The sequence below is a fragment of the Pristiophorus japonicus genome, chromosome 1, assembly GCF_044704955.1.
Source record: "Pristiophorus japonicus isolate sPriJap1 chromosome 1, sPriJap1.hap1, whole genome shotgun sequence".
In the NCBI taxonomy this organism is placed as follows: domain Eukaryota; kingdom Metazoa; phylum Chordata; class Chondrichthyes; family Pristiophoridae; genus Pristiophorus; species Pristiophorus japonicus.
This window is the reverse complement of record NC_091977.1, coordinates 309,062,878-309,193,157: the sequence shown is the minus strand read 5'-3', so window position 1 is coordinate 309,193,157 and position 130,280 is coordinate 309,062,878. Positions and strand designations below refer to the sequence as shown.

General features: G+C 46.0%; 2 protein-coding genes across 8 annotated transcripts in view; both read right to left on the bottom strand.

Moving 5' to 3' along the window:
- Positions 1-31,631, bottom strand: part of bmp6 (bone morphogenetic protein 6) — a 163,299-nt gene extending 131,668 nt beyond the window's left edge. Inside the window, exon 1 of the mRNA XM_070888554.1 lies at positions 31,017-31,631. Coding sequence (XP_070744655.1) covers positions 31,017-31,464 — 448 coding nt within the window. The 5' untranslated portion in view covers positions 31,465-31,631. The remainder of the gene's footprint in view (positions 1-31,016) is intronic.
- A 14,262-nt stretch (positions 31,632-45,893) lies between these two features.
- LOC139271888 (enoyl-CoA hydratase EchA19) lies at positions 45,894-129,046 on the bottom strand. 7 transcript variants are annotated; one of them, XM_070888549.1, is made up of 8 exons: positions 128,748-128,816; positions 128,312-128,500; positions 114,313-114,470; positions 109,937-110,107; positions 100,217-100,314; positions 82,896-83,040; positions 82,652-82,801; positions 45,894-46,787 (listed from the first exon to the last, which is right to left on the bottom strand). In XM_070888549.1, the coding sequence occupies exons 3-8, from the start codon at positions 114,350-114,352 to the stop codon at positions 46,564-46,566; spliced, it is 828 nt and encodes a 275-aa protein (XP_070744650.1). In that variant the 5' UTR covers positions 114,353-114,470; positions 128,312-128,500; positions 128,748-128,816; the 3' UTR covers positions 45,894-46,563. The 7 variants fall into 7 exon arrangements, with proteins under 7 accessions (XP_070744650.1, XP_070744649.1, XP_070744653.1 ...); XM_070888548.1 differs by lacking the exon at positions 128,312-128,500 and having other exon boundaries at positions 128,748-128,823; XM_070888552.1 differs by lacking the exon at positions 114,313-114,470 and having other exon boundaries at positions 128,748-128,813.
- Between the last annotated feature and the right edge of the window lie 1,234 nt (positions 129,047-130,280).

Sequence of the window (130,280 nt, the reverse complement as noted above, 5' to 3'; positions counted from 1 at the left end):
CACCCCACCCCCCCCCACCCACACCCCCCCCCACACCCACCCCCCCACCCACACCCCCCACCCCACCCACACCCCCCCCCCACCCACACACCCACCACCACCCCCCCACCCCACCCACCACCACCCCCCCCCCCCACACACCCCCCCCCCACACACACACACACACCCCCCCACACACACACACACACACACACACACCCCCCCACACACACACACACACACACACACACACACACCCCCCCCCACACACACACCCCCCCCACACACACCCCCCCACCCACACACCCCCCCCACCCACACACCCCCCCCACCCACACACACACCCCCCCCCACACACACACACCCCCCCCCCACACACACCCCCCCCCCACACACACCCCCCCCCCACACACACACCCCCCCCCCACACACACACCCCCCCCCCACACACACACACCCCCCCCCCACACACACACACCCCCCCCCCACACACACACACCCCCCCCCCACACACACACACACCCCCCCCCCACACACACACACACACCCCCCCCCCACACACACACACACCCCCCCCCCCACACACACACACACACCCCCCCCCCCACACACACACACACACCCCCCCCCCACACACACACACACACCCCCCCCCCACACACACACACACCCCCCCCCCACACACACACACACCCCCCCACACACACCCCCCCCCACACACACCCCCCCCCCCACACACACACCCCCCCCCACACCCAATGCCCCCACCCCACACACACCCCCCCCCCCACACACACACCCCCCCCCACACCCAATGCCCCCACCCCTCACTGTCAGATACAGAGAGAGAGAGAGAGAGACACACACACACAGACAGAAACACCTTCCCTTCACATAAAGGTAGGACTTCTATTTTTTTATTTTTTATTGATTGGTTGCTTATTATTTTGGTCTTGGAGCTTTAGGTGCAGGTTTCCTTCTATTTTTTATTAATTAATTGCTTATTACTTTTTGTGCTTCATAAATGTACTGCTTTGTTTTGTGCTTACTGCTTTAAATGTATTTTACTTCTTTATTGTTATTATGAAGGTGTTTATGGAAAATCCTCTAACTTCCCTCCCCCCCCACTGTTGTGATGTTGGTGTCCTTTGTGTTTAATGCTTCTCACCCTCCACCCCCACCCCCGTCTCTGGCTGTACCTGCACTAAACTTAACTCTAGGTAAGGTTTTTCAGAACTTACAAAAGTGGATACTTACTCCATCTTAAGTTAGTTTGTAGTAAGTTTTCACTGCCGAAACTTTCAAAACAGGCCTGAGTGGCTGGACACACCCACTTTTGAAAAATAAAAATACCTTACCTAAAGCCAACCTAAACTAACTCACTAGAACTGGAGCAAACTATTATCCGAGAATTGCAATTTCTAACATACTCCAAACTAAACTAGTTGCTCCAAAAAACTAGGAGCAACTCCACCCGAAACTTGGGCCCATACAATCTAGCTCATGTTGGACACAAGTTCATATGTGCACTAGCAGTGTAACGAAAAGAAAATATTTATACACCGGGGAAAAAGAAGTGTGCCTGGACATCATTTTCTCAGGTACGAAGATTTGCTACTGCTTACACAAAGATTCCAGGGGATAAAAAATTAAATGGGTCCCCAACCTAGCAGTTAGCCACATAACTGCAATCTGGAGACTATAACCAGTGACAGAAACAGGTGTTTTTTTTTAATATAAAAGTGTTTTATCCATATGCTTGAAAGGAAAACTCCTGCCAGGAATAAGATATGTGCATTTCCCTGGGGGTCCTGGATTTATGAAAATAAAAAGCACAAGAATGAAGACACAAGCAGCTGCTTTCCAAGGAACGGTGCATAAATATATCAATTTGAATCCTTTCGTTTGAGCTTCAAGTAATTAAGTCACTGAAATGACCTACCCCGTGAAACCTGTCCATGGAGACACATCACCACTTCACTGTCCTGCGCAGCTAACACTCCACAGCTGTTTTAATGGTGCTGTTAAAAATGGGAACAAAAACAGAAAAAGGCTGGAAATACTCAGCAGGTCAGGTAGGAAAAACAGAAGTTAGCCAGCGTCTCGGGTCTTAAAGGTGTTTCCTCAGGACGAGAAGATTTTACAGATGAACCGCGTTTTTTTTTAAAAAGGAACACAAGGGAAAGGGAGAAGTGGGGGGGTGGGGTGAGGGGAGAGAAAACACAACCACGCAGGGGACAAAATAGAATGACCTGTGAAATGCTTAGGTGGAGAAGAGGAGACGATTAAATGGCCAATGTGTTTCATAGGTCATTGTTATTCTTCTCCTGAGTGTTGGTGCCTTTTCCCCCCCCCCTTCATTGTGTTCCTTTTAAAATGATGTTCATCTGCAATATCTTCATGTTCTCAGGATGTGACCCGAAGCGTCCACTAATCTCTCTTTTTTTTATGGGTGCTGCCCAACAGGCTGAATATTGCAAATTTTTTCTGTTCAGATTTCCAGCATCTGCAGTATTTAGGTTTTTTTCGTTATCTATTAGATAAGGGCATCCGTTTTGAGATTGATACCTGCTGCCCCCTCAGCTTCAAAGCAAAGCTCACCAGCATCCACGCGTTGGCAAATAGGTGGTGGGCCTGTTGGCTTTTCATCAACAACTTGCATTCATATAGTGCCTTTACATAGTAAAATGTTTAGTGGCAGCTGTGGCTCAGTGGGTAGCAGTCGGAGTCAGAATGTTGTGGGTTCAAGTTCCACTCGAGACTTGAGCACAAAATCTAGGCTGACACTCCAGTGCAGTTCTGAGGGAGTGGTGGTGCCGTCTTTTGGAATGGATGTTAAAGAGGCCCCATCTGCTTTCTCAGGTGGACGTAAAAGATCCCACAGCACTATTTCGAAGAATAGCAGGGGTGTTATCCCCGGGTCCTGGACAATATTTATCCCTCAATCAACATAAAGCAAATTATCTGGTCATTATCACACTGCTGTTTGTGGGGCCTTGCAATGCGTAAATTGGCTGCCAGGTTTCCCACATTACAACAGTGACTACGCTCCAAATGTACTTCATTGGCTGTAAAGCGCTTTGGGATGTCTGGTGGTCATGAAAGGCGTTATATAATTGTATGTCTTTCTTTCTTTAAAACGTTCCAAGACACTTCATAGGAGCGTTATGCTGTCAACATAAAATGGCTAAAAATTGAAATTTAGTATAAGAAAACCATAGTAAAATTTGTGTGTTTGCTTTGCATCGATTGCTGTTAGACTTGTATTCTCAGAATGGTCTCACTTAGCTTGCCAGAATTTGATCTGGCCGGCCAGCATCACACTCTTTACATCACTGTAAAGTTAAAACTACTTTGCACAGACATAAGTTGTGCAGTATAACAGGCCTGGAAAGTAAAACTCTTCAGCATGTCAGAAAGTTTGACAAGACCATATTCAGTAAGTAAGCCTCACAGCCTGTAGTTTCCCTCTTCCTGTGGATGTTACACCTTGGAAATGTTTATATAGAAAAGGGTAAAAAAATATGGAAAATATAAAGGGGCGCTTGGCAGCTCTAGCTGATTCATTTACTCTCTTTCTGGCCTAAATGGTTTTCCAAGTATGCATACGCTCTTCAGAAATACTTAACTCACTGCATCGAAGGCTTTAAAGTAATTATAGTACTGATGTAGTTCAAAAACTCAATGTGAAAACCAAGAGTCACAAATCACCCACACATTGTTCTTTGAAAGTACGTAAACTCCCAAAAGACTAGGTAACAATGTTCTACTGTAAATGGAAAACTGCTATACAAAGAGCAACCCAAAGAGGAGAGCTGGAAAGAATGTGTGAATAGAAGTTCATAAGTGACTAAGAAACAAAACAGACAGATCTAAATAGGTACAGTCGCCTAGTAGATTCAGTGCTGGATGAGCAATGTACAGATTGCCATTTCAAATTCCACCATGGCAAATTTTGAAATTGAGCTCAATAAATCTGATAAAGATTGTCGCTGAAAAAACTGTAGGAATAATTGCACAGTATGTGACAGTTCTCAGCAATCTGGGGGGCGAGGGGAAGCAGCAGGTGGAGATCGGCAATTGGGAGAGGTTGGAGATTGCAGCTGAGGGGGCGAAGAGGCTATCGATCAGGGCAAGGGGAGGCCGAAGGTTTCCCTGAGGGGCCGGGACGGGAGGGTGCACTCTTGCTCCTCCTGGCCCACAGGGAGTGTTGAAACAGCCACTCACCTTGGGGAGCCAGCAGCTCCCGCCCCCGTTTCACTGGCGAGTTTCCCGTCCCCAGCAGTTAACTTCAAATTGAGTTTTAAATATGTTAATAAACCTCCCACTTCTGCACAAGTAGGACAGTCAGATGCCCCAAAGTCCGCAGCAAAAAACACGTGTGCGGCAGATTGTGGTGCATTCCGTGCATTTCAATTTTTAACCACCCCCACCCACCCAATCCTCTCTCGCCCATTGTGGGAAGGTTAATATGAGGCCTAAATATCTGGCAGGAGCAGGATGCCGGTTCCTGGCCTTAAACTACCATCCTAATGCAACTCTTGTTTTGTAATTTGGATCGTTAATCCTACGTGTTGTGAATGCAGTCGATAGAGATTACAATGTGCCTATTTACACACAAAAAAAGTCAAGCACTACATCATAGCAGATAGCAGATCTAAAAACAGCCCTCAAGGCGAGTCAGCACTCTATTATTTGAATTTGTGCGCGTTTCTGTCCATCAGTTCTAATGTTAATCATCATCATCATCATCATCATAGGCGGTCCCTCGAAGCGAGGATGACTTGCTTCCAGGCCAAAAAAAGGATGAGTTCACAGGTGTTTCAATGAAAGACCCGAACTACATCCTGAAGGGTGGAAGATGCCTGTGGTGGATTTTTTTTTTTTTTTTTAAAAACATGTGACCGTTGCACACCAGCCACCACATGGGCTTGACAGAGCTAGGTCTTGGTCCAGCAGTGGTAAGGATTAACCAAGACGACTTGAGACCAGCTCTGCTGCACAGACCTTGTGCGCACACATATCGCAGTGTGGGCTGGCCCGTGCTGCCCCTGGGCCTCTGACCCCGAACTCGCGTCTCCTGGGCCTTGATCACGTCCCTCTATGGAGCAACAATACAATCCGTGACTGTTCTACAATTCACCCAACAGTTAGAGACCACCATGGTCCAGATGCCTAGTTCTAAATTTCAGTCTACCATTATTGGAGTAGGCCTTCACCAGTGATAGCCTGAAGTTGCTTACTAATGAAATATGTCCTCTAGCCACACTTCTTAAATATCCAAGAAAAATGCAGCAAGAGCTTATGGATATTTGCCAATAGGAAGATTCAGATTTCATACAAATTCATAGGGGTAGAAATTCAACTGGGCGCGTTTTTGGGCTCAGGATTGGCATTTCGCAGGCAATGCACATGGGTGGAACTAGGAAATAAAATAAATCAGGGGCCCCTATTATCATTAAATGGGTGGGCTGCCAGCACTAGTCACGCTATTCAATGGTAGCTCGCCTAATTGGGGATTTGAATATCATCATTGGCAGTCCCTCGAAATCGAGGAAGACTTGCTTTTACTCCAAAACTGAGTTCTCAGGTGACTGTACAATCCAATACGGGAATTAGTCTCTGTTACTGGTAGGGCAGACAGTCATTGAAGGAAAGGGTGGGTAGGGAGTCTGGTTTGCCGCACCCTCCTTCCGCTGTCTGCACTGGTCCTCCGCATGCTCTCGGCGACACTTAGGGTGGTCTTGGGCCAGGGATTCCCAGATGCCAGTGAGGATGTCGCACTTTATCAAGGAGGCTTCAACTTCACCCATCTCTCCCTCAATCTCCACAAGCCACCCCCCCCTCCCCCCGACTGTTTAAGTTCCCCCCCTGGCCCCAATAGTGGGTGCATTTTCTCCCCCCACTAAAGTATATCCCTACCACTAAAACCCGTTCTGCAAGGACAGCTACCTGGGCCCACTGCCCATCCCCCAATCAAGACTTACCTTCCAGATCGACCTCCCTGCCGCCAAGACCTTCCAACTGGACCTTCGCTTTTCGTCCCCCACTGGACGTGGCCGACTCAGCTGCTCCACCCGATACCCAATGGTGATGAGCCTCCGACCAGAGGTATGGGCCCTACCTTCAATCTCCGCCCTCAATCATGGGCCTTCCTCCCTCCGGCGATGTCCTTGCCTCTAATGTTCAACTGATTCGTTGAAACACGTCCGGGCCTCGAGTAACATCACATTGCAATGGGTTTTTACTGTTATCATCAACCTGGCTGCTCCCATTTATCCACGATGCTCGCAGTGATGCTCCTTAAAACCTGCCTCGTTGACCAAGCTTTTGGTTACCTGTCCTAATATCTCCTTGTGTCTCGGAGTCAAATCTTGTTTGATAAAGCTCCTGTGAAGCGCCTTGGGAGGTTTGACTACGGCTACATAAATACAAGTTGTTGTTGTTCTAATTATTTATCCAAGAAAATATATAGCGTAAATTTGTCATTGGAAGATTGGGAAGCACAACAGTCTAACTAATGGTATTCGTTGTCAATATCACCATTGCAGCAAATTCCAAGCCACTACGTATGGTTTCTGTGTCCAGCTTTAACAAGTAATCCTTAATTGCGTTTTTTTTGTCCATTGAAGATTTTGTGGCATACTCACTATATTCTCTGAAAAGAACATGGGCTAAAAATTTGGCGATTTTGTGACCGTGTTTTTGGTGCTATTTCACCCTTTTTGGCAGAAACCTGGTCAGCGGAAAACTCAGTGACCTTTGCACAACGGCGCTTTCCACGTACCGCTAGGAGAGGAGCGCCATCGTGCAACAGTCGAAATAGCATTTTCACCAGAAATTTGGCTCCCTCCGCATCCGTATTCTTGGACAACGTGGATCATTTTCCATACCTCGGGAGCCTATTGTCAGCAAAGGCAGACATCGATGACTAGGTCCAACACTGCCTTCAATGTGCCAGCGCAGCCTTCGGTCGCCTAAGGAAGAGAGTGTTTGAAGGCCAGGACCTCAAATATGGCACCAAGCTTATGGTCTACAGGGCAGTAGTGATACCTTCCCTCCTATATGGCTCAGTGACGTAGACTATATAGAACAGACACCCCAAAATGCAGGAGAAGTACCACCAGCTTTGCCTCGGGAAGATCCTGCAAATCCATTGGCAGGATAAGACGCATCAACGTCAGTGTTCCCACTCAGGCCAACATCCTCAGCATCGAAGCACTGACCACACTTGACCAGCTCCGTTGGATGGGCCACATCATCCGCATGCCCGACAGGATACTCCCAAAGCAAGTGCTCTACTCGGAGCTTCAACACGGCAAACAAGCCCCAGGTGGGCAGTGGCAATGCTTCAAGGACACCCACAAAGCCTCCTTGATAAAGTGCAACATCCCCACCGACACCTGGGAATCCCTGGCCCAAGACTGCCCTAAGTGGAGGAAGAGCATCCGGGGGGGCTCGGAGCACGTCAAGTCTCATCGCCGAGAACAAGCAGAAATCTAGTGTAGACAGTGGAAGGAGTGTGCGTCAACCCAGGCTCCCCACCCACCCTTTCCTTCAACACGGTCTGTCCCACCTGCGATAGAGACTGTAGGTCCCGCATTGGACTCTTCAGTCACCTGAGAACTCACCGAGTGTGGAAGCAAGTCATCCTTGACTCCGAAGGACTGCCTATGATAATAGCGATGATTCTGCGCTCAGAATATTGACAGGATAAAACCTATCGTGCAGCCCTGCCAGCAGTGGTAAGTATGAAGACCTGCAAAAAAGGCAAGTTAAAGTTTTTATTTTTAAATTATTTTTCAGCAATTCGATGTGACTTTTTCTATTCCAATTTTTTGGGGGTGTTTTCCTCCCTCCCAAGGCCTCTCTCGCAGCTGTATCAGCCTCGGACTAAAGTTGCCGAAATTCGCGGTTTGTGCCGCGACTCCTCATGCAATGCCAATTTTTTACCACTGCACAAATTAAGGCCTGAATATCGGGCCCGATAGCGATAACGAAACAAAAACGGTAATTTTGGTGAAAAATACCGATTTAGCTGGAAACCGAATTTCTAGGCCATGTCTTTTCACCAATTCAGGAGAGATAAACTAATTACAAGTTAATTATTACACATAAGATACTGAAACAGCACAATTTAACAAAGCAATAAGGATAGGTCCATAAAAGATTAAAATATCCTTTTTGCAATGTAATTCCAAATGTAATGGTACCCAACAAGACCTCAGAGTGAGTGTGTCAATTTTGTCTTAATAGACCTTCCAGATATGGTAACGTACATGAATGATGCAAACCTCAGTTCCTCCGGGGTTCAAATTTCCTGCTGCACCCAAGAACTGGAACAATCTGCATTTATGTAGCACATTAACGTAGAAAACATCCCAAGATGCTTCACAGAAGCGTTCAGACAAAAATAGATGACAAGCCAAAGTGAGAGATACAGCTTGGTCAAAGAGATGGGTTTTAAGGAGAGTCATTTTTTAAAATTCATTCATGGAATGAGGGCATCGCTGGCTAGGCCAGCATTTACTGCCGATTTCCCTCAAGGTGGTGGTGGTGGTGACCAAGGAGGAGAGGTAGAGAGGTTTAGGGAGGGAATTCCAGGGCTTAGGGCCTAGGCAGCTGAAGGCACGGCCGCTATTGGTGGGATAAATGGAGTGGGGATGTACAAGAGGCCTATGAGAGAATTCCCCACTATTTATCCAGTCTAAAGATCTCGCAGTTGTCAAACAGCCATGATTAAAGACAACTGTAGGAATAATTGCACAGAATGCTAATTTGTAGGTGCTCATGTTATCTGGGTTCTTAGTACTTGTCCATGCTTTGATCATTAACAAGTCAATACATAGGATATACATACAACACAGAAACAGGCCATTCGGCCCCACTAGTCCATGCCGGTGTTTAGGCTTTACTCGAGCCTCCTCCTGTCTTTCCTCATCTAACTCAGCATAACCCTCTATTCTTTTCTCCCTCATATGCTTATCTAGCCTCCGTCAAATGCATCGATGCTATTTGTCTCAACTACTCCGTGTTGGCGAGCTCCACATTCTCAGGTAAAGAAGATTCTTTTGAATTCCCTATTTGATGGTGACTATCTTGTACTGATGGCCTCTAGTCATGCTCTTCCCAACAAGTGGAAATTCTCTGAATCTACTCTATCAAAATCTTTCATAATTTTAAAGACGTCAATTGGGTCACCCGAATTGTTTAAAGTGGTGGATGGGCTGCTTTGTCCTGGATGGTGTCGAGGTTCTTGACTAGAACCTGTATTCTCACTAATGTTCAAGTCAACTACCTCGCCTCAATGGTTCTTCACCACTTGGAAACTTGGAAAAAACAGTTTCCTTTTTAACTTGTTATTTTAGAACTGCATAGAAAAAGTAACTTTCATTTTTACAGAACATTTCCCATCCTGGGCATGCCCCAAAGCACTTTACAGCCACTGAATTGTTTTGAAGCATAGTCACTGTTGCAATGCAGGCAAATGCGGCGACACGGTCCCGCAAACAGCAATGAGATAAATGACTAGACAATGGTGGAGTTGGTTGAGACATAAATATTGGCCAGGACACGAGTAGAACACCCCAGACTCTTCTTTGAATAGTGCCATGCAATGTTTTTTTCATGCACTGTCCCTTTAACTGGCTGCACAGGCCATTCAAATTTTCACGCAAGCGCAGTTTCTTCCATTGAAAAGCAAGTGAACAGCCTGCACGGGACCTCCAGACCGCTGCTCGGCTGCGCAGATTAGCAGGAACATTGGTACCATGGAATCTTTCACATCCTCCTGAACAGGTGGACGAGGCCTCGGTTTAACATCTCATCTTCGACAATGCAGTACTGTACTGGAGTGTCAGGTGAGAGTTTGTGCTCAGGAACTTGGGAGTGGGGTTTAAACCCATGATCTTCAGACTCAGGAAAAAGCATTACCACTAAGCCAAGTTGAAGTGCAAAAGTCTTCCCAATTTGCCATAAGTGGGTTAAATATTTATGTACACCTAAATATGCTTGTTAATTTGTGAGGCAGATTAGCTCACTAAAGCATCTTATTTCTAATCTTTAATTTCTCTCCCATGTCCCCTCACGACCTCCTGGAGCTCATCTTGTCCAAAAGACTTACCCCTGCTCTCTTGACCCTTTCCCCGCTAAACTGCTGACATCCCGAATTTCCTTTTGGTCCCCATATTAGCTGATATTGTTAACGGTTCCCTCTCCTCCGATACTGTCCCCCTCCCTTTCAAATCTGCCATCAGCCACTTTCTCAAAGTCCACCCTTGACAACTGTCGCCATCTCCATCCTTCCTTCCTTTTCTATCAAAAGTCCTTGAACGTGTTGTTGCCTCCCAAATCAGTGCCTATCCATCCCGCAACTTCATGTTTGAACCTCTCCAGTCACGTTTTCACCCCTGCCATATCACTGAAACGGCCTCAAAGTCACAAATGGCATCCAATGCGAATGTGACCTTGGTGCACTATCCCCCATCACTCTTCACGACCGAACTGGAGCCTTTGACACGACTGGCCACACCTTCCTCCACCAACACCTCTTCCCCATTGTCCAGTTGGGGGAGACTGCACTTGCCTGTTTCCATTCTTATCTATCCAGTCGTAGTCAAAGAATCTCCTGCAATGGCTTCTCTTGCTGCTCCCGCACCTTTACCTCTGGAGGCTTACAAGGATCTATCCTTGGCCCCCTCCTATTTCTCATCGACATGCTGCCCCTCAACAACTACAGCGTCAGTTTCCACATGTACTCTGATGACACCCAGCTCTACCTCATCACCGCCACCTCTCTCGACTGCCTTTGATTTGTCCCGCCATCCAGTATTGGATGAGTCAGATATTTCCTCCAATTAAACATCGGGGAGACCGAAGCCAGTGTTTTCGACCCCCACCACAAACTCCGTTCCATCCCCCTCACTGACCACTGTCCGAGGTTGAACGAGACTGACTGCAACCTTGGCATCCTATTTGATCTCAAGCCGAGCTTCCAATCCCATATCTTCACAATCACCAAGGCCGCCTACTTTCACCTCTGGAATATTGCCTGCCTCTGTCCATCTGCTGCTGAAAGTCTTATCCATGCTTTTGCTACCCTCAGGCGACTATTCCGATGCTCTTCTAGTCGGCCTCCCAACTTCCACCCATTGTTAGCTACAGCTCACCCACAACTCTGCTGTCCGTATCCTAACTCGCACCAAGTTCCGTTCGCTCATCACCCTTGTGCTGTGATCGACATTGGCTTCCTGTCCAGCAATGCCTCCATAACCTCAAAGGACAACTTGCTTTATATAGCACCTTTAACGTAGTAAAACATCCCAAGGCATTTCACAGGAGTATTATCAAACAAAATTTGACACCGAGCCACATAAGGTGATATTAAGGTAAATGGGGGTCACAGAAATAGGTTTTAAGAAGTGTCTTAAAGGAAGAGAGTTAGAGAGGTGGAGAGATTTAGGGAGGGAATTCCAGAGCTTGGGGTCCAGGCAGCTGAACGCATGGCCGCCAATGGTGGAGCGAATAAAATCAGTGAAGCGCTAGAGACCAGAACGGAAGGAGCACAGATATCTGAGGGTTTTAGGGCTGAAGGAGGTTACAGACTTAGAGGGAGCGGTGAAGCCATGGAAGGATTTGAAAACAAGGATGAGAATTTTAAAATCGAGATGTTGCTTAACTGGGAGCCAATGAAGGTCAGTGAGCACATGGTTGATGGGTGAAAGTTAGGATACGGGCAGAGTTTTGGATGAGCTTAATTTTATGTAGGGTGGAAGATGGGAGGTCAGCCAAGAGTGCATTGGAAGAGTCAAGTCTAGAGGTAACAAAGGCATGGATGAGGGTTTCAGCAGATGAGCTGAGACAGAGGCGGAGTCAGGCAATGTTACAGGTGGAAATAGGCAGACTCAGCCATGGCGCAGATGTGTGTTCGGAAGCTCATCTCCAGGTCAAATACGACACCACCAAGGTTGCGAACAGGCTGGTTCAGCCTCAGACAGTTGCCAGGGAGAGGGATTGAGTTGGTGGTTTGGGGATGGAGTTTGTGGCGGGGACTGAAGACAATGGCTTCAGTCTTCCCAATACTAATTGGGAGAACATTTCTGCTCATCCAGTACTGGATGTCAGACAAGCAGCCAGACAATTTAGACAGTGGAGGGGTTGAGAGAAGTGGTGGTGAGGTAGAGCTGGGTGTTGTCAGCGTACATGTGGAAACTGACGCTGAGTTTTCAGATGATGTCTCCGAGGGGCAGCGTGTGGATGAAATATAGGAGGGGGCCAAGGATAGATCCTCAAGCCCTACAACCCTCCAAGATCTCTGCGTTCCTCCAATTCTGACCTCTTGTGCATCAGATTTATTTCACCCCACTATTGGCAGCCATGCCTTCAGCTGTCTAAGCCCCAAGCTCTGGTATTCCCTCACTAAACTTGTACATTGCTTGGTGTCAAATTTTGTCTGACAACACTCCTGTGAAGCACCTTGGAATATTTTACTATAGCGCTTTAAAAATGCAAATTGCTGTGTTGTTAAAAATGTTATCCTTTTAAGCGACCCTCTCCTCCATGTACTATTCCCAATTGTGCAAAAAGACATCTGCCACTGAGAGACTACCTGTGAGGAAATGTACAAGACTTGTGCAGGGTATGAGACTCGCCAAATAATTTTATAGAACTTGTGCACTTTTTTTTGAGCAAAGAAATCCCAACTTCGAACCCCAGTCAGTACCAAGATGCCAAGATGGCCAACCTCTACCAGGCATCAAAGTGCAAAATTGGCCGAATCATCCTGGCAAGATGGTGGAGAGCGGACAAGTCAGTTGGTAACTCCTCCTGGTATACGTGTCATTTTAAAACTACTAGCCTACGCTTCAGTAAGCATTGGCAGTGTAATCATAGGTCACTGTATCACTGGAAAGTAATGCATCTTGTCCACATTATTTTTCCCTTCACCAGTGACAGAACATACTCACCACCTGAACCAAGACAAATAGAATCATTCATTGTAAAAAAATTAATCTGGTGCTTACACTGTGGCATTCACATTATGGTACCTGCCACTGTTGAGATAATACAAAGGAAAGTATTTTTAAGGCAAGCCTTACCAAACTTGTTTAGTGCCTCTACGACAAAGAATATGTGCAATTCAAAATAAAATGTCATGAAAGTTGCGCACAATAAAGTCCCACTTGCAATGAGACACTATAAACTCTAATATCAGATGCGTTGAGAGAGAGAGAGAGAGAGAGAGAGAGAGAGAGAGATAGATGAAATGCAAATAAAAAATGCTGGTCTGGCAGCAGCTGAAAATATTTAAAAGACAAGAAAATGTTTTGGGTAGGGGCGTTTACTGATGTATCTCTTTTCATTTTATTTTGTCTGTGTTTTTTTTTATCATAACCATAGTACTTCATGTTCAATGGATAAGGCTAAGTTGATTGAAGTGTTTAAAATGTTAAAAGGATTTGATGAGGTAGAGATGGAGAAACTCCTCTGGTTAGGTTATCAAGACCAAGGGGGCATAACCTTAACATTAGAGCTGGGTGCTTCAGGAGCAAAATCAGGGAGCACTTTTTCTATGCGGACAGTTAGAAATTTGGAAATCTCTTATCCAAAAGGCTGTGGATTCTAAGACAATTGGAGCTTTCAAGACTGGCTAGATAGATTTGTTAGACAATGGAGCGACGCCCTATTTGCTTGCTCAAGGGGTGCAAAAGATCCTATGTCACCGTTGAAAGACAAGTTTGGGGAAACCTTCTTCCCTCAGCCAACACCAAAAAGAAACAGATTAACTGGTATATGTGGGACCTTGCAGTGTGCAAATTCATCTCCAAAAACAGTGACCATACTTCAAAAGTAATTCATTGGCTGTGAAATGCTTTGGGCTATCCTGAGGCGCTATATAAACGCAATCTCTTTCATTCACTGCTTAAGATGAGTAAGTGGAGACTCTAATGTGGTGTATGGTCAGGAAGCAGCTTTCACTCCTCTGTTCCACACAATAAATTGGTATGAGGAGAGTTTGCATGCCTCAAAAGTAATATACATTCGCAAAGTAATCATTATCAGAGCATAGTAATTTCACAAGTCATCCAATAACCCTTTTTAAAATTGTTGTAGACCTATTAACCAAATCTAGCTATATTTGTAAGTTCGAATGGAATAGAAACAATTTGAAAGAAAGTAGATTCTGCAGGAACTAGAACCGATCTCGATATCTAACTTTCTCCACAGCTTTTCTTCCATCTTCTCAGCTAACCACCTGTGATTCAGATTCATCCAACACGACAATCAAAAAAATCCCCGTCATACTGAATGATGGTAATTATGAATGGAATGAGAAAATACCATTCCACCCATCAAGGCTGCTCCTTCCACAGAGTGTGTGCAATCTATCCTTCTACGCAACTACCCCACCCACTCAATCTCCAAGAGGGGAAATTCTGCACCAAACTCTCCAATCCCCAGAATTAATCAAACATCATCGACAATAATCATCCCTTTCCACACTCCGTTACTTAATGTTCTCCACAGGCATTTCTTCTCTCCACCACTACCCTCCTCCATGAGGCACAGGAACCTATGAAGTACCCCATGAAGTACTAAATAGTGTCAGCCTCATCATAGGCAGTCCCTCAAAATCGAGGAAGACTTGCTTCAACTCTTTAAAAAAAAAGTGAGTTTTTAGGTGACTGAACAGTCTAATACGGGAATTACAGTCTTTGTCACAGATGGGAGAGACAGTATTTGAAGGAAAGGGTGGATGGGACAGGTTTTCCGCACACCCCTTCCGCTGCCTGCACTTGTTTTCTGCATGCTCTCAGCGACGAGACTCGAGGTGCTCAGCGCCCTCCCGGATGCTCTTAGGGCGGTCTTTGGCCAGAGACTCCCAGGTGTCGGTGGAGACGTCGCATTTTATCATGGAGGCTTTGAGGGTGTCCTTGAAACGTTTCCTCTGCCCACCTGGGGCTCGCTTGCTATGTAGGAGTTGAGTAGAGCGCTTGCTTTGGGAGTCTTGCGTCAGGCATGCGGACAATGTGGCCTGTCCAGTAGAGCTGGTTGAGTGTGGTCAGTGCTTCGATGCTGGCCTGATCGAGGACGCCAACGTTGGTGCATCTGTCCTCCCAGGGGATTTGCAGGATCTTGTGGAGACATCGTTGGTGGTATTTCTCCAGCGATTTGAGGTGTCTACTGTATATGGTCCACATCTCTGAGCCATACAGGAGCGCGGGTATCACTACAGCCCTATAGACAATGAGCTTGGTGCCAGATTGGAGGGCCTGGTCTTCAAACACTCTCTTCCTCAGTGTCAGTCTATATTCATCGCAACAACCAGAACTTTCGCAGGGATTTCTCCAACTTATTTTAAAAAGTTGATCAAAATATGAAACTGCTCAAATCATAAAATAGGACAGCACAGAAGGAGGCCATTCGAGCCATTGAGTCTGTGCTGGCTCTTTTGTCTTTATAGCTCCACTACTATACGGCCTGGGTCAGAGTTTTAAATATCCTCTTTCAGACCTTTAATCTTTATTGTTTGCGCCAGTATGTACGCAAAAGTCAAGATATAACCCAAGCTAAACAACTCATACTTATTTACCAGACATGCAGCTCTAAGAATGGATTCAGTTTTATTTAAAGAAACAGCTCAAATCATTAAACAATTTTTCCTTCTGAAAAAAATATTTAACTTCTGAGCTGAGGGTGGTTGGGGGCCCGGGGGGGGGGGGGTTGGTGGGGTGGAGATTTGCTGCACAAACTATATGTAATAGAGTCAAATTAACAATTATGACAAAAAACACAGATACACCCACTCCACAGCTGTTAATTTGGCTCATAATGCCCGTTTCAGCCTTTTCTAAGTGGGAGCCTCCCTCATGAGATCATTATTTACAGAAAAATATTCAAGAAATTAAAAAAAGATGTTGGTTATTCGTCACTCTTTTTGAATTATTTTTAAGGAGGCACTGATGGGCAAGACTCCTTTTTTCCCCTTCAACTCGTCACCCCTCCTCTCCTAAAGGTATTGACTCATGCTGGGGTAAGGTTCTGCGGGTTGCAGAGGCCCTCTGGTACTGAGCTGAAGTGTGAGTCTAGATAGTGAGCGGCAGCAGACTATTGGATCACGGCAGGCATCACAACCAAGCTTGATCCCTGGGGGTGGGGGAAGGTTAGAGGGCAAATTCAGCATCTAATTGTGCTCCATGTGAGATAGTATGGCACAAACAAGAATTGAACCTGGGACTTTCTGGTTTAGTGCCAACAGCGGTGCTTCTACTCACTAGATCAGCTTTTAAAAAGGGGGCACTTAAGTGCAGAAACACTGAGCCTAGAAGGCAGCGGGAAGGGACAGAACCTGCAACATGTCAACATTCATATCAAGAACTATTCATAGTTGTGAAAGACTGCAGTACTTCATTCATGACTCAAAAAATCTCATGCCAAGCATGGACAAGATTCACAGCCGAAACAAATAACTCCATTTTATAATATCTCACTGACGACTATGCAAAGTATGTATAAATAAGTCATTTGGTCATACCCCCATACTTTACTGTGTTTCTCTTAATATTAACCCCATTTAAAGCATAATACACACCTAGTTAAAAATCCCTCAATGGCAAAATATTAGAATACTTCAGGTAAATTATAGGGCTCGAGCCAATAATGTTTTCTTGTAGAGGAGAAACACGATTACAATGTAGATAAAAACAATTAATTGCAGTAATAGAGCACGTGGTATGCAGATCTCCTCACCAAAGAAACCACTTAAGCGGCCAATGGAAAACAGTTAAAGAATGCGTCTTAAGGAAATACGATACTGGATACACAATGGGAAGCATGAAAAGCAACACAAAATGACATGAGATAACAACTGAACACCACAAGCACTGTTAAGATAAGGTCTAGGTCAAGAATAATGCAAATTTCAAAACATAGCATGGTTAAGTAGTGCCATTCCTCGAAAAGCAAAATATTTAACCCAATCCAATCATTTAATCTTGGTTATGGAGAGAGGAAAAAAAGCCAGAGCTGGTCCTGCACGACAATCGCTAATCAAACGGCAGGTGTTTGCAATCCCCCGCCCCCCCACCAAACCATTCTTCTCACTTTCATTATTGGGTCATCCACAAATACAGGTTATTATTGTTTGCCAGCAGTTCTGTCACAGAAGACATAATTCTCTCAACATTTTTACATGGGTTTACGCAAAAGGCAGCTTCCAGAAGCAGTCTACACACCTTGCGAGAGATTAATTGTGTAACGTACGGGATGGGATGAGAGCCTGCCTCAGGGCTGACAATCCACCCTTTTATCACTGGGCCATACCAAAAACTGCACAGATGCTCAATATTTACTCCCGATTTCTCCAAATGGGCAGAAAATCATCATGCGGACACATTATATATTTCACATTAAATTACGGTGTGTTAATTACAAGAAAAATAGTTAGACAGCACTTGTAAAGAAAAGTAAAACCGGACGGACCACCTGACATCAACCTCAGCACCAGCCATGGACGAGACAGTGGCACACCCAGCCCAGTCAACCCGGCAAAGTCCTCCTCACCAGCATCTGGGGACTTGTGCCAAAATTAAGAGAGTTGTCCCACAGACTAGTCAAGCAACAGCCTGATAGGTATGATTCTGAGTATAACTTTCAGCCAATGTCTCAGAATCCTCCATCACCATCCCTGGGTATGATGTCCTGTCCCACCAGCAGGATAGACCCACCAGAAGTAGCAGCACAGTGGTATACAGTCGGGAGGGAGTGACACTTGGAGTCCCCAACATTGACTCCAGACCCCATGAAGTCTCATGGCTTCAGGTTAAGCATGGGCAAGGAAACCGCCTGCTGATTACTACCTACCGCCCTCCCTCAGCTGATGAATCAGTACTCCTCCGTGCTCAACACCACTTGGAAGAAGCACCGATAGTAGCAAGGGCACAGAATATATTCTAGGTGGGGGACTTCAATGCCCATCACCAAGAATGGCTTATTAGCACCAATACTGACCGAACCCCGAAGGACATAGCTGCCAGACTGGGTCTGCGACAGGCGGTGAGAGAACCAATGAGAGGGAAAAACCTACTTGACATCATCCTCACTAATCTACCTGTCGCAGATCTATCTGTCCATGACAGCATTGGTAGCAGTGACCACCGCACAGTCAATGTGGAGACGAAGTCCCGCCTTCACACTGAGGACACCCTCCATCATGTTGTGTGGCACTACCAGCGTACTAAATGGGATAGATTCAGAACAGATCTAGCAGCTCAAAACTGGGCATCCATGAGGCGCTGTGGACCATTAGCAGCAGCAGAATTGTATTCCGCCACAATATGTAACCTGGCATATGTAGCACAGCATGTCCCTCACTCTACCATTACCATCAAGCCAGGAGACCAGCCCTGTTTCAATGAGATATGTAGACGAGCATGCCAGGAGCAGCACCATTCATACCTAAAAATGAGGTACCAACCTGGAGAAGTTGCAACACAGATCAGATCAAAGCTCTGTAGTCCTGCCATATCCAGTCGTGAATGGTGGTGGACCATTAAACAACTAACGGGAGGAGGCTCCATGAATATCCTCATCCTCAATGATGGTGGAGCACAGCATGAGTGCAAAAGGCTAAGCTGAAGCGTTTGTAACCATCTTCAGTCAGAAGTGCCAAGTGGATGATCCATATCAGCCGCCTCCGGAGGTCCCCACCATCACAGAAACCAGTCTTCAGCCAATTCGATTCACTCCACATGATATCAAGAAACAGCTGAGCGCACTGGATACAGCAAAGACAATGGCCCCTGACAACATCCCTGCTGTCAATACATGGCCTTCTTCGACCTTGCAAAGGCCTTTGACACTATCAATCGCAAGGGTCCATGGAGCGTCCTCCTCCATTTCGGATGCCCCCAAAAGTTCGGCACCATCCTCCGCCTGCTCCACGACGACACGCAGGCTGTAATCCTTGCCAACGGATCCATTACAGACCCAATCCACGTCCGGACCTGGGTCAAACAGGGCTGCGTCATCACCCCAACCCTCTTCTCAATCTTCCTCGCTGCCATGCTCCACCTCACAGTCAACAAGCTCCCCGCTGAAGTGGAACTAAACTACAGAACCAGTGGAAACCTGTTTAACCTTTGCCGTCTCTGGGAATTATGGGCTGTTGAGTGCAGGAGCGGAAAAGTCTGGCTGTTACGAATTGAGCTCCAAACTTGTAAGCATGCTCTGTCATCGTGTTTACTGCGTGTCAGTTTCCAGTAGGCCAAGGGGGAAGGAGTAGATCACAGTCTAACTTGGGGAGAGCAGCACATGAAGGCAGCAATTGGAGTGTTGTACTCCCGGGACTTGATCTAAAGCAAAGGTTCATCTAGTGGAAGTCGTCCAGTAACTGCGCTGGTTCCTGTTGGCATGAGATCTATCCTGGTTATCTGTGCTGGAGATTTGATAAAACAAGGGACTGTGCCTGTGCAAGATTCGCATTTGTGCATTACTCCCTCGTAATCACTACTTCACTGCTACTGTTCATGTATGTACAGGCAGTTGTTCAGTTGTTGGACCCATGAGGTCAGACCACCCACAGTCAGACCCAGTGCTACTAACACGCACACTGTTTGTATCTGGAGTTGGCGGTAGTTTTGATCTAAGGAAATTTCACACTATTCAATATCAAGAGTATCATGTCACTTAGCATATAGGGATAATCTGATAAAACGCTTGCTGTTGCAAGCCATTCTATAGCATAAAGAGGCATCAATCTCAAAAAGAGCTCTCCCTAGTAGAAAGATGACCATTCCATTTCCCACATCAGCCGCACTTAAGACTTGAATTGAAGAGCGGATTCAATGCCAATTATGCAGTATTGTGCTGTGGGTGAACACAGAAACTGGTTTGAGACAGACCGCACATAGTGGACATTTTAGCTAATCGAGCTAACGATGTTTTATCATGTCATTGTGTGCTGGATTTTAACACAGGTCCCAGGGTGAAAGCCACAATGCTACTCAGTCTCCTAGAATCTTGTAAACTAAAAGTGTGAATGTGGCAATTGTCGGGTCAGACTTTGCGTGTACTTTGTTAAGAACTGTGCCAAAATTCTTAGTGACTGTGTATTGATCGGTTTCTGTTGTTCTTGCCAAACTCAACTGGCTCTCTGTTCCCCACAGCATATTGATTTCAAGATCTTTGTTCTTGTTTTGAAATCCATCCATAGCCTCACCCTTCCCTGCCCGAGTGATCTTCAACCATGTGTTCTAACATGCACCTTCAGCACCTGCTACTTTTGCTACAGTGTTTCCTACATTACAACAGTGACTTCACTTCAAAAGTATTTAATTAGCTGTAAAGTGCTTTGGGACATCCGGAGGTCATGAAAGATGCTATATAAATGCAAGTCTTTCTTTTGTTCCCTGCTTCCTCCACTCCACCATCAGTGGATGATCTTTGTTACATACCCCTACCCTGTGGAACCCTGTCCCTAAACCATTCCACTGTGCCATTTCCTACAAAAGCCTCAAAGCATACCTCTTCAACAGCGCTTTTGTTTTCCTCCTTCACTTCAATATTTTGCAAGTCATCTTTCTGCAGTAAGTGGCCTGAAATTTTAGCCTTCTAAGCTATGCAAGTGTAAATTATACATTACAGGATAGAACACATGAAATACAAGATTTTAAAATACTCACAAATCTGAAAACTGCAATGCTCTCAAAATACATTTGGCATTCATTATTAAAGCATTTGATGATGTATATCTGTGCTCATCTGGCTGAGATTTCTCAGCTGTGATGAAAGTGAAGAAAGAAAAGAAATAGCTTGTGTTTATATAGTTTATTGTGTCTCCTTGGATTCCCCAAAATGCTTCAGAACCAATGGGTTACTTTTTGAAGTAACAGTCGTTGTATGTAGGCATTTAGTCCAGCTAATGTGTGGCGTGCAAGATCCTAGAGACAGAAAATAATCTGTTTTGATGGTGTTATAAGAACATATGAAATTTTTCAAATGTCAAAATGTTTTATCTCATAATACTCCTGTGAAGTGCCTTGGGACATTTCATTCCACTAAAGGCGCTATTTGAATACAAGTTGTTGTTGTTGAAATAGGAGCACAAGTAGGAGTAGGCCATACATACCCTCGAGCCTGCTCCGTCATTCAATAAGATCATGGCTGATCTTCTACGTCAAATCCACTTTTTAGTACCTTGGGATCTTTTATGTCCACCTGAGCAGGCAGCCAAGATCTTAATTTAATGTCTCATTCGAAAGGCAGCATCTTCCACGCTGCAGCAGTATCAACCTAGATTATGTGCCCGAGTTCCTGGAGTGGGGCTTGAACCCAGCTTCCAAATTCTATTCCGCTATGAATGATAGAACAGTGGCATTATATGTTTTTATATATATATGTATATGTATATATATAAAAATGTACCTGGCAGCATTAATACACGGGACCAAATTTGAAATATTTAGTAGGCAGAGTCAGGTCATAAGAATTGGGTCTTCAATGCCACCAAACTTTATATTTGAGTGATGATTGGCTGTGACCGAACCATGTGCCTGCTGCCATTGGCACTCTCTCAGGGTAAAAAAAATGCTTACTGGCTGCAACGGTCTGAGTACATCAATAACAAACTACAACAATATTCTATATGGCTAATAAGAATGCTACACTGACTCGCCCATCAGTTTTCCCAGCAGACGTCTGCTTCTTATCTCCCTTGATGACATGCGACAGTCAAGGCCTTGCCATGTGGTGATCAGATATATTCCATTGCAGTGAAAGGCCAGTACTTTTCAAAGCATTGTACTTCAGATTTTATTTGAAATTGTTTCCTCCTCTTCCTCTCTCTTTTACACCCACCCTCCCCCACACACAATGCATCATCAAGCATTTCTGCCATATAAATGGAATTCCAGGGGAACAAAACAAAACCCTACGGCAGAAGCAATCATCAAGTGTTTAGCGCTGATAAAACCAATAGAAATTAAATTTCTTCTGGAAAAAAACAACTAGTATTTCTCAAATTCAGGAATGTACTGCAGGTTAGATTCAGCGCCATGCTTATATTTGATCTGGGAGTGCTTGACACTGATACTGGATGCAAAATGTTTAATTTTTCTCCTCAAGAACAAGATATTCTTTTCAGTTTCTACATTTGTTTTTTCAGTGAGGAATCCATGTCAATTAAACATTTTCCTCTAGCATTTCAAATGCCCAACGAGAAATACAGCACTATTGATTCTGTAATCATTGATTCTGTAATCACAGAATGATTCCATGATCCCAACAGGAAATCATGTTGTTGTGCTTGAAGGGAGTGTGGGTCGGAGAGAATTTGTAGCCTCAACCCGTGTTCCCCATTAATGCCGTGCTGGAAACGTGGATTTGTGGAATCACCCCATATCTGTCAACACAAAGTTTGACCACACTTCAAAAAATTAATTCATGAAGCACTTTGAGATGTTCTGAAAAAAGAACTATATAAATGCACGTCTTTTTCATTAACCTAATTTCAATGTGTTAAAAAAACTCTCTTTAAATATAGGTTATGTATTTCACAAAATGTGAAATTTCCACACTTGTGTAAAGCAGAATCAACAGATCTATAGGACAAACATTTCCTCCTTACAATCCTGTAGATGAATGTTAAAGTTGCACCGAATATGAATTGCAATTTTGTGTAGCAACTGCCCAGGGCTATCTGATTAGAGGTCACTGCTGCAACTAGGAGATAAATTTGCATCTCTGTACAGCTTAACATTACACCATTTATTTCTAAAAGCGCATAAGTGGATTTTTCATCCCTGATTCACTTAGATACTTTTAAAACCCAAAACAGCACTCCATTACAATCAAACTCATAACTAACACTTCCATTATCTCAACAGCCTTAAAACAATACTCCATATAATGGCTTTGTAAACTATCTTCTCATCTCTGTATTCATACCTAATTTAAAAGTCTGCAAGTAAGCTTTAAAAAAAAACTTGGTGGGTGGTGTTATAATTAAAACTGCTAATCTCAACTCCTGATAAGGAAATGTAAGATTTATTGACTTGTGCTATGCTCACGTAACACAATTGCTGGATGTGACCATCTCTGACCACTTCCATCTCTCTCCCTTACCAACAACTTACCCACATCAGTGACCACAATTCAAAAATGCTTCATGAGTTTTGAGGAAAGTCTGAACAGGAGAAGATGGAGATAGAGATATTTAGGCAGGGAATTGCAGAGTTGGATCTAGGTGGCTGAAACACAACCACTAATGTCAGAGTGATAGAAGGAAGCAATGGGTAAGAAATCGATCATGCCATCCTCTATGGTCCACCTCAGCATAGTCCCACTCTTTCCTGTTGCAACACAGTAAATTCCCTTCCTCTTTATACTGGCCTTTCAGTGATACTGTCTGTAGACATGGTGTCCACTTCCACATGAATGTTAACACCACCCACTTCTACCTCTCCAATGCTTTCTTTGAATATCTCAGTGCTATCAGACCGCCCAATGGAAATCATGGATGAGCCATAATTTCCTACAATTGAACATTGTTTTTTTTTAACCCCATCAAAAACTTTTCATCCTTTCCATCAACCCAATCAATTTCCCAGGCCATTCGCTCAGGCTGAACAGATGGTATGCAATCTCCCCATTCTGTTCGACTCGGGGCTGAGTTTCAAACACCACATTCTATCCATCACCAAGACCGTTTATATCCACCTCCATAATATTTCCCAACTCCATCACGGTCTTGCTGCTGAAAACCTAACTCACATCTTTATCACCTCTGCACTTAGCATCTCCCACACTTTCCTCATCAGCCTCCTAATCTCCATCCATAGAATCATAGAATGTTTACAGCACAGAAGGAAGCCATTCGGCCTACTGAACCTGTGCCGGCTCTCTGCAACAGCACTTCAGCTAGTCGCACTCGCCCCCTCTTTCCCCATAGCCCTGCAAATTGTGTTTCCTTCAGGTACTTATCCAATCCCCTTTTGAAAGCCCCAATTGAATCTGCCTCCACCACCTTTTCAAGCAATGAATTCCAGATCCCAACCACTCGTTGCATAAAAAAGATTTTCCTCAGCTTGCCTTTGGTTCTTCTGCCAATCACCTTAAATCTGTTCCCTCTGGCTCTTAACGCTTTTGCCAATGGGAACAGTTTCTCTCTATCTACTCTGTCTAGACCCATGATTTTGAACACTTATCAAATCTCCTCTCAACCTTCTCTGCTCTAAAGGAGAACAACCCTAACTTCTCCAGTCTATCCACGTAACTGAAGTCCCTCATCCCTGGAACCATTCTTGTAAATCTTTTCTGCACACTCTCTTAGGCCTTCACATCCTTCCTAAAGTGCGGTACCCAGAATTGAGCACACTACTCCAGTTGAGGCTGAGCTGGTGTTTTATAAAGGTTTCTTGCTTTTCTACTCTTAAACTCTTATGCCTCTATTTATGAAGCCCAGGATCGCATATGCTTTTTTGACTGCTTTCTCAACCTGCCCTGCCACCTTCAATGATTTATGCACATATACCCCCAGTTCCCTCTGTTCATGCACCCCCTTTAGAATTGTATCCTTTAGTTTATATTGCCTTCAGTAAACTTGAAATCGCCCAAAATCTTACCACCCACATCTGGCAGTAGATCCCACTAATCTTTGACCCCCATCCTTGCTGACCTACATTGACCCCGAGTGACCAATCCCTTTACATTCACAGCATACCCTACCGCTGCAACCTTCTCCAGACCTTCTTCCTCTCTTACATCCTCTGATCCTGCTCTGCATTCCCCCTCCAATGGTAGGCCATTCAGCAATCTTGATTCTACTCTTTGGAACTCTATTCCCAAATCTCCCCTGCCTCGCTACCTTCATCTCACCTTTAAACCCTTCTCAAGGCACGACGACTTTGCGCTTGAAACACTGGGCCCAAGTTTCGGCCTCAGTTGCTCCTGATTTTTTGGAGCAACTGGTGTAGAATGGAGTATCTTAGAAATTCAAATTCTTGGCATTTAGTTTGTTCCAGTTCTAGTCAGTTAGAACAGTTTCACTTTGGAACAGAATTTTTTTTTCAAAAGGGGGCGTGTCTGGCCACTTACGCCTGTTTTCAAAGTTTCGGCAGTGAAAACTTACTCCAAACTAACTTAGATTGGAGTAAGTGAAGATTTTTTTACGCTCGAAAAAACCTTGTCGACACTTTAGAAAATCAGGCGTAGGTTACAAATCAGGCGTTGGGAATGGGGGGGTTTAAAGGGAAGTTTACAAACATTAAACACTTCAGTTTTACAAATAAAGAGCCATCATCAATAATAAATGATAAAAACATCAATAAATCAATCAAAAAAATTAATAAGAAATAATTTTTTTTTTAAATCAATAAATAAAACATTTTCTACTTACCGACTGCAACACCGGGAGCCCTCCAACAGCGTGCTGGGATCCCCCCCCAGTGTGTCTCTCACTCTCTGTCTGTCAGTGTCTGTGTTTCTGACAGTGAGGGGAGGGGGAAGGCAAGGCGGGGGGGGAGAAGGGGAAGGCAAGGCGGGGGGGGAGAAGGGGAAGGGAAGGCGGGGGGGAGAAGGGGAAGGGAAGGCGGGGGGGGAGAAGGGGAAGGGAAGGCGGGGGGGGAGAAGGGGAAGGGAAGGCGGGGGGGGAGAAGGGGAAGGGAAGGCGGGGGGGAGAAGGGGAAGGGAAGGCGGGGGGGGAGAAGGGGAAGGGAAGGCGGGGGGGGAGAAGGGGAAGGGAAGGCGGGGGGGGAGAAGGGGAAGGGAAGGCGGGGGGGGAGAAGGGGAAGGGAAGGCGGGGGGGAGAAGGGGAAGGGAAGGCGGGGGGGAGAAGGGGAAGGGAAGGCGGGGGGGAGAAGGGGAAGGGAAGGCGGGGGGGAGAAGGGGAAGGGAAGGCGGGGGGGAGAAGGGGAAGGGAAGGCAGTGGGGAGAAGGGGAAGGGAAGGCGGGGGGGAGAAGGGGAAGGGAAGGCGGGGGGGAGAAGGGGAAGGGAAGGCGGGGGGGAGAAGGGGAAGGGAAGGCGGGGGGAGAAGGGGAAGGGAAGGCGGGGGGGAGAAGGGGAAGGGAAGGCGGGGGGGGAGAAGGGGAAGGGAAGGCGGGGGGGGGGAGAAGGGGAAGGGAAGGCGGGGGGGGGGGGAGAAGGGGAAGTGAAGGCGGGGGGGAGAAGGGGAAGGGAAGGCGGGGGGGAGAAGGGGAAGGGAAGGCGGGGGGGAGAAGGGGAAGGGAAGGCGGGGGGGAGAAGGGGAAGGGAAGGCGGGGGGGAGAAGGGGAAGGGAAGGCGGGGGGGAGAAGGGGAAGGGAAGGCGGGGGGGAGAAGGGGAAGGGAAGGCGGGGGGGAGAAGGGGAAGGGAAGGCGGGGGGGAGAAGGGGAAGGGAAGGCGGGGGGGAGAAGGGGAAGGGAAGGCGGGGGGGAGAAGGGGAAGGGAAGGCGGGGGGGAGAAGGGGAAGGGAAGGCGGGGGGAGAAGGGGAAGGGAAGGCGGGGGGGAGAAGGGGAAGGGAAGGCGGGGGGGAGAAGGGGAAGGGAAGGCAGTGGGGAGAAGGGGAAGGGAAGGCGGGGGGGAGAAGGGGAAGGGAAGGCGGGGGGGAGAAGGGGAAGGGAAGGCGGGGGGGAGAAGGGGAAGGGAAGGCGGGGGGGAGAAGGGGAAGGGAAGGCGGGGGGGAGAAGGGGAAGGGAAGGCGGGGGGGGGGAGAAGGGGAAGGGAAGGCGGGGGGGGGGGAGAAGGGGAAGTGAAGGCGGGGGGGAGAAGGGGAAGGGAAAGGGGGCGGGAGGCTGAACGGGCCGGGCCCAAAAGTTCGGGCAGGGCCCGTCCCCAGCACCAGATTTACAGGTAGGTGGCGTTGGATCGGGAGCGCGGGTCGGAGCCGGTGCGGGGGTGGGTGGGGGGGGGGAAGGTCGGTTCGTGTCAGGGCTGGTAGGAGGGAGGTCAGTTCGGTTCGGGGGGGGAAAGCAGGAGTCGGGTCCGGTCCAGGGGAGTCGAGTCGGGTCAGGAGGAAGCAGGAGCTGGGCATGGGAGGAGCTTTATGCACGCAGCCCCAGTGAGGCCATTCGGCCGGGGCTAGGGGCTGCGTGCTTCGGGGCCCCTCCCACAGTTTTGGGCGCCTGGAGCTACTGCACATGTGCGCCCACTGTAGCGCGCATGTGCAGAGGTCCCGGCATTGTTTTCAGCACAGGGACCTAGCTCCGCCCCCAACTGCTCGTGCTGCGCCACGCCGAGGGCCAGAGGACCAGCAGGGAGCCGGAGAATCTGGAAGTTTGTTTTAGGCGCACTTTGTGGCGTGAAAAACGGGCGTCCAGGTCGGGGCTGCGCCGTTCTCGGCGCGGCCCGAAACTTGGGCCCACTGTTTCTGTTTCAATTGGTGTCCGTTTACAGTCACTTTACTTGTTTGAGAAATGTCCATACAGGACAATAAGGCAAAATTGCATTGTTGGTCTGTACAAATTACCATAAAATTTGGTTTTTTTTGAACAGTTAAATATAAGCTACATTTACTTTACAGTGTTCCCTCTGACAAAAGTCATCAGTATTAAATTCCCTAAAACTGATAGCAAGCTATTACCTCTATTAGTCAAAACAGTGAATTAACTATTCTCTTAAATGCTGATTTATAAAGAATAAGAGATGGAATGTACATTAAATGTATGTTGCTGTTGCATGCTTCAAGGCAAAACAGATGTTCATAAACTGCTTGCTCATGATTCAGGAGCCTTCTAAAACCCTGGAGTGTATTATTGCCTTGTAACAGTCCCAGACATCTTATTCTCTACATCCATTCTCCCAGATGCTAACATTTACTGTTGATTTATTAAAACAAACTTTACAGCGGGCATCCCAGTAGTATATCACACTGGTACAACACCCTGCCTCAAAATAATAGGATACAGAGCCACACCAATGGCTCAATTTCAGCCAGCTGAGAGTTTAGAAAGATGCTTCACTGCACAAAGAAAATACAAGTCTACACGTCATCATTTCTCCAGTCCACTGTTACACTTACGACAGTCCCACATCATACAAAGTGCACACTGGCAAGTGTTTACTGTTTGGAGGTGTGGGGGATTCTTGGGAATCTGACCCATTGTGGTTATTGGGTTGAGTAGAACTGATTTACATTGTATCACCTCCAGCTCTTGTACTGGACCTGAATCTGTGTTCTTTAAGGGCCCAGAGAGATCGATGAACCCCATACTCATCTCAATTGATGCAGAAACTCAAGGGTTTTCGCTGTGCAATTGTGATAAAATATCAGTTGTTGAATATTTGTTTTCATTAATTGCGTCAGTTTGACAATTCCCACTCAGATATACAAATCTTCAAAATGAAGTGTCAAACAGCATTTAGTGTGCTCATAGAATCATAGAAATTTTTGGCACAGAAGGAGGTCATTCGGCCCATTGTGTCTGTGCCAGCTGAAAAAGAGCTATCCAGCCTAATCCCACTTTCCAGCTCTTGGTCTGTAACCTTGTAGGTTATGGCACATTTTAAATGCAATGAAGGCTTCTGTCCCTAACACTCTTTCAGGCAGTGAGTTCCAGACCCCCATCACCTTCTGGGTGAAAAAAGTTCTCAACTCCCCTCTAATCCTTCGACCAATTACTTTAAATCTAAGCTCCCTGGTAATTGACCTCTCTGCTAAGGGAAATAGGTCCTTCCTATCCACCACATCATTTTTTTTTATACACCTCAATTAAATCCCCATTCAGCCTCCTCTGTTCCAAAGAAAACAACCCCAGCTTATCCAATCTTCCCTCATAGCTAAAATTCTCCAGTCCTGGCTTCATCCTCGTAAATCTCAACAACAACTTTTATTTATATTGCGCCTTTAATGTAGTAAAACATTCCAAGGTGCGACACAACAGTGTTATAAGACAAAACAGATAAATTTGACACCGAGCCACAGAAGAAGAAATTATGGCAGATGACCAAAAGCTTGGTTAAAGAGGTAGGTTTTAAGGAGCATCTTAAAAGGAGGAAAAAAAAGAGTAGAGAGGCAGAGGGGTTTAGGGAGGAAGTTCCAGAGCTCAGGGCCCAAGCAGCTGAAGGCACGGCCACCGATGGTTGAGCAGTTATAATCAGGGGGCAGAATTTGAGGAGCACAGACATCTTGTGGGGTTGTGAGGCTGAAATAGATTAGAGATAGGGAGGGACAAGGTCATGGAGGGATTTGTAAACAAGGATGAGAATTTTGAAATTGAGGCGTTATTTAACCGGGAGCTAATGTAGGTCAGCGAGCACAGAGGTGATGGGTGATCGTGACTTGGCACAAGTTAGGACACAGGCTGTCGAGTTTTGGATGACCTCAAGTTTACGTAGTCTAGAATGTGGAAGGCCAGCCTGGAGTGCATTGGAGTAGTCAAGTCTGGAGGCAACAACAGCATGGATGAGGGTTTCAGCAGCAGAAGAGCAGAGACAGGGTCGGAGGCGGGCAATGTTACGGAGGTGGAAATAGGCGGTTTTAATTATGCCGTGGATACTTTCTCTAGTGCAATCACATCTTTGTGTGCTGCACCCTAAAGTTGAGTTCTTTACTTACCCATTAAACGAACAGGCTGGTATTTACCAAGTGGGAACTGGGCACTGCAAAGGGATAATTCTGGATTTTGCCACAGATACAAACTATTTATTTTAACTGCTTTTTTTCTCAAATACGTCATCTTTATTGAGTAAGGATGTTTTGACTACAGATAAACACCATCTACCTGTTTTAACACGCAGATTACCAGCCACCATCAATAGCCAAGGTTTTTTTTAATCTTCTTCCGCCTCGGAACACAGTAGCTGCCTAGACAGTGGACCCAAACGTCAACGGAGATTTATGGCAAATAAACACATGACTCAGAAGGACCTGGTGTCAATATTTTGTTTAAAAGACGCTGCCTCATTTACTTCCGACACAGAAATTGACAAACTGAAAAGTTTTGAGACGTGCAAAAAAAAACTACAGCCACATCAATGTTCACGTTAGAGCAGAGAAAGATATATTCTCGGCAGGCACCTCGGGGTCGGACACTAGGTAAATGCCATGCTTGCAACTAATTACCCTCCAAGATGCAGTACAGTTAACAAAATATCGTAGGTGCACGTTTGCAGCATTCAAGGGGTTTCACACCGTTTCACTGTACTCTATTGAGTTTACTTTTAATCAATTTATGAATGACTACTCTGATAAAAATCGCCTCGTTTTGTCTAACACTGATTTCCACAAAAACAAGGGCAACAGGTGCATTGCAGTCCACGAGTCAAATCTTATAAATTTACAAGTTTGAGATCATGCTTTTAAAACACGATTTCTCTTCTGCGTCAATTTACAGTACAATACTTTCCTTTCGCGTGATATCAAAGAATAAATACTTTCTGGCTACTGAGGCCTCACATGCAGAATATTAAAAATCTATCAAGGTAGGTTTCGAAGTATATACGTTAAATAAAGTCTGGTTTTTAAATAAGCACCTAACCACTTACGATTGACTTCACTACAAACACTTTATTCAAAAGCCCAGCAATGGGCTAGATTACTAAACTCCAGAGGCCTGAGTATTAAGCTAACTGGTCCTAAAAAGACTTGCATTTATATAGCGCCTTTCACGACCACCGGACCTCTCAAAGCGCTTTACAGCCAATGAAGTACTTTTTGGTGCGTAGTCACTGTTGCAATGTGGGAGAACACATGTGCTGGCTATTCCACACCTAACTTCGTGGATAGCTCGCACAACTGCAAAGTATTAATATGTTGGGGATTGGTGCTCTCTGGTAATGCGGGTGTGTTTGGTACTGTTTTGTGGACTCAGAGCAGAAACAATTCATCCACAGGTTCAGTTTCTGGCACTGGGAAGTATTTTTGATCGTTTCTGATAAGATCACTTAACAAGGACAAAAAAAATTGAACCCTCCAGATCAATTCTATCAGTTAGAAACAATGAATGCTGCAACCATCAGATCTCCCTTATCATCGCTTGTAATTTAAAAAAAAAATCAAGCCCTTCACTGTTCGGCTGCGGGCTTCAACCGATTTTATATGAAGACAGAAAGTTTCGCCTTACCCAGGTTAACGAAACTCATGACCATGTCCGCCTGGTTGAGAAAAGTACTGTCCTGCAAGCTGGCCAGCGGCGGGCTCTGCGTGGTGAACACGGCTCTGTACTGGTGCGAGAAGCCTTCCTCCTCCTCCTCCTCTCCCCCGGTGGACATGGCATTGTACAGGTCGAGCATGAAGAGCGGCGCCGAGTTGTGCTTGCCGTGCGAGTGAGGTCGGGGCCGGTGGGGCAGCCCCAGGATGGAGAGGATCTCCCGCTGCATGTCCCTTTTCTCGTGGTGCTTGAGGCGTCGGTGGACGAAGCTGGAGTGCACGTCGCCGTGGCTGCCGGTGTCCAGCAGCAGGCTGCCCGCCGCCACCACCACCGACAGCCACTCGAACACCAGGCAACCGCTCCACAGCAGCCCGAGCGCGGCTCCCCGCTCGATTGCAAATGCACCCATTGTCCAGCGCATTGTGAACCGACAAAATGCAATCTTTTTGTTTTGGGGATGGGAAACAAAAAAACTTCTATTTAAAAAAAATATATAAATATATATATATATAAATAAATAGATAGATTAGATAGACGCGAGCACTCTGGCTGCAGCTTCTGGAGTCCCTGTGTATCTCGCGCTCTCACACACACACTGTCTTCACATGTTGTCAATGAACGATTCGAACATCGCAGCAGGTAACACTCCAAACCCTCTGTTACGTCACCTGATTGACAGCCCAGCTCCCGACACAGAGTTCCATTCTTCCGCGCGTTCCCTTTGGTTTGCGCCCAGCGGAGGCGGGGTTTTGCTTCGCTCGTCTCCTCCCATTCCCAGTCTGGCTGCTCAGATCGAGAAGTGGGGAGAAAATAAGAATGCTTGTAGCTCTAAGCGAAAATAAATGTTTGCAAAAAAGGCAAAAGACTTGCATTTATATAGCGCTTTTCACGACCATCGGACGTCCCAAAGCGCTTTACAGCCAATGAGGTACTTTTTGAAGTGTGGTCACTTTTGTGATGTGGGAAAGGCGGCAGCCAAATTGCGAACATCATGCTCCCAAAAACAGCAATGTGATAATGACCAGATAATCTGTTTCAGTGATGGTGAATGAGGGATAAAAATTGTCCAGAACACCAGGAATAACTCCACCTGCTCTTCAAGATAGTGCCATGGTCCAACTGAGAGGGCAGACGGGGCCTTGGTTTAACATCCCGCAGCATGCTACCCACCACCACCTCAGTAAAACCCCAACACTGCACGAGTTAGAAAAAGCCATAAGACAGCTTAAGAACAAGGCTACGGGAACGGATGGAATCCCTGCTGAGGCACTGAAGTATGGCGGAGAGACACTACTGGCACGAATACATGACCTCATCTCATTCATCTGGAGGGAGGAGAGCATGCCGGGAGATCTCTGAGATGCAGTGATCGTGACCATCTTTAAAAAAGGGGGACAAGTCCGACTGCGGCAACTACAGGAGAATCTCCCTGTTATCAGCCACCGGGAACGTCGTCGCTAGTCCTCCACAACCGTTTTCTCCCTGTGGCTGAGGAGCTCCTCCCAGAGTCGCAGTGCAGATTTTGTCCCCTACAGGGCACAACAGACATGATTTTTGCAGCGCGACAGCCAAAGGAAAAATGCAGGGAACAGCGCCAGTCCTTATACATGGCCTTCTTCGACCTTACAAAGGCCTTTGACACTGTCAACCGCGAGGGTCTATGGAGCGTCCTCCTCCGTTTCGGATGCCCCCAAAAGTTCGTCGCCATCCTCCACCTGCTCCATGATGACATGCAGGCCGTGATCCTTACCAACAGATCCATTACAGACCCAATCCACGTCTGGACTGGGGTCAAACAGGGCTGTATCATTGCACCAACCTTCTTCTCAATCTTCCTCGCTGCCATGCTCCACCTCACAGTCAACAAGCTCCCCACTGGAGTGGAACTAAACTACAGAACCAGTAGGAATCTGTTCAACCTTCGCCGTCTCCAGGTCAGGTCCAAGACTATCCCAACCTCTGTCGTCGAGTTACAATACGCGGACCATGCCTGCGTCTGCGCACATACATAGTCGACATATTTACTGAGGCTTACGAAAGCACGGGCCTTACGCTAAACATCCGTAAGACAAAGGTCCTCCACCAGCCTGTCTTCGCCGGACAGCACTGGCGCCCCCAGTCAAGATCCATGGCGTGGCCTTGGACAACGTGGACCATTTCCCATACCTCGGGAGCCTCTTATCAACAAGGGCAGACATTGACGACGAGATTCAACACCGCCTCCAGTGCGCCATTGCAGCCTTCGGCCGCCTGAGGTAAAGAGTATTTGAAGACCAGGACCTCAAAATTGCCTCAAGCTCATGGTCTACAGAGCTGTAGTAATGCCCGCCTTCCTGTATGGCTCAGAGACATGGACCATGTACAGTAGACACCTCAAGTTGCTGGAGAAATACCACCAACGATGCCTCCGCAAGATCCTACAAATCCCCTGGGAGGACAGACGCACTAACGTTAGCGTCCTCAACCAGGCCAACATCCCCAGCATTGAAGCACTGAGCACACTTGATCAGCTCCGCTGGGTACGCCACATCATTCGCATGCCGGACACGAGACTCCCAAAGCAAGTGCTCTACTCGGAACTCCTTCACGGCAAACGAGCCAAAGGTGGGCAGAGGAAACATTACAGGGACACCCTGAAAACCTCCCTGAAAAAGTGCAACATCCCCACTGACACCTGGGAGTCCCTGGCCAAAGACCACCTTAATTGGAGGAGGCATCCGGGAGGGTGCCGAGCACCTCGAGTCTCATCGCCGAGAGCATGCAGAAACTAAGTGCAGGCAGCGGAAAGAGTGTGCGGCAAACCTGTCCCACCCACTCTTTCCCTCAACGACTATCTGTCCCACCTGTGACAGGGACTGTGGTTCTCGTATTCAGCCACCTAAGGACTCATTTTTAAGAGTGGAAGCAAGTCTTCCTCGATTCCGAGGGACTGCCTATGACGATGATGATTAACATCTCATTGGAAAGACAGCACCTCCGACAGTGCAGCACTCCTTCAGTACTGCACTGGGAGTGTCGGCCTAGATTTTTGTGCTTAAGTCTCTGGAGTGGGTCTTGCAAGATGCTAATTATTGCATATTTTTGTTAACAATTTGTTGTTAATACTTTGAAAGAATTCTGCTTTTTTTTTTGCTCAGGGGAAGTAGGCTGAAATTTTAAAAAAATGAGGTTATTGACCTTATGACGCCTATATCTATTTTAATTATAAAACGTGGATGAATGTGTTTAGGAACGTTAGATTCGGAGTTATATTGTCCTTGGGAATCACTACATCCATTTGTAGTGTACCATTCATAACCAGGGCGCACCTTTCCAAGTTGGCTATTAACTACATGTTATTTTAGCCGTTATCTACTGCATTCCTTGCTCCGTGATAATGGGACAGTGTTTCACCGGAAATATTCAGTTTGGCAGTGTTTATTTCTGTGCGGGGATGAAATGTGGGATTTTTTTTCTCGAATGCACTGGCCAGTAAATTGATTTTGCAGATACAGATAAAACTGTATCTACAAAGGGAAAAGTGTTTTTTGAATATAATTCAGCTATGGAGTTGTTTTTGAGGCCCCCAGACAAGCTGGAAATGTTTGATCAATTTATTACACTCCCAGGGACACTTCATCAGTGCTTTATACAAGTAATTTATTAAACGATTGTGTGGCTCTGTCTGCAGTCATATGCCCATAATAGATGATTCTTAATCAAGTTACTGCTACTTAATAAACATAAAAACAGAAAGGCGTATTTTATGCTCGGATCTGCTACATAAATCAGTTAGTTGACTAAAAAGGACGGCGACTGGGATTAGACCGGTACATATTTTTTTAAAATCAGAATATGATTTGCTTTCAACAAAGTGTAATGCAAACTTTAAATTGATTGCAACTCACATGGCTGCAAGAGACTAGGTGGGAGTACGCTATCAAAGCTAGAAGTATTATTCCTAAAATATAAAACGCGATTTTTCGATCAGTTTTTCAACAAAAAAAATCAGTCATTTGTTTCACACCTTGTTTTCTTATGGCAGCAGTTTTGGATGGAAATTCCCCTTTTAGGGACGCCACCTGGAGATGCAGGCAGGAAAAGCAGAGCACAAATAAAATTCAGATTTAGCAACCGGCTAAAGGAAGCATTCAGTTTAACTCAGTTGGCCAGCACATTACGATGAATACTAATATCCTGCAAGTTATCAGCTAATGCCACATTGTCAATTTTCTTTTGTTTTTGCACAGGCTAGGGTACTTAAAAATCAATAAATACACCAATTTAAACTACTCAAATCTGTCATCTGCAAAAACCTTCAATTTGACACTGGTGTCCGCACCAGTACTGATTCTCTGAAATTGTATGGGAAGCCAAATGAAGCATATTCGAGTGAGAGAGGGATGGAGGGGAGTTATCCCCGGTGTCCTGGCCAATAGTTATCCCTGAATCAACATAACAGAAAAAAAAGATTATCTGGTCATTATCACAATGCTGTTTGTGGGAGCTTGCTGTGCGCAAATTGGCTGCCGCGTTTCCTACATTACAATAGTGACTACACTCCAAAAAGTACTTAATTGGCTTTAAAGCGCTTTGAGACATTTGATGATCATGAAAGGCGCTATATAAATGCAAGTCATTTTTTTTTTCTCGTCCTCGTCCTCCCCCTCCCAATATAATGCTTTGTGTATACCTGCTACACATATAGAAACTGGAAATATACCCAGGTCAATTAACCCCAGAAAACAGAATCGAAGAGGAACGTTTCTGACAGGTCTTCTCACCAGGCAACCTTAACCAGCCTTTTCCCTATTCAGATGCTGATGGTCCTACTGCACATTTCCAGCATTCTCTCGCTACACACAGAGTGGATCAGTTCTGACCAGGTCTGTTAAGGTGAGGGGCTCAACATCTGCCTTCACCGCTGAGATGGTAACTTGGTGGAGTGGATTGACTGCCCATTGTAGAACTCGCCTGCTTTTAATTCCATTGAACCTAATGCAATGAAATTGAAAATCTGCCCTGTGGCCTTTAGTGAGTTGCTTTCTCATCTAAAAACTATTATAGGCAGAAGGAGCTGCCATTATTCAAGCCCACCGAGCATCAACAGAGTATTTTACTGTGAGGAGCATCACAGCAGAGATCAATTATGGCCTCACATCATAGAATCAATCAGCACAGAAGGAAGCCATTCGGCCCATCGTGCCTTCACCGGCTCTTTGATAGAGCTATCTAATTAGTCGCACTCCCTTGCTCTTTCTCCGTAGCCCTGCAAATTCTTACTTTTCAAGTATATATCCAATTCCCTTTTGAAAGTTACTACTGAATCTGCTTCCACCACCCTTTCAGGCAGTGTAGTCCAGATCATAACAACTCGCTGTGTAAAAACATTTCTCCTCATCCACCCTCTGGTTCTTTGCAATTACCTTAAATCTGTGTCATTTGGTTACCAACCCTCCTGAAATGGAAATAGTTTTGAACCCTTTATAATTTTGAACACCTCTATTAAATCTCCCCTTAACCTTTGTTGCTCTAAGGAGAACAATCCCAACTTCTCTAGTCTCACCACATAATTGAAGTCTCTCATCCCTGGTATAATTCTAGTAAATTTCCTTTGCTCGCTCTCCAAGACCTTGACATCCTCACCTGAATTAGCTCTTCCTGTAGGAGTCAAACTGATAGCAATCAGGAGCAGGAACCTTGGCCATTGCCCTCTCATTCCATACACATGGGTGCTCAGGCTAATTGATGTACCCCTGATAACACCCCAGCTGGGATCTACTAATTCAGCATAAACCTGAAACCTGTCTGGTCTTTATGCCTCAACACTTCACTGCCCTAGTAAGCACCCTATTTTATGGCATTGGGACATGTTTGGAACCCAGCATTAACATAAAGCAATTCCAGGTTGAGTAAAATAAACGTCCTACTCTGCTCCAACAATGACCCAAAGTGGATCAATGTGACTTTTTCCATCTCTCCCAACCGACATTCTTGTGGTCTATAATTTAGTACCAGTCAGGCATTTTATGCAGGTTTTTCTATTCTTAAAACACCTAATGCTCCACACTGCAGTATTAGTTTTCATGTCCCCTGGTATGCTCTTCAATATTGTTGGGGAGCCTAGCAACAGCAATTGCCACTTCAACCATCCATTACTTTTAATTATATAGTCACTGTCTGTTGAACCATGTAATTTGTTCGTAATATATTTGCACACAGGAATAAAAATAACTCAAAATTGGTAGCTAAAATATTTATGGATGCATATACATAATGCCTTCTTGACCTGTTAATACATTAAAAACTTCCAGACACCCAATTTTACATTTACATTTCAACCTTTACCAAAGTAATGCAAAGTGATGTTTTGGTTCTATATGATTATCAAATCACAATACTATTCATTATTTTTATAACTAGAGCCATTTTTAACAAGCAATATGATTATAAGCATACACTTTTAGAATGAGTTTAAATGACAATCCCAATCTTGCACTTCAGTGGATCTCCCTATTTAATTTATTTACTACACATGACGACCTAGGAGAAACTTATTATCTACATCTATTTATAGAGCTTATAACATTTTCCTGGGGCCACAAAATTTAGTGTGAAAGATATTAACATCTTTTATGTTGAATGAGTTCCAAAAATTCTAAGCAACACTTACTTATGCTTAACAATGCTGATCATCTTTGGAAGGATAAGATGGTACCGTGTACTTGACCTAAGTCCAAATGGAGGATGACTTTCAAAGCCAAGCAAAATCCCCATTTAATAAATAACTCTGCTGTCTGTGACTCAAATTACTTAGAAACTTTTCACAGGAGTGGTTAGAACTAGTGTAAACAGTTTGTCATCATAGAAGAATGATTCTCACCACCTCTCAATTAAACAATCCAAGTGACACTGATGTGTTCCTTTATGGAACCACTGTATTGATTTGAGTATATTCACAAAACATTGCCAATCAGAAGTTGAGCTCAAACTTCTCTTGTATTTGTCACCTAATTGACTTTCTTAATTTGACTACAGCTACTATTTGAAGTATATTTCTTCCTTAGAATGCAGGGCAGATGTGAAAGAAACAAATGAAAGCACAGGTTAACACAGTCCCATAAGCACCAACAATATGATACATTTGTACAGCGTGCTTTATGTATAAGAACTTTACATCAAGCAACAGTCAGAAATTCGGGATGTGCCTGAAAGCAGGGAGAAGGGTAGCAAAGTTAAATGGTTATGGAAAAAGAGAATTTCAAAGGGGAAAGGTGCAATAGAACTTTTTGGCAGAAGCAGTAAATGTAGTTTTTATAGATGTTTAGTAAGCATTTGATTAAAGTGCTGCCTAAGAAATTAATTGAGAAAATTAGCACCCATTGGCGTAAAAAGGAAAGTAGCAGTAAGGATAGAGAGATAGCAAAGAGTTGTAGTGATTGGTGGTTCTCAGACTGGTGGGCAATGGCTAGTGGGATGTCCCAGGTATCGTTGTTTGTTGGGACCACTTTTGTTCCAATATCTGGATTTAGACATAAAGGAGTGGATACTGAACTGAGCAAACCAAGAACACATCAAGCTTAGAGAGTCAATTTACACTGGCTCTTCCAAAACCCAATCTTACTTTCTCGCTTTAAGTTACTCTAAGCCTGTTGACACTATTGGGCCTTCATGTGTGCGTGATGCTGTCACAACACATGTGCCCATGATATTTAAATTTACTAGCAATGAAAAACATTTCCTACCTCAGGACAATCAATAGTTTTAAAGATTTTTAAATAAAATTTCCAAATTTACATGACATATTTGCAGCAGTGCTCTTGCTCTCGTGTGCACTTTGGTTCCCAAACTACAGGGGGCCATGGTTACACCGTGTCTGAGATCAGCTGTTTGGGTGTGAACCGGCAGCTCCTGGGGGGTTTCATTTCAGCAGTTCCGATGCGATCCACTCCACTCCACTCCAAAAATCACTGGCCTCGAACTCGGTTTACACACCAACTCCAGGTCGCTGTAATGCTAAAGTTGATGTGTAAATGCACCAAAAGTTTACTGAGAATATCAAACTGGGAGGATTAGCCAACTGCCAGGAGGATTGCAGAAAAGCACAGGAGAACATAAACAGGTTACAAGATTGGCCAGGTGCAATTTAATGCAGAAAAATGTGAGATAATACATTTTACGAACAATAAATGCTGGAAATATATCAGTAATCGTAAATTTATCAATACAGTGAAGCAGCAAAGGGATCTAGGGGTGCAGATACAGATGGTGGTGAAGGATTTCAGCAATAGAAGAGAGGAGATGGGCCTAAATGAGAAATATTCCAGAGGTGGAAGAAGGTGATCTCAGCAATGGATTTGGTGTGGGGTAGACAGCTCAGCTCAAGATTGAACTGAACGCTGAGGAATGCATTACTTCTGACTGAATAAGCAACACCAACAACTTGCATTTACATGGCACCTTTAATGTAGTAAAACGTCCCAAGGCACCTCACAGGAGCGTTATCAAATAAGGAAATATTAGGACAGAAGAGGTAGGTTATAAGGAGCATCTTAAAGGAAAAAAGAGAGGTGGAGAAGTTTAGGGAGGGAATTCCAGGGCTTAGGCAACAGAAGGCACGGCTGCAACTGCACGGAGCAATTAAAATCGGGGATGTGCAAGAGGGCAGAATTAGAGGAGTGCAGCAATCTTGAAGGGCTGTAGGGCTGAAGGAGATTACAGAGATAGGGAGGGGCGAGGACTTGAAGGGATTTGAAAACAAGGATGAGAATTTTAAAATTGAGGCGTTGCTGGACCGGGAGCCAATGTAGGTCAGCAAGCACAGGGTGAACGTGACTGGGTGCAAGTTACAATACAGGCAGCAGAGTTTTGAATTAGCTCAAGTTTATGGAGAGTGGAAGATGGGCAGCCTGGGAGGTTAACTAAATTGGCACAATGTTATTAGCTAAGGTTGAACAGGATAGCTTCAGTTTTATGCACATTGTGCTGTAGGAGGCTACAACTCAACCATGGATTGATGTCAGGCAAGCAGTTAAAATAGTACAGAAAAAGCCCCGGAATTGGCGCTGATGACAGAGGTAGACTTGGGTGTTATCGCCATACAGGCTGAGCCTGTGTTTGCAGATGTTGTATAGCCTCTGGCTGATAAATAGGAGAGGAACAAGAATGTAGCCTTGTGACACACCAGCAATGGCTGTATGCACAGGAGGAGAAGCAGTTTAAGAACGGGTAGTGAATGCACTGGGATAGGTAGAATTGGAAGCATGTGCAAGTGGTGCTATAAAGGGGAACTGTGGAAAAGGCAATGAAGGAAAATTAAGTGCTTGAGGTGGGACAACAAGCTGTGACTACAGACATGCAGGATGTTATTAATGACTCTGAGCAAGCACAGTGATTAAAGTGCAATTTGTTAAGAAGGATTATTCAAATTCTGCACCTTGCATAATATTTGTTTTCACCCCCAGTATCACTTAATACTGCAAACGTGAGCAATTTGACATTGGTTGATAATCACTGATTTTATTTTCTAGCATTATATATTTTTCTATGCAATTTGCACACCAACAAAGTTTTAGCTTTTTATTCTTCTTTATCATTGCTCATTTCATGATAATGTGTGATCATTCACGGCTATAGGCAAGCACATGGGGCTAGAATTTCCATTGCATCACCGCCCGGTTTCTCGGTGGTATTGGTTGTTTTGGGCGAGAACCGGGTCGGTGAAAATTTCCACGACTGAGTTCTGCCGGCGGTTTCGAAGTACTGCTGGGGAGCGGACCACTAGCGTGCACCATCCAAAGATCACCATCGCCTGATTTTTGACTCAGCAGTGACCCATAGGTAAGTTGGAAAAAAACCGCCCAGGAGAAGCAGCAGAACTGCTACACAAAAAGCTAAGTAAAAGGGTTTTTACTAATTATTTTTAAATTCTCTTGCAGTGATTAAAGTGAAAAGGGTCCCGAGAATGTTTTTCTGATTTTTTATTTTACATTTTGTGAAAAAATATTTTTTGTGTTTTTCTCCTCCTAGGCCCAACAATTTTAGTAATTATCGGCCATTTTTTTTTAAGAACCGCCCAGTCGGCCCAAGATTCCATTTTTCGCCAAGAATCAGGGTGTAAGGTCCATTTTTTTCTGGCCGGGCGGATTTTTTTCTCTTTTTTTAAATGGAATTTTTCGCCGGCGATAATTTGAGAATCTTAGCGGTATTTTGAGCGGCAATCTGGCACTGGCAAATTATTTTGGAAATTCTAGCCCATGGCGTTTTTTTATTTGTTGCAGGGGCTGCAGAAGCAGGATCCAAACCCACAGTTAAAGTTTGACCCACTTCCATCGTTCTGCCGCAGAATGCTTAACACATCAGAACGGAGTGTGAAATATAATTAGTACATGAATCATCGCTTTATTAAATTCAACTGCTGGCATAATTAAAAGCAGTGACTTTTATCATATCTGGCAGCCGAATAAAGTGAATAATATATCAATTTGCAACTGCAAGTACACTTAGTTATATAAAAACATCACAGATTGGATAAAACCAAGGAGTTGTTGCATTCCAGCACACTTACTTTAAATGCACAAAAAAGTTTATATTTCAGAAAACACTGAAGTACCACAATTTATGCCAGAAACATGAGGGTGCAGACTACAACCTAGAAATTCATCTCAGGCAATGGCGCAAAACGAACAGTATAGGATCGGCCGTCTGTTATACTGACCGCAATGGAACTGAATCTCAGGCGCTGCGTATAATGGGCGGCCAATCCAATACCACCCATTTTGTGTCGTCACCCGAAATGAATTTTACTTTTCGATAGTCTAATATATGTGCTTTATTGGACTATTTTGTCACTTAGTTCCCACAATACTTGAAGCACTATCTTTAAAATAGTTTTAATTTCAAGATTTTATAGAGGTGCAATCAATCCGTTATTCGTTTGTACTGAAAATATTAGAATATGTTTATTTACCCTTTACATTTTTATTTTGAGCCTCTTGCTTGAATCTCCCCAGGCCATGCAGCAGGGAGAGGGAAACCAAATCTTCCATCTTTCAAGTCTCTGCTTATGCTCTATTTCAGGTGGCTACTACGTAATGTACAAGAAAATCTGAGGTGATTGCCCCAGAACTTTTCTTTGTGGGCGAATGTGGCTCATTTGCACTTAGTACTTGCTGCCTGATGATGCTGAGCTGCATTGAAGCACCGCTGCACAATCATAAGAACATAAGGAATAGGAGCTGGAGTAGACCATTTGGCCCTTTGAGCCTGCTCTGCCATTCATCAAGATCATGGCTGATCTTCTACTTCTACCTCAACTCCACTTTCCCGCACAATCCCCATATCCCTTAAATCTGTTAGTTGCCAAAAATGTATCAACCTCTGTCTTGAATATACTCAACGACTGAGCATCCAAAGCTCTCTGGGATAGAGAATTCCAAAGATTCGCAATCCTTTGAGTGAAGAGGTTTCTACTCATATCAGTCCTAAATGGGCGACCCCTTATTCTGTGATTGTGACCCCTGGTTCTAGATTCCCCAGCCAGCCCTGCCAAGCCCCTTAAGAATGTTATCATCATCATCATCATCATAGGCAATCCTTCGGAATCGAGGAAGACTTGCTTCCACTCTTAGAATGAGTCCTTAGGTGGCTGAACAGTCCAATATGAGAGAGACAGTCCCTTCCACAGGTGGGACAGACAGTCGTTGAAGGAAAGGGTGGGTGGGATAGGTTTGCATTTTCTGCATGCACTCAGCAATGAGACGCGAGGCGCTCAGCGCCCTCCCGGATGCATTTCCTCCACTTAGGTCGGTCTTTGGCCAGGGACTCCCAGGTGTTGGTGGGGATGTTGCACTTTATCAGGGAGGCTTTGAGGGTGTCCTTGTAAGAATTTTATATGGTTCAATTAGATCACCTCTCACTCTTCTAAATTCTATGGAATATAGGCCTAGTCTCCTTAATTTCTCCTTTTAGGGCAATGCCCCCATGCCACGAACCAGTCTAGGGAACCTTCGTTGCAAGTATATCCTTAGCTAAGAAGAGCAGAACTGTACAAGTACTTCAGGTGTGGCCTCACCAATACCCTGTTTAATTGTAGTAAGACTTCTTTACTCTTATACTCTAATCCCTTTGTAACAAAAGCTAACATACCATTTGCTTTCCTAATTGCTTGCTGCACCTGCATGTTAACTTTCTGTGATTCATATTCAAGGACACCCAGGTCCCTCTGAGTGCAAACATTTCCCAGTCTCTTATCATTCAACAAATATTCTGCTTGAAAGGGCTCAATTTTCTACATGGGTGATTTTTGGCGCAGTTGAAGAGGTACATACGATTTTTTAGTGGCCTAAATGCGGCAAAAAAAAATCCAAGTTTCGCTGGAATTAACTTTTATTTTGGAGCGGCTCATATTGGTCTTAAGCTTTGTGGGCAGAGCTTAAGGCCTGCTAGGGTAACGAGGGACACTCAGAAGGGCTGAGGTTAGGAACAGAGGGCTGAGGCTGGGCTGGAAACTGAAGCCGCTGCCTTCCAGGCCCGGGAGGGCAGTGGGCCGGTGCTTGTGGGATCCTTTCGTCTCGGGAAGGCAGCAGGCCGATGCGGGGTCCTTTCGACCCGGGAAGGCAGTGGGCCGGCCCGCACCTATCCCGGGCCAAAATGACCCACCCCTCCACCTACCTGCATGTCTTCAGCCTTCCGATCTGCTCCCCCGCCCCTAGCCCTGGCCAAAGAGCTTGCCGGTGCGTTCTCCCGCCCCTAGCCCAGGCCGAGTGGTCGCCTCCCTCCCAGTCAAAGGCTTCCCCCCACCCCCTCTCTCTCCCCCCACCTTTCTCTTCCTCCCCCCATCTCTCTCTCCCCCTCTCTCTTACCTTTCCTGCTGCTGCTGTCCGGACATCTGCTGCACTTACCTGCGCCGATTTCTTTAACTGTCCTCAAGGGTTTTCTCGAGTGGCCACAAACGCTGGCTTAAGTAGAACTGGAGTAACTTATTAGCTGGCCAAAGTTGCCTAAATGGCCAAAATTGGCGTAGGTGGCTGGTAACACCCCCTTTTGAGAAAAAAAAAAGTACCTAAAAAAAAAGTAACTAAGTCAGTTACGCTGGTGCAAATTGATTGGGGAAACTGGGGATTTTTGAGTTAGGCCAGAAAAAGCAACCTACTCCAAAAAAAATGGAGCAAATACTGGGGAAAATTGAGCCCATATAGTTTTTCCTACCAAAGTGGATAACTTCACACTTCCCCACATTGTATTCAGTATGAATAGCCTTTAATTAGACTTTTCCAAGCTTTACTGAACTTCAGGGTTCTGCAGTATGTGGCCTGTTTCAAGTTGCTGAATGGAGGAACTCAAGCAAGAACATCCTAATTACTGGCATTTAGGAGCAAGGTGGTCTGTTTAAAAAAGACCTTACAGGGCTAGAATTCCTTGGTTGTTCGGCAGACTCCTGCCATGACATCAGCAGGAGTTTGCCAGAATGGCCAGAAACTTCATTGGACCCAGATTTGTAAGGTCCCGGCTGTTGGATAAAGATTCTGAGATGACCTTGTGGGGGCAGACCCTACAAGGCTATTGATGTAAGAGAGATGGAGCCTCCCTAAATCAGGGACCATAAGTCGCGACCCAGCCTAACTTACCTCGCTGACATGGGCAGATGTGGGGCTTACCTTGGGATTGGGCAGGGACTGGGGTCAGGGACCCAAAATATCAGCGACTCAAAATTTTTATTCTTAAGTTGGTCCCTTGACAGAGGCCAGCACCTTTACCTTTCTGAGAGGAGGAATTTGGCCCCTCTCCCTCCCCTGCCCCGTCCCAGAAAGCTTCAGCCGGCGCTGCTGGCCTCATTGTTGGACGTACATCGCAGATGTGCCTCAATCCACCAAAGGCCGCTCCTTCTAGCCACCTCCCCTGACTCTATTAACTTTGGTAGGGTGAGCAGTGGCGATCACTGGCAGGCATGATCCCAGCTAACTGCTCGGATCACGTTCCAACAAATTGAGATCTTTTAAAACATATTTACAGAGCCAATATATCATAGGTCCAAAAATAATAGTACAGGCAACTCTCGATTATCCGCACACGGATCCAACGGGAAATCGTTGTAGCGGGATTTAAAATTTCGGCCTAGGAGGCATCGGGCCGGTGCGTTCGGAGTCCTTTCGGCCCGGGAAGGCATCGGGTTTTAACTTTATAATATTAATCGCTCTAACGGAGAAATCATTTACCCAGCATAGCCCAATCCCCGAGGGACCCGAATAATCGAGAGTTGCCTGTATGATAATAATATTAAACTATGCTATGCGAGAGAAAATGCTATGTGCCTTAGTGCATTAACATACCATTCTTTCACATCCCAGGCCCAGTTAAAATCAAACCGATGGAATGAAGGTCCCCTCTCCCTGCTGGCTGGAAGCATCCTATGAAAAATATGTTTCAACAGTCTCAATCCAATTGGACTGGGTACAAGCCCACAGCACCAACCTGTCCATTATTTGGCACTGATCTGGAGACTCAATGTGGTTTGTAGAAAAGAAGATCCCAGTCTTAACAACCTGGTCGAAAACCGTTTCAAAGATTCATCTTGAAGCATGTTTTGAATAAACCAGGAAACAGAAAAATTCATCCTGGCACAAAGGACGTGCTTTCCCAAGACACATTGTTAGTGCAGAGTAAAGGAAGCTCCACTTTCCATCTGGTCTGCGGCAGACCTGGAATACTTGATACTGACATTGGGTGATAGGAAAAATGTTGGAGGATATTCAAGATGGCAGGCAATCATCCCCAGAGAGATGAGCACTAGCTCACATAAAATAAATATTTAAAGTACCATCTGCAAAAATAATAGTGCTTCTAAAAATCAAATAAAAATAACACAGAACATTTAATCTAGTATTAATTTATTATCAGTTATGTCCTAAAACAAAAGCAAAATACAGTGAAACCTGAAATAAAGACAGAAAATGCTGGAAACACTCAGAAGGTCAGATAATATCTGCGAAGAGAAACAGAATTAAAGGAGAGTTTAACTCTGTTTCCCTCTCCACAGATGCTGCTTGACCTGCTGAGTGTTTCCAGCATTTTCTGTTTTCATTTCTAAAATGACATGTTTGATCTACCCGCATTCTGTTCTTAATGAGAATATTTTATTTCCCCCCATTTCTTGTAAAAGTAATCAAAATTGGCATTTACTGAAAATAAATGACTGCAATTACCAGCTTAATTAAAAAATATTTACCCCTAATTTTATCTTCTTTTGTCTCCTGACAACCTCTATCCATTTGTGAGATGAGGAGACATCCCTCCTCAGTATCGCATTTAAAACAAATTTTTGTTTTAATGCACTAATTGTTATTATTAGTTAGAGCTGGGCTCTGAACCTATGATGACAGCAGTAAGAAGCAGATAGCTTAAATCAGGAAGTCACAGAATGAGCCCAATCTGTGCTGATCAGGACTCTAATCTGCCCCCCCCCCCACCCCCCGCCGCAAAACAAGAAATTCTTCTAAATAGTTCATTTATCATCATATGGCCACCTAGAATTTTTCAGAAGCTAAATGAATTTTCCTTGTCTTCCAGTTCCCGAGATGAACTGGTTTGCACCAGAGATGGATTCCTTCAAAATCACACCTTTAGCGTTGTCAAACTCAAACTGCATGGCTTCCGTGAAGGAAGAGGCATTGAATATACCATAATAAGCAGAGGCTCTGTCAGCGTGCAAGCAGTGCTGGGGAAAAGCGGATATCTGTTCTGCCAAATCCACGGCACATTGAAGAGCTGGAAAAAAAGCAATAATGAAATAAGTAGGGAACATTGGAAGAGTTCATAATCAGACCGCAGTGCCATCTAGCTGTCGATCAAATGAACTGTCGAAGTACAGACACATTTTATTATAATGTTAAATGTGTGATAAAATACGCATTGTGGAGAACTTAAATCCAATACATTAGTTTTCCCATGGACGTTTACCATCAGCTTGGCAGGGCACTGGGGAAATCATTCCATTCTGGAAAGTGGCAATGGTACAAATAGTCGTTGGCAATGCCTTCATCAATCCCATCCACTTCTACAACAGGGAAAGATTTCACTTACCCGCTGGTCAGCTCATTTTGAGACAGCAGCACCACATCTGCATGCTGAGGCTGGCTTTCCTAGCACCTGTCAAGATGGCTTTATTTTAAGGCAATCTCTTATTCCACCACACATTGGATCAGAAAATGTCTGTGCGAATCCTAGAAGGTCAAGGGTGCCCTCTGAAGCACTGATGACACTTGCATGCTGTCCCGGGTCACAAGCTCAGCACTGCTAAAATGAGGTCCATCCAATGATCAGAATCAACACAGAGCAGACTACTGGAATTCTGAAGACACCTTTCAAGTGCCTTGGGATATCCTACAACATCGTTCAGCTAAAGTCTCACAACCTGGTCATGCAAGATCTCTCCTTACTCATGGAGGCCCGAGGCTGCAGAGAAAGGCAGCCAAGGGATGCGGGGGGGGCGAGGGGCGTCAGGCAAGGGAGCACCGGCTGTACCATGAAGAGAAAGTAAAGGATAATCCATTGCTGGCTGCAAGAAACATTCAGGCCAATGTGATATGGAAAACGCCTCTCCCGACTTCCAATTCTGTCCACTCATTAATAATTCTGTCAATGCCATCTTCTCACCAGAAGCATGTATTTGTGCACAGAAACTAATCTGTAACCATCAGCTCACATGCTTCCCAATCAAAAGCACTTCCAATGCTCATCAAAAAAACTATGGGGGTGCATTTCCTCAAAGCTTTTCCCAGTCCACCGCCGTGACCTAGGTGGGAGTGCATCACAAACCCCATTTACACACTTAAACAAGGTTTCAGCCGCACTTCTACCAAAGTCACAATGGCAGAACGGGAGATGCTACAATGAAATTCACGCCCAATGGGTAGGATCCTTCTGATTTGGTATTGCTAAGCCAGAATTTTTGCTCATTAACAGGAGCCAATCTCGGTGTACTGAAAATTACATCGGTTTCGGAACCGTTATATGGATGACCAATGAAAAATAGGGCAGAACTGCATGAGCGCTACATTTTCAGATGCTGTGCTTCTGAACTCGGTTTATTTATGTGGTGGATTATTTGGCTTGCAAGTCAGGGATTTCCAACAATTTCTTTTTAAGTTATGTGTTTTTGCTCTCGATCAGGTTTGAACGCTTTGGTATTTTCAACCACAAGGAATTCTGCATCAGTCTCCTCAACAGCCAATCCATCAACAGAAGCTCACTGCATCGTGATGCAGCATCCAGGAAAAACGCTGAAGCGGGTTTGGAGGGGCTCTGTTCTGCTTCAGGATGTCGTGCATTTTTAGATATGGTCCCGGGACAGCAATGCTCAAATGACCTGCATGTGTCATTCTTCTTGATTTGTTTGGTTATCTGGCTGATCCTGGCACCACAATCCCCTGTAGGCTAAATCATAAGAACCCCATTTTTCTGAGCATGCTTGAGAAGATATGGTCTCTATCAAATAAAACTAAAAAAATATTGAAAAATAAAAAAATCCCCCCACAGGCCAGTCTCTAAAATAATGCAATACAGCCTGGGGATAGTGAGCAAAGTTTGGAAGCTGATGCATAATTGTGTCTATGTGAACTGCATATGTGCTCGTGTTAGGACACTAACTTGCAAGCACACAGCTATATACAGGGATCAGCTTCACAAGAACAGGATGTTGGGAGATCAAAGAACCCACAAAAAATCTTGGGTTGCAATACTGGTTGGACCTTAAGGGCACTTCCTCTCATGAGAGTGTCATTGTGTGATCTCACATCATAATAATGATGGTTGGCCCACACGTATGGATGACTACCTCATCTGAAATTGCTTAGCTCCTCTACTGTGTCTGCTGGTGACTAATGAGTTTGACATGGGGAGCGTGTCTCGCATTGCTCGCAGCCACACTGTGTGGTTTTATAGTTTTCTCATCTTCAGCTCAACTAGTACAGCTGTTGTGTATCCAAGTGCAAGGACGATGTGGTACTATAGGCTATTCAGTACCATGTCCACCCACTTGGCAGTGCTGACTTTTCCCTGCGTCCATTTGCGTGCGCATTTTGGCAGCCTCTTCGGACCCAAGCCATTCACTTCTATTTCCACATGTTTCTCACGCTTTTTCTTTTCTCTCCATCCCGCACTGACCAGTCTCTCTTCTTATGTGGCTGGGCGTCAATTTTTTTTTGTCTTATAACACTCCTATGAAGATCCTTAGGAAGTTTTACTATGTTAAAGGTGCTATATAAATACAAGTTGTTATTGTTATATGCTTTGAAGTTGCTTTTCAAGGTGTCTTTGTACTAATTTCACCTTCACAGTGCAGTAGCTCACCAAATAACTGAGACGCCATCTTTTCAATAGGACTGTGCCCTTGTGAAAGTTCCAATTTCACGTGATGATTATACTATTTCTGGACCCTGAAACATAACATAACATGACATACTCTGAAACTTAGTTGGTAACCAGTGTAATTGTCGGGTAACCAAGAATTGTTGGACATTATCTGGACATTGCGTTTTAATATTTTCTCACTGCAGAAAAAACTGGAAGTCTGTTTGTGGGAAGGGCCCAGGTACTTTTCCATGTTGGACTTGAAATGATGGGCAGGGGTGGTCTGGGAAGACAATGGTCAGGATAAGGCAGCTCACCACAGGTAATGGGCAAATGGAGGGTCCACTGTTAAGCAATGTGAACTCGTCAGAGTTAGATCAGATGAACTGATCAGTCAGCAAGCCATTACCTGGATGAGATAACCCTGAGAGACGGGAATACCAGAACAATAGAAAGCCATTAAATCCCAGACCGGCTGGAATCGAAACCCCACACCAGCCATCAGTGGAATACCCAGAAGCCACACAAACAGGAAGCTTCGAAACAAGAACAAACTTTATTCGGCCTGAAAAGGCAAACCGTGTGGGGATATAAAAGGGGCCGGGTGGTCACAGCTCTCTCGCTCTTGCTCTCGCTGCTTCACCTCTACAAGAACCGAGCACTTTGCGTGGGACAGAGAGAAGAAACCAGAAGAGACATGTTTTCACCAGGAGAAGCAGCGAGTAAGCCAACGAATCGGTGAGCATCGTCCCTGCCCACGCAATTTTAAGATCACAACCTCGGTGTGAGGGGGTATTGTGTGTTCTCCCAACCAAATATTAGTAAGGGTTTTAAGGGGGAGGTTTCAGACGTTGGGTACTTCGCGATAGGGGCCTGTCTAGACAGGCCAGACTATGTTGTACTGTGTTTGTTTGTATTACACTGCCAGGGTGTATTCTTACTGGGTGCAGGTGTGTTTTAACTTGAATAAAGCACTGCCGGTTGAGACATGTGTCCGTGACTCATTCATCTGTTCAGTACAGTAATCACTTCCAGGTCTAGAACTATTGTAATGTGGGGCTACGTCGAAAACACCTAAGGGAAACCACTTACACAGAATCTCACTTTCTCTACAGTATTTGACAGGACAGAGAACCAGCATTATTACTGGGGTCTCTAATTATTGAGGTCTCATTTTGATCCTTCCCCTTATTGTGGCAAAAGGTGTGTGCTTTCCACACAGGTGAGGCAACATCAATCGCCAAGACCAATCTGAAATAGGTGACAATGGAGAGCAACTAGCTTAACAGTTAATGCTGGGTGAACATAAACATCTATGAACGCAGGACGAGTAATTTTTTTCGGGATCAACTTTTATTGTCCCTGATCTCAATTTCACTGATTGGGCGGACAGAATATTTCACACTTGATCTTGGATTTCAGATGATCTGTCAACTTAACATGGTGTTCAAGAACTCTGCCTCTTCCATTGAGATTTGGCAGGCAACCCAGTCCTCAAGAGGGATGGTGAATCACAGCAGACATCACAGGAGTCCAATATACCGGCAAGAGGTAACTTAGATGCAGACCATGCGGTGTCCAGATATATTAAATGGTGCTTTGTTGAGTGCCTTCATTCAGGATAGACATTCAATGGTTAGATTTAGGACACTGTGGAGGACAAATCAGCATGACAAAACAGTGAACAAAGGCAAAGAAGAGCACAGCACAGCCATGGAAGTCTGCTTGCTTTCTCGTCAGTTCTCATCAGGAAAATCACGCATCTAGAAGTTGATGACTGAATTTCGTAGGCGAGGCGAAAGTGGAAACAATGGATAATGTATAGTAGCACTATAGCCACAAGGATTTCCCTCTCCTATCTATTTATGACAAAAGGTTCAAAAAATACTTGAGTAATTTTGTTCATGAAAATTCCTTGAGAAAGAAAGAATTACATTCAATGGGCCATTTCAATCTGGTGTAGACAGCGCTGGAGCACCAAGTCATGAATCTATAATAAGATTTTAACTCCAAGTCCAAAATTAAAAAAATATTTTCTTGAAAGTGAAGTTTGAACTTCTTTGGAGGTCTGGGCGCTCGGTGACTGTAAATTGATTTCACTCCTATCGCCTTCAAAAAAACGTTGCCAATCTCTTCATTTAAAACCAACACACTCCCATCACACGATCACAGGTAGATTTATGACACCCAAAACAAAGGAATCTCTGCAGGTGGCAGAATAAGTTGATAAAGCATTTACAAAAGCGTACGAGATCCATGGCTTTATAAATAGGGGCGTAGAATACAAAAACATGGAAATTATGCTGAACTTTTAGAAATCACTGCTTAAAGTCTCAGCCTCAGTATTGTGTCCAATTCAAGGCACCATACTTTAAGAAGGATGCCAAATCCTTAGAGAGGGTGCAGAGGAGATTTTCTAGAATGATACCACGGAAGAGGGACTTCAGTTATGTGGAAAGACTAGAGAAGCTGGGATTGTTCTCCATAGAGAAGGTTAATGGGAGATTTAATAGAGGAGTTCAAAATTTCAAGTGGTTTTGATAGAGTAAATAAGGAGAAATTGTTTCTACTGGCAGGAGGGTCGGTAACCAGAGGACACAGATTTAAGGAAATTGGCAAAAGAACCTAGGGGAAGATGAGGAGACATTTTTCTTACGCAGTGAGTTGTTATGGCCTGGAATGCACTGCCTCAAAGCCTGGTGGATGAAGATTTAATGGTAACTTTCAAAATGGAATTGGATAAATACTTGGAAGTGTAAAAATTTTTATGGCTATGGGGAAAGAGAGGGGGAGTGGGACTAATTGGACAGCTCTTTCAGAGAGCCGGCACAGGCACGATGTGTTGAGTGGACTCCTTTTGTGCTTTAAGATTCTATGGGGGTGAAATTACATTGCGCCCCGTTTGGGGACGGTAACATCCGGGAGGCGGGATATTTTACGCCAGGCGCAGATGTCCCGCCCTACTTAAAAAATTCGGATTACCGGGGCACTGTGCATGGTGATGATGTCGTCATCGCCGGCACAGCGGAGCAGGGCACGATGGATTACCGCCGCCGCTAAACTCCCACGGAATTTAGCGGGAGGCGTTAGCAGCGCCGTGCCCCGCCGGAAAGTTGTTTGCGCCCTGTTAGCGCCCTCCGGGGGCGCCAATGGGAGGCACAAACAACCCGAATTTCTAGGCCTATGATTCTATGAATCTTCAAATCACTGGATGAGTAAGATAATGGCAACCTAGGCCTCATATGAATTCCTAGTTATAGGACAGCATTGGCAAAGGCTTGGGCAGATCATCTTCACTGAGCAGCAGTGAATGATACAAAAGGAGTGAAGAATGTTAACTAAAAATATGACGCTTTGGTGTTTGTTTAGTTTGAATTCTGAGAGACTGGCATCCATAATGTTGCCATCAGTGAGCCAGGTCACAGAGTTCACACTACCAAACCTAAATCATGGAAAGAGTTTGTTTTTTAATGGCAAACACTTCAGAAAAAAATAAATGGTTATTGGGATTACTATGATTTGCTGCACTTGCAAGATAAGCCTCAAATAATTACAGTTACTCCTGGGTCTTGTGATATCTTGGCCTGGGAGCACTGAGCACACATTTGTTTACACAAATAAGCCAACATTCCATTTGATCCACACTTGGTGACACTGCAATACTTTCCAGACACTTTAATCAGCAATGCAAACATATGACGGTGTAGTTAGAAATGATACACCGGCTTTGAAATTATGCTGTGCAAACAGGCGTACAAAAATACTTCACACATCCGCCAGAAACTCCTCTGCCTGTTATTTTAATACCGGTGTTAACCAATTATTTTAAGCCGGTTATTGCCTCCATTAAAACACCGCACAGATGAAATTCCTACAAAATCTATTAAGCAGTCATAATATTCGCAGAGTGTAATTTCAAGGCCACTTATTTTAGTGCAGCGACTAAAGGTCTTTTATTGTTGTGAACTATTGTGAAGCATAAACATTCCTTCCTTCCCAGCTGAGTCAAATACTTGCAGTGTGCTGAAGTGAAAGTCATAGCAAAGTGCCTGCTTATTCCCACCAAGACAGCCTCACTGGTGCAGCAAGAGGTCAGTGTGTCAAACATTACGTGACTTTGACCACAAACTACAGTGGGAAAGGGAACGAATGGCACGTTAACAGCACTAGGGAAAGAGAAGCAAGATTTCCATGGGCATGCTTAGCAACAACCTTGCATTCCCAATATCTGGTAAATCAGAAATCACAATTGGAGACGGGACTCTGAAGTCCTCTCTATAACTGTTAATTCTTAAAGAACTTTTCACCATTGTGACGATTACATGTGAGTAACACTTATTTTGCACATAGATAGGAATGTCTTTGGCAGATATAGGAGTTGCTGAAATACAATTTACATAAACAATACCATTACCACTAAGTGTATTTGATGTATTGCACCATTGGAAAAAAATTAAACCCAAATGCTTTAGGCTTGTGGTATGTATGTGATACTCCAGACTCATTACCTCAATCGCTCCTACCAGTACTCCACCCTGGGGTCTTGTGAAACTGATCACAAATGTTAATAGTCAGTCTCTACCTCTCTGCCTGTTTAAGCCTCAGTATCACAGCTCGGCCGCACTTTAAGAGTGAGTGTTGAGTGCTGGTGCCTTGGCTCTGCTGAGTATGAAAAATAGCACCTGGTGTTAAAAGTCAACAGATTCTGTTGACCAGCACTTTAAATGTCTCTGACTTATATAGTGCTGCAAGCAGAGTACATGTTAGCCATGTAACAGCATCTTCTATAGAAGGGTAGTTTGTGTTGTTACTGTTCCAGCTGGTAGGACTCCCTCCAGAGTTGGGGAAAAACACAAAGAGGGAAATTTTTACTTTCCCGATGCTCTGGGAGCAGGGGTCCCGGTAGACCATGGGAAACCCGAAGTCTGGGTTTCTCCGCACGCTGTGGAGTTAAACTCCACAACGTGTGTCTTCTGTCAGTGATGGGTTCCTTTCCCGGAAGTCAGGCTTGGCTTACAGTCGGGTGGGGAGCACTCCACAGGAGGAGGCCGCAAGGACCAGGTAGGCCCAATCCCCGACCCCAGGGGGAGGTCCAATCTGGGGAGGGGGGGGGGGGGGGGGGAGGGGAGAGAGAACCTGGGGGGCTGGGAGGAAGCACTCCTGCTCCTCCTGGCCCACAAGGAGTGCTCCCCGAGGCTGTACTCGCCTCGCTGCAGCTGCTGGGTTTCCTGAGGCCTGGGAAACGCGACCAGCCATGATAAAATTCGCAGGCTTCTAGCCTTATTAACATATTTAAATTGTCATCCCGCCTCATGTCCCAACTCAGTAAAACCCGGAAGTCGGCTGGTTGGAGCCGGCTTCTCGAAACGGTTTGATTTTTTTGCCCATTTACCCCCACCGCCCCCCAGCACCCATTCCCACCCGCTCATCTATGTTACAATTCCCACTACAACATCAGTACTTCACACATGCTCTGGATTAAAATCTAGGCTCATACAGCAGTGCCTGGTCTCCAGTCATCTCGGACCCCCTTGCCACTGGACCAAGACCTTGCTCGGCTAAACCCGTGTGGTAGCCGGTGTGCAGCGGCCACCCCACGTTAAAAGAACTCACGCACAGGCATCTTCCACTCCGTTAACATGAAGTTCAGGACTTGTAACGTCAGAACCCTCATGGAGATCTCCAACAGCGACAGGCCGGAACGCCGCACCGCCATTGTTGCCCGGGAATTTAAGACACTTTGATATCAACATCGCCGCCCTAAGCGAGACCCGACGGGCAGGGGAAGGCCAGCTCAAGGAACAAGGTGGAGGTTAGACCTTCTTCTGGAAAGGGAAACCAGAGGAAGAACACCGCCTTCACAGAGTCGGCTTCGCCATCAAAAACAAGCTGGTCGACCGCCTCAAAGACTCCCCTTGCAGGGTTAACGAACGCCTCATGACTCTTCGACTCACCCTATCCCAGAATCAATGCGTCACAGTCATCAGTGCATATGCCCCAACACTCAATGCAACAGATGAGACCAAAGAGGGTTTTACTCCAACCTCGAAAAATTCCTGTCCCGCGTCCCCGCGGACGACAAACTGATCCTGCTTGGTGACTTCAATGCCAGGGTTGGTAAGGACACAGCCTTCTGGGGAGGTGTGATTGGCAAAAAGGGGTTGGGAAAGCCAACTCCAGTGGTACCCGACTCCTGACAAAATGTCTAGAACATGAACTTTTCATCACCAACACCTTGTTCCGCCAGAGGGACAAATACAAGGCATCGTGGCAACACCCTCGCTCCAACCACTGGCACCTGCTCGACTATGTCATTGTCCGAGCCAGGAATCGCAAGGATGTGTGCATCACCCGCACCATGACAGGAGCTAACGACTGCTGGATGGACCACCGCCTAATCTGATCTATCATCGAAATCAACACAGCCCTAAAGCGGAGGGGTCAGCAGAAGCAATGCCGCAAAAAAGTCAATGCCGGGGCACTTAAAGATCCAGCTAAAAGAGCTCTATACAGTCAATGCCTCACAGCTAACCTGGCGTGCCTTGATGACCGAGATGCTGACTGCCCATAGCGCTTGGTCTGCCCTCCAGGCCTCCATAACCAGTGCCTGCGAAGAGACACTTGGTCACTCAACCAGGAAACACCAGGACTGGTTTGATGAGAATGATCAGGAGATCCAAGAGCTATTAGATCGCAAGCGCAGGGCATTTCTGAGCCTTAAGCAACAACCCAACTCGGGAGCAGCAAAGCAGCATTACAGACATCTCAAGGGTGAGGTCCAACAAAAAACCCAGGACCTAAAGAACAGGTGGTGGATGGAGAAAGCACAGGAGATCCAGCAGCTGGCCTACAGCCATGATGTGCGAGGATTCTTCATCGCAGTCAAGGCCACTTACAGTCCAAACTCCCAAGGTACCACCCCACAGCTGGCCAAGAACGGGGAAACACTCATCAAGGTCACCGAGGCAATCAGGGCCCGCTGAAGGAGCACTTCGAAGATCTCCTCAATCGAGACTCTGCCTTTGACTAGTGTGTTCTCGATTCTATCCCACAGCATGCTACCTGCCACCACCTCAGCAAAACCCCATCACTGAACGAGGTAGAAAAAGCTTAAGAATAACAAGGCTACGGGAGCGGATGGAATCCCTGCTGAGGCACTGAAGTATGGCGGAGAGGCGCTGTTGGCGCGAATACATGACCTCATCTCTCTCATCTGGAGGGAGAAGAGCATGCCGGGAGATCTCAGAGATGCAGTGATCATGACCATCTTTAAAAACGGGGACAAATCTGACTGCGGCAATTACAAAGGAATCTCTCTGCTATCAGCCACTGGGAAAGTCGTCGCTAGAGTTCTCCTCAACCGTCTTCTACCTGTGGCCGAGGAGCTCCTCCCGGAGTCACAGTGCGGATTTTGTCCGCTACGGGGCACAACATGCTTTTTGCAGCGTGACAGCTGAAGGAAAAATGTAGGGAACAGCACCAGCCCTTATACATGGCCTTCTTCGATCTTACAAAGGCCTTTGACACTGTCAACCGCGAGGGTCTATGGAATGTCCGCCTCCGTTTCGGATGCCCCCAAAAGTTCGTCAACATCCTTCGCCTGCTCCATGACGATATACAGGCTGTGATCCTTACCAACGGATCCATTACAGACCCAATCCACGTCCGGACCGGGATCAAACAGGGCTGCATCATCGCCCCAACCCTCTTCTCAATTTTCTTCGCTGCCATGCTCCACCTCGCAGTCAACAAGCTCCCCGCTGGGGTGGAACAAAACTACATAGTCGTAGGATAAGGGGTAGGCCATTTAGGACTGAGATGAGGAGGAACTTCTTCACTCAGAGAGTTGTTAACCTATGGAATTCCCTAGCGCAGACAGTTGTTGATGCAGTTCATTGGATATATTCAACAGGGAGTTAGATATGGCCCTTGTGGCTAAAGGGATCAAGGGGTATGGAGAGAAAGCAGGAACGGGGTACTGAAGGAATGATCAGCCATGATCTTATTGAATGGTGGTGCAGGCTCGAAGGGCCGGATGGCCTACTCCTGCACCTATTTTCTATGTTTTTATGTTACAGAACCAGTGGGAACCTGTTCAACCTTCGCCATCTCCAGGCCAGGTCTAAGACCACCCCAACCTCTGTCATCGAGCCACATCCGCCTGTGTCTGCGCACATACAGAGGCTGAGCTCCAGGACATAAGTCGACGTATTTACTGAGGCGTACGAAAGCATGGGCCTTACGCTAAACATCCATAAAACAAAGGTCCTCCACCAGCCTGTCCTCACCACACAGCACTGCCCCCCAGTCATCAAGATCCACGGCGCGGCCCTGGACAACGTGGATGATTTCCCATACCTCGGGAGCCTCTTATCAACAAGAGCAGACATTGACAACGAGATTCAACACCGCCTCCAATGCGCTAGTGCAGCCTTCGGCTGCCTGAGGAAAAGAGTGTTTGAAGACCAGGCCCTCAAATCTATCACCAAGCTCATGGTCTACAGGGCTGTCATAATACCTGCCCTCCTGTATGGCTCAGAGACATGGACCATGTACAGTAGACACCTCAAGTCGCTGGAGAAAAACCACCAACGATGTCTCTGCAAGATCTTACAAATCCCCTGGGCAGACAGACGCACCAATGTTAGCATCCTCGACCAGGCTAACATCCCCAGCATTGATGCACTGACCACACTTGATTAGCTCCGTTGGGCAGGCCACATTGTCTGCATGCCAGACACGAGACTCCCAAAGCAAGCGTTCTACTCGGAACTCCTTCATGGCAAATGAGCCAAAGGTGGGCAGAGGAAAAGTTACAAGGACACCCTCAAAGCTTCCCTGATAAAGTGCAACATCACCACTGACACCTGGGAGTCTCTGGCCAAAGATCGCCCTAAGTGGAGGAAGTGCATCCAGGAGGGTGCTGAGCACCGAGTCTCATTGCCGAGAGCATGCAGGAACTAAGGATAGGTAGTGGAAAGAGTGTGCAGCAAACCTGTCCCACCCACCCCTTCCTTCAATGACTATCTGTCCCACCTGTGACAGGTACTGTGGTTGTCATATTGTTCAGCCACCTAAGGACTCATTTTAAGAGTGGAAGCAAGTCTTCCTCGATTCCGAGGGGCAGCCTATGATGATGATGAGGATTAAAATGACTAAAGTGCTGATGAGTGGAGAAATCAAATCCAATAGTAACAGGACATTTTTACCTTCACTGTAATTCATGCAATCAGAATCTGAAAAAATGTGCAGAATCTTTTGTGTGTGTTGAGTCCAAGGCAGATGAAAAATACAGTAGATAAATTTCGTATTTCACAGCAGTTCAAAAAACACTAATTTGGAAGGACAAATCTAAATGTACTTCCAGTTGTTTCAGTTTAATTATGAAAATTTCACCCACCTATCATTATATTTGACTAAAATCTTAGGGCTAGACTTTTCACTATGATCGCTATTGCCCAAAAATGCGTGATATTTCCGGCCTTAGTGCTTTTTTTATTTTTCAGGATCGCTGGAATATCGCCCATTTTAAAAAGCGTTAGTTTCGCCTTTTTGTTTGGGCGATAGTCTTAGCGATGTGAAATGGGCCTTAGCGATGTACTCAGTCGTGCAAGGCTAGCGTCCATAGCAACGGACGTTCTGCGCATGTGTGTTTTTTTTTAGCAAAGAAGTTTTCCCGCAATTCAGGAGTTCAGGGGTCATCTGCGCATGCTCAGAAGAGTGAAAGAGAAGGAGAGAGAAAGAAAGCAGTCTGATACCTTGGAAGATGTCTAGTGATACAAGTATGCAAGAAGGAGGGCGAAAGCCTCCTCGGAAGAGGTGAATGAGACCCTCGTAAATGAGGTGGAAAATAGGTGGGGACAATAAACCTGGGGTGGGTGGGGGAAACCTCCCCCCCCCCGGACCGATCAAAAGATATGGGGCAATATCGCCGCCGTTGTTCCTTCTGTGGCCCACGATAGGCGTGAGGCAGACCAGTGCCGCAAGAGGTGGTACAGCCTGGTTGCTTTGGCAAAAGTATTAAATTATTACATTTTAAATTGTAATGATCCACTGAATTAATTAGAATGTAAATCCTCCGGATTGTAATTAAGTTGGGTAATCTTGGGTAGCTTCCCTGCTAAGATTTGGACTGGGGTCGGAACCTCCACCCTTTAAGTTTAATTTTGCTCAGATGCCTTACATTTAATCAACAGGATTAATTATTATTATTTAAAGGAATGACTGGAAAGAGACCGCAAATATTCGGCATTTCTATCACGTTAGTATAGAAGGAGAATTTTTGTGTGCAAGTCTTTAACTTGGGCACTGTCTCTTTTTTGGTTACGTTGGTGGATGGGGCACAACTGAGCACTGTGGGGTCCGGTCACCTTTACTTAGACTGTGTGAGTCTCTCCGGCTGCTGTCAGTCACACAGTGACCCAGCCTGGACTGGGAGAGCTGCCCTGGCTCACTGTCTGCCCTGGGACATTAGCTCTGGCCACACGGAGGTATCTGAGCACAACCCATGGATATGGTGACCCCTCCCATTACAGTCCTGTCATTGCCGAGCTCACCAGCGGTCCTGAATCCCCCCGGGGGACCTCCATTGATTCAAATAAATCGCCTACCTCCCCATAGGCGCCGAATGACACAGCCTGTGGATGGGGCCTTTCCTGGAGATTATACGCAAGATGTTTGGTGAGAAACATTAGTTCCTAAACACGATCTTATTAAATATTTTCTCTGAACCATGCATCCATTGTGGATACAAACCATATTAGCATATAACGTTAAAGTTATGGATGAATAGAATGTGGGGTGACTAATTGTGGATTACAATTTCTGTTGTGTTTCTGTAATAGTACCTCGTCATTTAGCTTATCTTGTCAGGTTTGCAGAGGAAGATATGGAAGAATCATGTAGAACTGAGGCGGACCAGAGGAGGGCCTGCTGAGCTCCACCCACTCAAAGACTTGGAGGAACGTGCCGCAGCACTAGTGGGCACCCACAATCGTTCTGCCACCCATGGTGGTGCAGATCCTGTTGTTGCGCCACGTGAGTAATGTGTAAAGCAGTGGTAAAGCAGTGGTAATTTAAAGTAACTTAGTGGCATTTCATTATAATATATGAATGATGTAATGATGCAGCTTTTGTACTCTCAGGTTAATCATATGTCACGTCTCTCGTTCACATTTATTGCAGTAGTGTTACTCCTTGTACATATACCAGCGCAGTGCCAGCATTCTCATCTAATAACCTCAATTATGTTTTGCAGCTACCCAGACTCACGAGGCGCAAAGGGAGGCCCCTGCACCAACCCCTTTGCCGCTGCAGGTGGTTATCACCACGGGTGAGGAACAAAAATCTGAGGAGGAGGAAGATGACCCAGAGTTTTCATCTGTGGTACCTGCGGCCACGTCATTGTCAACAGATGAAGCAGCGGGGCCAAGCAGCTTGCAGCAGGCCACTCCAAGGCGTCCAGTGCCCACGCCGACCCCGCAGAGGTTGAGTTGGCGAGGTAGGCACACGCTGCGACGGGCAGATCCAAATGAGGTCATGGTCTCACTGTCAAGGGCGAGCGTCGACATAGGTCGAGAGCTCCTCCAGGCGCTCGGTGGGTTGACCAGCAACATTGCCACAATGTCTGCACGAATAATGGAGGGCATGGAGCAGATAGTTGCGGCAATGAGGCGAATGACTGACTCTGTCGATGCCTTGCAGCTTGCGACAGTTTCGGGAGATGGCACTGCATCCCAAGGTGCTGTACCACCAAGCACCACAACAGATGCGAGACAGGAGGAAGAACTTCTTCTCCAGCCACTGAGGTCATTCTGCCGACGTCACCCCCCACCACAGCAGCAGGCCTTGAGGTGCTCTGCCGCAAGACGTCTTGGTCCCATTACTCAGGGAGTTAGTGGGAAAAGGGGGTTACAGCAAGGGGGGGTGGGGTCAAGGTGCAGGAGGGAGGTAGGGAGGGGGGTGCTGTATATTGTTGTTAAAAAAAATTGTTGAATGTTCACTGTTGGGGATGGTGGGAGGGTGTTATTATATTGTTGTGTTACAAATGTTGTTGACTGTTGGGGGTTGGGGGGGGTGATTATATATGGTTAAAAAAAAATTTAAATGACGTCTTCAATTATTAAATCTTTTTATTTAAGTATACAATTGTCGTGAAGTGTCTTCTAATAACATAAGGTAAAACATCAATACAATGGTTGGAAACAATGGCCTTGCCAGGCTAGACAAGGATGAAACATAACGCAGCAGTAACTGTCACCCATGTAAGTTCACGCAAAGCGTTCATTTATGAGCTGCTAACGCAAGAGTTTTGTAGCTGCATAACCACCACGGGGCTTTTTCAGTGTTGCGGGGGGGGGCGTGGGGGCATGGGTTCTGTCATGTATCCTACATGGCTAGGGTTGGTACTATCACAAGGTGTGCCACAAGGAGACTTGTAGGTTACCTGTACAGGTGTGCCTGGCTTAGTATAAAAGGCAGGCCACCAGGTGTGATCCTCACTCTGGAGTTAACAAATAAAGGACTAAGGTCACTACAGTTCAAGTACAACACATTGCCTCATGGAGTCATTATCAGAGCATCTAAGGACACAACAATTGGCGTCGAGATTACGAACTTTCACGCGAAAATGACTACCCTTGCTTCTTGCAGCAGTTCGCTGATGGTGATGATTGGGACGCCCTTGTGGAGAGGCTCGACCATTTCTTCACAGCAAACGACCTGGTAGGAGACGACCTGGCCACACTGTCTGATAAGCACAGAGCTATCCTGCTAACCAGTTGTGGGCTCACTGTCTATGGCCTCGTCCGGGACTTGTGGCACCAGTGAAGACACCGACCAAGACATACAAGGAGCTCGTAACCCTGATCCATGAGCAACTCAAGCCCAAGGAGAGCATCCTCACAGCCAGACACCAGTTCTACACACACACCGATGCTCGAAGGCCAGGAAATCGCAAAATACGCTGCAGACCTCAGGAAGCTGGCGGCACCGTGCGAGTTCGGCAACCACCTCAATGAAGCGCTGTGGGACATTTTTGTCACGGGAATCGTCATGAGGGCCTTCTTCATAAGCTACTGTCGGCAGATACCACAGTCACACTGCAGAAGACCATCTCCGTGAGCCAGGCATTCATGACCTCGACCTGCGGCTCTAGGCAGATGATTCACCCTCAGGACTCAAATCCAGCAAGTACTGTGCACAGAGTGGCGCAGTTTAGAGGCTGGACTATAGAACATGAATCTTCTCAGGGGAGAGAGAACAGGCCCCAGAGTCCCTTAACTCAGGTCCGTCGAGGGGGGCTAATCGAGTAGCGCCATGCTAGCATTGTAGAGGGAATCACAGGGCTCACCAGTGCCGCTTTAAAGACTGTGTATGCAAGGGCTGCAGCACAAAGGGAGAATGTGTAAGAGAAATATGACTCACTGTGTCGATGAAGAGTCTGCAGATGGACATGAATCCAGCGCGGATTATGAAGCGATAGGCAGAGAGGCAGCTCAGTCCCACGATGAGGTATATAGCATGTTTATCTGCACCACCGAGTGTTCCCCGTTGAGGATGGAAATCGAGATAGATGGCGTTCCAGTCTTCATGGAAGTGGACACGGGGGCGAGCCAGTCAGTAATGAATCAAGAAGCCTTTGAGAGGCTATGGGACAATCAAGCTGAATGACCTAAGTTGGTCCCGGTTCAGGCAAAGCTGCATACCTACACCGATGAACTTATCCCAGTTGTTGGTAGTGCGAATGTAAGGGTACTCCATGATGGCGTGGTGCACAAGTTGGGGAAGAATGACCATAATATGGTAGAATTCTTCATTAAGATGGAGAGTGAAACTTAATTCAGAGACTAGGGTCCTGAACTTAAAGAAAGGTAACTTCGATGGTATGAAACGTGAATTGGCTAGAATAGACTGGCGAATAATACTCAAAGGGTTGACGGTGGATAGGCAATGGCAGACATTTAAAGATCACATGGATGAACTTCAACAATTGTACATCCATCCCTGTCTGGCGTAAAAAATAAAATGGCAAAGGTGGCTCAACCGTGGCTAACAAGGGAAATTAGGGATAGTGTTAAATTCAAGGAAGAGGCATATAAATTGGCCAGAAAAAGCAGCAAACCTGAGGACTGGGAGAAATTTAGAATTCAGCAGAGGAGGACAAAGGGTTTAATTAGGAGGGGGGAAATAGAGTATGAGAGGAAGCTTGCAGGGAACATAAAACTGACTGCAAAACCTTATACAGATATGTGAAGAGAAAATGATTAGTGAAGACAAACGTAGATCCCTTGCAGTCAGAATCAGGTGAATTTATAATGGGAACAAAGAAATGGCAGACCAATTGAACAAATACTTTGGTTCTGTCTTCACTAAGGAAGACACAAATAACCTTCCGGAAATACTAGGGGACCAAGGGTCTAGCGAGGAAGAACTGAAGAAAATCCTTATTAGTCAGGAAATTGTGTTAGGGAAATTGATGGGATTGAAGTCAGATAGATCCCCAGGGCCTGATAGTCTGCATCCCAGAGTACTTAAGGAAGTGGCTCTAGAAATAGTGGATGCATTGGTGGTCATTTTCCAACATTCTATGGAGTCTGGATCAGTTCCTATAGATTCGAGGGTAGCTAATGTAACCCCACTTTTTAAAAAAGGAGGGAGAGAGAAAACAGGGAAATATAGACTGGTGAACCTGACATCGGTAGTGGGGAAAATGTTGGAATCAATTATTAAAGATGAAATAGCAGCGCATTTGGAAAGCAGTGACACAATCGGTCCAAGTCAGCATGGATTTATGAAAGGGAAATCATGCTTGACAAATCTTCTAGAATTTTTTGAGGATGTAACTAGTAGAGTGGACAAGGGAGAACCAGTGGATGTGGTGTATTTGGAGTTTCAAAAGGCTTTTGACAAGGTCCCACACAAGAGATTAGTGTGCAAAATTAAAGCACATGGTATTGGGGATAATGTATTGACGTGGATAGAGAACTGGTTGGCAGACAGGAAGCAAAGAGTAGGAATAAACGGGTCCTTTTCAGAATGGTAGGCAGTGACTAATGAGGTACACAAGGTTCAGTGCTGGGATCCCAGCTATCAACAATATACATTAATGATTTAGACAAAGGAATTGAATATAATATCTACAAGTTTGCAGATGACACTAAGCTGGGTGGCAGTGTGAGCTGTGAGGAGGATGCTAAGAGGCTGCAGGGTGACTTGGACAGGTTAGGTGAGTGGGCAAATGCATGGCAGATGCAGTGTAATGTAGATAAATGTGAGGTTATCCACTTTGGTGGCAAAAACAGGAAGGCAGAATATTATCTGAATGGTGACAGATTAGGAAAAGGAGGTGCAACGAGATCTGGGTGTCATGGTACATCAGTCATTGAAAGTTGGCATGCAGGTACAGCAGGTGGTGAAGAAGGAAAATGGCATGTTGGCCTTCATAGCGAGAGGATTTGAGTACAGGAGCAGGGACGTCTTACTACAGTTGTACAGGACCTTGGTGAGGCCACACCTTGAATATTGTGTACAGTTTTGGTCTCCTAATCTGAGGAAGGACATTCTTGCTATTGAGGGAGTGCAGCGAAGGTTCACCAGACTGATTCTCGGGATGGCAAGACTGACATATGAGGAAAGACTGGATCGACTAGGCTTATATTCACTGGAGTTTAGAAGATTGAGAGGGGTCTCATAGAAACATACAAAATTCTGACGGGATTGGACAGGTTAGAGGCAGGAAGAATGTTCCCGATGTTGGGAAAAGTCCAAAACCAGGGGTCACAGTCTAAGGATAAGGCGTAAGCCATTTAGGACCGAGATGAGGAGAAACTTCTTCACTCAGAGAATTGTGAACCTGTGGAATTCTCTACCACAGAAAGTTGTTGAGGCCAGTTCATTAGATATATCTGAAAGGGAGTTAGATGTGGCCCTTACGGCTAAAGGGATCAAGGGATCAAGGGGTATGGAGAGAAAGCAGGAATGGGGTACTGAAGTTGCATGATCAGCCATGCTCATATTGAATGGTGGTGCAGGCTCGAAGGGCCGAATGGCCTACTCCTGCACTTATTTTCTATGTTTCTATGTTTACCTCTGTGGATTGTTGCAGATGATGGACCAACGCTGCAAGGTGGATGGAGAAGATCCATTAGAAGTGGGAAGACTTCAACCCTTCAGCGATCGACGTCCTCCGCATTCGGAGGCACAAGAAGCCCTCACTTGAGGATGGACCCGGCACCAGAGTGCAGACCAGCACAGGACCCGAGGCACAGACCGCTCAGCACAACTGCGTGGAGATGACCCGAACGTACCTTTCAAGCTCCAGTGGCAGGAGTCCGGAGGAAGAAAATCGGATCCAAAAGCGACTTCCTAGCTTCGGTGGCAGAACCCGGGGAGAAGGGGATCACCGCAGTCGACATCGCGGATGCAGGAAAGATGGCGGCCAAACCACGAGGTGAGGCGCTGAAGAAAAAGATGGCCGCGGCCAGACCACGAGGTGCAGCGCTGATGGAGCAACACATGGCACCAAACAGAGAAGAGGATTGGGGTAAAGCAAGCAAGGCTCTCTTAAAGGAGGCCTGCAACCCGCTACAATTAAAGGGACAGTTCCACACACTCAAGCAATGAAATAGCAACTGTAAGTTAGAGACAAAATGTGTAACTGACGATCAGCGATGTGCACATGCAATAAGCAAGGAAAAGTCGCACGATCATGTAAAATGTGTAATTGATGATCAGAATTGTGTACATGCAACCAGCGATCGGAGCTACAGAGTATCCACAATAAGTAACGAAAAATTGTGCGATGTAGGGTTTCAACTGCACGCAGCCAATGCAGCGGGCAGACACCCATCGGGAGCACGCAGATCCAGCGAGTTACCAAATGCTGTAGCCTGCGTCCCGGTGACCAGTGTTATGCACCATGGAATGTGGCCACACGCAGCCAATACACACGAGCTGCAGAGCAAGTGACCTCAGCAGGGCAACGGCACCAGTATTGCTACCCTGCCCCTGATCGGCTCCACCTCTCAGGCACCCGATGGCACTAACCGCCACAAGCCTGAAAGAGCAAACTGTGCTAAGGCACAGCCTCCGGACCCCATCGCCAGCAAGGCCATACCTAGAAATGAAGGGTCACTGCTACAGGCCCCTCAAAAGGGACCGGGACCAGCCAGGATCCCAATCAAAACAACGACCAGGCTAGCGAGTCAGCAGTTCCCTGTGCACTGCTAGACAACAGCTCCTCAGGGAGCAGCAGCGACCCGGGGCGCAGAGAAAGGACAGGGAGGTCACAGGCATCTGTGAACCTGCATGACTCTAGGAACCATGGCAACAGCCCCAAGGGCAGGCAACTTGAGCCAACCGGGTTCCCACTGCCAGCACTGGGCACCGCGCCACCACCAGACTGCAGGGACACCATCCAGCAGTTCTGGAACTAGTTTGTCCTTACGCACCGGTCACTGCATCGATAATGTATCTCACCAGTCTAATGTACTTGTCTCATAACGGAACCACAGACGTAATGCAAACTTGTTTTTCTGAACTTGAATGTATATGATTGCAATGAGCCTCCGGCATAATCAATATGTGCGGGGGTGGGGGGAGGGCAGGGAGAATGGAGTGGTCAGGGACACACACAAACAGAAACCACCAGCACTCTACTGCACCAACCACTCACTCAAGATTGAAACGACCTGCCAAGGGTCAATCAGATAGAGCCCAGATAGAGCTAAGCCCAGAGCACAGTCAATGCAGAGGTGATTTGCACTAAAGGTTTAGGGGAGAGTGATGTCATGTATCCTACAAGGCTACTGTTGGTACTATCACAAGGTGTGCCACCAGAGGGCACAGCAGTGGGAGACTTGTAGGTTACCTGTACAGGTGTGCCTGGCCTTGTATAAAAGGCAGGCCACCAGGTGTGATCCTCACTCTGGAATTAACAAATAAAGGACTAAGGTCACTATAGTTCAAGTACAACACATTGCCTCGTGGAGTCATTATTAGAGCATCCAAGGACAGAACAGGTTCATCGCCAGGCTGATTGTCCTCCCCAAGGTCTTCATCCACCTCCCCTCTATCCTGAGGTGGACCGGCAGTCCCATCTGGCAATTGTTGTCCACTCCTGATAGCTAGGTTATGCAACATGCAGCACACCACAATAAACTCAGCGACCTGCTCAGGGTGGTATTGTAGGTTGCCTCCCGAGTGGTCCAGGCATCTGAAGCGCTGCTTAAGCACTCCTTTTCGATGATATTGCGTGTAGCTGTATGGCTTTCGTTGCAGCGCTTCTCAGCTTCCGTTTCGGGCTTATGCAGGGGAGTCATGAACCAGCGGGCAAGTCCATATCCTTTATCCCCCAGCATCCAACCGTGACCTTGTGGCTGACTCTTAAACAGGTCAGAGACGGTGCTCTCACGCAAGATGTGCGCATCATGGATGCTCCCTGGAAAATTTGCATTTACTGCCATGATTATTTGCTTGTGGTTGACAACGGGCTACACATTCAGGGAGTGGAATCCCTTTCGGTTCCGAAACACCTTTGCATCCTGAAAAGGTACTCGCAGGGCAATGTGCGTACAGTCTATTGCTCCCTGCACCTTGGGGAAGTTTGCTATTCGCGAGAACCCCAAAGTACTCTCAGTCTGTGCCTCCCTGGTGATAGGGAAACTTATAAAGTCCATCCTGCATTCGAAAAGGGCTTCAGTCACCTGTCAGATGCAGCAATGTGTGGCGTGCTGAGAGATACCGCAAATGTCGCCAGCTAAGGCCTTAAAGGAGCCTGATGCGTAGAAGGAAAGTGCCGCAGTGACCTTAACCTCAACGGGCAGTGCGGCCCTGATAGTGCTGGTAGGCTGCAGGTTTCCCTTAATTTTCTAGCATAGCTCACTGAGCTCCTTTCGGAACCGCAGCCTTCTAATGCACATGTTATCGGACAAGTCCGGGTATGATTGCTTATCCCTGTAAATATGTTGGGTGTAACATCTCCGCCGCCGCAGCAGTCTGTCACCTCTTTGATTGGGCACATAATGCTCTTCAATATATCCTCTCCCATCTCTATTCCGCAGCATGTGATAAGTGATCAATATTAGTTGAGCAACTACAGGCCCCATCACTATAAATTGCTATAAGTGCCTTTAATTTGTCCTCAACAAATACAAATGTGATTAGATGATTGGCAAAAGTCACAAAGGCCCTAAAAATCACTCACAAATTGATTCTCCTGACAAGCAGTTCAAGCAGCCTTTTATCACAGATCCTCCGAGTTACAAAATGGCATCCGTAGTGCCGAGTTAAGATCAGGTCATTGCAGCTTTCCTTCAGCGTCTTTTTGGGCCAGCGATCATTTGGGCAAATTGTGGGCGAAATGCCAAAAGTACCGTTCGGCGATAATCTGGGACTAGTTTCTGTCATGTATTCAACTATTATTGTAATCCATGTATAAGCTGACCCAAATTGTACACCTTGAGAACACTGACCACAAGGGGCGAACTTGTAGGAGACACTCCTAACCTGGACTTACAGGTATAAAAGGGGAAGCTCCACCCAGCTTCATCACTTGAGGTCTTGGTAATTAAGGTGACTGGTCACAGAGTGATCTTCTCTCAAGTATGGGCCTCATGTGCATTTATACTGTAGAGTAAGGGCATATCATTGGCGACGAGAAACTGGGATATAAACCACGCGAGCATGGCCACTAGCAGCACAGAAGAGAGATACTGTGTTGGTGATGATTGGGACGACTTTATTGAGAGACTACAGCAAAGTTTTGTCACCAAGGAATGGTTAGGACAGGATTCGGCCGACAAACGCAGGGCTCATCTCCTGACGGTTTGTGGATCCAGAATGTACTCCCTGATTGAAGAACCTTCTAGTACCAGAGAAGCCGGTGGACAAGACGTTCGAAGAGCTCAGTATGTTGATCGGAGAACACCTGAAACCGGCGAGCAGCATGCACATGGCAAGACACCGGTTTTACACTCATCGGCGGTGAGAAGGGCAAAGCGTTCCAGACTTCGTGGCAGATCTCCGGCGACTGGCGAGCCTATGTAAGTTCCCAGATGTGTGCAGAGTGGAGATGCTGTGAGACTTTTTTTATTGAGGGCATCGGGCACGCTGGGGTTTTCAGGAAACTGATTGAGACCAAAGACTTGACCTTGGAAGTGGCGGCTCTGATAGCCTAGACATTTATCTCAGGGGAGGAAGAGACCAGAATGATGTATGAAAAAAATCCTGGCTCAAATGCGGCAAACGACCAGGGAGTCAACATTGTTAACATGGCACACAGTTCTCCAGGCAGACAAGGGCAATCGGACATGCCCCAGCATGTAGTCGAACACAATGGGGGAATTCAACAGAGACAATGGCTAGCTGAATGGCGATTCATGCCATCGCAATGGACAATGAGGCCAGTAATGGGGCCATCAACACCTGGTAATGGTGCGCTTAAGGACAGTTACAGAGACAGTCAGAAATTATCGACTAGTAATGGACCTTTTGTTTCCAACAACGGGGCCTCCAGCTCATGCTGGAGGTGTGGAGGCAAACACCCAGCCAGAGCTTGCAGGTATCAGCAATATACCTGCAGAAACTGCAACGTCAGTGGTCACTTGGCACGTATGTGCAGGAAACCTGCAGCCAGGTTGATGTACGAGGAGGACGGGCCCGATGTAAGCCCTACGAGGCCAAATAAATACTGGGGGAAATCACTGGAAGCTGAAGTTCAGCGAGTTCATATGGAGCACATATACAGTTCATATACCAGGACGCCACCGATAATGATGAAAGTGCACCTCACTGGCATTGCAGTATTAATGGAGCTAGCCACAGGGGCCAGCCAGTCCCTGATGAGTATCAAACAGTTCGAAAGGTTGTGGGTGTCCAAGGCCAGGAGGCGAAAATTATTGTCGATTGACGCACAGCTGCGGACATATACAAAGGAGATCATTCCGGTGCTAGGCAGTGCCACGGTAGTCGTGACCCACAAAGATTCGGTGAACAGGTTGCCACTCTGGATTGTCCCGGGGGACGGTCCCGCACTATTGGGGAGAAGTTGGCTAGCTGTCATGAACTGGAAATGGGGCGATGTCAATGCAATTTCTTCTGTGAAGCAAGTATCATGCTCACAGGTCCTGGACAAATTTGACCCATTATTTCAACCCAGCATCGGCACTTTCATGGGGACCAAGGTAGTGATTCACATAAATCCGGACGCCAGGCCAGTACACCACAAGGCCAGAGCGGTGCTGTACATGATGCGGGAAAAGATAGAAGGCGAATTGGACCGCCTGCTGAGGGAAGGCATCATCTCGCCAGTCGAATTCAGTGACTGGGCGAGCCCGATCGTGACGGTAAGGCGGATGAGTCGGTCAGGATATGTGGCGATTACAAGGCCACCATCAATCGGGTGTCACTTCAAGACCAGTACCCGCTACCGAGAGCGGAGGACCTCTTTGCGACGCTATCCGGTGGCAAACTTTTTTCAAAATTAGACCTGACCTCAGCTTACATGACCCAGGAGCTGGCGAATGAGTCGAAGAAGCTGACCACCATCACGATACACAAGGAATTGTTTGAGTATAACAGAGGTCCGTTCGGAATTCGTTCGGCTGCCGCGATCTTTCAGCGAAATATGGAAAGCCTCCTCAAGTCGATTCCAAGGACAGTGATTTTTCAAGACGGCATCCTCATCACGGGTCGCGATACGGAGAACACCTCCATAACCTGGAGGAGGTGCAACGCAGACTGGACCGGGTAGGGCTGCGATTGAAAAAGGCGAAGTGCGTCTTCTTAGCTCCAGAGGTAGAATTCCTGGGGAGGAGAATAGCAGCAGACGGGATCAGACTGACTGTGGCCAAAATGGAAGCGATCCAGAGAGCACCCAGACCCCGTAACACGACGGAACTGCATTTGTTCCTGGGGCTCCTGAACTATTTTGGTAACTTTCTTCCCAAATTGAGCACGCTGTTAGAGATGCTACACGTGCTCCTACGCAAAGGCCATGAATGGGTCTGGGGGGACAGCCAGGAAAGGGCTTTTGATAGAGCACGCAATTTGTTAATGCTCCAACAAACTGTTAACGTTATATGACCTGTGTAAGAAACTTGTTTTAACGTGCGATGCGTCGTCCTATGGGGTCGGGTGTGTGTTGCAGCATGTGAATGCCAATGGTAAGTTACAGCCGGTAGCTTATGCCTCCAGAAATCTGTCCCAGGCAGAAAAGGGCTACGGGATGGTAGAAAAGGAAGCGCTAGTATATGTATATGCAGTAAAAAAAATGCACCGATACCTGTTTGGCAAGAAATTTGAGCTGGAGACAGATCACAAACCCCTAACGCCCCTTTTGGCCCACAACAAGGCCATAAATGTGAATGCATCGGCCCACATACAGAGGTGGGCACTCACGTTAGCCGCCTATGACTACACAATTCGGCACAGACCGGGCACTGAAAACTGCGCCGATGCACTCAGCAGGCTACCACGAGCCACCACTGAGGGTGCAACCGAGCATGATGCTGAGATGGTCATGGCTGTTGAAGCTTTCGAAAGGGAAGGCTCATCAGATTAAAGGCCCGTCAGATGAAAGTCTGGACAAATAAAGACCCGCTACTGTCTTTAGTTAAGAAATGTGTCCTGAATGGGGACTGGGCAGCCACGTACTGGGCATGCCCTGAGGAATTTAAACCGTTTCATAGGCGCAAGGATGAACTCTCGATTCAGGCTGATTGCCTACTGTGGGGAAACCGAGTAGTCATGCCCCAGATGGTCAGAGAAGTGTTTATCAGAGAACTTCACAATGAGCATTGTTATGATGAACCCAATTGCCAGGTCACACGTTTGGTGGCCAGGGATAGATGCAGACCTGGAACTTGTGTTCACAGGTGCAACATGTGTGCTCAGCTGGGCAACGCACCTAGGGAAGCCTCCCTTAGCCCCTGGTCCTGGCCCGCCAAGCCATGGTCATGCATCCATGTGGATTATGCAGGTCCTTTCATGGGAAAAGTGTTTTTGGTTGTAGTAGATGCCTACTCCAAATGGATTGAGTGTGCCATTCTAGCACATCCTCTGCCACGGTAGAAAGTTTACGGGTTACGTTTGCCACCCATGGTCTACCGGATGTCTTGGTCAGCGACAATGGCCCGCGCTTCACAAGCACTGAATTCCAGGACTTCATGGCAGGCAATGGAATCAACCATGTCAGAACGGCACCGTTCAAGCCGGCCTCAAACGGCCAGGCGGAACGAGCAGTGCAGATAATCAAACAGGGGATGCTCAGAATCCAAGGGGGTTCCCTACAAAGCCGCTTATCACGCCTCCTGTTGGCCAATAGATCCCGACCACACTCGCTCACAGGGGTTCCACCCGCAGAGCTGCTAATGAAAAGGACGCTCAAAACCAGGTTATCCTTTATACACCCGACTATGAAAGAAATTGTTGCGAGCAGGCGTCAGTCACAATGTGACTATCATGACAGGAATGCGAGGGCGCGATGTATTGATGTCAATGACCCTGTTTTTGTCCTTAATTACGCTGCAGGGCCCAAATAGCTTGTAGGCACTGTAATTGCCAAAGAGGGGAATAGGGTTTTGGTTGTTAAACTTACCAATGGACAAATCTGCCGCAAACACGTGGATCAAACTAAAAGGAGGTTCAGCAATCCCATAGAAGAAGCAGAGGAAGAACACGACGTAGAGTTTACTCCAGCACAGGTGACCGAACACTGGAACCAAGTGGAGGAGAGCCCAGTCACTGTGGACAGTCCCGGGCAGGCCTGAGGCACCGCAAACAGCAGACACTCAGGCCAGCACCCAACAACCGGAGCCCCAACGCAGGCGCTCTACAAGGGAGCGTAAACCACCAGAGAGACTTAATCTGTCATCCCAATAAGACTTTGTGGGGGGAGGTGATGTCATGTATTCAACTATCATTGTAACCCATGTCTCAGCTGACCCAAGTTGTACACCTTGAGAACATTGACCACAAGGGGCGAACTTGTGGGAGACACTCCTAACCTGGACTTTCAGGTATAAAAGGGGAAGCTTCACCCACCTTCATCACTTGAGGTCTTGGTAATAAAGGTGACTGGTCACAGAGTGACCTTCTCTCAAGTATGGGTCTCATGTGCATTTATACTGTATAGTAAGGACAAATCAGTTTCCATTATAAACACTATTCGTGGCCTTGCACGAGGATGACGTCATATTTTTTTTAAATAGGTCGGCCGATGCAGCCTATTCATGTATGCCGAAAGTTGCGCCGGTGATAAATGGGCTATAATCGAGTGCTAGTTTCCACTTTTCAGCAAATATGGACGATAGCCTGCATCTCAGCGCTTACATGGGCGCTAAATGGGTGATGATGTGTCGAAAGTCTAGCCCTTAGAGATAGCACTGGATAGTGTTTCAACTTTACAGTTTGAATGGCATTCATTCAAGTCTTTTTCTCCTCCCCAATACAATTTAACATGGGTATGACTGTTTTATATGTAAACCTGTAAATACCTTGTATAGCCATCAGAGGGGCTTACCCCCTGGAGTCCCAAGAGACTCCACAATCCCTTGGGAGCACAGGTACTTAAGGAGACCTCACAGGCTGGAGAGGCACTCTGGAGACCTGCAATAAAAGACTAAGGTCACACTTTACTTTGAGCTCACGGTATCTGGTCAGATTTTTTATTCATACACAACAACTGGCGACAAGATACAGATGACGAACCCAACAATGCAGAGAGCAGTGGGCATTCTGGAGAAATTTTCAGAGGGAGATGATTGGGAAACCTTTGTGGAGTGACTCGACCAATACTTCGTGGCCAATGAGCTGGAAGGAGAAGCGAACGCTGCAAAACGAAGGGCGATCCTCCTCACCGTCTGCGGGGCACCAACATATGGCCTCACGAAAAATCTGCTTGCTCCAGCGAAACCCACAGAGAAATCGTACGATGATTTGTGCACACTGGTCCGGGAGAATCTGAACCCAAAGGAAAGTGTTCTGATGGCGAGGTGCCGGTTCTAAACCTACAGAAGGTCTGAAGGCCAGGAAGTGGCGAGCTATGTCGCCGAGCTGAGACGCCTTGCAGGACATTGCGAATTTGAAGGACATTTGGAGCAAATGATCAGGGACTTCTTCGTACTTGGCATTGGCCATGAAGTGATACTTTGCAAACTTTTGACTGTAAAGACTCCAACCTTGAGTAAAGCCATAGCGATAGCCCAGGCGTTCATTGCCACCAGTGACAATACTAAGCAAATCTCTCAGCACACGAGTACTGCTACAAGTACTGTGAACAAAGTGATGTTGTTTTCAAATCGCAACGTACAGTGCAGGCCCGACATGCCTGCAGCTGCACGTCTGCAGATGTTTCAGAGTCCACCATCAAGGGTGATGAATGCAAGGCCATTAACACCTTGTTGGCGCTGCGGGGGTGACCATCGTTTCCATTCATGCCGCTTCAAAGGGTACGTTTGCAAGGGCTGTGGAACAATGGGACACCTCCAACGTATGTGCAGGCGAGCTGCAAACCCTGCATTGTGAGCTCAAAGTAAAGTGTGGCCTTAGTCTTTTATTTCAGGTCTCCAGAGTGCCTCTCCAACCTGTGAAGCCTCCTTAAATACCTGTGCTCCCAAGGGATTATGGGACCCCTTGGGACTCCAGGGGATGAGTCCTCTGGTGGCTGTACAGAGTAAATATAAGTCCACATATATAACAACACTTCCCCCTCCCCTCCCCAGAGGCGATAGTGTAACTATTTACAATGTGAGTCGATCTGGGGCCTTCTTGCCCTGGTTGATCGTCTTGGTGTGAAAGCTGGTGTTGTTGAATCATTTGTTGGGCCCTCGCTGGGCTGCTGTGCAGCTGGCCTTGCTGGACTGCCTGGTGTGTTGGGCCCTGCAGGGCTGCTGTGGATGATAGGTTCTGCTTCGTGGTCAACCGTGGTTGGGGGATCAAAAAAGGTAGGGTCCAAGGTGGGTTGCTCAGGATAGTCCGTGAATCTGAGTTTGATTTGGTCCAAGTGTTTCCGGTGAATGAGTCCATTTGAAAGTTTGACCCAAAACACCCTGCTCCCCTCTTTAGCCGCGACAGTGCCGGGAAGCCACTTGTGACCTTGTCCATAATTTAATACAAATACAGGATCATTGATTTCAATCTCGCGTGACACATTTGCGCTATCATGGTATGCACTTTGTTGAAGCTGCCTGCTCTCTACCTGTTCATGCAGATCAGGGTGAACTAACGAGAGCCTTGGCTTAAGTGCTCTTTTCATGAGCAGTTCAGCAGGTGGGATCTCAGTGAGTGAGTGGGGTCTCGTGCGGTAGCTAAGCAGGACTCGGGATAGGTGAGTCTGCAGTTACCCTCTTCAAGCCTTGCTTGATGGTTTGCACTGCTCTCTCTGTCTGACCATTGGATGCTGGTTTAAACGGGGCAGATGTGACCCATTACGGGTCATGAATTCTTTGAACTCAGCACTGGTAAAACATGGCCCGTTGTCGCTCACCAGGACATTGGGTAAGACGTGTATGGCAAACATGGCCCGCAGGCTTTCAGTAATGGCAGCGGAAGTGCTAGCCGACATTATCTCACATTCAATCCACTTGGCGTACGCGTCTACAACCACAAGGAACATTTTACCCAAGAACGGGTCTGCATAGTCGAAGTGTACCCTAGACCATGGTTTGGAGGGACAAGACCATAAACCTAGCGGCGCCTTCCTGGGTACATTGCTTAACTGCGAGCATGTATTACATCTGTGAATGCAGGACTCTAAGTCCGCATCGATACCGGGCCACAACACATGGGATCTGGCTATCGCTTTCATCATTACGAAGCCTGGGTGGGTACTGTGGAGGTCACTGATGAAGGTGTCTCTGCCCTTCTTGGGGACTACTACTCGACTGACTCACAGAAGGCAGTCTGCCTGTATAGACATTTTACCTTTGCGCCGCTGGAACAGCTTTATCTCTTCCTGCATTTCCACTGGGACACTGGACCAGCTCCCGTGAAGCACACAGCTTTTGACTAGAGATAATAAGGGGTCCTGGGTTGTCCAGGTTTTGATCTGCAGGGCAGTGACGGGTGATTGCTCACTCTCAAATGCTTCCATAACCATGGCTAGATCTGCGGGCTGCGCTATTTCCACACCCGTGGTGGGCAATGGCAGCGTACTGAGAGCCTCGGCGCAGTTTTCTGTGCCTGGCCTGTGGCGGATGGCGTAGTTGTATGCGGATGAGCGCCCATCTCTGGATGCGGGCTGATGTGTTGGTATTTATCCCTTTACTCTCGGAGGACAGGGATATAAGTGGCTTATGGTCAGTTTCCAATTCGAATTTTAGCCCAAACAGGTATTGATGCATTTTCTTTATCCCATAGACACACGCTAACGCTTCTTTTACAATCATGTTGTAGGCTCTCTCAGCCTTAGACAGACTCCTGGATGCATAAGCAACCGGTTGCAGTTTCCCAAAATCATTAGCTTGTTGCAATATACACCCGACGCCATATGACGATGCATCACATGCTTATACCAAACGCTTACATGGATCATACAACACAAGCAATTTGTTTGAGCATAACAATTTTCTCGCTTTTACCAAGGCATTTTCTTGGCTTTTGCCCCAAACCCGTTCACCCCCTTTTCGTAGTAAGACATGTAGGGAGTCTAGCAGTGTGCTGAGACCCGATCAGAAGTTACCAAAGTAGTTCAGGAGGCCCAGAAACGACCGCACTCCGTCACGTTCTGTGGCCTCAGTGCGTTCTCCATTGCCTCCGGCTTCGCGTTGGTGGGCCTGATGCCGTCCGCCGCAATCCTCCTTCCCAAGAACTCCACTTCAGGTGCCAGGAAAACGCACTTCGAGCGTTTTAACCTGGGCCCCACACGGTTGAGTCGACTAAGAACCTCCTCCAGGTTCTGCAGGTGCTCGACTGTGTTCCGACTTGTGACCAAGATGTCGTCCTGGAAGACCTCGGTATGTGGGACCGACTTCAGTAAGCTTTCCATGTTTCTCTGGAATATCGCCACCGCTGATCGGATTCAAAATGGGCATCTGTTATAAACAAAAAGGCTTTTGTGCGTGTTGATGCAGGCGAGAGCCTTCGATGATTTCTCCAGTTCCTGCGCCATGTAGGCCGAAGCCAGATCCAGTTTCGTGAACGTCTTTTCTCCTGCCAGCGTTGCAAAGAGGTCGTCGGCTTTTGGTAATGGGTATTGGTCCTGTAGGGCGAAACGATTGACAGTTACTTTGTAATCGCCACAGATTCTGACAGTGCCGTCTCCCTTGAGGACAGGGACGATAGGACTGGCCCACTCGCTGAACTCGATCAGTGAAATGATGCCCTCTCTTTGCAGCCGGTCTAGCTCGATCTCTACCCTTTCTCTCATCATGTAAGGTACTGCTCTCGCCTTGTGATGGATGGGCCGTGCCCCCGGAATTAAGTGGATCTGCACTTTTGCTCTTTGGAATTTCCCGATGCCTAGTTCGAACAGCGAAGGAAATTTGTTTAAGACCTGGGTACACGAAGTGTCGTCAGCGGGCAATAGCGCTCGGACGTCATTCCCAGTTCCAGTGTATCTTTCCCAGCCAGCTCCTGCTGAGCAGCGTGGGACCATCGCCCGGTACCACCCAGAGTGGTAGCTTGTGCACCGCTCCATTGTAGGAGACCTTTATGGTAGCACTGCCGATTACAGGAATCAGTTTTTTTGTGTAAGTTCTTAGTTTCGTGCGAACTGGAGTTAAGACTGGCCTTGAGGCCTTGTTGCACCTCAACCTTTCGAAAGTCTTTTTTCCCATGATGAACTGGCTCGCACCATTGTTCCACAGCCCTTGCAAACGTACTCTTTGAACCGGCATGAATGGAACCGATGATCACCCCATCAGCGCTAACAAGGTGTTAATGGCCTTGCATTCATCACCCTTGATGGTGGACTCAGTCATCTGCAGACGTGCAGCTGCAGGTAAGTGTGACCTTCCCTGTACGTCACGATTCGAAAACATCATCACTTTGTTCACAGTACTGGTAGCAACACTTGTGTGCTGAGAGATTTGCTTCGTATTGAAACTGGTGGCAATGAACGCCTGGGCTATCGCTTTGGCCTTACTCAAGGTTGGGGTCTCTACAGTCAAAAGTTTGCGAAGTATGGTTTCATGGCTAATGCCAAGGACGAAAAAGTCTGAGCGTGTGCTCGAAATGTCCTTCAAATTCGCAATGTCCTGCAAGGCGTCTTAGCTCGGCAACATAACTCGCCACCACCTGGCCTTCAGACCTTTTGTAGGTGTAGAACCGGTACCTCACCATCAGAACGCTTTCCTTCGGGTTCAAATGCTCTCGGACGAGTGTGCACAAGTCGTCGGACGATTTCTCCGTGGGTTTCGCTGGAGTGAGCAGATTCTTCATGAGGCCATACGTTGATGCCCCACAGATGGTGAGGAGGATCGCTCTTTGTTTGGCAGCGCTCTCTTCCCCATCTAGCTCGTTGGCCATGAAGTATTGGTCGAGTCGCTCTGCAAAAGTTTCCCAATTATCTCCCTCCGAAAATTTCTCCAGGATGCCCACTGTTGTCTGTATCTTTGGGTTCACTATCTGTATCGTGTCGCCAGTTGTTGTGTATGGAGAAAGAGTCAGATTGAACATTATGAGCTCAAAGTAAAGTGTGACCATGGTCTTTTATTGCAGGTCTCCAGAGTGTCTCTCCAACCTGTGAAGCCTCCTTAAATACCTGTGCTTCCATGGAATTATGGGATCCCTTGGGACTCCAGGGGCTGAGCCCCCTGGTGGCTGTACAGAGTAAATACAAGTATACATATACAACATTTACCACAAAGTGTCCCCTGATAACGCTGAAGGTTGAATTAAATGGACTCCTGGTGTCAATGGAGCTGGACACGGGCACAAGCCAGTCCATTATGAGCAAAGAACTTTCGATAAATTGTGGTGCAACAAGGCCTGAAGGCTAGTCCTGACCCCCATTTGCACTAAACTGAGAACTTACACAAAGGAACTGATTCCCGTAATCGTCAGTGCTACTGTAAAGGTCTCCTATGATGGAGCGGTGCACAAGCTACCACTCTGGGTGGTACCGGGCGATAGTCCCACGCTGCTCAGCAGGAGCTAGTTGGAAAAGATACGCTGGAACTGGGACAACATCCGAGCGCTCTCGTCCGTTGACGACACTTCGTTTGCCCAGGTCTTAAAAAAGTTCCCCTCGCTGTTCGAACCAGGCATCAGGAAGTTCCAAGGAGCAAAAATGCAGATCCACCTAATTCCGGGGGCGCGACCCAGCCATCACAAGGCGAGAGCAGTACCGTACATGATGAGAGAGGGTGGAGATAGAGCTGGACCGGCTGCAACAAGAAGACATCATTTCGCCGATCGAATTCAATGAGTGGGTCAATCCGATTGTTCCAGTCCTCAAGGGAGACGGCACCATCAGAATCTGTGGTGATTACAAAGTAACTATCAATCGTTTCTCCCTGCAGGATCAATATCTACTACCAAAGGCAGACGATCTTTTTGCGACACTGGCGGGAGGAAAGACATTCACGAAGCTGGACTTGACCTCGGCCTACATGACGCAGGAACTGGAGGAATCATCGAAGCGCCTCACCTGTATCAACACGCACAAAGGTCACTTCATTTAAAACAGATGCCCGTTTGGGATTCGATCAGCCGCGGCGATATTCCAGAGAAACATGGAAAGCTTACTGAAGTCGGTCCCGCGCACAGTGGTTTTTCAGGACGACATCTCGGTTACAGGCAGAGACACAGTTGAGCACCTGCAGAAACTGGAGGAAGTTCTCAGTCGACTCAACCGCGTGGGGCTCAGGTTGAAACGCTCGAAGTGGAGTTCCTGGCGAGGAGAATCGCGGTGGCCGGCATCAGGCCCACCGATTCGAAGACGGAGGCAATCGAGAATGCACCGAGGCCACAGAATGTGACGGAGCTGCGGTCGTTTACAGGACTCCTGAACTACTTTGGTAACTTCTTACCGGGTCTCAGCACATTGTTAGAACCACTGCATGTCTTACTGCGTAAAGGGGACGAATGGGTATGGGGTAAAAGCTAAGAAAATGCCTTTGTAAAAGCTAGAAAATTGTTCTGCTCAAACAAATTGCTTGTGTTGTATGATCCATGTAAGCGTTTGGTACTAGCATGTGATGCGTCGTTGTATGGGGCCAAGGTATTGCAACAAGGTAATGAATCTGGGAAATTGCAACCGGTTGCTTATGCATCCAGAACTCTGTCTAAGGCTGAGAGAGCCTACAGCATGATTGAAAAAGAAGCGTTAGCGTGTGTTTATGGGGTAAAGAAAATGCATCAATATCTGTTTGGGCTCAAATTTGAACTGGAAACTGACCATAAGCCTTTTTTCCGAGAGTAAAGGGATAAATACGAATGCATCGGCCCGCATCCAGAGATGGGCGCTCACGTTGTCCGCATACAACTATGCCATTTACCACAGGCCAGGCACAGAAAACTGTGCCAATGCTCACAGTAGGCTGCCATTGCCCACCATGGGGGTGGAGATGGCACAGCCCGCAGATTTAGTTATGGTAATGGAAGCATTCGAGAATGAGCAATCACCTGTTACCGCCCGACAGATTAGAACCTGGATGAGCCAGGACCCCTTACTGTCCCTAGTAAAAAATTGTGTGCTTCACAGGAGCTGGTCCAGTGTCCCAGTGGAAATGCAGGAAGAGGTAAAGCCGTACCAGCGGCATAAAGATGAAATGTCTGTATAGGCAGACTGCCTTCTGTGGGGTAATCGGGTAGTGGTCCCCAAGAAGGGCAGGGGCACTTTCATCAGTGATCTCCACAGTACCCACTCAGGCATTGTGATGATGAAATCGACAGCCAGATCCCACGTGTGGTGGCCCGGTATCGATGCGAACTTAAGAGTCCTGCGTGCACAAATGTAACACATGCTCGCATTTAAGCAATGCACCCAGGGAGGCGCCACTAAGTTTATGGTCTTAGCCCTCCAAACCGTGGTCTAGGGTCCACGTCGACTATGCAGGCCCGTTTTTGGATAAAATGTTCCTAGTGGTTGTAGATGCATACTCCAAATGGATTGAATGTGAGATAATGTCAGCAAGCACGTCCGCTGCCACCATTGAAAGCCTGCGGGCCATGTTTGCCACACACGGCCTGCCTGATGTCCTTGTGAGGGACAACTGACCATGTTTCACCAGTGCCGAGTTCAAAGAGTTCATGACCCGTAATGGGATCAAACATGTTACATCTGCCCCGTTCAAACCAGCATCCAATGGTCAGACAGAGAGAGCAGTGCAAACCATCAAGCAGAGCTTGAGGAGGGTAACTGAAGGCTCACTGCAGACTTGCCTACCCAGAGTCCTGCTTAGCTACCGCACGAGACTCCACTCGCTCACTGGGATTCCACCCGCTGAACTGCTCATGAAAAGGGCACTTAAGACAAGGCTCTCGTTAGTCCACCCTGATCTACATGAACAGGTAGAGAGCAGGCGGCTTCAACAAAGTACATATCATGATAGCGCAAATGTATCATGCAAAATTGAAATCAATGATCCTGTATTTGTGTTGAACTATGAACAAGGTCCCAAGTGCCTTCCCGGCACTGTTGTCGCCAAAGAGGGGAGCAGGGTGTTTCGGGTCAAACTTTCAAATGAACTCATCCACCGGAAACACTTGGACCAAATCAAACTCAGATTCACAGACTATCCAGAGCAACCCACATTGGACCCTATGACCCCCCAATATACACACCAGTGGCAACCGAGCCGCGGTTGACCAGGAAGCAGAACCCATCACCTGCAGCAGCCCAGCAGGACTCACCACACTAGGCAGCCCAGCAAGGCTAGCTGCACTGCAGCCCAGCGAGGGCCCAACAAACAATTCACCAAAACCAGCACTTACACCGAGACGATCAACCAGGGAAAGAAAGGCCCCAGATCGACTCACCTTGTAAATAGTTACACTATTGACTTTGGCGGGTGAGTGTTGTTATATATGTAAACCTGTAAATACCTTGTGTAGCCACCAGAGGGCTCACCCCCGGAATCCCAAGGGACCCCAGAATCCCTTGGGAGCACAGGTACAAGGAGGTCTCACAGGCTGGAGAGGCACTCTGGAAAACTGCAATAAAAGACTGAGGTCACACTTTACTTTGAGCTCACAGTATCCAGTCAGACTCATTATTCATACACAACAATGACTGCTTATTTTTTTCTTAAAAATGAGATGCAATGATACCAGTGACCTAGAATATTAGCTGAATGCAACTAGATCATTTCCCTTTTAAAATAAAGGGCCGTACAAACCTTGACCATCTGGGACAACTCGATTGACAAGCCCAAATTCATAAGCTTCTTGTGCACCAATAGAACGTCCAGTCAAAATAAGGTCCAGTGCCCTGGATAACCCAATTAGCTTTGGTAGCCTTACTGTACCTCCATCAATCAGTGGAACACCTGGGGGAGGGAAATACAGATGGTATTTTATACTTGCTACTGCACTACTGTGAATGTTACAAGTTACTGGCTTCTGCTCAGCTTACAAACTTACCAAAACGTCTGCAGAACACTCCCATGATAGCACTTTGTTCCATTATACGCAAGTCAGCCAACAAAGAGAGCTCTAGGCCTCCAGCTACTGCATATCCACTCATTGCAGCAATCACTGGTTTTGAAAACTGCAATCGGGATGGGCCCTGTCAGGAGCAAAATGTTTATATCTGGAATAAAAAATGAAATTCCGGAAATACACAGCAGGTCTGTAAACATTTAAAGTGCTTCGTGTACAAACATTTGCATTTATATAGCAACAACTTGCATTTATATAGCACTTTTAACATAGTAAAACATCTCAAGACACTTCGCAGGAGGGTTATCAAAGAAAATTTGACACCGAGCCACACAAGGACATATTAGAACAGATGAGGTAGGTTTTAAGGAGTGTCTTAAAGGAGGAGAGAGAGGTAATTCCAGAGCTTCAGGCCTTGGTTGCTGAAGGCATGGCCGCTAATGGGGGCGCAATTAAAGTCGGAGATGCGAGCGTAGAGATCTTGGTGGGTTGTGGGGCTGGAGGAGATTACATACATAGGGAAGAGCGAGGCCATGAAGGGATTCAAAAACAATGATTTAATTTTAAAATCAAGGCCTTGCTCAACCAAGAGCCAATGGAGATCAGCGAGCACAGGGGTGTAAGAAATCATGAATATCGATATTTTATTAAAGAGCGGTAGTTATAAGCATAATCAGATACAACACGTGATTAAGATAGATATGGTAGACATACAACCAGTGACAGATGAGAATGATCGACTGCCCAGGAACGGAACAGATGAATGTTGAGGTAGAACAGTTGTCTCTGAACAGATCACGAGCTGGAAGTGGTGATGGGGGGTCCACCCAGGAACAGATTAAGGGGGGGGGGGCAGATAGGGTAGTCGCCGGGGCCCAAGCCTAGAGTGGGGCCCATCCAGGGTCGGATTAAGGGTAAGGGTAAACAGTATTGACATAAGCGACGTAGCAAGAGCAGAGTGAAGCCGTGAGGGCTCAGGTGCATGTTATTCTCCACTTGATGTAAACAGACTCTAGATGTTCTTTTTCTAGAGATGCATTCTACACACAAATCAGGGGCAAAAAAAGGAAAGAGCACCAGCTACGCGAGGAGCAAAAGAGATGAGAAGTAACTAAACTGCTTACACCAGATCATTTTTTCCAACTAAAAACTCAATCATGACGTTGAAGGCCAGGCAACAAGACGACGCTGTGCAGTCAACTTCAACAACGGAACCACTAGTGGCACCGGACCTGGAGTTGGCCGAGTTGGAGCTCCAAGTCCAGAAAGTTGAGCTGAAAGAGGCGCAACTTACGAGTGACATTGGGCTATGGGGAGACAATATCTCAGAAGACATGCAAAGCCATTGGATTGCAAAAGGTAGTGAGGACTGCCGAAACTGTGATAAAGACTTCCAAAACTCCGGCATGATTCATGCCAAGGAAGGATGTCGCCGATACAACTAATTTTATTTATATAGCACCTATAAGGTCGTAAAATGTCCCAAGGTGCTTCACAACAGTGTTATAAAACAAAACAGATAAATTTGACACTGAGCCATATAAGAAATTATGGCAGATGACCAAAAGCTTGGTTAAAGAAGTAGGTTTTAAAGAATGTCTTAAAGAAGGAAAGAGAGGTAGAGAAGCGGAGAGGTTTAGGGGGGAATTCCAGAGCTTAGGGCCCAGGCAGCTGAAGGCATGGCCACCGATGGTTGAGCAGTTATAATCAGGGATGCTCAAGAGGGCAGAATTTGAGAAGCGCAGACATCTCGTGGGGTTGTGAGGCTGAAATAGATTACAGAGATAGGGAGGGGCAAGGCCATGGAGGGATTTGTAAACAAGGGCGAGAATTTTGAAGTCGAGGCGTTGTTTAACTGGAAGCCAATGTAGGTGGGCGAGCACACTTGGTGCGAGTTAGAATATGGGCTGCTGAGTTTTGGATGACCTCAAGTTTACGTAGGGTAGAATGTGGGAGGCCAGCCAGTAGTCAAGTCTAGAGCTAACAAAGGCATGGATGAGGGTTTCAGCAGCAGAAGAACTGAAGCAGGGGCAGAGATGGGCAATGTTACGGAGGTGGAAATAGGCAGTTTTAGTTATGCCATGGATATGTGGCCGAGAACTCATTTCAGGGTCAAATATGACGCCTAGGCTGCGAACATTCTGGTTCAGCCTCAGATAAATGCTAGGGAGAGGGATGGAGTCAGTGGCTAGGAAACATAGTTTGTGGCAGGGACCAAAGACAATGGCTTCGGTCTTCCCAATAGTTAGAGAAAATTTCTGCTCACCCAGTACTGGATGGCGGACAAGCAGTCTGACAATTTAGAGACCATGGAGAGGTCGAGAGAAGTGGTGGAGAGGTAGAGCTGGGTGTCATCAGAGTACATGTGGAATCTGACTCGTGTTTTCAGATGATATCGCCAAGGGGCAGCATATGAGAAATAAGAGGGGGCCAACTATAGACCCTTGGGGGACACTAGAGGGAATGATGCAGGAGTGGGAAGAGAAGCCATTGCAAGAGATGTTCTGGCTACAATTAGATAGAGGAGAATGGAAGCAGGCAAGTGCAGTCCCACCCAGCTGGACGATGGTGGAGAGGCGTTGGAGAAGGATGGAGTGGTCAACCGTGTCAAAGGCTGCAGACAGGTCCAGGAGGACGAGGCATGATACTGCTCGAAGTCCTTCTTCGCACGTGTGCACCCACTGACAGGGGAATGTGTGGAGCAAACGTGGTTCTGTTATTCACCTTCAAACGGTAGAGTATACTATTTTGCTTGCAAGGTCACAGCACGAACAAGTAGCCACTTTACTCAGGGGTTTAATGACTGGAAGCATGGAGATGAGAGGATTTCATCTCACGAAAACAGCCACCAGCATAGAGAAGACATGGTAGTAATGTGCACTAGACAAGCAGGCACTCGTTGTGTGGATGGTCGGTCATATCCAGTTTGAAAATGAATGGCAGTACTGGTGCACGGTGCTAGAGCAGGTTGTCTGTGTGATAACGTTTCTGTGAACGAGGTCTTTCATTGCGAGGCAGAGACAAAATCATTAGGTCTCTAAGTAACTGTAATTATCTGGGTGTGCTGGAGGTTCTCGCAAACTACGATGCATTTCTTGCTGAACACATCAAGTGGTTCGCCAACAAAGGCAAGGGGCATACTTCATACTTGTCTTCCACCACTTGTGAAAAACTGATTAGTCTGTTGGGTGGCAAAGTACTTGAGACGATTATCCAGGAATTGAAATCAGCGAAGTTCTATTCAATATTGATTCAACGCCAGATGTCACACACTCAGATCAGCTGACACTTGTTCTCCGCTATTTTCTACCGACTGGTCCTGAGGAAAGGTTCCTAAAGTTCTTGCCGATAATCGGTCATACTGGACAAGAAATAGCAGAAATAATACTGGCCTTTCTGGATGAGAACAGGATCGACATACAAAATTGTCACGGACAATCTTATGATAATGCTTCAAATATGAGTGGGAAATACATTGGTGTCCAAACTATCAAAAAGTAATGCCCATATGCGACGTTTATACCATGCGCAGCGCACTCACTCAACCTTGTGGGGAAAAACAGTGCCGAATGCAGCCCAGTAATCATCAGATTTTTTGACAATGTACAAAAGCACTTTTCTCTCTGGATCGACGTATCGCTGGCGACTGCTTTATGAAAAACTAAAGCTTTTAGGGCCGTTTGTGATCAAACAGCTTTCTGCTACTCGATGGTCAGCAAGGTATGAAGCAGTGTCAGCCCTGCTCAAAGGTTACACTCCCATATGCGAAGTGTTGGAATCCCTGGCAACTGACAAAAAGTTGAATGCTGAAATGAAGCTCAGTTGATCCTTGACAAACTGGGTGAACTGGATTCAGCTATTATTGTTATTTGGAGCACAGTCTTGAAGCGCTTTCATCTGACCAATCTCTCACTTCAAGAGATCGGCTTGAATCTGAATGTCATGCTGAACTTACTCGAGTTCCTTGACGATTTTGTCAAGGCCCAGCGGACAGAGTTTGAGGATTGCGAAGACCTAGGGATTAAACTGTGTGGCCACAACGAGTACAATTCAGCTCAGAGACGCGTCCGGGTATGCAACCGCCGCTATGACGATGGGGATGCTGAAAACACTGTGCTGTCACCCAAGGAGAAATTCAAAACTGGTGTTCCTTGTCATCATTGATCAATGAATCAGAACCTTGAAACACCGCCTTGAAGTATACAAGGAAATCAACTGTAAGTTTGGATTCCTGTCCAAGCGAGCCACTCTCTCGACTCATGAGATCAAGCAAGCCACAGTAAATCTTGCCCGCTCCTATCCCAAAGATCTGGAACCTATGATTGAAAGTGAATTCATCCAGTCTTCTAGCTTGGTGGCATCCTCAACAGAGCTTCAAACCTCAATTTGTGACAAACAAACTAAGTCAGCAGAGCTGAGAATGTACCAATTCCTCCATACACACGCCCTCACCCAAATCTTTTCTAACATTGAAATAGCTCTGCGGATAGATCCGTCGATGATGGTATTAAATTGCAGTAGTGAGCGGTCCTTCTCGAAACTAAACGCATCAAGAATGAGGTCAGAACCGAATGGGACAAGATCGACTTAATACAGGTTGAGCGTCTGAAACCCGGAAACCTTGGGTCCGAGACCGTTCCGGATTTTGGAACGTCTTTGCTTGGGCTGAGGTAGGTGGGGTCGGGCAGCCGAGGTAAGGGGGCGAGGTCGGCCCACCGAGGTAAGGGGGAAGGAGGGTGGGGGTAGCCGGGGGGGCCGGGGCGAGGTCGGGCCGCGCAAAATCACGGCGGGTGAAGTCGGGGTGGACGAAGTCGCGCCGGGGCGAGGTCAGGCCGCCGAGGGCCAGGGCGAGGTCGGGCCGCCGAGGGCCAGGGCGAGGTCGGGCCACCGAGGGCCGGAGCGAAGTCAGGCCGCCGAGGGCCAGGGCGAGGTCAGGCCGCCGAGGGCCAGGGCGAGGTCGGGCCGCCGAGGGCCAGGGCGAGGTCGGGCCACCGAGGGCCGGGGCGAGGTCAGGCCGCGAGGCGGGGGAGTCCGGATTTCGGAACATTTTCCGGTTTCCGGATGACCCCACCTCGGATTGGCCCAGTGTCCGGATTCCAAAATTCCGGATTCTGGATGTTGCACCTGTAGTCTTTCAATCATGAGCATCAAGAGCGAAGTACTGAGAGGACTTGACTTCTCGAAAATCATTGACGAATTTAATTGACAAAAAGCTAGGAAAAGACCAATGTAGTTATACTTGTAGTTGCCTCTGTGGAGAAAATGGAATACAAATGACAAATGATGGTCTTCCATTAAAATTGCACTGCCTTGTTCTAAATTGTTGTCATTGTCGATTTACTTTCAAAATGTAAGGATTTTAAAAAATTAAAGCATTGTTGTTTACTGTTTTATACTGAGTTTGAATAAGGTATCGGTTTGATTGTTTGGAAACATCATAAAATATTACGAGTGTCGGCATAATATCAATGCGAACATAACCTGAAATGTAGACCTGACTTAACCTTGACCTGATGCATTCTCAGTATAGTGCCCTGTGACTTTGCTCACTGTCATTTACTGCAGGATGTGAATGGAAGTAGGGAGCCCATGGCAGGGGTACTGTCCGGAGCTGGAGGCACCCTTAATCCATCCCTGGTCTACCGCAGAGGTTTGAGCTTGACCAAGGTGTTAGGCCTAAGCCCGCATGTGGTCCACCTCCAGGAAACTCTATCCTCAGTCTGTCTGTTTCTCTCTCTCGGTTGCCTGTTTTATACCTTATTTCGGTGGACCGGAGGATACCCTGCAGCCATCATTTTTTTTATCCATTCAATTGTTCAATCACTGGGGAAAGGGTACTCATGAGATCATTTTCTTCCTTATCTTTGTCAGAATGTTCTGTTGCCCTTTCAAGAGACAGTTTGTTCATCTTTGAGGCTCCGTGCTAAATCCCTTATCGCCATAGGCAGACCTTGAAGGCCTGATTTTCTGTCTTGACCTTAGCTCTCAGCTGGCACAAGTTTTTCTTTTATAAAACCATTATTTCTTTTATAATTCCCAATTTCTTCAGATTCATGATTCTTACAGGAGTGATGGGTGAACGGGACTTGGTGCAAGTTAGGACATGGGCAGCGGAGTTTTGGATAAGCTTAAGTTGATGGAGGTGGAAGATTTAAAACCAGACAGGAGTTCGTCGTCGGAGGCGGAGCGGGGAGATCAAGGAGGCCTACAAGAGGCCCAACGTCGGGGAACAGAGTCGGGAGTTCATCGTCGGAGAGGCTAGCCGGTGCAGCTGCAGCAGGGTGAGAAGGCAAAAAAGAGGTAGAAAGAAATCGAAAGGTGACGTCACAACCAAGGGGGTAAGTGATTGGCGAGCAGTTTTTCTTTTTCTTTTCTTTATCAGTAAGTAACCTTCAGCATTATTGTTGCCAAATTAAGTTAATCGAAGGGTTAAGTCATGGCAGGAGAGCTCGGACATGTGTTATGCTCCTCCTGTGCTATGTGGGAAGTCAAGGACCTACATGTGCGGGAAGTGCATCCACTTGCAGCACCTGACAGACCGCATTGCGGCACTGGAGCTGTGGGTGGATTTACTCTGGAGCATCCGCGACGCTGAGGTTGATGAGAATTGCACGTTTAGTGAGTTGGTCTTACCGCAGATAAAGGTTATGCAGCCAGATAGGGGAAGGGTGACCAACAGAAAGAGCAGAAGGAGGAAAGTAGTGCAGGGGTCCCCCGCGGTCATCCACCTGCAAAACACAAACACTGCTTTGGGTACTGTTGAGCGGGATGACTCATCAGGGCAGAGCAGCAGCAGCCAAGTTCATGGCACCATGGGTGGTTCTGCTGCACAGGAGGGCAGAAAAAAAGAGCGGGAGAGCTATAGTGATAGGGGATTCAATTGTAAGGGGAATAAACAGACGTTTCTGCAGCCGCAACCGAGACTCCAGGATGGTATGTTGCCTCCCTGGTGCAAGGGTCAACAATGTCTCGCAGCGGGTGCAGGACATTTTGAAGGGAGAGGGTAAACAGCCAGTTGTCGTGGTGCATATAGGTACCTACGATATAGGTTAAAAAACGGGATGAGGTCCTACAAGACGAATTTAGGGAGCTAGGAGCTAAATTAAAAAGTAGGACCTCAAAAGTAGTAATCTCAGGATTGCTACCAGTACCACGTGCTAGTCAGAGTAAGAGTCGCAGGATAGCTCAAATGAATATGTGGCTTGAGGAGTGGTGCAAAAGGGAGGGATTCAAATTCCTGGGACATTGGAACCAGTTCTGGGGGAGGTGGGACCAGTACAAACCGGACGGTCTGCACTTGGGCAGGACCGGAACCAATGTCCTAGGGGGAATGTTTGCTAGTGCTGTTGGGGAGGGGTTAAACTAATGTGGCAGGGGATGGGAACCTATGCAGGGAGACAGAGGAAAGTAGAATGGGGGCAGAAGCAAAAGATAGAAAGAGGAAAAGTAAAAGTGGAGGGCAGAGAAACCCAAGGCAAAAAGCAAAAAGGGCCACATTACAGCAAAATTCTAAAAGGGGCAAAGGGTGTTAAAAAGACAAGCCTGAAGGCTCTGTGCCTCAATGCGAGGAGCATTCGCAATAAAGTGGACGAATTAACTGCACAGATAGCAGTTAACGGATATGATGTAATTGGCATCACGGAGACATGGCTACAGGGTGACCAAGGCTGGGAACTCAACAAACAGGGGTATTCAACATTTAGGAAGGATAGACAGAAAGGAAAAGGAGGTGGGGTGGCATTGCTGGTTAAAGAAGAAATTAACGCAATAATAAGGAAGGACATTAGCTTGGATGATGTGGAAGCGGTATGGGTGGAGCTACGGAATTCCAAAGGGCAGAAAACGCTAGTGGGAGTTGTGTACAGAACACCAAACTGTCGTAGTGAGGTTGGGGACAGCATCAAACAAGAAATTAGGGATGCGTGCAATAAAGGTACAGCAGTTATCATGGGCGACTTTAATCTACATAATTGATTGGGCTAACCAAACTGGTAGCAATGCGGTGGAGGAGGATTTCCTGGAGTGTATTAGGGATGGTTTTCTAGACCAATATGTCGAGGAGCCAACTAGAGGGTTGGCCATCCTAGACTTGGTGATGTGTAATGAGAAAGGACTAATTAGCAATCTTGTTGTGCGAGGCCCCTTGGGGAAGAGTGACCATAATATGATAGAATTCTTTATTAAGATAGAGAGTGACACAGTTAATTCAGAAACTGGGGTCCTGAACTTAAAGAAAGGTAACTTCGATGGCATGAGACGTGAACTGGCTAGAAAAGACTGGCGAGTGATACTTAAAGGGTTGACGGTAGATAGGCAATGGCAAACACTTAAAGATCACATGGATGAACTTCAACAATTGTACATCCCTGTCTGGAATAAAAGTAAAACGGGCAAGGTGGCTCAACCGTGGCTAACAAGGGAAATTAAAGATAGTGTTAAATCCAAGGAAGAGGCATATAAATTGGCCAGAAAAAGCAGCAAACCTGAAGACTGGGAGAAATTTAGAATTCAGCAGAGGAGGACAAAGGGTTTAATTAGGAGGGGGAAATAGAGTATGAGAGGAAGCTTGCCAGGAACATAAAAACTGACTGCAAAAGCTTCTATAGATATATGAAGAGGAAAAAGATTAGCGAAGGCAAACGTAGGTTCCTTGCAGTCAGATTCAGGTGAATTTATAATGGGGAACAAAGAAATGGCGGACCAGTTAAACAAATGCTTTGGTTCTGTCTTCACGAAGGAAGACACAAATAACCTTCCGGAAATACTAAGGGACCGAGGGTCTAGTGAGAAGGAGGAACTGAAGGAAATCCTTATTAGGTGGGAAATTGTGTTAGGGAAATTGATGGGATTGAAGGCCGATAAGTCCCCGGGGCCTGATAGTCTGCATTCCAGAGTACTTAAGGAAACAGCCCTAGAAATAGTGGATGCATTGGTGATCATTTTCCAACAGCCTATCGACTCTGGATCGGTTCCTATGGACTGGAGGGTAGCTAATGTAACAACACTTTTTAAGAAGGGAGGGAGAGAGAAGGCGGGTAATTATAGACTGGTTAGCCTGACATCAGTAGTGGGGAAAATGTTGGAATCAATTATTAAAGATGAAATAGCAGCACATTTGGAAAGCAGTGACAGGATCGGTCCAAGTCAGCATGGATTTATGAAAGGGAAATCCTGCTTGACAAATCTTCTAGAATTTGTTGAGGATGTAACTGGTAGAGTGGTCAAGGGAGAACCGGTGGATGTGGTATGTTTGGACTTTCAAAAGGCTTTTGACAATATCCCACACAAGAGATTGGTGTGCAAAATTAAAGCACATGGTATTGGGGGTAATGTATTGACGTGGATAGAGAACTCGTTGGCAGACAGGAAGAGAGTCGGGATAAACGGGTCCTTTTCAGAATGGCAGGCAGTGACTAGTGGGGTGCCGCAGGGCTCAGTGCTGGGTCCCCAGCTATTTACAATGTACATTAATGATTTGGATGAGGGAATTGAGTGCAATATCTCCAAGTTTGCAGATGACACTAAGCTGGGTGGCGGTGTGAGCTGTGAGGAGGACGCTAAAAGGCTGCAGGGTGACTTGGACAGGTTAGGTGAGTGGGCAAATGCATGGCAGATGCAGTATAATGTGGATAAATGTGAGGTTATCCATTTTGGTGGCAAAAACACGAAGGCAGAATATTATCTGAATGGCGGCAGATTAGGAAAAGGGGAGGTGCAACGAGACCTGGGTGTCATGGTACAGCAGTCATTGAAAGTTGGCATGCAGGTACAGCAGGCGGTGAAGAAGGCAAATGGTATGTTGGCCTTCATAACTAGGGGATTTGAGTATAGGAGCAGGGAGGTCTTACTGCAGTTGTACAGGGCCTTAGTGAGGCCTCACCTGGAATATTGTGTTCAGTTTTGGTCTCCTAATCTGAGGAAGGACGTTCTTGATATTGAGGGAGTGCAGCGAAGGTTCACCAGACTGATTCCCGGGATGACAGGACTGACATATGAGGAGAGAATGGATCGACTGGGCCTGTATTCACTGGAGTTTAGAAGGATGAGAGCAGATCTCATAGAAACATATAAAATTCTGACGGGACTGGACAGGTTCGATGCAGGAAGAATGTTCCCGATGTTGGGGAAGTCCAGAACCAGGAGTCACAGTCTAAGGATAAGGGGTAAACCATTTCGGACTGAGATGTGGAGAAACTTCTTCACTCAGAGAGTTGTTAACCTGTGGAATTCCCTGCCGCAGAGAGTTGTTGATGCCAGTTCATTGGATATATTCAAGAGGGAGTTAGATATGGCCCTTACGGCTAAAGGATCAAGGGGTATGGAGAGAAAGCAGGAAAGGGGTACTGAGGTGAATGATCAGCCATGATCTTATTGAATGATGGTGCAGGCTCGAAGGGCCGAATGGCCTACTTCTGCATCTATTTTCTATGTTTCTATGAGTGCATTGGAATAATTGCGTCTCGAGGTAACAAAGGCATGGATGAGGGTTTCAGCAGGAAATGAGCTGAGGCAGCGGCGGAGTCGGGCAATGTTAAGGAGCATCTTTCACATAAATGATCCAGGGTAGTTTACAGTAGGAAGCAGCTGACACAAAGCAGAGAATGGGATATAAGTTAGGGAAAGTGTTTGAAGGCACAGTCAATGAGGTACATTTTGCAGGGGCTTTTGACGAGGAAAGAAAGGCAGCAATGCAAAGGGGCTTGGGTAAAGAATTCCAGATTGCATAGCCTGGTTGTTGAAGGCTCTGTCACAGACAGTAGAGCAAAGGAAGAGAGGACACTCACAGCAAGTACAAAGTTGGAAGAATAGAGAGTCTAATTTTAATTAAATTTAGAAAGGACGTCAAGGCCTTGGAGAGGGTGCAGAGGAGATTTACAAGAATGGTACCAGGAGATTTAATAGAGGTGTTTAAAATCATGAGTGTTGACAGAGTTGATAGGGAGAAACTGTTTCCACTGGCAGGAGAGTCGATAACCAAAGGACACAAATTTAGGATAATTTGGAAAAACAGCCAGGGGTAGATAGGATTGTTTTTACGCCGCAGGTTATGATGATTTGAGTGCATTACCTGAAAGGGTGGTGGAAGTAGATTCAATAGTAACTTTCAAAAGGAACTGGATCTCTACTCAAAAAGAAAAAAATTGTAGGGCTATGGGTAAAGAGCAGGGGAGTGGGACTAACTGGATCGCTCTTTCACAGAGTTGGCACAGGACAATGGGTCGAAATGCCTCCTTCTGTGTTGTATCGTTCTATGATAGCAGAAGCAAGGCCATGGAGCGAATTGAAGATAAAGGGTTTTAAAGGTGATGTATTTGGGTATTGGTTCCAATACACTGGAGGTAATACTGAAATGAGCCAATATGGTTGAACAATGTGCCAGTGTTCTCATAAACTCTGATCTACACCCAAAACATTAACCAAACGCTTTCTCTTTTCAGATGCTTGCTGATCTGTGTACTTCCAGCATTTTGCGCTTATTTCAGATTTCCAAGCATTTGCAGGGTTTTTTTGTGTTTAACTGTACTCTATCTAGAACATGCTTTACGCAGTGTTAAAACGATTAATTATCGTTTGTTAACACAGCCTCCCCACAGCAGATCACAGAATGCAAACAACATAGGAAATAAGAATTTTCTTTTCATATAAAAATAAATTAAATGAACGGCCTGAAATTCTAATGGTGACTGAAAGTTGGGTTCCTTATCAGCTTATGTGGGTTCTATTTACGAACAGAATCCCCATTTGCATATGAGGAATCCACAAATAATTAAATAATTTACACAATTCTAATAAAATTAAATGTTCTCATTTTCACATTTAATTAAAAGGTCCTATAATGAAGCATTTACAATAAAAAATGCAGGTTGAATCTCCCTTATCCAGAATCTTCGGGACCTGGGCTGTTCCGGATTAGGGATTTTTCCGGATGAGGAGTGGTCGCGTTAAATTGGATGGTACAGGTACTGAGCAAGGGTATATCGGGCTGGCTAACTTGGAGCTGGGGATGCGGCAGAGAGATCATGGGGCGGTGGGGGGAGTTGCGGTGGATCGTGGGGTCAGGCCAGCAATTGTGGGAGTCGGCAGCGAGGAAGGACTTCAGTTTGTTCATGTCGGAGTTGTGCGCATGCGCCACCAAGTGGACGGGAATGGTTCTAGACGAGGGGTAGTTCTGGATAAGGGAATTCCGGATAAGGGAGGTTCAACCTGTACTATTTTGAAAAATAATTTTTAATATTTTAATCTAGCCCAAAATAAACTAATTTTAAATGTTTGTGGATGATTTTTTATTTTAATTTTTTTTTTAATTTAACATTTATATTAACCCTTACGCTGGTGAAAGAAGACCCTATGCTTGCTTTTACCATTTTCTGGGCAGTAGTTAGGCAAATAGCCCAACTCTGCACCAGCGAAAATGATCTTTATTTTGGTTCAAAGGATCTACCAATATAAACTTTGACAGATCGCAAATTCTGGGTTTTCGCGCACGCGCAACGCATGTGGAAACCCGGAACTTGCGGGGCCATTATGTATTTCAGAACATGTGTATCACTGCCATATCTGACTTACACCCTCAACTCTGGAACTACACCAATTTTGCACTCAAAAATTGCAGAATTTCAGGACTTGGCTCAATTTTTACTACAACTGAATGCTATTTTTTCACTTTTAAGTTCATAAAATGTTCCCTTTTAAAGTGGAGGGTTATTAATGAGCGCAGGGTTTGGTACGACATGCATTTCCAACATATAGAGAGGAAAATTGTTGTGTTCATACTCTGTCTGTCACAGCACACTAGACAGACACTAGGACCCTGCGGGAGCTAGTCACTCACTGCTGTAAACATTTTGGTTCATGCTGGTTTGGGACACCATTTTGGTAGTTGCTATAAAGCACACATTTTAAGTTACCTTACTACTGTTTCAGTTAGTCTGTTTATTTACGTACACATGATTTGGTGATGAGGATGAATAAAGTTAACCTCCCTACCGCCCGCCCCGCCTTTCCTCTTCACACCTGGGGTCCCTCCAATTCCATGGCCGAGATGGATAAAAAGCTTTTCTACGTACATCATGGCGAGTGGGTTAGATGGCGACAACATAACACCAGCTCGCCGCCGTGCAATATTTATCCACTGCACTGAAGGCCAATGCACCTTTGGCTAAAACAAAGACATGGAGTCCTACGACAAAGCGGTAAGCGCCAGAGAAATATTTTGGGGCAAAGAAAAGAATCATAGTGAGTGATGACCGACGTGACATGTGTCGTCAACTGTGAACAAGTCAGCACAAGAGTCCGAAACGGGTGTCGAGCGGCTGAGCATGTCAGCTATGTGGTTGCGACTGCCAGCGATGTACTGTACATCAAAGTTATACTGATGAAGGCAATCTGACCATCGGCTGATTCGTAGTGGTCTGTGCCCAGATCCAGTTGTAGCAAGTAGCGTAGTTAGCGCTTGGTGATCCGTGCGGAGGGTAAATTTCCTGCCATGGGGGTAGATGTGCCAGCATTCACACGCGTAAATGCAAGCGAGTGCTTCGCATTCTCCTGTAGAGTATTTACGTTCTGCAGACAAGTGCATGTGAGAGGCGAAGGCTACTGGGCGTTCCAGGCCGTCAATCCATTGCGAGAGCACAGCACCATTGACGGAGATTGAAATCCATGCCCTTTCGCTGGTGAGGGATAGCAACCGTGCAACCATCGGCGTTGGAGCTGACCCACCCACACTGTATGGTCAGTTCAATACAATCCCCGGTCTGTGTTGCGGTCATGTAATGTCATGTAATGTAAATGTAACTAACGTTGGCCTCATGTAATGTAATGTAAGTTTATTGCACTGTAATGTTGGGCTCATGTAATGTACTGCATTGGGGGCATGTAACACAATGCATACGTATATATGTATTGTCTGTCTGCGATATGTAATGCAGTAATGTGGACATTTAAGTAAGACTGTGCTACATGACTGTACTATGTACTCACGTAACCCTGATCCCTCACCTGGTGCAAAATACTTTTAAATGTTGTTTTTACTTCCAGACTCGGAGGATTCAGACCAGACCTCCGCAGAGACCCGATGACAGACCCACTGCCTCCACCTCTAGCGTCACCCAGCCCTCTCCTGACTTCAACCCTGCCAGAGATGATGAAGAGGAAGAGGAAGAGCAGCTCATCCTTGACCCAGTGGAGGTGGGGGCGGGGGTGGAGACAGAGGATGATACACCAGTTCCTTGTGGACGAGCTGGAACATCCTCCACCACCGACTCTATATTCAGGGGATTTCCCCATGTCTCCTCGGATTTTGTGGGACCAAGCGGTGCGCAGCAACACACCCCCAACGTTGCAGAGCCTTTGCCACAGCGACGGAGGTTGGTGCAGAAAAGGGCTGTTGCTGCAAGACAGATAGGCGTGTACCAGGACATGGTGCATCTGTCACAGGCCAGCATCGACATAGGTCGAGAGCTGCTCAAGGCTATGGCTACTGATACATCCTTACTATACAGTATAAATGCACACGAAGCCCATGTTTGAGGTCAGTCTGTGACCTGTCCTTTATTCCTTAGCACTCAAGTGATAAAGATGGGTGGAGCTTCCCCTTTTATACCTGAAGGTCCAGTTTAGGAGTGTCTCCCACAAGTTCACCACCTAGTGGAGTGTACAACTTAGGTCAGATTATACATGGGTTACAATGCTGGTTGAATACATGACAGCTACTATAGCTGGAAATATCGCAGCGCTATTAGAACAGTCGGAGAATGTCACGTCTGATCACCGCGATGGAGCGAACCACCGACTCCGTCGATACTATGCGGCAATGAATGGGATCGGGACATGGCGCAGAATCCCCCCATGCTATAGTAGTTGGGTTGACAGCACCAGGGGGTGGGGAGCTGCCAGCAGCTCCCAGTCCTGAAGCCATGCCTTCCAGATCACGAGTTTCTCCTGTGGCCCCATTCATTGCGCCTGTAATGTCTGACCCCCAATGACAGCAACAGTATTCGGGGTGCAGTGCTGCACGCCGGCTTGGTACCACCATGGGGCGGTCCGGGGTCAGGGGCAGTGGGAAAGGGAAGGGCGGGAGTAAGAAGGGAGGGGTGGGGTGGGGAGTACGTGGTCGAGGTCGAGGACAGTAAAGGGTGCTTTGATATAACTAAGTGTTCATTGTTAATTTAAAATAGTTGAAGTTTGATTTTTAAAAGTTTATTTCAAGTTGTTAAAGTTGTTACAGTTGTTCAAAGTTTTGTTATAAGTTTTGCAAAGTTTTACAATTGTTGTATTTTTTTTTACATTTTTACTTAAATATTTCAATTGAATATAAGAACTCTTGTACAGTGTCAAACTTTTGGGGTAACAGTCATCAGGGTCCCAAAACGCAGCTCTCCACATTCAAGCAAAGCGTTCATTTATGAGCTGCTGACGTAACAATTTTGCATTGGCAACGCTCCGCATGCCCTCCGCTGTGGTGTTTGGGGGGGGGGGGGGGGCGGGTGGTGCCATGGATTCATCTGGAAGCTCCTCCTCATCCTCCTCCTCCCCCCCCTCATTTTCCTCCTCCTGCACGCTCTCCTCAGGTGGTTCCACAGTCCCCCGTGGTAATTCCTGTCCCCACATGATGACTAAATTATGCAACATGCAGCACACCACTGTGAACTGAGCAACCTGCTCTGGGTGGTATTGCAGCCTGCCTCCCGAGTGGTCCAAGCATCGAAAGCGCTGCTTCAACACTCCAATTGTCTTTTCGATAATATTACGCACAGCTATAGGGCTCTTATATCTTTGCTCGGCTTCTGTCTGAGGGTTCCACAAGCTTTCAAACACAGTGCTCTCATGCAAGATGTGCGCATCATGGATGCTCCCTGGAAAGTAGGCATTCACTGCCATTATGCGCTGTGTATGGTCGCGGACAAGCTGCATGTTGAGGGAGTGGAATCCCATATGGTTTCGGTACACCTCCGCCTCCTGTAATGGTGCTCGCAGGGCAATATGGGTACAGTCAAAAGCACCCTGCACCTTGAGGAAGCCGGCAACGCATGCAAATCCCAAAGCCATGTCACTCTGTGCCTCCCTGGTCATTGGGAAGTTTATCAATTCCATCCGGCGTACATACAGGGCTTCGTTTACCTGTCGAATGCAGCGATGAGTAGTGTGCTGAGAAATGCAGCATATGTCTCCAGCTGATGCCTAAAAAGAGCTGCATGCATAAAAGGAAAGTGCTGCAGTCACCTTCATCTCAGCAGAGAGTGCAGTAATGTTGATGGTACTGGGCTGCAGGTCTGCCTTAATGAGCTGGCAAATCTCATTGATCACCTCTTTTTGGAAGTGCAGCCTTCGAACGCACTGTGGATCTGTCAGGTCCAAATATGAGCGCTTCTCCCTGAAAATCCTTTGGGGGTAAGGCCTCCTCCTCATCATCAGTCTGCGACTTCCTCCATTACCCTGATAATTCCGCTCAATAAACCTTCTCCCATCTGGATCCTGCATTAGACAGGTAGTCAGCAATACAGGCCGAGATAGTACAGGCCCCATTCTTTTTAAATCTCCAGAATCTCCTCAAATATCCTGAGATAAGCTCAATGATTTTTCAATTAAAAAAATATTAACTCAAATGCCTTCTATCTTAATAACGTACTCAGTACCAATATAAATACCTTTCCCACTGTAAATCGCAATGTTGACCTCAGAAATACTGAGGTGCTGCTTTTGCTGACTGTTCCCGATTTCAAAATGTTGGCACCGAGCACTACTGCCCACTTAAGATCGAGTAAAACCACCTTCTCCAGGACGCTATGCAGCTCCGGTGGTTTGTCATGAAACTTGTATTTTTTGGGCGGTATGCGGGCGGTACTACATAGCGGATGGTGTGCATACCGCTCGGTGGTATGTCAATGATGAATCTTCTGCCAAACGGTATGTCGGCGTTATGTACCTGTTTTTTGATCAAACGTAATTTTGGGCGGTAAGCGGGCGGTAGGTCGATGAATTTTGGGCCCTTTCTCTATGACCAAGCCTGTTGTAAAACTTCTTTGTGACGCGGTCTCAAATCTTGTCTGATAATGAAGTACCTTCGGACATTTTACTACGTTGAGAGCCGGAACAGGCTCGATGGGCCGAATGGCCTTCTTCTGTGCTGTAAATGTGATATGATTCAATGATAAAGGCGCTATAAAAATGAAGTTGTTGACATTATGGGAATTTGTCATTAGTCTCCACCATATAACATATAGTTTTGAGTCAAATAGAATCATAAGGGCAAATGAAGGTCAACTTGCTGTGTTTAAAATGCAATTTCATTTAATTATACATACCATAGGACCTGGATCCTTGGTGACATCCTGATCAAATTTAACAGACACTGCAGCTTGAGCCAACTCCTTTAAATCATAACCAGCACAGAAGTGACCTCCTGCAAAAGCCAGAAAAAAAATTCACCAACTAGTGAACACACAACTCTCTATTTGGCTGCTCATGCTTTTCAATGTGCAATTTAAAGACATATTTGGAGATGGAGGGAAGGTTAGGCTAGGTGAAGGACCTGATGGGTCGAGTGTGTTGGATGACTTTTAAAAAAATGCAGTCAGAACACTTCAATTATGTAGCATTCCTTCTGCCCAGTAGTCAAAAACTAAACTGATTGCACTACAAAACCACACTCTTTTGCATAAATTGTCTTTTTTAATAGATGACATAGTCTGCTGAAAAATCAAATACCCTAGATTGCATGCATTTGTGTTTCACCAGTGCAACTGTTGGCTCAAAAAGGGACCAATATCCAGCTTCACTGCTAGTTTAGTGGGTAAATGTTGCACCAGGTCACCTCGACCAGTTAGCCACAGGTTTGATTGTAGCTTGCATTGATTGCCTTAGACCACTACAATTAGCCCCAGTGCCCCAGGTAGAAAGGGGTAAAAGCAGAAACTACACAGTGCCGCTTCTGCAGTGTGGATGTCAGATGAGAACCAGATGGCCTTGGCTGGGATGCCCCTCCACAGTTGACTGATCCATATTGATACTCCCATTGTAGGAGTCACATGAAGAATGGAAACGTGGGCAAAGTACCCGAGGGCTATGGATAACAAGCAAACTAAATCACAAGAGTTTTTCCATTGAGGAGAGGTTAGGAGAAAATTGGAGAAAAGGTCCTTTTTAAAAAAAAAGGTGCAATTAATGTACCTCCATTCTTCACAAAGCCTGCTAAAGTCAAAATCTTCATTTGAAAATAATTTGGGAAACATTTCTTTAAAAAAAAAAACTACTTCTGTTACTTTTGAGATTATTTAAAAAAAGATCTTTTCTCCGAACTTCTCTTCAATGGAAAAATTCTTGTTGGGATAGAAACATAGAAAATAGGTGGAGTAGTAGGCCATACGAGCCTGCACCACCATTCAATAAGATCATGCTGATCATTCACCTCAGCACCCCTTTCCTGCTTTCTCCCCATGCCCCTTGATCCCTTTAGCCTAAGGGCCATATCAACTCCCTCTTGACTATATCTAATGAACTGGCATCAACAACTCTCTGTGGTAGAGAGTTCCACAGGTTAACAATTCTCAGTGAAGAAGTTTCTCCTCATCTCGGTCCTAAATGGCTTAGCCCTTATCCTTAGACTGTGACTCCTGGTTCTGGACTCCCCAACATCGGGAACATTCTTCCTGCATCTAACCTGCCCAGCCTTGTCAGAATTTCATATGTTTCTATGAGATCCCCTCTCATCCTTCTAAATTCCAGAGAATACAGGCCCAGTCGATCCAGTCTCTCCTCATATATGTCAGTCCTGCCATCCCAGGAATCAGTCTGGTGAACCTTCGCTGCACTCCCTCAACGGCAAGAATGTCCTTCCTCAGATTAGGAGACCAAAACTGAACACAATATGCCAGGTGTGGCCTCACCAAGGCCCTGTACAACTGCAGTAAGACCTCCCTACTCCTATACTCAAATCCTCTAGCTATGAAGGCCAACATACCAATTGCCTTCTTCACCGCCTGCTGTACCTGCATGCCAACTTTCAATGACTGATGTACCATGACACCCAGGTCTCATTGCAACTCCCCTTTTCCTAATCTGCCGCCATTCAGATAGTATTCTGCCTTCATGTTTTTGCCATCAAAGTGGATAACCTCACATTTATCCACATTATACTGCATCTGCCATGCATTTGCCCACTCACCTAACCTATCCAAGTCACTCTGCAGCCTCATAGCATCCTCTTCACAGCTCACACCACCACCCAGCTTAGTGTCATCTGCAAACTTGGAGATATCACACTCAATTCCCTCATCCAAATCATTAATGTATATTGAAAATAGCTGAGGTCCCAGCACTGAGCCCTGCGGCACCCCACTAGTCATTGCCTGCCATTCTGAAAAGGACCCGTTTATCCCAATCTCTGTTTCCTGTCTGCCAACCAGTTCTCTATCCACGTCAATACATTACCCCCAATACCATGTGCTTTAATTTTGCATACCAATCCCTTGCATGGGACCTTGTCAAAAGCCTTTTGAAACTCCAAATACACCCACATCCACTGATTCTCTCTTGTCCACTCTACTAGTTACATCCTCAAACAATTCTAGAAGATTTGTCAAGCATGATTTCCTTTTCATAAATCCATGCTGACTTGGACCGATCCTGTCACTGCTTTCCAAATGCGCTACTATTTCATCCTTAATAATTGATTCCATCAATTTCCCCACTACTGATGTCAGGCTGACCGGTCTATAATTCCGTTTTCTCTCTTCCTCCTTTTTTTAAAAAAGAGGGGGTTACATTGGCTACCCTCCACTCCATAGGAACTGATACATAGTCTATGGAATGTTGGAAAATGACTGTCTTTTATTTTTACTCCAGACAGGGATGTACAATTGTTGAAGTTCATCCATGTGATCTTTAAATGTTTGCCATTGCCTATCCATCATCAACCCTTTAAGTATCATTCGCCAGTCTATTCTAGCCAATTCACGTCTCATACCATCGAAGTTACCTTTCCTTAAGTTCAGGACCCTAGTCTCTGAATTAACTGTGTCACTCTCCATCTTAATTAAATAATTCTAACATATTATGGTCAATCTTCCCCAAAGGGCGTCACACAATAAGATTGCTAATTCGTCCTTTCTCATTACACATCACCCAGTCTAGGATGGCCAGCTCTCTAATTGGTTCCTCGATATATTGGTCTAGAAAACCTTCCCTAATACACTCCAGGAAATCTTCCTCCACCGTATTGCTACCAGTTTGGTTAGCCCAATCTATACATAGATTAAAGTCGCCCATGATAACTACTGTACCTTTATTGCATACATCTTGTTTGATGCTGTCCCCAACCTCACTACAACTGTTTGGTGGTCTGTACACAACTCCCACTAGTGATTTCTGCCCTTTGGTATCCCGCAGCTCTAACGATACAGATTCCACATCATCCAAGCGAATGTCCTTCCTTACTATTGCATTAATTTCCTCTTTAACCAGCAATGCTACCCCACCTCCTTTTCCTTTCTGTCTATCCTTCCTGAATGTTGAATACCTCTGGATGTTGAGTTCCCAGCCTTGGTCACACTGGAGCCATGTCTCCGTAATCCCAATTATATCATATTCATTAATAGCTGCCTGTGCAGTTAATTCGTCCACCTTATTACGAATACTCCTCGCATTGAGGCACAGAGCCTTCAGGCTTGTCTTTTTAACACACTTTGTCCCTTTAGAATTCTGGTGTAATGTGGCCCTTTTTGATTTTTGCCTTGGGTTTCTCTGCCCTCCACTTTTACTTTCCTCTTTCTATCTTTTGCTTCTGCCCCCATTCTACTTCCCTCTGTCTCCCTACATAGGTTCCCATCCCCCTGCCATATTAGCTTAACTCCTTCCCAACAGCACTAGCAAACACTCCCCCTAGGACATTGGTTCCAATCCTGCCCAGGTGCAGACCATCCGGTTTGTACTGGTCCCACCTCCCCCAGAACCGGTTCCAATGTCCCAGCAATTGGAATCCCTCTCTGCTGCACCACTCTTCAAGCCACGTATTTATCTTAGCTATCCTGCTATTTCTACTCTGACTAGCACGTGGCACTGGTAGCAATCCTGAGATTACTACCTTTGAGGTCCTTTTTAATTTAACTCGTAGCTCCCGAAATTCAGCTTGTAGGACCTCATCCCATTTTTTACCGATATCATTGGTACCTATATATACCGCGACACCCTCCCCCTCCAGAATGCCCTGCAGCCGCTCCGAGACATCCTTGACCCTTGCACCAGGGAGGCAACGTACCATCCTGGAGTCTCAATTGCGGCCGCAGAAACGCCTATCTATTCCCCTTACAATAGAATCCCCGATCACTATAACTCTCCCATTCTTTTTCCTGCCCTCCTGTGCAGCAGAGCCACCTATAGTGCCATGATCTTGGCTTCTGCTGCCCTTCCCTGATGAGTCATTCCCCCCAACAGCACCCTAGACGGTGTATCTGTTTTGGAGGGGGATGACCAGAGGGGACCCCCCCTGCACTACCTTCCTTCCATTGTTCTGCCTGATGGTCACCCATTCGCTATCTGCCTGAGTAACCTTTACCTGCGGTGTCACCAATTCACTAAACGTGCTATACACGACATCCTCAGCATCGCCGATGCTCCAGTGCCACAATGCGGTCTGTCAGAAGCTGCAGCTGGATACACTTCTTGCACATGTAGTTGTCAGGGACACTGGGAGCATCCCTGACTTCCCACCTAGCACAGGACGAGCATGACATGGATCTGGGCTCTCGTGGGATATAGTTTGCTTGGTACCAATAGCCCTCGGGTATCTTGTCCACGTATGCATTCTTCATGTGATGCCTACGATGGGAGTGTCAATGTGGATCAGTCAACTGTGAAGGGGCATCACATTTGAAACCAAAAAATGAACAGAAAGAATGAATAAAGTTGCATTTTCCTAATGACTACCTCGGGATGTCCCACAGTTTTTCACAATGAATTACCCTTTGAAGTGTAGCCACTGTTGTTTTGTAAGCAATTCTGAAAGTCAATTTTGCTCATAGGAAGGTTTTTGAAATTATGCGAAGTTTTGATAAAGTATCTCAGGGAAAAAAAAACTATTTCAGCTGGTCAGTAAATCAGCAACTAAACAGCATAAATTTAAGATTGTTATGAAAAGTATGAAGAAAGAGGTTAGGAGCAATGTTCCCTCTAATTATTCTTTTTCACGTGGCCCCTTTAAATTTGCTGCGCAAGACCTCCCGGTCAATACGCGGCGCACCTTAGGGGGAACATTGGCTAGGAGACCATTTTTTTAAATATATATATTACTAATTTGAGCATTGTTAGAACATGAAACCAGAAACAGCAGTGAAAACAGAATGCATAATAGATTTTAAAAGGGAAATGGATACCTATTTGAAAAGGAACATCTTAAAGGGTGTGGTGCAAGGGTAGAGGAAATGGGTTTAAATAGTTATATCTTCCTGAGAGATACTACAAACCATGATTGGTCAAATCACCTCCTTCTGTGCTGCAAGGTTCGAAGATCCCACAAACAGGAAATTAGGTGAATGGTCAATTAAAGTGTTTTTGGTGGCTTTGTTTGAGGGAGGAATATTGGCCTGACACCAAGAGAACTTCCTGCTTGTGGTGTGGGATTTTTACAGCCACCTTCAAAAAGACAGGGCTTCAGTTTAAAGTATCACTCAGAAACAGCACTCTGAAAATGAAGCACTTCCTCAGTTCTGCAATAATTGCAAGCCGAGATTGTTGTGCTCAAGTTCTGGAGTGAGATTTGAACCCACAACTTAATGACTCAAAGACAAGTTTGTGACAAAGCAAGTTAAGCTGAACAATAGCACAACGGAATAAAAGCTTAAGACTCAAGCCCCCAGCTTCCGAAAGAAGGGCAGGCCCCCACAGGAAAACATTGCTGGAGAAAATTCAAACACAAAAATGTCAACTGCTTAGTAAATTTAATGCTTCTGATTTGAATTATATAATTTTTTTAAATGTTTTTTATATTAGGAGTCTATGTTTAATACATGTCTCTGGGTTACTGACAAAGAAAGATGGCAGCCAATATTTTGCACAATTGCATTGGCTTCCCATTCACTAAAGTCAGGTTGGTAGAACTCTTGCCTGAGTCATGAGGTTATGAGTTGAGTTAGAAAGTTGTGGCTTTAAGTCCCACTTGTAAGAATACTTGGTTTCAGGATCCTGATAAATATATACCAAGGAACTAGATGAATCCTTCATAACCAGTACAGCCAGTTAATTTGTCTTTGCCATCTGACTAGCTATCCTGAATAGACTTGTAATAGTGCCCTTTTTTAATCTGCTAGATAAAGATTGCTTAGAGGAGGCTAGCAAATACAAAAAAGTGTTTCCTAACTAACAAAGACAACTACATCGGCCAAAGACAACCACTAACAAAGACAAGGAGCCTCTACTCTTGCTACTCTATACTACTACAGACTGGAGATGTACAAAAGCCCTGTTTTATTTCTTAATTTGAAAGAGCAGTCTCTCTATATTCAATGAACCCCAGAGTGACACATGTGGTAGAAGGTCTCTCAATCCATCTTGCATTTCTCAAATTTCTCCACACAAATGGGGAGGTGTGACATCTTTATCCCGGTGTTATTCTTAAATGGTGTGAGTTTTCAAACAATTTTAGAACACCATGAAGGAATGCCTTGTCTATACACAGACCTCTTGGTGTAATTAACTTAGAGGCTTTATGGCTTAAGTATGTGGGACCTTCTATGGATTAAACTAGCTGAGGGGTTGTGTTAGCTAAACGTTCTTACCCAGCTTTCAGTTCAAAAGCTAAACTCCTTTTTAGGTACAATTTAGGTAATTTAAAAGGAATTTTCCTGTGAATTTCAAAGGCACCCTTTGAGCAATTTACAGAATATTGTTCCTACACACTTAAAGATGCAGGCATGCTTGAAATAGAAAATCCATAAGTTATATAAAGGATCTTCGTTGAGCCTTTTACCTCTTTTGTACAATTCCATTCAGAGAAATGGGTTGGAGATTTATGAAGTATAGGGTCAGTCGATGCCTAAAATGACTAAAACTTTGCCCATTCTCTTGTGCATCCATGATTTTGTTCACCCTACCCTCCCTAACCCTCTCTGCCACCCTCTCCTCCTTTAAGACGCTCCTTAAAACCTACCTCTTTGACCAAGCTTTTGGTCACCTGTCCTCATATCTCCTGATGTGGCTCAGTTCCAAATTTTGTCTGAAGCAGCTTGGGACACTTTACTATGTCAAAGGCGCTATATAAATGCAAGGTGTTGCTGTTGTTCGATCACTTAAATATTAGAAATACTTGCAAGAAGTTCTCCCACACAGGCCTCATGTGGAGAAAGTTTATCAGAGAAACATGTCACAAGTGCTGTCGTTTTCACCCTGCTCCTGTGAAGCTACATTTTGCAGAATATACTGTGACAATCAGGCAAAGAATGGTCAATGGCAGAAAATATCAAAAAATAGCACTACATTGCTTCAATATTTAGACAAATTAAGCGATTAAATTAAAAGTTGCCGTTAAATAAAAATTCAGAGCTAATTTTATTGTTCTGAGTGGTTTGAAAAACATATCAGTGAGGAAGATGGATGTTTGTGCCAGTATTGGAGGGCAATGACTTTGGTGTGGGACTGGAGTCACATATAGGACGGCAGTTTTCCTTTCCTAAAAAACAGGGCATACAAAGTGGCCAAAACTAGTGGGAGGACAGAAGACTGGGAAGCTTTTAAAAGCCAGCAAAGAATGACTAAAAAAATGATTAGAAAAGGGAAGATAGACTATGAAAGTAAACTAGCACAAAATATAAAAACAGGTAGCAAGAGTTCCTACAGGTATATAAAAAGGAAAAGAGTGGCTAAAGTAAATGTTGGTCCCTTAGAGGACGAGACCGGGGAATTAGTAATGGGGAACAAGGAAATGGCAGAAACTCTGAACAAATATTTTGTATCAGTCTTTACAGTAGAGGACGCTAACAATATTCCAACAGTGGATAGTCAAGGGGCTATGGCGGGGGGGGGGGGGGGGGGGAAGGAATTTAACACAATCACAATGACTAAGGAGATGGTACCCAGTAAGATAATGGGACTAAAGGCAAATACATTTCCTGGACCTGATGGCTTGCATCCTAGGATCTTAAGAGAAGTAGCGGCAGGGATAGTGGATGCATTGGTTGTAATTTATCAAAATTCCCTGGATTCTGGGGAGGTCCCAGCAGATTGGAAAACTGCAAATGTGATGCCCCTATTCAAAAAAGGAGGCAGACAAAAAGCAGGAAACTATAGACCAGTTAGCCTAACATCTGTGGTTGGGGAGATGTTGGATTCCCTTATTAAAGTAGTAGCAGGACATTTGGAAAAGCAAAATTCGGTCAGGCAGAGTCGGCATGGATTTATGAAGGGGAAGTGATGTTTGACAAATTTGATGGAATTCTCTGAGGATGTAACAAACAGGGTAGATAAAGGGGAACCAGTGGATGTGGTGTGTTTGGACTTCCAGAAGGCATTTGACAAGGTGCCACATAAAAGGTTATTGCACAAGATAAAAGTTCACAGGGTTGGGGGGCAACATATTATCATGGATAGAGGATTGGCTAACAAACAGAAAACAAAGAGTCGGGATAAATGGTTCATTCTCGGGTTGGCAATCAGTAACTAGTGGGGTGCCGCAGGGATCAGTGCTGGGACCCCAACTATTTACAATCTATATTAACGACTTGGAAGAAAGGACTGAGTGTAACGTAGCCAGGTTTGCTGATGATACAAAGATGGGAGGAAAAGCAATGTGTGAGGAGGACACAAAAAATCTGAAAAAGGACATAGACAGGCTAAGTGAGTGGGTAAAAATTTGGCAGATGGAGTATAATGTTGGAAAGTGCGAGGTCATGCACTTTGGCAGAAAAAAAATTAACGAGCAAGTTATTATTTAAATGGAGAAAGATTGCAAAGAGCTGCCGTACAGCGGGACCTGGGGGTACTTGTGCATGAAACACAAAAGGATAATATTCAGATGCAGCAAGTGATCAGGAAGGCCAATGGAATCTTGGTCTTTATTGAAAGGGGATGGAGTATAAAAGCAGGGAAGTCTTGCTACAGCTCTACAGGGTATTGGTGAGGCCACACCTGGAATACTGCGTGCAATTTTGGTTTCCATATTTACGATTGGATATATTTGCTTTGGAGACAGTTCAGAGAAGGTTCACTAGGTGGATTCTGGAGATGAGGGGGTTGACTTATGAGGAAAGATTGAGTTGGTTGAGCCTCTACTCATTGGAATTCAGAAGAATGAGAGGTGATCTTATCGAAACCTATAAGATTTTGAGGGGGCTTGACAAGGTGGATGCAGAGGATGTTTACGCCGATGGGGGAGACTAGAACTAGAGGGCATGATCTTAGAATAAGGGGCCGCTCATTTAAAACTGAGATGAGGAGAAATTTCTTCTCTGAGGGTTGTAAATCTGTGGAATTCGTTGCCTCAGAGAGCTGTGGAAGCTGGGACATTGAATAAATTTCAGACAGAAATAGACAGTTTCTTGAACGATAAGGGGATAACGGGTTATGGGGAGCGGACAGGAGCTGAGCGGAGTCCATGATCAGATCAGCCATGATCTTATTGAATGGTGGAGCAGGCTCGAGGGGCTGTATGGCCTACTCCTGTTCCTATTTTTTATGTTCTTATGTAACAGGAGTTAACCAGTTGAGTTTTTACGACACTCCAACATGGTCACTTTTATTGATACAGGTTTTTTTTATTTTCAGTTTTATTTCAATATGAACTGAATTGAAATCCCAAACTCCATGATGGGATTGGAGCACACATTCTTTGGATTATTAGTCCAGACCCCTGGATTGCTCCGGTAATATAACCACTACATGACCATTCTCCTTTGCTTCAATCAATTTGCTCTATGACAGCGAAGGGCTGTTGCATTTAGGCTGCAGTGGGACTGTAATAAACATCAGAAACTGAACTCCAGGTCCCGAACTATCCGTGAGCAATGCTGTAGGTGATCTATTGGTATTAATGAACAAACCTGTTCCATATAATACAGCTGCTGTCAAAGCTTTGTCCCTCTCAAAGGTTGTGAATGCTTCCAGTAGTTGTAGGGCTGTATTCCTGTTTACAGCATTCCTTACTTCTGGCCTATTCAGCCCGATGGTCATAATCGATCCATTCTTCTCAATGATTACATAGTTCTTTCCAGCTACATAACAGAATAATTTGATGTGCACCGTTAAAATTGGTAAAATTACAGTTGACAAGGTACAGAGTTCACTTTTACTTTTTCACAAGAACAATGCACACTCCACACTAATTTTTTTTATCATTTGAAATATCTCATGGGATGTCCAAATGAGACAATGGATCAAATGTGCCGGAAACATTTTTGCTGGAAACATTTTCCCATGAGTTGCAATCTGCTCTGAAACAGGGTTCAGCCAGAATTCCAGTCGCCCTCTGTAGTGTTCAATAAGGTCAATCACACATTCCACCTCCACCACCTCTTTTTCATGGTCCATCTCAAAAATAACTGCCTTCACATGGATCCACTTCTACCTGTCCCAATGCATCTCTAACAATGGTGCCCCCTCCAGCTCTCTCCACTCTTTTGGAGTTCCTCATGAAGCCATTCTTGGCCGTCACCTCTTCATCATCTTGCATGACATCATGCATAGACACAGGGTCAGTTTCTAAATTCAGATGGAGGGTGAGAAAGTTGGATCTCAAACCAGCATACTAAGCTTAAATAAAAGAGACTACAAAGGTACGAGGGCAGAGTTGGTTAAAGTGGACTGGGAAAATAGCTTAAAGTGTAGGCTGATGAACAGTGGTGTACATTTAAGGAGATTTTTCGTAACTCTCAAGAAAAATATATTCCAGTGAGGTGGAAAGGGTGTAAAAGAAAAGATCGCCACCCGTGGCTAACTGAAGAAATAAAGGATGGTATTCAATTAAAAATAAGGACATACAAAGTGGTCAAAACTAGTGGGAGGACAGAAGATTGGGAAGCTTTTAAAAGCCAGCAAAGAATGACTAAATAAATGATTAAGAAAGGGAAGATAGACAATGGGCTAAAATTTCCATTATTTTTGCATGCATAACGCCCACTTAACGTCTATTTTAACGCTGAAATGATGTGTAACGCCCATATATCGCCCATTTAGCCACAAATGGAAACGGACGCCTATTTTTCGGACACTTATCGGCGAGCGTTACTTTCGGCATATACATAATGCCGGGGAAAAATACCGCCCACCCACTTTTTTTTGAGAGGAATCATCAGAATGGGCGAAACAAACGCCCATAATATCACCCAGCGTTACTTTCGGCATGTAATTAACACCGAGATTCAATATCAACCGCCCACTTTTTTTTGTCGTAAAGATCAAATTTGCCGAGCTAACACCCAGTATATCGTCCAGTGTCACTTTCACCACCTCGCACACATCTCGCCCACAATATCGCTCACCTAAAACACCGCTCTGAAAAAGTGGAACTGTTCTGAACTAATCACAGCGGTGTGGATGCCATTTTTCAAATCGCAGGCCGCTTCATTGAAAAGGTTGCTTCAACTTCAGGGGAAGTTTGGATTGACTCTGGAGTTCTTCTCAAGTGAAGTGACCATCTCAACAGACATCTTTTCAGACTGTGGCCAATTGGGTTTTACTGTAGGTGTCTTTTAGTGTTGAAATTATTGCTTATGATCAATTGCTATTATACTTTCATTGGCATGGGGGCCGACCATTTCTCAGCCTGCATCAATTAATTCGCAGATGCTGCAGAGTGCAAATGGCACAACGTCTAATGCACACCATTATGAGCCCAATCTAAGACGTGCCAGTACGTGCCAGAATGAGGAGGAAGTCCATACCATACACACCCCGCACTTACAGGGAGAAAAGGTCTTACCTCGATGTGTCCGGGAACACCTGCCTTTGGAGACTGCGCTTCCACAAAGTGATGATCACTGAAATATGCCAGCTCATCAGGGCAGATCTGCAGCCTGCATCACCTTTAGGACATCACTGTCCGTCGAAGTCAAAGTCACCGCGGCACTGTTCTATGCATCCGGTTCCTTTCAGGCCTCCGCGGTCGACATTTCCCCTCTGTCTCACCATGCAGGTCACAGAGGCCCTGTACGTGCGTATCATGGACTTTATCAGCTTCCCCATGACCACGGAGGCTCAATGTGACAGGGCTGGAGCATTCTACTGCATTGCTAAGTTCCCCAAGGTGCAGGGACCAATACAGTGTACTCACATCGCCATGCAGGCACCTTCTCAGGACCCAGAACTTTTTCGCAACAGAAAAGGATTTCACTCCCTGAAGGTCCAAGGAGTTGTTGACCACAACCAGATAATAATGGTAGTGAATGCCAAATGTCCGGGCAGCTTTGATGAGGCTCACATCATGCGTGAGAGCACTGTGTCTGACATGTTTAACAGGCAGCCATAAGGACAATGCTGGATGCTTGGTGATAACCGATATGGTCTTGCCACCTGGCTGATGAGCCCCTGCATGACACCCACACCGAGGCCGAGAAGCGATACAACGAGAGCCACAGAGCCATACGCAATGTGGTCCAGAAAACAATTAGTGTGCTTAATCAGTGCTTTAGATGCCAAGAACACTTAGGAGGGGAGCTACAATACAACCCTGAGCAAGTAGCTCAATTCATGGCCATGTGCTCCATGCTGCACAACCTGGTTATCAGGAAGGGACAAGAATTGCCAGAAGGGACTGATGGTCCACCTCAGGAGAGAGAGGAAGAGGATGACGAGGGGCTGGATGCTGACCTAGGGCCAGACAATAAGGCTGGCTATACAACCATGCCCACGACCACCTCCAGACCACAGGAAAGGGCCCGTGGTGGCTACATAGCTGCAAGACTCTTATGTCAGGAGCTCATTAATGAGCGATTTGCCTGAAAGAACATTGATGTAATTGACAAAGCTGACACACTGCTGTGTGTGCAGCTCAGACATCAATGGTGGGCATCACCTTGCTGCCAGTTAAATGTTTTAGTTGATTCAAGTTAAGTTTAATTATACCCTTTCATGTTAAGGAATCACCGGTGTGTAAAGGTCCAGCTATCTGAGACAATGCGCAACAAGGTTATGTTGAATAAAAAACATTGAATACGACCATTGATCTGAAATCATAAGTATCACGGGTAAAAACATCCCAACCCAACCCCACCCCACTTTTTCGACCATTGACATCAATCAAATGGTCAAAATGTCCAGCAACACAGAAGACAAATGCAAAGCAGGAAGGTGGCCCCTCCCCCTATACCTTACAACAAATTGCATACACCGAGATAGAGATATAACAAAGCCATCACCTGTGGACATGCACCTCACTTTCCTTCCCCCCTCCTTGTTCCACGCCGCCTGGCTGAGGAGCTCCTCAGGCGGTACCTCATTTGGGGGGGGGGGGGGGGGGGGGGGGAGGTGTAGGAAGAGCCAGTGGTTGCATGGGTACAGGAGCGGGGGTGGCCGAGGTGGGAACATTCTCGGATCCAGAAGCAGGATCTTGGTCCTGCTTTTCATCTGTCATTGGCAGTGGTGTTGCGGAACCTAGGGGTGGAGTGCCGCGCTCCGGGACCACTGGGAGGCCTCTGCCAGCAGTGTTCCTGGCTATCGCCTCCAGGGCCTCCGCCATCCGCGTAACGTACTCAGTCATGGTGCCGGAGATGGTGGCCAGCTGTCGGGATATGCCCCCCAATGCACTGAGGATCTGGTCACCTATGTCTACAGTTCTCCTGGACAACGTTACCATCTCTCCACTCTCATCTGGCGCTCAGTGGACCAGACCTGCCGCGTCCCCGAAACCTCTGCGGGATCGGTGCCATCCTGGGGATAAATGTGGTGCCCTGTGGTGAGGTGCTTGGGCCCAGTACCTCCAGAATGGAGGCTGGAATGGCCTTGGGGTGGAATGCCTTCGGGAGCCTGTTGAAGCAGATTCCTCAAAGTCGCGCTCTCATCCATGGAGAACAGACCCAGTGGATTGACGGGCGAGAATCGGAGCTCCTCAGCACCAGATATAGGATCGTGCGGCGAGTCCGGCCCCGCGCCCCCACCTTCTGGCCTCTGTGGTCTTGTCTTGGGACGCGCTGCTGGCTGAGCTGTTAAACACAAATGAGGTTATTAAAGGAGAAGGGGGTGCTAGGGTCACAAGGTGAGCCCAGCGCTACTCACGGCATATGCACTACAAAAGCAACACCGCTATCAAAATCATCGCAGACATCACATGGCCATCAACACATTGTGCATTGCAATGACTCTCATTAGGCCAGCATTATTTATAGGACAATTTTAGAAACATCTATCATATATTATTGTTTGGATATGAGTGGGTGTGGGATCTATTGACTTTACATCACGCAATGGTGTACACTTTGCTCACGTGGCATCACTTCAGGGTCTGTAGCTGCTTGCGTGGCCATCCGGGAGTGCCTCCCCACGAGTGTGAGCACCCGCTCCTCGATGTCAGTGATGTCGCTGGTGACTGATGGCCCCCCGACCCGTCCGCCTCTGCACGGACCTAATTGTTGATAGCTTCTTCTGTAAAAGGTGACAGGACAACATGGCACGAGATCATTGGGTGATATCATTGCTAGATACTGTCACAGAGACTGATACAACACATAACCGACAGATGTAATCATGATTATTATGATAATTATCATTCTTCACTGAAAGATGTATACCGTGACTGCAGGCTTTGAGTACTACATTCCCGGTAAAAGTGAAACACCTCACATCTGATTATAGTCACTCATGACTCTTACAAATCAAATTATATAAATATATAAGTACATGTAAATAATTGTAATACTTACTCTTGCGGATCCTACAAGGTCGTTCCATTGCTTGCGGTATTGGTCGTCGACGAGACCACCTCTGTTATCTCGGCCCATATCTTCTGGTAGGCCTTTGGGGTGGGCTTCCCACACCCTCCCCGTGTCAAATCACCCCAGCGTAACTCGACCTCCTGCAGGAGGGAGGCATTTGCCTCGTCCAAGAACCTCCTCACTCCAATGTGCTTCTCTCCCAGCTCACTGCTCTCACCAGCATCAGTCTCCACAGCGTGCTGTGTCACCTCCTCCTCTCCCTCCATTATAGGCACTAAATTCGGGGAAATATCTGCCTGGTAATAAGCTAATTTTATTTTCCCAAGTTGCTATAAACTTGAAACTCTCCCTCCTTCTTCCCAAAGCAGCTACACCACACACACACACACCTTCATTGCATCTCAGCTCCCTCTCTCTCGGTCTCCTCTTATGCGCATGTCATGATGCCCCTTGACCTCCTGAATCGCGGGAATCGAGCATTGCCATGCCGTTGCTAAGGACGGGGACACTTTACGGCAGAAGGTCAGAGAGATTTAATGCTAACGCTCATTTCATATCGCTCGCGGTAATGCCCAATTTCAAAAATGGAGACTAGGGGCTTTGCGAATGGACGACAAGCCGCCCACGCCGGAAATAACGCCCATTTTTGGGTGATCTGCACAAAAGTGTAAAATCAAGCCATATGAAAGTAAACTGGCACGAAATATAAAAACAGATAGCATGAGTTTCTACAGGTATATAAAAAGGAAACAAGTGGCTAAAGGAAATGTTAGAGGACGAGACCAGGGAATTAGTAATGGGGAACATGGAGATGGCAGAAACTCTGAACAAATATTTTGCATCAGTCTTTACGGTAGAGGACATTAACAATATTCCAACAGTGGATAGTCAAGGGGCTATGGGGCGGGGGAGGAACTTAACACAATCACAGTCACTAAGGAGGTGGTACTCAGTAAGATAATGGGACTAAAGGCAGATAAATCCCCTGGTCCCGATGGCTTACATCCGAGGATCTTAAGAGAAGTAGCGGCAGGGATAGTGGACGCATTGGTTGTAATTTACCAAAATTCTCTGGATTCTGGGGAGGTCCCAGCAGATTGGAAAACTGCAAATGTAATGCCCCTATTTAAAAAAGGAGGCAGACAAAAAGCAGGAAACTATAGACCAGTTAGCCTAACATCTGTAGTTGGGAAATGTTGGAGTCCATTATTAAAGAAGCGGTAGCAGGACATTTGGAAAAACATAATTCGGTCAGGCAGAGACAGCATAGATTTATGAAGGGGCAGTCATGTTTGACAAATTTGCTGGAATTCTTTGAGGATGTAACGAACAGGGTGGATAAAGGGGAACCAGTGGATGTGGTATACTTGGACTTCCAGAAGGCATTTGACAAGGTGCCACATAAAAGGTTACTGCACAAGATAAAAGTTCACGGAGTTGGAGGTAATATATTAGCATGGATAGAGGATTAGCTAACTAACAGAAAACTGAGAGTTGGGATAAATGGTTCATTCTCAGGTTGGCAATCAGTAAGTAGTGGGGTGCCGCAGGGATCAGTGCTGGGACCCCAACTATTTACAATCTATATTAACGTCTTGGAAGAAGGGACCGAGTGTAACGTAGCCAAGTTTGCTGATGATACAAAGATGGAAGAAAAAGCAATGTGTGAGGAGGACACAAAATATCTGCAAAACTACATAGACAGGTTAAGTAAGTGGGCAAAAATGTGGCAGATGGAGTATAATGTCAGAAAGTGTGAGGTTATGCACTTTGGCAGCAAAAAAATCAAAGAGCAAGTTATTATTTAAATGGAGAAAAATTGCAAAGTGCTGCAGTACAATGGGACCTGGGGCTCCTGGCGCATGAAACACAAAAGGTTAGTATGCAGATGCAGCAAGTGATCAGGAAGGCCAATGGAATCTTGGTCTTTATTGCAAAGGGGATGGAGTATAAAAGCAGTGAAGTCTTCCTACAGTTGTACACGGTATTGGTGAGGCTACATCTAGAGTACAGTTTTGGTCTCCATATTTAAGAAAGGATATACTTGCTTTGGAGGCAGTTCAGAGAAGGTTCACTAGGTTGATTCCAGAGATGAGGGGGTTGACATGAGGAAAGTTTGAGAAGGTTGGGCCTCTACTCATTGGAATTCAGAAGAATGAGAAGTGATCTTATCAAAACGTATACGATTATGAGGGGGCTTGACAAGGTGGATGCAGAGAGGATGTTTCCACCGATAGGGGAGACTAGAACTAAGGGGCATAATTTTAGAATAAGGGGCCGCCCATTGAAAACTGAGAGGAGGAGGAATTTCTTCTCTCAGAGGGCTTTAAATCTGTGGAATTCGCTGCCTCAGAGAGCTATGAAAGCTGGGACATTGAATAAATTGAAGACACTGGAGCTGCGCATGGATTCGCTCTGGAGCATCCACGATGCTGAGGATGTTGTGAATAGCATGTTTAGTGACTTGGTCACACCGCAGAAAAAGGTTAGACAGGCAGATAGGGAATGGGTGACCATCAGAAAGAGCAGTGGTAGTGCGGGGTTACTGTTGGGGGAGATGGCCCATCAGGGGAAGGCAGAAGCAGCCAAGTTCATGGCACTATACGTGGCTCTGCTGCACAGGAGGGCAGGAAACAGAGTGGGGAAGCTATAGTGGTAGGGGATTCTATTGTAAGGGGAACAGATAGGCGTTTCTGCGGCCGCAATCGAGACTCCAGGATGGTACGTTGCCTCCCTGGTGTAAGGGTCAAGGATGTCTCGGAGCAGCTGCAGCGCATTCTGGAGGGGGTGGGTGAACAGCCAGCTGTCGTGATGCATATAGGTACCAACGATATAGGTAAAAAAAATGGGGGATGAGGTCCTACAAGCTGCCACGTGCTAGTCAGAGTACGAATAGCAGGATAGTTAAGATGAATACGTGGCTTGAGGAATGGTGCAAGAGGGAGGGATTCAAATTCCTGGGACATTGGAACCGGTTCTGGGGGAGGTGGGACCAGCACAAACCGGACGGTTTGCACCTGGGCAGGACTGAAACCAATGTCCCAGGGGGAGTGTTTGCCAGTGCTGTTGAGGAGGTTTTAAACTAATATGGCAGGGGGATGGGAATCTATGCAGGGAGACAGAGGGAAGTAAAATGGGGGCAGAAGTAAAAGATAGAAAGGAGATAAGGAAAAGTGGAGGGCAGAGAAATCAAAGGCAAAAATCAAAAAGGGCCACATTACAACATAATTCTAAAAAGGACAAAGTGTGTTAAAAAAACAAACCTGAAGGCTCTGTGTCTCAATGCGAGGAGCATTCATAATAAGGTTAATGAATTAACTGCATAGATAGCTGTTAACGGATATGATGTAATTGGGATTACGGAGACAGGGCTCGAGGGTGACCAAGGCTGGGAACTCAACATCCAGGGGTATTTAATATTCAGGAAGGATAGACAGAAAGGAAAAGGAGGTGGGGTAGTGATGCTGGTTAAAGAAGAGATCAACGCAATAGTAAGGAAGGACATTAGCTTGGATGATGTGGAATCTGTATGGGTGGAGCTGCGGAACACCAAAGGGCAGAAAACGCTAGTGGGAGTTGTGTACAGACCATCAAATAGTACTAGTGAGGTTGGGAATAGCATCAAACAGGAAATTAGGGATGCGTGCATTAAAGGTACAGCAGTTATCATGGGTGACTTTAATCTACATATAGATTGGGCTAACCAAACTGGTAGCAATACGCTGGAGGAGGATTTCCTGGAGTGTATAAGGGATGGTTTTCTAGACCAGTATGTCAAGGAACCAACTAGAGAGCTGGCCATCCTAGACTGGGTCTTGTGTAATGAGAGAGGATTAATTAGCAATTTTGTTGTGCGAGGCCCCTTGGGGAAGAGTGACCATAAAATGGTAGAATTCTTCATTAAGATGGAGAGTGACACAGTTAATTCAGTGACTAGGGTCCTGAACTTAAAGAAAGATAACTTTGATGATATGAGACGTGAATTGGCTAGGATAGACTGGCAAATGATACTTAAAAGGTTGATGGTGGATAGGCAATGGCAGACATTTAAGAATCACAGGGATGAACTTCAACAATTTGTACATCCCTGTCTGGAGTAAAAATAAAACGGGGAAGGTGGTTCAACCGTGGCTAACAAGGGAAATTAGGGATAGTGTTAAATCCAAGGAAGAGGCATATAAATTGGCCAGAAAAAGCAGCAAACCTGAGGACTGGGAGAAATTTAGGATTCAGCAGAGGAGGACAGAGGGTTTAATTAGGAGGGGGAAAATAGCGTATGAGAGGAAGCTTGCATGAAACATAAAAACTGACTGCAAAAGCTTCTATAGATATGTGAAGAGTAAAAAAATGAGTGAAGACAAATGTGGGTCCCTTACAGTCAGAATCAGGTGAACTTATAATGGGAACAAAGAAATGTCTGTCTTCACTAAGGAAAACACAAATAACCTTCCGGAAATATTAGGGGACCGAGGGTCTAGCGAGAATGAGGAACTGAAGGAAATCCTTATTAGTCCGGAAATTGTATTAGGGAAATTGATGGGATTGAAGGCTGATAAATCCCCAGGGCCTAATAGTCTGTATCCCAGAGTACTTAAGGAAGTGGCCCTAGAAATAGTGGATGCATTGGTGGTCATTTTCCAACATTCTATGGACTCTGGATCAGTTCCTATGGATTGGAGTGTAGCTAACTTAATCCCACTTTTTAAAAAAGGAGGGAGAGAGAAAACAGGGAATTATAGACCGGTTAGCGTGACATCGCTAGTAGGGAAAATGTTGGAATCAATTATTAAAGATGTAATAGCAGCGCATTTGGAAAGCAGTGACAGGATCGGTCCAAGTCAGCATGGATTTATGAAAGGGAAATCATGCTTGACAAATCGTCTAGAAATTTTTTGAGGATGTAAGGGAAAACCTGTGGATGTGGTGTATTTGGACTTTCAAAAGGCTTTTGACAAGGTCCCACACAAAAGATTAGTGTGCAAAATTAAAGCATATGGTATTGGGGGTAATGTATTGACGTGGCTAGAGAACTGGTCGGCAGACAGGAAGCAAAGAGTAGGAATAAACGGGTCCTTTTCAGAATGGTAGGCAGTGACCAGTGGGGTGCCGCAAGGTTCAGTGCTGGGACTCCAGCTATTTACAATATACATTAATGATTTAGACGAAGGAATTGAATGTAATATCTCCAAGTTTGCAGATGACACTAAGCTGGGTGGCAGTGTGAGCTGTGAGGAGGATGCTAAGAGGCTCCAGGGTGACTTGGACTGGTTAGGTGAGTGGGCAAATGCATGGCAGATGCAGTATAATGTGGAAAAATGTAAGGTTATCTACTTTGGTGACAAAAACAGGAAGGCAGAATATTATCTGAATGGTGACAGATTAGGAAAAGGGGAGGTGCAACGAGACCTGGGTGTCATGGTACATCAGTCATTGAAAGTTGGCATGCAGGTACAGCAGGCAGTGAAGGCGGCGAATGGCATGTTGGCCTTCATAGCGAGAGGATTTGAGTATAGGAGCAGGGAGGTCTTACTGAAGTTTTACAGGACCTTGAGTATTGTGTACAGTTTTGGTCTCCTAATCTGAGGAAGGACATTCTTGCTATTGAGGCAGTGCAGCGAAGGTTCACCAGACTGATGCCCGGGATGGCAGGACTGACATATGAAGAAAGACTGGATCGACTAGGCCTATATTCACTGGAATTTAGAAGAATGAGAGGGGATCTCATAGAAACATATAAAATTCTGACGGGATTGGACAGGTTAGAGGCAGGAAGAAGGTTCTCGATGTTGGGGAAGTCCAGAACCAGAGGTCACAGTCTAAGGATAAGGGGTAAGCCATTTAGGACCGAGATGAGGAGAAACTTCTTCACTCAGAGAATTGTGAACCTGTGGAATTCTCTACCACAGAAAGTTGTTGAGGCCAGTTCGTTAGATATATTCAAAGGGGAGTTAGATGTGGCCCTTACAGCTAAAGGGATCAAGGGGTATGGAGAGAAAGTAGGAGTGGGGTACTGAGGTGAATGATCAGCCATGATCATATTGAATGGTGGTGCAGGCTCGAAGGGCCGAATGGCCTACTCCTGCACCTATTTTCTATGTTTCTATGTTAACTGATAAGGGAATATAGGGTTATGGAGAGCAGGCGGGGAAGTGGACCAGAGTCCATGATCGGAAACCATGATCGTATTAAATGGCGGAGCAGGCTCGAGGGGCCATATGGCCTACTGCTGCTCCTATTTCTTATGTTCTTATGTATGCCGATGACACCCAGGTCTACACGTCCAACACCTCAGCACCACAACCAGCACCATTGACAATTGCCTGTCTGACATTCAGGTCTCAGTAAACACTTGGGAAAAATAAATGCCATCACCCAAAACTCTGCACGCTTGGCATAGGCCTCATCCCTAGCTGCTCATTCAACTGAAGCAGACTGCACACATTTCTGGAGTGCTATTCAACCCAGTGTTGAGCTTTCAACTCCATTTCCTATTTACTACCAAGACTGTTTACTTCCACCTCCAAAACATTGCTCAGAACTCTGTCCCACTCTTGAGGAAACCCGAACCTTCATCTTCCTCATCTCTACACTTGACTTCTCCCATATACTCATTGCCAGCCACCTAACCTCCATCCTCCAACATTTTCCAAATCATTAAAACTCTACCCCCTACAGGATATCCTGTTTCTGCACCACATCCCACTCACATCAATCATCCCCACACTCTAACCTACACTCCAGTGCAGTGCTGAGAGAGTTCTGCACTGTCGGAGGTGCCGTCCTTTGGATGAGACGTTAAACCAACGCTCCGTCTGCCGTCTCAGGCGGACTTAAAAGATCCTATGACACTATTTCAAAGAAGAGGAGGGGAGTTCTCCCCGGTGTCCTGGCCAATATTTATCCCTCAATCAACATAACAAAAACAGTTTATCTGGTCATTGTCACATTGGTGTTTGTGGGAGCTTGCCGAGTTCAAATTGGCCGCGTTTCCTCCATTACAACAGTGTTCTACACTCCAAAAGTATTTCATTGGCTGTAAAGCGCCTTGAGATGTCCGGTGGTCGTGAAAGACGCTATATAAATGCAAGTCTTTCTTTATTGGCTTCCCACTCCGATAAATCAGTTGAAGTAGTACTCAGTAAACTAATGGGACTAAAGGTGGACATGTTCCCTGGACCCGATGGTCTGCATCCTAGGGTCTTAAAAGAGGTGGCTGCAGAGATAGTATGACAAATTTTCTGGAGTTATTTGAGGATGTAATGAGCAGGGTAGATAAAGGGAACCAGTAGATGTCATGTATTTGGATTTCCAGAAAGCATTCAATAAGGTGCCACATAAAAGGTTACTGCTCATAGGGTTGGGAGTAATATATTAGCATGGATAGCAGATTGGCTAACTAACAGAAAACAGAGAGTCGTGATAAATGGGTGATTTTCAGGTTGGCAAACCTGTAACTAATGGGGTGCCACAGGGATCACTGATGGGGCCTCAACTATTTACAATTTATATCAATGACTTGGATGAAGGGAGCGAGTGTATTGTAGCCAAATTTGCTGATGATACAAAGATAGGTGGGAAAGCAAGTTGCGAGGAAAATGCAACGAATCTGCAAAGCGATATAGGCAGGCTAAGTGAGTGGGCAAAAATTTGGCAGATGGAGTATAATGTGGGAAAATGTGAGGTTTTCCACTTTGGTAGGAAAAATAAAAAAACAATTTATTATTTAAATGGGAAGAGATTACAAAATGCTGCGGTACAGAGGGATCTGGGGGCCCTTGTACATGAAACACAGAAAGTTAGCATGCAGGTACAGCAAGTAATTAGAAAGGCAAATGGAATGTTACCCTTTATTGCAAAGGAGATGGAGTATAAAAGTAGGGAATTCCTGCTACAACTGTACAGGGCGTTGGTAAGACCACACCTGGAGTACTGCGTACAAATTTGGTTTCCTTATTTAAGGAGGGATATACTTGCATTGGAGGCAGTTGAGAGAAGATTCACGAGGTTGATTCCGGAGATGAAGGGGTTGTCATATGAAGAAAGATTGAGCAGGTTGGGCCTATACTCATTGGAGTTTAGGAGAATGAGAGGTGATCTTATTGAAAATAAAATTCTGAGGGGGCTTGACAGTTTAAATGCAGAGAGGATGTTTCCACTCGTGGAAGAATCTAGAATTAGGGGACATGGACTCAGAATAAGGGGTTGCCCATTTAAAGCAGAAATGAGGAGGAATTTCTTCTCTCAGAGGGTCGTGAATCTTTAGAATTTTGTGCCCCAGAAAGCTGTGGAGGCTGGGTCATTGAATATATTTAAGGTGGAAATAGATAGATTTTTGAACGATAAAGGGAGTCAAAGATTATGGGCAGGTGCGGGGAAGTGGAGTTGAGGCCAGGATCAGATATGATCTTATTGAATGACTGAGCAGGCACGAGGGGCCAAATGGCCTACTCTTGCTTCTATTTCTTATGTTCTTATGTAACAAGACAACTGACACAGTGTCATCAATAATTTTACTGATTACAATACAACTAGCTACAAGCAGTAACAAGGCAGTAAGTAGATAAGGTGAATATTACGCCAATCCTTTGGAGAATAGGCAGCCATGCCTTGAAACCATTTGTTCCTTTGTTCTTTATTCCTGCTCTGCCCTGCCCCCTTAAGGCAGTTTGTTATTTCCCCCCAACTACATGACCATGATGTCATCCACCCTCAGCCAATCACTGACACTGTAGCCCATTTAACCCATATATGGACATTCTTCCATTTTGTTCCTCCCTGACTCTTTTCAGCAGCTTTCCAACAGACATAACTTAAAACAAACTGCGGTAATCAGTTGAGGAATATATCCCCCAATGGACCGAATCAAAAATCTCCCCGCAGCCTCATCCCACTTTACCTTTGCAACTCGCTGACTCTGGCCTGCTGTGCATTCTCCCTCCTTCTGCTCCACCTTTGGTGGCACAGCTTTCAGTCACCTCAGCCGACTCTTTGGAGCTCCCTCCCCAAAATGTGTTACCTCCCCTTCCCCACACATCTTCATTAAAACTGACCTGGTCCCCCCAAAAAGCTGACAAAAAAAACAATGAATTCAGAAGAAACTTCCTTATCTAGAGAGTGGTGTGAATGTGGAACTCACTACCACAGGGAATGGTTGAAGTGAATAGTATAGATTCATTTAAAGGATGGTTAGATAAGCATACAAGGGAGAAAGTAATAGAGGGTTATGCTGATAAGATTATATGATGAAAGAAGGGAGGTGTCTCGATTGGAACATTAGCACCGGCATAAGCTGATTGGGCTAAATGGCCTGTTTCTGTGATGTATATCCTATGTAATCCCATGTAAAAATAGTCTTGACTAAAACCTTATGATCTAAGGCCACTGCCTCAAAGTGATTAAATAAGTTAAATTTATTAGTATTTCACTGAATTTTAGAATTTTTATTAGTGGTTTGGGATTAAATTCCACAATTCAGTTTATTTAATATTACATGTACTATGCAAGTACATGAGGAAGAAAGGAATAGAAGGATATGTTGCTAGGATGAGATGAAGTAAGGTGGGAGGAGGCTCGTGTGGAGCACTAATAGACCTGTTAGGCCGAATGGCTGGTTTCTGTGCTATAAAATTCGATGTATTTTTTCTGCGAAAACTGAAACCCAATGACCTCACACATGACATACAAAAGTTAGCTACAATGGAAGTGCAGTGGAACACAAACTTTTCATGACTTAAGTTGGAACTACACCCAATATTCCACCAGTTATATTGTAGGGAAAAAAGTGTACAACAATGCAATTTTTGCAGTGGTGGATTGAGATATTTTTGAAGAGGATCAGTGAGCTTTCACGTCGCAAAGTTTATTTCTAAAGAGGATTCAGGCACATGTCCACAGGAGATTTTGTATTTTGACTTTTTGGATGTATTTTCCATTATTTTCAAGTGTATTGTGATTCAACATATGAAGCCAAGCTCCCAAAAATATTCTGGGATGGTTTTATATGTTAATACTAGTTGATCTCCCATGACATTGACAGTTTATAGGTCAAGCGGGTTTAGGCAGGATGAAATAGATTTATTAAATCCTGCTCCCTTACTATTTTCTGCCAAGTAAAAAAGTGCAGGCATGTTGGTTTTCTCACCCCATTGTATTGCCGACATTCCCTGTGCCAATCCACAAAAATCATTGCAACAAATATAAATAGTATAAAACAATCCACCTTATTTATCAGTTTCCACTAAAACCCCTTTAATAAATTTTAAAAATAATTTTATCACATAACAAATTAGGCTGTCTATCCACGTTGCAAAGTTCCCCCAACACTCGTGTACATTCACAAGCATTAGGACAGCTGGACAGTATGCACACGACGTGTACACCACCAAAAACGCACTCAATAAGCTTTCTGCGATAAAGGTATATTGTTTCTTGCGGTCACCAGTCTGCTCCACCGCCTCTGATTATCAAAGGAACTCTCCAAAGAGGCATTTGGAGTGAACGTGGCCAGTGAGGTGGCTTTCAAGATGCCAGTGGTTCAGAAGCATTGAAGGGTGGAATCGGAGGGAGGTCCAGGCATCGGCAGGCAGGGTTGGGCATGTGCATAAACGGTGGGTCAGCCAGAGCTAAAAGTCAACTGTGACCTCCCTCCCTTTTAAAAGTCTTCTTAAAACACATCTCTTCAACCAAGCTATCACTCACCTTGCTTAACCCTCCTGCAAAGACTCAGTACCCACTCTTTTTCTCTTCCATGAAGTATCTCAGGAAGTTTTTCTACATTGAATGCAAATTGCTGCTGTCCAAACCATGGACAGGCAGAGTGTTCAATCCACCTGAGCAGTCGTCAACAATAACTTGTATTTATATAGCACCTTTAACATAGTAAAACATCCCAAAGTGCTTCACGGAATATTATAAGACAAAAGATTTGACACCGAGCCACATAAGTAGAAATGAAGGCAGATGACCAAAAGCTTGGTCAAAGAGGTAGGTTTTAAGGAGCATCTTAAAAGGAGGAAAGAGAGGTAGAGAGGTAGAGAGGTTTAGGCAGGAAATTCCAGAGCTTAGGGCCTAGGAAACAGAAGGCACAGCCACTGATGGTTGAGCAATTATAATCAGGGATGCTAAAGAGGGCAGAATTTGAAGAGCACAGATATCTCTAGGGTTTGTGGGGCCAAGATAGGGAGGGGGAGGCCATGGAGGGATTTGAAAACAAGGATGAGAGTATTGAAATCGAGGTGTTGCTTAACCAGGAGCCAATGTAGCTCAGTGAGCACAGGGAAAATGTGTGAATGGGACTTGGTGCGAGTTAGGACACGGGCAACCGAGTTTTGGATGACCTCAAGTTTACATAGGGTAGTATGTGGGAGGCCAACCAGGAGTGCGTTGGAATAGTCAAGTCTAGACCTAGAGGCAACAAAGGCATGGATGAGGGTTGCAGCAGCAGATGAGCTGAGGCAGGGGCGGAGACGGGCAATATTACGGATGTGGAAATAGGCAGTCTTCGTCATTTCAGGGTCAAATATGACACCAAGGTTGCAAAACAGCTTGGTTCAGTCTCAGAATGATGCTAGGGAGAGATACGGAATCAGTGGCTAGGAAATGGAGTTTGTGGCAGATCCCGAAGACAATGGGCTCACCACCCACTGCCGCCGACAGCTGCCCACTGCCGCCAACATTCCTCTTTGGGTTCCGCTCTGTGCCACTTTCCATGTGGGCGGGAGGGGAGAGCCGGCGGGAAGCGCCCACCGATGTCAGCGGACGGCCGAGTGGCGTAAGTGGACTCCCGCCCGCCGAGATGCCGTATGCATACGGGCGGGAGTCTGCGCCAGAATGTGGGTGGACCGCTGCGAGGAGGCTGGTCTATCCCCGCTGGTAGGTATGAAGATCCTGAAAAAAAGGTTAGTAAACTTTAAAAAAGAAACATTTTCACAGCAACTTACCTCAATGGTGTCCCCTGAAGGTCTTCTGATGGATTTTTCTTTCCTGATGATTTTTTTTTCTGATGATTTTAGTTTTCAGTTCTTCGACCCTCCGTGGGCCCGACTCCATCCTCGGTGGCACTTGGGCGCCTCTGTCTCCAAGAATGTGCTCCCATCGACTGCCGCCCAGATTGGCGGCGTACGTCGCAGATTTGCCACCCGCCGACCTTCTAGGGACCTGGGTGATGAAAACTCCGCCTAAAGAACCGTCAGGGACCTCGGCAGCCTTCGGCGGTTCTTTGGTCGGCACTTGGGCGGGTGGGGGCCTCCATCAAATTTGGGCCGAATGGCTTGGGTCGTCCCAATATATAATTGGAGAAAATTACTGCTCATCCAGAACTGGATGTCGGACAAGTAGTGTGTCAATTTAGAGACCATTGAGGAATCGAGAGAAGTGGTGGAGAGGTAGAGCTGGGTGTCTTCAGCATACATACGGAAACTGATGCTGTGTTTTTGGATGATGTTGCCAAGGGCAGCATATAGATTAGAAATAGGAGGGGTCCGAGGATAGATCCTTGGGGGTCACTAGAGGCAACGATGCAGGAAGAGAAGCCAATGCAGGTGATTGCAGTCTCCCCAAAGAAGTGCCAAGGGGTTTTCCCAGTATCCTGACCAAAATTATTCCTCAACCCACACCACCATGAGCAAATAACCTGGTCATTTATCTCACCACAGTTTGTGGAACCTTGCGGTGTGCAAATTGGCTGCTGAGTTTGCCTACATCTCAATAGTGACTATAATTCAAAAGTACTTAATTGGCTGTAAAGCACTTTGGGACGTCCTGAACTTGTAAAAATTGCTAAATCAATGTATGTTCTCTCTTTTCCAATGACTGGGGCAGGTTTGACAACTAGAGATGAAGTTGTGCACAGACTCCATTATCTGGTGTTTTCATTCATCTCTCAATGTACAGAAGAAGTGGTTCTGTAACTGTCTGTGCAAGTTTGTATTCGTAACTTTGAAGCTAACTGTTGACTAATCTGCCCCGAAATATAAGTCTAGCACCAAGGAAACCAATTTATATGGGCATAAAGAAGGCATTAACCCAACCGTGGGCACAGTAGCAAAGTGGTTATATTACTGGACTAGTAATACTGAGATGCAAGTTCAAATCCACCCAGTTGGGGCATTTAAATTCAGTTAATTTAATAAATCTGGAATAAAATGCTATCAGTAATGGTGACCATGAAACTATCATTTTGTCATAAAAACCCATCTGGTTCACTGATGTCCTTTCAGAAAGGAAATCTGCCATCCTTACCTGGTCTGACCTATATGTGATTATAGACCCACAGCAATGTGGTTGACTCTTAACAGCCCTTGGAGTTGTACCAAATCGCTACAAGACGTATCACCACACGGACTGTCGCGGTTCAAGGTGGCTCACCACCACTTTCTCTGGGGCAAGTAGGGATGAACAATAAATGCTGACCTTACCAGCGATGCTCACATCCCATGAACTAATAAAAAAATAGTTTGCAAACCCATTTAAACATAAAAAAGCTATTTCTGCACAGTGTCGGAGCAAATTAACCCTTGGAGTCAGCTGCAATTCAGTTGGTAGCACTCTCACCTCGGAGTCAGAAGGTTCAACTCCCATTCCTGAGTCTTGAGCACAAAATCTAGGCTGACACTCCAGTACAGTGCAGTGTCAGAGGCGCTGTCTTTCGGATGAGACGTTAAACCCTCTCAGGAGGACATGGCACTATTGGAAGAAGAGAGTACCCCGAGTCCTGGCCAATATTTATCCTTCAAACAACACCTTAAAACAGATGATCTAGTCATTATCACATTGCGGTTTGTGGAATCTTGCTGTGCACAATTTGGCTGCCACGTTTCCCGAATTACAACAGCGACTATAATTCAAAACATACTTCATTGGCTATAAAGCGTCCTGGGAAGGCCTGAGGTCGTGAAAGGCGCTATATAAATGCAAATCCTGTCTAGGAAGTTGCCTGTATTGTCAGTGGAGCCATTCACCCAGGGAGCGGCCCCTGGGGGGGACTCACCTGCTTCCTGCTCGCCGCCTGTTGCAAAACTCTTGGCGGATACAGCCAGGGCTGCGCTGCAGCGCAGGGCCGGTCTCGACAGCGGCAGCTTGGAGCAGAATTCTGCCTTACTCGCAGCTCGAGCAGCGGCCACAGACCGCCACAAGCGGCCACAGACTGACATGACAAACTGCGGCCGAGTGCAGGGGAAATGCCTACAGTCTGTCCCCCTGCAAACCGCAGGCAAAGTGAGCCCGGGCCCGGGCACTTGCTCCAGGCCAATCAAAAGTGTCCATTACCCCCTCAACTCCAAGGTCCGGTTCACCTTCAAAAAACCCTCGCAACTTCCCGCGAGAGTGACAGGGGGACGGAAACAGAGTTTCTCTTTCTGGTGCGACTAAAACACACCAAACTATTACTGTCTATACTTATATTGAGATGCATTAGACTCAAATATTATGTGACTGAAGTGTACTTTGAGCTTGCCTCCAAACTCCCTCCCCCATGGTTACACTCCTCTCGATATTTGCTGTTTGTGGGTTTAGGCACCCCAACTGGTTAGTCTTCATGCCTGAATTTCCACCCCAGGAGTGGGGAACCTGTGATTCTCTTTCCTGGATCTGGTTCCTCTGACAAGTTCAAGTTGGTCTCTTGTCAGAGATATACACCTTTAAGATGAACTAACTTTTTATTATCAGAAACTGTTTTCTTTAAACTAATCCATTTTAGTGAAATACGTATCGGTTTTTTTTCCAAGTATGTATCACTAATGGGAGTGACATTAGTATTGTTACTATCAAGGATTGTCTTCACACTTTACATTGTTTCCAGCCTTCACCTAATATCTGTTAAAATATGGTGGAGATTAAGTGGAATTTGAGAGAAACGAAACCTTATATGAAAACAAGGAGATTATTTTCATATTTTCCTTTGGTCAACTTTTCACTTGCCACTGTATTCCTTGAAAATATCAAATGTTATTTAAAGTACCAGGCAATTCCGGTGTAGTTATCGACTGCCATCTACCCAACAATATGGAAGATTGCTCTCCACAGAAAGCAGGACTAAACTAACCTGGCCAATTACCGTCTCTCAGCCTCTTCCCAATTGCCAGCAAAGTGATGGAAGGAATCATCAATCGTATGACACCTAATCACCAATAACCTGCTCTCTTGTGTTCATTTCAGGTTCCGGCAGAACCATTCCACCCCAGACCTTATCACAACCTTGATCCAGGCGTGAATACAAGAGCTGAATGCTAAAAGAGAAGTGAGAGTAACTGCCTTCGACATCAAGGTAACTTTCCACTGATTATGGCACCAAGGAGACCTAGGAAAAGTGAGGTCATTGCGAGTTAAAGGGACGACCCTCCAGTGGCTGGAGTCATACCTGGCACAAAGGAAGATAATCATGGTTGTTGGAGGCCTATCATTGCCCCAGAATATTGCTGCAAGAGTTCTTCAGGACAACATCCTTGGCTTAACCATCTATTATAGGGTCAGGACTGCTGCTGTCCTCTGATGATTCTACAGTGTTTGGCTCCATTCAGAACTC

Bases quoted from the DNA above. Each gene is read 5' to 3' on its own strand.
- LOC139271888 (XM_070888547.1), bottom strand. From the start codon at position 128,910: ATGTCAGTCTGTGGCCGCTTGTGGCGGTCTGTGGCCGCTGCTCGAGCT. The intron at 110,108-128,747 runs GTGAGTCCCCCC...TCTGTTATGTAG, and splicing joins AGGCGGCGAGCAGGAAGCAG to CTGGAAAGAACTATGTAATC. The intron at 82,802-82,895 runs GTAAGTTTGTAA...TCCCTCCCCCAG, and splicing joins AGTGTTCTGCAGACGTTTTG to GTGTTCCACTGATTGATGGA.